The following is a 143516-nucleotide window of genomic DNA, read 5'->3' on the forward strand; positions in this document are numbered from 1 at the left end:
TGAAGTGGAGAATGAGAAGGCTTCTTTTGAGCAGTGTACTTCTGTTCAAAGAGTGTCACAGATCAGGAGTCCCAAGGCAGATCTGTCCTTCAGAAAGACCCACCCTTGTGAAATATGTGTCCAGATATTGAGAGAATTTTTGTACTTGAATAAATATCAAGGAACACATTCAAAGCAGAAATTACATAGGTGTGAGACATGTGGGAAACAATTGTATGTAAGCATAAACCTTCATCAGCATCAGAGGCAGTGCATCGGGGAGAAACCCTTCAGAAGAGAGGTGGACAGAGCCTCATTTGTGAAGAACTGCAAGTACCATGTGTCAAGGAAGCCATTAGTCTTCAGGGTGGTTGGGAAGGACTTCTTGGCCTGTTCTCAGTTTCTCCAGCAATGGGCTACTCACACCTGGGAGAGGTCAAACAGCAGAGCCGAGTGTGGGATGGCCTTTCAGAGGGGAAAAACTTATCATAACTGGGAAGAATGCACAAAAGCTTTCAGTCCCAAACACACACTTGTTCAGCACCAGAGACTCCTCACTAGAGAAAGATGTTTTATGTGTAATCAGTGTGAGAGAAGCTGTAACGTCAGTCAGCATCAGAAAGTTTACAATGGAGAAAGAACTTTTGAACCTGGGGAACATGGGATATTATTTAACAGAAAGTCCAACCTCATTGAACACCAGAGAAGTAACACTAGAGATAGGCCTTATGAATGTACAGAATATGGGAAATCATTTACTAAGTGCTCCAACCTCATTGAACACCAGAGAAATAACACTAGAGATAGGCCTTATGAATGTACAGAATGTGGGAAATCATTTACTCAGTGCTCCAACCTCTTTACACACAAGAGAGTTCACATGAAACAAAAGCCATATGAATGTGATGAATATGCAAAATCGTTTAGCCAAAGCTCTACCCTCCTTCAACATCGGAGAATTCACCCTAGGGAAAGGCCTTATGAGTGCAATGAATGTGGTAGAACTTTTACACAAAACTCTGTGCTCCTTCAGCATCAGAGACTTCACACTGGATCAAGGCCTTATGAATGCACTGAATGTGGAAAATCCTTTGCTGTAAACTCCAGACTCATTAAACATAGGAGAGTTCATACTGGAGAAAGGCCTTATAAATGCAGTGAATGTGGAAAAACATTTTGCCAAAGCTCTTCATTCCTCCGACATCAGAGAGTTCACACTGGAGAAAGGCTTTATAAGTGTGGGGAGTGTGGAAAATCATTTAGGCAAAAGTCCAACCTTATTCAACATTGGACAGTCCATACTAGAGAAAGACCTTATAAGTGTGGGAAATATGGGAAATTACTTAGCAAAAAGTCCCATCTCATTGAACACCAGAGAGTTCACACTGGTGAAAGGCCATATGAGTGTGGGGAATGTAGGAAATTCTTTAGCAAGAAATCCTACCTCATTATATATCAGAGAGTTCACACCAGGGAAAGGCCATATAAATGCAACGAATGTGGGAAATCATTTAGCCAAAACTCTACACTCCTTCAACATCAGAGAATTCACACTGGTTCAAGGCCTTATGAGTGCACTGAATGTGGAAAATCCTTTGCTGATAATTCAGCCTTCATTAAACACAGGAGAATTCACACTGGAGAAAGGCCTTATGAGTGCAGTGAGTGTGGGAAAGCATTTGCCCAAAGTTCTTCAGTCCTTCGACATCAGAGAGTTCACTGGAGAAAACTCATAAAAGTAAAGAAAATTTGGGAAGTTGGTTAGCCCAAGCTCTGTTTTTCAACATCAGAGAACTCACACTGGATCAAAGCCATATAAGTGCTGTGAATGTGGGAAATCCTTTGCTAAAAACTCCAGGTTCATTAAACACAGGAGTGTCCGCACTGCAGAAAGTCTGTATGTTGTAGGAAATGTTGGAAATCCTTTACCTAAAACTACAGTCTCATAAAACACCATAATGTTCACATTGGTTAATGGGCTTATGGATGTGATAACTGTGGGAAACCTTTAGCCAAACTGTAGCCTCATTTCACACTGGAGAGTTCACAGGCTTCAGTCTTATTTCATTGGATACCACAAAGTTCACTTCAGAAAAAGAGTAGTTGTGCAGGGATGGATTGTTCAGTATAACACTGGGGAGATCCCTTATGAGGGTGCTATCTGCCAATATACCCAATAAACCACTTAAATTCCAGGTTTATGGGAGCTTCAGTGCATTTCTTAACCTGCCCAGGGCCCTTACCAGGTTTACATCATTGCCAGTTCCATAGCAAAAGCCATTTCACCACTACTATGTGGGCAGGTGCTCATGATGTGCATCATTGAACCACCCCACCGAGTCCAGGGAAGGAAACCTTGATGTTGTCCTGTTTGTGGGAGTCTTTATAATCCTGAGCACTCATTCCTTTCTAATTTGTTTGATGGGTTACCTCACTGATCTGACCAATTTTTGGCCTAGAGGACTCTGCTGGTGACTTGCAACCGGGACTACTTTTTTCAGGAATGTTGTTGGTCTCACGTGACTGCTGTGATGGGATTTTCCTGTGCTTCATGTCTCCAGTCCAAGAATAGCCTTCTTCCCATTGTACTGGTTGGTGTGAAAATGGAGGCCTTACTGTTTAAGCTCCTTTAATCTTGGGATTCTGTACACTGTGGTGATTTGAAAACAACTGAGTTGTGACAACAGGGCTGAAGAGCTTTCTTGTGGGATCTCAAATTCTGTGCGCCTCAGAGGGAACAATATGATGTAAAGTATACTTCTCTCTAGTTTTGTCCTAGTTGGCATTGCTGCCCAAGGCCTCCAAGAAAAGACTGCAGGGATGTAATCCTTATCTGTAACCTGGATGCGTTGGTATTTTTTTGGTTCAGAGGTCAGTCTGTAGAGGGGCTGTTGTGATAACCTTTGGTGCTTCCTAAAGCAAGAAGAAATTGTCTTGTTCCCAGGGAGTATTGCATTGTGTCCAGGTGGTAAGGGAAATCTGTTTCCCAGGTCTTGCATTGGAGCCATGTACCCTCATGTCCAGAATTCCAAATAGTGGCAGCATAGGTTATATGATTTATGGGCAGGGAAATCATTTGTTACAGGAACACTGGTTTTGTAGGGAGGGGAAGAGACTGCCACAAGATTGTTGGAATGTGTCTGTTTTGAGCGGACCTCCACAATGTTCCAGTCCCTATAGCTATGAAGGATGAGCAGGTGCAGAAATTCTCATGGCCTCCAGAACTGTGTATTTTGTGTAGGGAAGCTGTTGCGAGAGGAAAAATTTATAAATGTTCTGTGGATTCCTGTAGCATGTGTGCGTGTTCACCTCAAATCTCTTGCTGTGTAGGAAAATGAGGATGGTGAAGATGAGTTGTGCCCTTTGTAACCCAGCCTTCATTCCCATTGAATTTGGTGGAAATTGCCTTGTTGCTTCTGATATTTGCCACCACCAAGGCAAGGTATCCCTCCCAGACATGAGGAAAGAGTTGTGGAATCAGTAGAGGTTTGCCAAACTAATTTTCCAGAATTGTAGGAAATCTAGCTTTCTGTTTTGAATCATATTTTCAGAGCTTTAGTAAGGTATAAGTGACATACAACAAACTGATTATATTTAAACTTAACATTTTGACAAGTTTTGACATTCATGTAAATCCATAAAAGCACCACCACAATCATAATAATGAGCCTCTCCATCATCCTCTGTTTTACTTCATGCCCTTTAATAATGTCTCCTTCTGTACTATCTCTGCTCTCCAGGCAAACATTTGTTTACTTTCCATTATAATAGATTAGCTTCCATTTTAGAATTGTATATGATTCTACTCATAAAGTGTTTACACTTTTTTTCCTTTGAGTAGCCTCATGTGGCTTACTCATTTTGATAGTCATCAATGGTGCTTAAATGAGTAGTTTTTTTTTTTGTATTGCTTAGAAGTATGACAGTTTGTGGGTGTACCACTATTTGTTTATTCTTTTGTCTTTTTATGCATATTTGAGTTCTTTCCAGTTTCTGATTGTTGCAAATAAACCTGCTAAGATATTTGAATCTAGTTCTTCACATACATGTTTCATTTATCTTGTGTTAATTTGGCGGTGGGGGGTGGGGTGGAGGTGGAGGCGGGTGCAATGCCTGAGTTACAGGGTAAGTGGATAGCTAACTTTTTAAGAAATTGCAAATTGTGATCTTTTGTATTCCTGCTAGCAGTGTATGAGACATACAGTTTTTCCATATCCTTGCCAGTAGTGGGTATGGTTAGCCATTGAAAATGTTAACCTTTTTTTTTTTTTTTTTTACATCTTTATTGGAGTATAATTGCTTTACAATGATATGTTCGTTTCAGCTTCACAACAAAATGAATCAGTTATATATATACATATGTTCCCATATCTCTTCCCGCTTGCGTCTCCCTCCCTCCCACCCTCCCTATCCCACCCCTCCAGGCGGTCACAAAGCACCGAGCTGATCTCCCTGTGCTATGCGGCTGCTTCCCACTAGCTATCTACCTTACGTTTGGTAGTGTATATATGTCCATGCCTCTCTCTCGCTTTGTCACTGTTTACCCTTCCCCCTCCCCATAGCCTCAAGTCCATTCTCTAGTAAGTCTGTGTCTTTATTCCTGTTTCATCACTAGGTTTTTCATGACATTTTTTTTCTTAAATTCCATATATATGTGTTAGCATACGGTATTTGTCTCTCTCTTTCTGACTTACTTCACTCTGTATGACAGACTCTAGGTCTATCCACCTCATTACAAATAGCTCAATTTCGTTTCTTTTTATGGCTGAGTAATATTCCATTGTATATATGTGCCACATCTTCTTTATCCATTCATCCGATGATGGACACTTAGGTTGTTTCCATCTCTGGGCTATTGTAAATAGAGCTGCAATGAACATTTTGGTACATGACTCTTTTAGAATTATGGTTTTCTCAGGGTATATGCCCAGTAGTGGGATTGCTGGGTCATATGGTAGTTCTATTTGTAGTTTTTAAAGAAGCTCCATACTATTCTCCACAGTGGCTGTATCAATTTACATTCCCACCAACAGTGTAAGAGGGTTCCCTTTTCTCCACACCCTCTCCAGCATTTATTGTTTCTAGATTTTTTGATGATGGTCATTCTGACTGGTGTGAGATGATATCTCATTGTAGTTTTGATTTGCATTTCTCTAATGATTAGTGATGTTGAGCATTCTTTCATGTGTTTGTTGGTACGCTGTATATCTTCTTTGGAGAAATGTCTATTTAGGTCTTCTGCCCATTTTTGGATTGGGTTGTTTGTTTTTTTGTTATTAAGCTGCATGAGCTGCTTATAAATTTTGGAGATTAATCCTTTGTCAGTTGCTTCATTTGCAAATATTTTCTCCCATTCTGAGGGTTGTCTTTTGGTCTTCTTTATGGTTTCCTTTGCTGCGCAAAAGCTTTTAAGTTTCATTAGGTCCCATTTGTTTACTTTTGTTTTTATTTCCATTTCTCTAGCAGGTGGGTCAAAAAGGACCTTGCTGTGATTTATGTCATAGAGTGTCCTGCCTATATTTTCCTCTAAGAGTTTGATAGTTTCTGGCCTTACATTTAGGTCTTTAATCCATTTTGAGCTTATTTTTGTGTATGGTGTTAGGGAGTGATCTAATCTCATACTTTTACATGTAGCTGTCCTGTTTTCCCAGCACCACTTATTGAAGAGGCTGTCCTTTCTCCACTGTACATTCCTGCCTCCTTTGTCAAAGATAAGGTGACCATATGTGCCTGGGTTTATCTCTGGGCTTTCTATCCTGTTCCATTGATCTATATTTCTGTTTTTGTGCCAGTACCATACTGTCTTGATTACTGTAGCTTTGTAGTATAGTCTGAAGTCAGGAAGCCTGATTCCTCCAGCTCCGTTTTTCATTCTCAAGATTGCTTTGGCTATTCGGGGTCTTTTGTGTTTCCATACAAATTGTGAAATTTTTTGTTCTAGTTCTCTGAAAAATGCCAGTGGTAGTTTGATAGGGATTGCATTGAATCTGTAGATTGCTTTGGGTAGTAGAGTCATTTTCACAATATTGATTCTTCCAATCCAAGAACATGGTATATCTCTCCATCTATTTGTATCATCTTTAATTTCTTTCATCAGTCTCTTATAATTTTCTGCATACAGGTCTTTTGTCTCCTTAGGTAGGTTTATTCCTAGATATTTTATTCTTTTTGTTGCAATGGTAAATGGGAGTGTTTTCTTGATTTCACTTTCAGATTTTTCATCCTTAGTGTATACGAATGCCAGAGATTTCTGTGCATTAATTTTGTATCCTGCTACTTTACCAAATTCATTGATTAGCTCTAGTAGTTTTCTGGTAGCATCTTTAGGATTCTCTATGTATAGTATCATGTCATCTGCAAAGAGTGATAGCTTTACTTCTTCTTTTCCGATTTGGATTCCTTTTATTTCCTTTTCTTCTCTGATTGCTGTGGCTAAAACTTCCAAAACTATGTTGAATAAGAGTGGTGAGAGTGGGCAACCTTGTCTTGTTCCTGATCTTAGTGGAAATGCTTTCAGTTTTTCACCATTGAGGACGATGTTGGCTGTGGGTTTGTCATATATGGCCTTTATTATGTTGAGGAAAGTTCCCTCTATGCCTACTTTCTGCAGGGTTTTTATCATAAATGGGTGTTGAATTTTGTCAAAAGATTTCTCTGCATATATTGAGATGATCATATGGTTTTTCTCCTTCAGTTTGTTAATATGGTGTATCATGTTGATTGATTTGCGTATATTGAAGAATCCTTGCATTCCTGGAATAAACCCCACTTGATCATGGTGTATGATCTGTTTAATGTGCTGTTGGATTCTGTTTGCTAGTATTTTGTTGAGGATTTTTGCATCTATGTTCATCAGTGATATTGGCCTGTAGTTTTCTTTCTTTGTGACATCCTTGTCTGGTTTTGGTATCAGGGTGATGGTGGCCTCGTAGAATGAGTTGGGGAGTGTTCCTCCCTCTGCTATATTTTGGAAGAGTTTGAGAAGGATAGGTGATAGCTCTTCGCTAAATGTTTGATAGAATTCACCTGTGAAGCCATCTGGTCCTGGGCTTTTGCTTGTTGGAAGATTTTTAATCACAGTTTCAATTTCAGTGCTTGTGATTGGTCTGTTCATATTTTCTATTTCTTCCTGATTCAGTCTTGGCAGGTTGTGCCTTTCTAAGAATTTGTCCATTTCTTCCATGTTGTCCATTTTATTGGCATAGAGTTGCTTGTAGTAATCTCTCATGATTTTTTGTATTTCTGCAGTGTCAGTTGTTACTTCTCCTTTTTCATTTCCAATTCTATTGATTTGAGTCTTCTCCCTTTTTTTTTTTGATGAGTCTGGCTAATGGTTTATCAATTTTGTTTATCCTTTCAAAGAACCAGCTTTTAGTTTTATTGATCTTTGCTATCATTTCCTTCATTTCTTTTTCATTTATTTCTGATCTGATTTTTATGATTTCTTTCCTTCTGCTAACTTTGGGGTTTTTTTGTTCTTCTTTCTCTAATTGCTTTAGGTGCAAGGTTAAGTTGTTTATTCGAGATGTTTCCTGTTTCTTAAGGTAGGATTGTATTGCTATAAACTTCCCTCTTAGAACTGCTTTTGCTGCATCCCATAGATTTTGAGTCATCGTGTCTCCATTGTCATTTGTTTCTAGGTATTTTTTGATTTCCTCTTTGATTTCTTCAGTGATCACTTCATTATTAAGTAGTGTATTGTTTAGCCTCCATGTGTTTGTATTTTTTACAGATCTTTTCCTGTAATTGATATCTAGTGTCATAGCATTGTTGTCGGAAAAGATACTTGATACAATTTCAATTTTCTTAAATTTATCAAGGCTTGATTTGTGACCCAAGATATGATCTATCCTGGAGAATGTTCCATGAGCACTTGAGAAAAATGTGTATTCTGTTGTTTTTGGATGGAATGTCCTATAAATATCAATTAAGTCCATCTCGTTTAATGTATCATTTAAAGCTTGTGTTTCCTTATTTATTTTCATTTTGGATGATCTGTCCATTGGTGAAAGTGGGGTGTTAAAGTCCCCTACTATGAATGTGTTACTGTCGATTTCCCCTTTTATGGCTGTCAGTATTTGCCTTATGTATTGAGGTGCTCCTATGTTGGGTGCATAAATATTTACAATTGTTATATCTTCTTCTTGGATCGATCCCTTGATCATTATGTAGTGTCCTTCTTTGTCTCTTCTAATAGTCTTTGTTTTAAAGTCTATTTTGTCTGATATGAGAATTGCTACTCCAGCTTTCTTTTGGTTTCCATTTGCATGAAATACCTTTTTCCATCCCCTTACTTTCAGTCTGTATGTGTCTCTAGGTCTGAAGTGGGTCTCTTGTAGACAGCAAATATATGCGTCTTGTTTTTGTATCCATTCAGCCAATCTGTGTCTTTTGGTGGGAGCATTTAGTCCATTTACATTTAAGGTAATTATCGATATGTGTGTTCCCATTACCATTTTCTTAATTGTTTTGGGTTTGTTATTGTAGGTCTTTTCCTTCTTTTGTGTTTCTTGCCTAGAGAAATTCCTTTAGCAGTTGTTGTAGAGCTGGTTTGGTGGTGCTGAACTCTCTCAGCTTTTGCTTGTCTGTAAAGGTTTTAATTTCTCCATCAAATCTGAATGAGATCCTTGCTGGGTAGAGTAATCTTGGTTGCAGGTTTTTCTCCTTCAACACTTTCAATATGTCCTGCCACTCCCTTCTGGCTTGCAGAGTTTCTGCTGAAAGATCAGCTGTTAACCTTATGGGGATTCCCTTGTGTGTTATTTGTTGTTTTTCCCTTGCTGCTTTTAATAAGTTTTCTTTGTATTTAATTTTTGACAGTTTGATTAATATGTGTCTTGGCGTATTTCTCCTTGGATTTATCCTGTATGGGACTCTCTGTGCTTCCTGGACTTGATTAGCTATTTCTTTTCCCATATTAGGGAAGTTTTCAACTATAATCTCTTCAAATATTTTCTCAGTCCCTTTCTTTTTCTCTTCTTCTTCTGGAACCCCTATAATTCGAATGTTGGTGCATTTAATGTTGTCCCAGAGGTCTCTGAGACTGTCCTCAGTTCTTTTCATTCTTTTTTCTTTATTCTGCTCTGCAGTAGTTATTTCCACTATTTTATCTTCCAGGTCACTTATCCGTTCTTCTGCCTCAGTTATTCTGCTATTGATCCCATCTAGAGTATTTTTCATTTCATTTATTGTGTTGTTCATCATTGTTTGTTTCATCTTTAGTTCTTCTAGGTCCTTGTTAACTGATTCTTGCATTTTGTCCATTCTATTTCCAAGATTTTGGATCATCTTTACTATCATTATTCTGAATTCTTTTTCAGGTAGACTGCCTATTTCCTCTTCATTTGTTAGGTCTGGTGGGTTTTTATCTTGCTCCTTCATCTGCTGTGTGTATTTCTGTCTTTTCATTTTGCTTATCTTACTGTGTTTGGGGTCTCCTTTTTGCAGGCTGAAGGTTCGTAGTTCCTGTTGTTTTTTGTGTCTGTCCCCAGTGGCTAAGGTTGGTTCAGTGGGTTGTGTAGGCTTCCTGGTGGAGGGTACTAGTGCCTGTGTTCTGGTGGATGAGGCTGGATCTTGTCTTTCTGGTGGGCGGGTCCACGTCTGGTGGTGTGTTTTGGGGTGTCTGTAGACTTATTATGATTTTGGGCAGCCTCTCTGCTAATGGGTGGGGTTGTGTTCCTGTCTTACTAGTTGTTTGGCATAGGATGTCCAGCACTGTAGCTTGCTGGTCGTTGAGTGAAGCTGGGTGTTGGTGTTGAGATGGAGATCTCTGGGAGATTTTCACCATTTGATATTACGTGAAGCTGGGAGGTCTCTTGTGGACCAGTGTCCTGAAGTTGGCTCTCCCACCTCAGAGGCACAGCACTAGCTCCTGGCTGCAGCACCAAGAGCCTTTCATCCACAGGGCTCCTTAATTTGGGATGATTCGTTGTCTATTCATGTATTCTACAGATGCAGGGTACATCAAGTTGATTGTGGAGCTTTAATCCGCTGCTTCTGAGGCTGCTGGGAGAGATTTCCCTTTCTCTTCTTTGTTCTCACAGCTCCCAGGGTCTCAGCTTTGGATTTGGCCCTGCCTGTGCGTGTAGGTCGCCGGAGGGCGTCTGTTCTTTGCTCAGACAGGACGGGGTTAAAGGAGCCGCTGATTCGGAGGCTCTGGCTCACTCAGGCCGGGGGTTAGGGAGGGTCACGGAGTGCGGGGCGGGCCTGCGGCGGCAGAGGCCGACATGACGTTGCTAGCCTGAGGCGCGCCGTGCATTCTCCCGGGGGAGTTGTCCCTGGATCTCGGGACCCTGGCAGTGGCGGGTTGCACAGGCTCCCCGGAAGGGGGTGTGGATAGTGACCTGTGTTCGCACACAGGCTTCTTGGTGGCGGCAGCAGCGGCCTTAGTGTCTCATGTTTGTCTCTGGGCTCCGCACTTTTAGCCGCGGCTCGCGCCCGTCTCTGGAGCTCTCTTAAGCAGCGTTCTTAATCCCCTCTCCTCGTGCACCAGGAAACAAAGAGGGAAGAAAAAGTCTCTTGCCTCTTCGGCAGGTCCAGCCTTTTCCCCGGACTCCCTCCCGGCTAGCCGCGGTGCAGTAACGCCCTGCAGGCTGTGTTCACGCCGCCAACCTCAGTCCTCTCCCGGCGCTCCGACATAAGCCGGAGCCTCAGCTCCCAGCCCCGCCCGGCGAGCAGACAAGCCTCTCGGCTGGTGAGTGCCGGTCGGCCCCGATCCTCTGCGCTGGAATCTCTCCGCTTTGCCCTCCGCACCCCTGTTGCTGTGCTCTCCTCCGCGGCTCCCAAGCTCCCCCATTCCGCCACCCGCAGTCTCCGCCCGCGAAGGGGCTTCCTAGTGTGTGGACACTTTTCCTCCTTCACAACTCCCTCCCGCTGGTGCAGGACCTGTCCCTTTCCTTTTGTCTCTGTTTATTTTTTTCTTTTGCCCTAACCAGGTACGTGGGGGGGTTCCTTGCCTTTGGGAGGTCTGAGGTCTTCTGCCAGCGTTCAGTAGGTGCTCCGTAGGAGTTGTTCCACGCGTAGATGTATTTCTGGTGTATCTGTGGGGAGGAAGGTGATCTCCGAGTCTTACTCTTCTGCCATCTTCCCGAAAGTGGGAAGCTGAAAATGTTAACCTTTTAAATAAGTCTGTAACTGTATCCCACTATGGTTTAGTTGCCTTTCCCTGATGTTGCATGATGTTGAGCATTTTTTCATTTGTTTACATGCATACCTCAGAAATATGATGAGTTGGGTTTTAGACCACTGCAATAAAGCCAGTATCACAATAAAGCAAGTCACATGAAGTTTTTGATTTTCTAGTGCATGTAAAAGTAATGTTTATGCTATACTGTAGTCTGTTAGGTGTACAATAGCATTATGTCTAAAAAAAAACATATCTTAATTTAAAAATACTTTATTGCTAAAAATGTCGACTATCATCTGAGCCTTTAGCTAGTTGTAAGGTTTTTGCAGTAGTAACATCAGAGATCACAGATCACCATAAGAAATATAATAATGATGATAATGTTTGCAGTATTGCAAGAATTACCAATATGTGACACAGACATGAAGCAAGCAAATGCTGTGGAAACATGGCACCAGTAGACTTGCTCAATATAGAGTTGCCAGAAACCTTCAATTAAAAACAAACAAACATCTGCAAAGTGCAGTAAAGCGGAGTGCAATAAAACAAAGTATACCTGTATTTGCCAGTTTTATGTTGTTTTTGGTAAAATATCTATGCATATCTATTGCTTGTTTTTTAAAACGAAATTTGGGAGAATTTCCTGGTGGTCCAGTGGTTAGGACTGCACTTTCACTGCTGAGGGCCCAGGTTAGGTCAGGGAACTAAGATCCCGCAATCTGCAGCCAAAAATAAATATATAAATAAAAAGAATTAAAAACAAAAAAAAGAATTTTGGCAGTTTCTCTCTCTCTCTCTCTCTCTCTCTCTCTTTCTCTCTCTCTCTTTTTTTAAGGAGACAGGCTTATTATTTTTTATTTTTTTATTTTTTTGTGGTACGCGGGCCTCTCACTGCTGTGGCCTCTCCCGTTGCGGAGCACAGGCTCTGGACGTGCAGGCTCAGCGGCCATGGCTCACGGACCCAGCCGCTCCGCGGCATGTGGGATCCTCCCAAACTGGGGCACGAACCCGTGTGCCCTACATCAGCAGGCGGACTCTCAACCACTGTGCCACCAGGGAAGCCCTTATTATTTATTTTTATTTTTTTCACCCAGTCTTAGTTGCAGCAGGTGAGCTTCTTAGTTGCAGCAGGTGGGCTCCTTTGTTGTGGCATGTGAACTCTTAGTTGCAGCATGCATGTGGGATCTAGTTCCCTGATCAGGTATTGAACCTGGGCTCCCCACATTGCGAGCACATAGTCTTATTTACTGAGACACCAGGGAAGTCCTAGCAGTTTCTCTTTTTTTCTAACAATTAAGAAGATAGTGAACAACAAAAACTTATGTTGGAACTTTATTCATTCTTCAGTAATGTGACTTCTTTGCTATAAAAATTATTGTTTTTGAATACGGGAGTATTTCATAAATATTTTGTGTACTGTACACAACATAGTGGCCACATACAGCATCTACTTTTTAAGTTTAATTGTTAACATTCTTTTTTTTTTTTTTTTTTTTTTGCGGTACGTGGGCCTCTCACTGCTATGGCCTCTCCCGTTGCGGAGCACAGGCTCCGGATGTACAGGCTCAGCGGCTATGGCTCACGGACCCAGCCGCTCTGCGGAATGTGGGATCTTCCCGGACCGGGGCACGAACTCGTGTCCCTGGCATCGGCAGGCGGACTCGCAACCACTGCACCACCAGGGAAGCCCTAATTGTTAACATTCTTGATCACTTCTTAGGTCTAGATATTCAGCGCTGTCAAGCCATGATTTGTAGATCTGAATAAATAGGCTTTGAGTGTTCTCATGTGGTTGGTCTTTATTTCCACAGGTCTTAGGACACATTCCACAAAATACGTGTAGTTAAAATTCTGTGTTATAAATTGATTTGAAATAGTTTTTGACTGTGATTATACAAGTATTTATTTCATACAGCATTTAGTTTGTTGTATTTCATTTTCTATTTTAGGTTATTGACATTTTAGCAACTAATGGATTCACTTAAGAAGATACCCTTGACTAACATCTTTCAAGGAGGCATTGTTATTCTAAATTGCATTTGGAAGCCTCATCACACCGTGTATAGAAAGTGGGCCATTTGTTAATCAGAATTTCCCCCCCTTCCCTCCCCTCTCCTCCTCTCCCCTCCTAGTATCACTTAGGGGGACTTGCTTCAGATAATTTATGAATAAGTTAAAACTTCCTCACTGGTCAATCTGCCTAAACCTTGCTCCTTTTCTTCTTATATCCCACCACCTTTCCTTTCTTTTCTTTTCCTCTTCAGTATTCTCCTAACCTGGCTCAAGTAGCTCAGTGTCCTTTTTTTTTTTTTTTTTTGCCAGGCAGCACCCTAACCAGGGATCAAACCCGAGCCCCCTGCAGTGGAAGTGCGGAGTCCTAACCACTGGACTGCCAAGGAATTCCTGCTCAATGTCCCTTGAATTTGTAATTTCCACATGGAGGAAGCCCTCCTACATGGACATTCAACTTTGTTGTGTTCTAATCTCTGGCATTGAAGACTTCCTAAATCCCAGGTTGGAAAAGAAAGTTTATTAGAACATTCATTTCTGGGTACACACAGTCCAGAGATCAGTCACTTCTTTTGACTGAGTTGAGAAAAACAGGAATATCGGTTGAAAAATCTCTTAGACGTTTCCCGAAAAGGATTTGAAGATTAATGAAACTTTATAGAGTTTAAGGATTAAAAACAATACAACCGAAAACAAAAGTTTTGAAAAAGACACTGGAAAATGTAAGAAATTATACTAACCTAGTAAAGGAAAGAAATATTAGACTTCTAATGATTTTGATGTAGTCAGCTCTTTACATTGCTAAACACAATCTTGCTCAAAGCTGTTTTCTCAAGGAAAAATTGAAAAAGTATAATTTTTAATAATGGCATTGACTTCTAGGTTACCAGGTAAGAAGAAACAGGAAACTCTCAGAGCTTTTGCATAATTTCAAGTGTCTTTAAACATTTGGTTTATGTATATAGATATTTATAAATTATATTTTTGGAAGTTTCTACAGTATCCTTACCAGGATGACTTTTTTTTTTTTTTTTTCTGTACGCGGGCCTCTCACTGTTGTGGCCTCTCCCATTGCGGAGCACAGGTTCCGGATGCGCAGGCTCAGCGGCCATGGCTCACGGGCCCAGCCGCTCCGCAGCATGTGGGATCTTCCCAGATCGGGGCACGAACCCGCATCCCCTGCATCGACAGGTGGACTCTCAACAACTGCGCCACCAGGGAAGCCCCAGGATGACTTTTTTTTTTAATGTACTACATTCATTTTGTACAATACAGTGGTTACAAGTAACCAGATCTATCTATACATACCAATATAGAGCCCCAAGATATATGTAATAAGTGAAAATACAGAATACAGACAGCTTGATATTTTGTATCAAGACCAGAAACACCAGAATAATACCATTGTTTAAAAACACCAGAACCCTAATGGGTTCCCATAAGGGAACCCATTTTTCCCTCATGACACTAGGTGGCCACGTGAAGGACGGATGGGTATATAGACTTGCGGTGCTGGCTGTCTCTGTAGAGAACAGGAGGGAACAGGACAGCGACAGCTGCTTAAAGGAACTTGGCTTACATCGCAATGTGTTATTTCTTTTTTTAAAAAAGGGGGGGAATATTACTTCTGGGTGGCAGGGATGTGGACGTTTATTATCTGTCCTTTTTGGTTACTTTCCAACTTTTCGTCTGCAGTGAACTTCCTCTGCGCTCAACCACATGCTCTGCTCCAGCACTGGCACGAACACTGGCAGCTCTGGACACACTAAGGACAGCATGATCCTGAACTTGAAATATGACTACACGTGATTTTAGCCTTAACTGACAGCCTCAGTCCTACCCTCTGTGAGCTGAGACTCACAGCATTCATCAACATGATAATTTAAAAGCAAACTGCATGGAAAACACGTTCTCCATTTACATGAGGGCCTCAGAGCGACCCATCTTTTGTACAGAATTAAGGTAACCAAACTCCCTTTTCTCCAGTGTCATCTGGTGGAAAAGAGAGGAAACCTCATCTGTACCTTCCACAAAAAAAACACGGTTCTTTTCAGTGAAACCCCTCTTTTATTCTGGGGCTACTGTGAAGCAACCGTTTACTTTCTTTAGTGCCATCTTCAAACTAAATTCCTCAGCCTACAGCTTAGATAAGAAAGATCTGCTCTTTCCTCTTCCTCCGCTCAGATTCCTTCTTTAAAAATTTTGTAATCAGATGATGCTTCTTCCTCACGAGACTATTCTGCAACCACAATCCATATTCATCTGCATCTCAAGCCCTCCAGAGTAAACAATTCCAACAGTTGATTTCTGTATTAAACATTTAGTGTCGTTTGCTTTTACATAAACTATGACGGCAAGCATTTCTCCTTTAAAGAACTTTTTGAATATAACATATTTTCACATAAATATGGAGTGGAAATTACAAATAGTTCCCTCTTCCAAGAACTGGATGAGACAGTAAAAAAGAAAACATACAGTATCTTACCAAGAGCCAATAAAATAGGCCAGATTTTTCAGACATTAAAGAAAAATACCAAAAAAACCAGGACATTAAAAAAGCAAAAAAAAAAATAGTAACAGGATTATTAATCCCCCAATTTGCAATACTGAGTTCCTTCATCCATTTACAATCAAGAGATGTCACTGAGCAGGGCAGTAAAATTACCCTGGAAAATTCCAACTGTACTCACAAAAAAGAAGTCAATTCTCAATGGTTTTCCATTAGTGTTTCATGTGGCTCTGATTCCATTCGAGCTTTATAACCTGCTATAATGGACAGCTTTTTAACTGTTTCCAAGTATGCATTAGCAGAGAGTGGAAATAAAGTCAAAGGCACTCCCTCAGAGGCTCACATTTGTTAGCATTCGATGCAGATTTAAATTTAGTGAATTTTGGTCACCCCGGTCAGGTGGCCCTGTAGGTTCACACACACACACTGGGTGGTTGGTTTCACTTCTCCTTTCTCAAAGTTTATGATAAAGACACTCATCCCTGAATTGGGGCTGACTGATGTGAGTTCGGACCTGCTCAGGGTCACCGGGAAGGAACACTTAAGGTCAGTCAGGAAATAATCCAACAGGCTTCTCAGGTAGGCGCCGTGACTCACAACTAAGACACTGGCCACTAGCCCTGGAGCGCTGCTGTCCAAATTAAACTTGGAGGCACAGTTTTTCCCTAAATGAAATATCTCTGCCAAAGAACTCTCCAAACAGTTGCTCGGGGCTTCTTGGGAAAACTGTTCATTCTGACCTGACCTGCTTCTTTCAGGATCAGCTGACAAAGAAATTCAAAGAAGTCTTTTCCACGCATTTTCACCTGGTCCAAGGTCTCTCCTCCGGGCGGTGTGAACACAGGGCACTCCTGCCCAGCTGCTTTGGCCATGGCCCTTAACTCACTCAGCGGCCAGCCTTCTGCAACCCCGTATTTACTTTCTCGAAGTCTTGAATCATACTTTACTGTCATATCTTTGCAAAATTAGCTCTTCTCCAAACTTCCGTGCACGGTCTGCTTTGTCCTCATGAGGTCACTGGAGAAAATGTGAGTAAACTTCACGTTATTAAGGAATATGCCAGCAGCAGCTGCTTGTTTAAATCCAGTTTCTGAAAGAGGCTCATCTATTCCTTGTCCTTGAATGATTTTCTCCTTGTTAAGTCTTGTTTCTCCATGCCGGACCACTGTCAGAGCAAAGCGCGTCATCCCGCCAGCGCCGGGACAGAGCGAAGCAAAGCCCGCGTGCGCCGCCCGAACGTCACCCGCACTCCGCACAAGCCACACGGCACTGCCCAGGATGACTTTTCGAACAAACAGTAATTTCATAATTTCAATTTTAAAACAGAACGTACATCTTCTACTACCATGGGGAAAAAAATTGTCACAGTATTGTAGTTTATAGAAGACTAAAATTTAATTTCTAAAGATTTGAAATTTACAAATATATTACATTGGGTTTATGGGTCAGCTAAGTTAATATCTCCACAAATAATTGTGTCTGCTCAGTTCAGCATCTTGACACAAAGTGTCCTTCATTCTCTCTCCACCCTCTACCTCAGTTTCCTGAATGCTCACACCCCTTCCCACTACTTGTCCTTCACATGTACTTTTCCCTGTCTTTGGTATATTCTTCTCAACGCTCTACAGTTAGTAAGTCACCAAATAATAAAAAAAAATATCTTCAGAGGATTTTCCCAGAGATTTTAGACTCGGTCAGGTGCACTGGGGTGGTGGTATGACATCAGGCAGGGCCTGACTTTTCCGTGTCTCCTTGTCCCGAGCCGTACGCGAGGGGAGCAAGGATAATGCTCATCCTCTGGAGCTGTTAAGACACGCAATGGGCCAGAGCGCATCAGATGTTTTGCACCCAGCTTGTGCTCACATGAATGGCATCTGCTGATGGTTTTGTTAGGCAGTTTTGGCGCGGACTCTTTACAAGGTATTAACTTTGGATGAGTACCTTCAATAACCCAGACCTCCAGTTTTCTCATCATTAAAAAAGAAAAACATGAATTTGACAATAGAGGACTGCTTACCCTGGAGAATGGTGAAGATTGAAAGAGCTAATGTTTAACATGCTTAATACTAGTGTCTTATGAGTCTGTCTCTTCTGTATAGAATTGATGGTTTTCATGCAGGGAGCACCAGAGAAGTGCTCACTTGTGCCCAGGAGGCCCTTGTTAGGTCTAGAAAAGATGAGAGTCCCAGAGAGCAATTCCCAGGATGCTTTTTCATTCTGGTTTGTCACACAGGTGGAGAGGAATCCTAGTTTCTCATTACTGCTTTTATGTCAGAGATCTGCCTTTTCAGGACATGGACCTTCTCAAAGAAGGAGCCTGGAAACAGGACCGTGTTGGCTGTTGGAAATTATCAAGTTGTTTCCCAGTTGAGCTAGTGTTTTCCAAATCTTCCTGAAACACTTTCTTAGTGGATTCAAGTGTCTGCCTTGCTTGTGACAGTTTCCACCTTACATTCCTTTAGGGTCTGAATCTGCAATTCCTTTCAGTATAGTAAAGTGTGGAGGTTACTGAAGGACTTCAAAGTATTGTTCTCTCTCAATGCTCTTCTTTCTATTACAGATTTTAAAAGTTTCTTAGTTTTCGACTAGGAGCCTCTGTATAGCTTTGAGCTCCCCTCCGCAAAAAAAACACAAAAAACCCAAACCCTAAATTATTTCTTATGCCAGCCTAGGAAACAAGAGTCTGCTTCAAGAGGCAAAGAGCTTATTTGAGATCAAAGAATTGCAGTTTGGGGCACACAGGTTTAGGTAGAAACCCAATTATTGTCTCAATTACAGGAGACGGGTTTTTATGGCAAAAAGAGGAAGATGAGGTAAGTTGTGCAAGATGTAATTGAGGGACTTCCCTGGTGGTCCAATGATTAAGACTCTGCGCTCCCAATGCAGGGGCATGGGTTTGATCCCTGGTCAGGGAACTAGATCCGGCATGCTGCAACTAAAAAAGAAAAGAAAGAGCCTGTATGCGGCAAAGAAGATCCCGCGTGCCATAGCTAAGACCTGGCGCAACCAAATATGTTTATTTATTTTATATTTATTTATTTATTTAAAAAATAGATGAGGTAATTGATTGGATGATGTGTTCATTGGTAAACAGATGAGCTAAAGCTAGGTTTGTACTTCATTGATTATTCAGGTGAAGTGTTGACCTGAAACGAATAGGCTGCCAGATATTTCTCCAGCAAAGATGGGTTTATTTGGGATCAGCTGAGAATTGCAGAGAATCTGCAACCATCGTGAGCCACTTGAAAGCCTCTACCCAGCTAGGGAAGGAGAATGATTTTGCAGTAAAGAAAAGGAAGTTGGGAGGGCTGTAGTAAACAGAGTCTGAGGCTTTTCATTGGCTGAGTCCTTGACAAGAAAGAAGAGCAGTCTTTCTTCTTCCTCTAGGGTTCTGCTATCAGTGCAGGTCATGAGAGCTCCCCCTTCTCGTCTCCCAACTCTATTTAATTGAAGTTTCTGTTTTTATTTTATTTTTTAAAATTTTGGCTGGGTTGGGTCTTCGTTGCTGCGTGCAGGCTTTCTCTAGTTGTGGCGAGCGGGGGCTACTCTTCGTTGCGGTGCGTGGGTTTCGCATTGCGGTGGCTTCTCTTGTTGCGGAGCACAGGCTCTAGGCTCAAGAGCTTCAGTAGTTGCAGCACGTGGGCTCAGTAGTTGTGGCTCTTGGGCTTTAGAGCACAGGCTCAGTAGTTGTGGCGCACGGGCTTAGTTTCTCCGCGGCATGTGGGATCTTCCCGAACCAGGGCTCGAACCCGTGTCCCCTGTATTGGCAGGTGGATTCTTAAGCACTGTGCCACCAGGGAAGTCCAAATATTCTGTTTATTAATTTTTCACATTCTCCTCCTTTCCTCCCCACCCCCGTTGCTGCGCCAGGAGGGTTGTGGGATCCTAGTTCCCAGACCAGAGACCGAACCGGGCCCTTGGGTGTGAAAGAGCCGAGTCCTAACCACTGGACTGCCAGGAAATTCCCACCTCCCATGTTGATCAGGATCTTCCTCTGAATGCATCACTGATCATGAGTCAGGTTTTCTAGTTTCAGTGGCTTTTTGTTCCTCTATGTCAGGAAAGACATTTCCTGGGTGCAGTGTCTCAAGTCCGAGGAAAAGTGCACAGATTAGAAACCTATTAAGGTCACATTCAAGTCTTAGGCACTTTTTATCTGAAGTCCATGTTATCAAGATCATAAACATTGGAGATCTTATGAAGCATTATCCTACCACCAAAGGGTTGGTGGCAAACTTCTAACAGGCCTGGTCCAGATATCTTGGGAAAGCTGTGTCATCAGATGTCCTCTGCTTCAATTCTGGGAAATCTTTCCTCTCAGGTCACCAATGATGTGCAGACCCAGTCAGGGTTCAGCACTTTCTTTAGGTGTCATATGAATCCAAGAGTCTGTTCCTTGTAGTTTGGTGACACAAGGGCTGGGTAGCAGTACTTGATAGGGGCCTTCCCAGCCAGGTTGAAGAGCGTTCTTCTGGAGGTGTCTTTTCCAATAGATGAAATTTCCAGGTTGCAAAATGTGATGCTTAAGATATTTGTCTCCTGAGGGCACACTGTGAAAAGATTGCTCGACCAAAACATGGTTATTTTTAATAGAAGCAATCAGGCCTTTGCTAAATTGGAGTATCTCTTATCAGTTGTGGGTCAAAAGAAGCAGGAGCCAAGTGAATTGTGCATCCTGTGACTATCTCAGAGGGTGAGAGTTTACGAGTCCCAAAGTGGGGGATCTGAGATTTAGAAGGACCAATGGCAATGCTTTTGGCCACGATGTTTGCAGGCCTCTACAAATCTTGCCAACTAAGTTTTAATAAAGTTGTTAGAACATTTGACTAAATCAGAGGATTGAGAGCAGTAAGCACAGTGAAATTATTGTAAAACTGACCAAACAGCACAGACATGTTGAAACACCTGACCAGTAAAATTGTTCCTCGATCACTATGAAGTTCGAGAGGAGTTCCCCAGGTAGGGATAATCTTTTCCAAAAAGACATTAGCCACAGAAGAGGCAGTAGCCTGTCTGCAAGGGAAGGATTCAATCCAGTGTAAAAACATACAGATCATAACTAAAACATACTAGTATCTGTTAGTTGGAGGAAGTTGTATGAAATCGTTTTTTTTTTTTCCCCCAGTTGACAGTGTGAAGGAGTTGTTACATTTTGTGGATCAGCATCATCAGCTTCCTGAGGAACCTTTGCTAAAATGGATTATGAGAGTAAATAATTTGGGGGCTATGTGTTTGGTTTCAAGTGCTGCAGAGTGGAAGAGCGTGTTTGGGTTACAGCAGGACTCACAGGTCACTATGAAATAATCACAGATGTCTATATGTGATCCAGACACACAGGAGGTTGTTGCTGAGGGAACAGCCAGCTTGGTGGAAGGATAGAAGCCACTGTAAAGTCTGTTTAGCCTGAGAAGGGGGAAGGTCCATCTCCCCCAGTGTATGCCAGGTGGAGCATCCCAGGCGAAGCAGATGATATGCTTTGTATGCAAGCAGTGTGGGACTGGCTTTATGATGATGGGGATACTCACCGGCTGAATATGTCCATTACCCAGGTCGTGGTAAATGCCGTAGTTCAAGGAGCTCCTTTCGCATGGGCACCCCGTATGACCTTGTTGCGAAAACCGAAAACAGTTCAGGGAAACCTTATGGAAATGATTGCTGTCTCAGTTTCCCTTCGTGGGTATTACAAATGCTGATAAAAACATTATACTAGGGCTTCCCTGGTGGAGCAGTGGTTGAGAGTCCGCCTGCCGATTCAGGGGACACGGGTTCGTGCCCCAGTCCGGGAGGATCCCACATGCTGCGGAGCGGCTGGGCCCGTGAGCCATGGCCGCTTAGCCTGCGCGTCCGGAGCCTGTGCTCCGCAACGGGAGAGGCCACAACAGTGAGAGACCCGCGTACAGCAAACAAACAAACAAAAAATACATTATATTAATTAATAAGAGATTGAGAAAAGTCCCTTGACTCTCCCCTAGGACTCTCTCCAGTCTCTTATTAATTAACAATGTTTTTTATCAGCATCAAGGGACTCTTGCCAAGAAGGTGAAAAATTTTTTAAAGTTTTTAAGAAATGAGGTGAATAAAGGAAATACTAATATGAGTGAAACAAAGAGGAAATGTAAAGGAACGAGTAATATGACTTGTCCTAGTAGTTTGGAAATCTTTAAATAGAATTTACTTTTTTTTTTTAATGAATTATTTATTTATTTTGGTCTGTGTTGGGTCTTCATTTCTGTGCAAGGCCTTTCTCTAGTTGTGGCAAGCGGGGGTCACTCTTCATCACGGTGCGCGGGCCTCTCACAATCGCGGCCTCTCGTTGCGGCACACAGGCTCCAGACGCGCAGACTCAGTAGTTGTGGCTCACGGACCTAGTTGCTCCGCGGCATGTGGGATCTTTCCAGACCAGGGCTCGAACCCGTGTCCGCTGCATTAGCAGGCAGATTCTCAACCACTGCGCCACCAGGGAAGCCCTGTTTGGAAATCTTTAGTTGCTATTAAGAAATGGGATGAATCTAGGGAATTCCCTGGCGGTCCAGTGGTTAGGACTCCGTGCTCTCACTGCCAAGGTCCCAGGTTCAAACACTGGTCAGGGAACTAAGATCCCACAAGCCAAGCGGCGCGGCCAAAAAGAAATGGGTTGAATCTAGCAGATATTGATGGGGTTGAGACAAAAGTTTTAATCCAGCACTACCAAATATTGAGTGGGCCAAATGGACCCCCTTCTGGGACTCAACATTAAATGGCCCCAAACAAGTCTGCTCTATTTACCCCAGTTTGGAGACATTAAAAAAAACCTGAAAGCCAAGATTACTATGAGTACCCTGACCATCAGTCACTTGGGGCAGTGGTTAGGCAGATTATTCAAGGTAAAAGTCAGGGTCCCTTGGCTTCACCCTTTACTGTGGACCCGAAGCCTTTTGCATAAGAGTGAGTAAAATGGTCAGAGTGGAAAAGATGAAACAGTAGGGAAGGGGGTAGGGCACAATTTTAAACGAATAACATAACCATTGAGAATATGATAAAAACTTGTTAGAACCGACTAGGTCCAAGATGGTGGAAGACTCCACTTCCAGTAGACCTTGAACCTCATTATACACTCGTTGTAATACATTGCCATGTTAAATGACATACCCACAGGCACCGGGACCGTTCTGAGGCTGACCGTAAAAGTCCAAAAGGTGGGTGGTGGCCCAATTCCTGGGAATCCTCCCCTTCCTCAAAATAGTTCAAATAATCCTCCCACTCATTAGCCTATGAAATTACCAAGCCCATGAAAATTAACCACCCCGTATTTTGGGGCCACTCTCAAGACTTTTGAGACGGACCATATTCTGTCTATGGAATATGTATCTCTCTAAATAAATCCGCTTCTTACATATCACTTCGTCTCTCACTAAATTCTTTATGCGATGAGACATAAAGAACCTGAGCTTCATTAAGTCCTGAAACAAAGTGTGCGATTTCAATTAAAAGACAGTGGGTTCGGGCTTCTCTCGTGACGCAGTGGTTGAGAGTCTGCCTGCAGATGCAGGGGACACGGGTTTGTGCCCCGGTCCGGGAAGATCCGACATGCTGCGGAGCAGCTGGGCCCATGAGCCTTGGCCGCTGAGCCTGTGCATCCGGAGCCTGTGCTCCGCAACGGGAGAGGCCACAGCAGTGAGAGGCCCGCGTACCGGAAAAAAAAAAAAAAAGACAGTGGGTTCAAGTCCCATCTGGGTTGTGCAGTTTCAAAGAGAAGTTTCTAGGATATAAAGTTTTGTCAACTTTACCTCAGTGTTTAATGGAAATGGATATTATGTCTGGCTGGGAAATACTTCCCTTACCTAGAATTGTAAAAACAAAATCTGGATGAAGTCCTCATAGAGACTACGGTTTGTGAAAGGAAAATCAAAACGGAGTTTCTGTTGCTAAGAGACCTCTCTAAAATGGAGCCAGGAGGCCATTAAGGACTTATGACTTATGCATGTCTCAGCCTGGATGGAATCTGACCTTTTGATCACTCATTGCCCTAATGAAGGCATCCAGAATATTTGCCAGAAACTCGAGTTACTTATCGGACCCTTACCCCAAAACAACTCATGATTCTTGCAGGACAGGTATCTCCTGACTCGGGTCAGAGTCCGACACAATTCTCACCAGGCAACTTTTAACAATCTCATGGCTTTTTGTCTTTATAAGCCCCTGACTCCTTCTATTCCCTACTCTTTTTCTCTTGTTGCTGAATGCAAGTTCCTGTACCCAACGCACAGTGAGGCCAAGCAAACCAAAACATTGGAGTTTGGAGCAGAGAAAGGTTTATTGCAGGGCCAAGCAAAGAGAATGGGTGGCTTGAGCTCAAAAACCCCCAAATCCCTGATGTTTTTGGAGGAGAAGTTTTTTCTTTTAAACTTTTTATTTTATATTGGAGTATAGCCGATTAACAATGTTGTGATAAATTCAGGTGCACAGCAAAGGGACTGAGCCATGCATATACACGCATCCATTCTCCCCCCAAATCCCCTCCCATGCAGCCTGCCACATAACATTGAGCAGAATTCCCTGTGCTATACAGTAGGTCCTTGTTGGTTATCCACTTTAAATATAGCAGTGTGTACATGTCTATCCCAAACTCCCGGGGGAGAAGTTTTTATAGGCAAAATTGGGGGTGAGAGCTGCAGGGTGTGTGACTTTCTTCTGACTGGTTGGTAGTGAGGTAACAGGGTGGGAATCTCTGCTCAACCTGAAGTTGCCATCTTCCACCTGGGTGAGGGCCTTAGTTGCTGCGGAAGAACTCAAAGATACTGAGTTCTGCAGCATTATGCAGGATTATGTATATCCCTTGAGCAGCAACCAGGATCTTGCTGCATTGCCGCACTCTTGTTTCTTGACTGCTCTTCCTTTGTTTCTGCATCCCCTCACTTCCATGATTAGCAACTGTTTGAATCTGTTCTTTGGAACTCAGGGAATGTCTAGGAGGCTGAAGGAAGCCTATCTCCTACAAATAAGAAACAGGGGGCACAATGGGTCCTGCTTGGGTTCAGTACCTTGCCCTATGCATTTCTTCCATTTGGCTGTTCATTGATATCCTTTATCCTATCCTTCAGTAAAGTGGTAAACATAAGTAATGTTTCCCTGTGTTCTGTGAGCCGCTCTAGCAAATAATTTGATCCAAATGGGAGGAGGTCATGGGAACCTCCAATTTGTAGCCAAGTTGGAGAGAAGTTGTGGGTAACTTGGGGACCTACTACTTGAGATTGGAATCTGAAGTGAGCTGCAGTCTCTGGACTGATGTGGTCATAGACTTCTTTCATAAAGAATGTCAAAGGCCAGATTCTGCTCACAGAGATTTATACATGGATGTGACTTGCAGTAATATGAGAACCTGTTGTTTCTAATTTTCTGCCACTCTGAATTGCCAGGGAACCTCCTAGGTAAATGCCCGAATTTCTGGTCCATGTTCCCAAGGAAACAGGCAGTTCCACTTTGCTATTTCTGAAGCTTATCTTCCCATTTCAACAATATCTTTCAATTTTCCCTCTAATCCTTCTTGTGATGGCCTCTCCTCCCAGAGGACTATAGCTTTTTCATAGCAGTAATGCAGATGTGACCATCTTACTGGAAGAAGGGAAAGAGGCTTAGATGCTGGTAGAAAAACCTGTCAAAAGGTATGTTTCTGGGTAAGTTGTGGTGAATTAGCCCAAGTAAGTCTTTGCAGAAAAGATCCTTGTAGGAAGCATGAAGACGTTTTAGGATATTGTAGGGATACACTATTCTAGGATCCCAGATGAAAAGGAAGTTGAGGGATCTTCAGCATAGGCTCCAAAAGGACCATTCCTCTATCTCCATTTATTATCTGTCTATATCTGTTATGGTGTCACCAGAAGGGGGACCCCTTTCAGGGTCTGAGAGTGCAGTCTTGTCTAACACCCAGAAATGAATTGTCCGAGGAGACACACGTACTGACAAAGCAAAAGACTTTATTGGGGAGGGGCGCCCGGGAGGAGAGCAGCAGGGTAAGGGATCCCAGGAGAACCGCTCTGCCATGTGGCTCCCAGTCTCAGGTTTTATGGTGATGGGGTTAGCTTTCCAGATTGTCTGTGGCCAGTCATCTTGCTCGTGCCCATATTTGGTCTGGCTCAGGGTCCTTCCTGGTGGGACGTGCATCTCTCAGCCAAGATGGATTCCTGCGTGAGGATTTCTGTGAAATTGGCAGGACATATGGACTGGCATCTCCTCCCTCCTTTAGGCCCCTTCTGAATTCTTCTGTTTAGTTTTTTTTTTTAACATCTTTATTGGAGTATAATTGCTTTACAATGGTGTGTTAGTTTCTGCTGTATAACAAAGTGAATCAGCTATAGTATACGTATATCCCCATATCTCCTCCCTCTTGCATCTCCCTCCCACCCACCCTATCCCACCCCTCTAGGTGGTCAAAGGTTAGTTTTACAAGACATATTCTGGGCTGGTCTCTCCTCTCTCTCCCTCTTTCTTTTTTTTTTTTTTTTTTAAGATCTCATGGATCTTACTTCCCCACCCGAGCCCCCTGCATTGGAAGTGCAGAGTCTCAACCACTGGACCGTCAGGGAAGTCCCCTCTTCCCTCCTTCTGACCTCTCCTGAATTCTCCTGATTTTTGGCAGCAGCACCATGTTCCTTATCAGGACCTCCTGCCCTGAGACAACTCCTGCAAGTAGTTATTATCTATCATGCCTGGCCAAGGCAGGCAGTTTCGGTCAACAGTTCCCTAGCAATGGCATCTTCTCTAAGGTGGAGGTGTTTACCATCATAACAATGTACATAGGTACTTTATTTATTTATTTATTTTGGCGGTATGTGGGCCTCTCTCTGTTGTGGCCTCTCCCGTTGCGGAGCACAGGCTCCGGACGCACAGGCTCAGCGGCCATGGCTCACGGGCCCAGCCGCTCCGCGGCATGTGGGATCTTCCCGGACCGGTGCACGAACCCGTGTCCCCTGTATCGGCAGGCGGACTCTCAACCACTGAGCCACCAGGGAAGTCCTATTTTATTTATTTTTTGTGTGGGATCTTTAGTTGAGGCATGCGGAATTTTTAGTTGTGGCATGTGGGATCTAGTTCCCTGACCAAGGATCGAATCTGCGCCCCCTGCATTGGAAGTGCAGAGTCTTAACCACTGAAACCACCAGGGAAGTCCCTTATGGGTATAATTAACTAGGAAGTGTGACTTTTCAAGTGAGTCTGCAAATAAATTTGAGTTATTAATATTCATTATGACTATCATTGTTACATAACAAATATTAATAAGTAACTTTTGTTGAGCCACACACTGTGACCAAGGTCTTATGTGGATCATTTCCTGCGTTATCTGCTTACACGGCATAGAATCTATTACGGCTGTCATTTTTCAAGAGTATGCGGAGTGCAGCCAACTGCATGTATGTTCACCAGACTCATCTGGTCTTCTCTTGGGCACACAGCTCAACCTCATTTTCCTGCCCATGCACACAGGGGTGGCCAAAAAGACTAGTTCTTGTCAACAGAATGTGATTGGAAGTCAGGTATGTGATAGTGGGTGTGACTTCTCCCTTTCCTCTTGTTTCCTCTTGGTCAGCTGGATGGTGCCAGGAAAGCCTTAAAGCCACATGTTTACTATAGAAGGCATCTTGGTCCCTGAATCACTGTGTGGTGCTGAGTTCACTGCCTATACATAGGAACATATCTATAAATGAGAAAAACTCATCCTGTGCTAAGCCAAGATGAGTCTTGTACATCTGTGAAATCAGCTATATTGAACCTAGGCTAACTTTTATCTTGAGGTACGAAGACATTATACAACTCTTCCAGGGTCCAGAGCTGGTGGGGACAAACCCATATGATAAGTTTCAGCAGTTGGAAAGCAGAGCTGACTCTTACCTGATGCAAACTTTCCTTCCGCAGTAGTGGCAAAGAGTGGGTGGGGGCAGAAGGATAAATGGACTACAGGCCTCAGGGCTCCATATCCTCCTGGGTCCCTAGGGAGGTTACAACAAATTTCCACTGACTGGTAGATGCAGTGGGCCCATCACAGTCTACAGGCTGCAGTGCCTTCCACCTACTTGGCTCTAGTGTGCCCACACTGAGTGGGTACGTATAGGTTAATAGACTAACAAGGCACAATAATTGGCTAAATATATATTTTGTTTCCAGATTGCAATAAATCCTCCCTAAATAACGAATACTACAACAAGAAAATTCAGCACTAACATATTTATAATTTTATTTATTTATTTTAAAATATTTATTTGGCTGTGCCCGTTCTTAGTTGCTGCACATGGGATCTTTGTTGTGTTATGCTGACTCTTAGTTGCGTCATGCTGACTCTTAGTTGCGGCATGCGAACATTTAGTTGCAGCATGCATGTGGGATCTATTTCCCTGACCAGAGATGGATCCCGGGCCCCCTGCATTGGGAGCGCAAAGTTAACCACTGGACCACCAGGGAAGTCCCTATAATTTTAAATATTATGGTTTTATGTGCTAAATTTATTGGATTTATGAAAGAACCCTTACATTTTAAAAACACATTCTGTAGAGTTTATACATTAAAATACAAGCTTTCTAGGATTACAGGTGAAATAATATACTAAGGTGCATGGGGTAGATGAAACAAGACCAACCATGAAATGATAAATAACGATGGAATACGGCAAAACACTGCAGCCATTGTCCCATGCCAAAATAGCATTTGTTTTGTTTTTCTCTTTTTGAGACTGACGTCAGATTCAGAAAGGAATTGAATACATGTAAGGATATGGAGTAAGATATATTAAGTAGATGAAAGTGTTGCTCAACGAAGTGGACACAGCATTTAACTGTACAGGCAGGAGACATGTTCTCTGTGGGAATCACCGTCAAAGACCCGTCTTTGTACTCCTTCCTCAAGGTGGCGTAACATCCTTCTATCTTTCTTATCGCTACACTTTCTGGGGTGTTTATTTTGTCTTTACCAAACATACTCAGACGGAGAGTACACTATTGTTCATTAGCTTCAGTTTCCATTGGCTCCATTATTTGTCTAAATGACTCTGCAATAGTATGTACATTTGGATTAATGGATTTGAGAGCATCTCGAAAGATACTCTTCGACTCTGGGAACACGCTGAGCTTCACAGAGCCTGAAATAACGTCTCCAAACACTTGGGTGATCAGCTACAGATAGTATTCCTCAAACATCTGAGTGCACTCTCTTTAAGAAGAGGCAATGCCCGTCCTCCGTCTCTGGACTTTGGTTGGTTTTCCTAGCGGTAAGTCCTCGCGGTGTAGATTTGGCTTTTCTCCAAGATGTCAGAGTTGTAACATTCTGGACCTACGCTTGTGGATCTGTGGGAAATGCATTACCCAGACGGATGTGCGATGGGTGGCTGCGAAGATGAGCCAATTAAGGCAAGAGAAGCCGGGTTTTCCTGGGACGCATTAGCGTCAGGGCGGGACTTCCGGCCGCCTCGTTGTGGACGTCATTTTGAATGTGCTTGAGCGTTTTCACAATTCGAAAGCTTCGGTTACCGGTGCTGGGAAGAGGTGACGAGACTGAGAAGGTACCTGCTGCACAGAGGCGGGTCTGAGGCTCGGCGACGCCACCTGGGGGCCCTGAACCAGGCCCGGGAGAGTGACCGCCGTGCCAGCGTCTCGTTTCCTCTCCCGCAGCTCCGGCCCCGCTCCGCCCACAGAGTCCGATGGCGGCAGTAGCGCCGAGGGACCCGCGTCAGGTAAACACTCGTCCTCCGGCCACTCACCGCCCTCACCCCACCAGACACTAAAGCCCCCAGTGTGGGGCCCCTGTTCACGTGCCTGCAGCCCAGGCCCCGGTGTCCAGGACGGTGAGGCGGCCGTGGGTGGGGCCTTGTTTCTTCTGACAGTGTGCTGGCGCGTGGCAGAGGGTCACAGGCGGAGGGACCGGGACCGTCACGAGCAGAGGTTTGGAGGTCTGACTGACCAGGGACTGAGGCAATTCTCGATTGTTTCTGCTAGGAACAAGATGCTGCTGCCCAGAGTTAAGCTTGCAGCGTTGCTGCATGAAAAGCTGGCCGTTTATGAGACTTCCCTGGCCGTCCAGTGGTTACGACAACGTGCTCTCACTGCTAAGGGCGGGTTTCAATCCCCGGTCGGGGAACTAAGATCCCACAAGCCGCATGGTGTGGCAAAAAAAAAAAAAAAAGTTGGCCGTTTATTACACAGGTGATATAGGGTTGACTCGCAGGTGGGAAGCGATCTCACCCAGACCAAAATAGGCTTCCTCTGGCTGCAAAGAATAGAACAAATCAGGGGGGTAAGGGAGGAGACAGGAAGCACAGACGGATTAATATCAATAGCCTAGGTGAGTGCTGATGGACCACAGTGACTGTCTTGGATATGCGAGAAGTGGTTGAATTCTGGATCAATTTTTTGAGAAGGGTCAAACCAAATTGTGGGTGTTGCTGGTGCCAAGAGAAAGGAAGTAGTGAGGGATGACCCTAGGGGTGTTGGTCCTAGTAGACGAAAGGATGGAAGGCCCATCAACTGGATGGGGACGTTAGCAGCAGGTTAATTATTCTTGGGAATGTTATAAGTTTGTTTTGGCGCTGTTAAGAGTCTGAGATGTTTCAGAGAAGAGTGAGTGTAGGCAACAAGTGGGCAGCTGGACAGGCAGGTCTGGAAAACTGGGGAAGGTGTTCAGGAATGGAAACTTTAGAAAGTGATGGCCATTGTGTGGACTAGGGTGGAGCTGTGGATCACATTTAGGAGGGGAGTACAGGTTATAGGGGCCATGGTATTAGTAGGTCAGAAAGATTGGTGTGTGCTGAGGAGTGGTTCTCTGGCTCAGGGCCTGATTGGGTTGCTGGGCATTGCAAACCCAAGTGAGGTAGAGAAGTGGCAGTGGGAACGGTATGGGAGAGAGTTTGATCTGGCGGGAGGCCGAGGCTTCCATGGGATGAGTGGACAAGTGACGGTTGAGGAGACTTAGGAGTAATTGAGACAAGAAGGCAGTGAGACTGGGTCTGTTGCTTATTTGGTATTACTACTATGTGGCTTCTCCAGAATTTTGTGGTGAGCTTTGACGGGGTGTGGGACGTTTGAGGCTTGCTAGTGGATATGGTCTGCGGCAAATGTCGTCATTTGTGGGTCACTGTGCCTGGCAGGGAGGCTTTTAGGACTGATTTTTTTTTTTTTTTACAGAGGTTGAGTGGAGAGAGAGAGGAGTGTTGTGGCTGCTGAAAGGACAGAACTGGCAGTAAGAAAGTTGAAGAGAGTTGAGGGAATATGAAATTCACATGTGGCTCTGGGTGGCTAATACTGAAGCAAAGATTAGAGGCAGTTGGGGAGATCTTCTAAGCAGCATTTGTGACTTACTCTGGAGTTGGATCCATCAGAGGACTGGGGTTGTACCAAATCCTGTCTGAATTTCTTAAGCCCCCTCTGGATGCCAAGCGCCAAATGTGTGGGTATGTTCAGGGAGAATTCTATGGTGTGGTGCAGGGATGTGGCAGTGCTGTGGAAGCGCAACTCTAGGGTCTGAAATTGTGAGAGAAATATCATCTACAGAATGATGTGCACATGGAAAGGAAGTGTGAGCTGATGGCCCCCAGGCCCTGGTTTTGAGGATTTACAGGTAAAGCATAAGCTTACATTTGGCTGTGTCTCAATTCCCACAATTTGAGAGATTCCAGGGGAATTCCTTGGCTGGAGGGAAGGGATATTACCGGCCAAGCCCAGAGCTTAGATGGCATCTGGGTGCACCCTCACTGCCAGTTACTGCTGAGGGCTGAACACAGTGATAAAACGGGATGATGAAGAGAGAGCAGGCATCAGTGACACCAGGGCCTGGTATCTCCTCTGAGGTGGGGAGCTCCAGTGGAGGATGGGAATGGCATAGGTGTGTGGGGAGATGTGTTGTGATTTCTCAGAGAATGTGCAAGGTTTCATCTGTCCCCTTTGTGACAGGTTGGTGTGACCTTTGAAGACATTGCCGTGTACTTCTCCTGGGAGGAATGGAGACTCCTTGATGAGGCTCAGATACGCCTGTACCTTGATGTGATGCTGGAGAACTACGCACTTATATCCTCAGTGGGTAAGACCCTCCCCCTCCCCAGTGACATGGGCTAGGGTCTGTATTCTGCCTCACCGCCCCCAGAAAGTGCTCTGTGCTGCATGTGGTGTAGGCACTGCTTGCTTCCCCATTGTTCTGGGTAGTTGTGGTCGTTAAGGCTGGGGTGTTTGCACTACCGTCTTTTCTCCCCTACAGCCCTAATTCCTGCTGTACCAAACCCTCATAGGGAAGGATTTGAGGTCAGTAGTCTTGCAGTAAGGCTTGCAGTAAGTCTTGCAGTAAGTCTTGCAGTAAGGCTTGCTTGCCCTTTCACTGGATGGGTCAGTGTGTCCAGGTCCATGCAGTTTCTGTGGCCACTCCTGTATCTGATAATTTCTTGTGCCTGCCTGTTTATGGAATTGCAGCCATTGTCATGGTGACTACGTACATGGACTACTATTGAACTCTATCCTATATAGTTCTTTTTGTGATGTTTAGACTTCTTCTATCCATTTCATCCTGCCCCAACTTTATCGAGATATAATTGACAAAATTTCTGTATTTAATATATATAATGTGATGATTTGATATACATATATATTATGAAATAATTACCATTGTGAAGTTAATTAACACACCTATCACCTGACATAATTACTTTTCTATGTGTGCGTGTGTGAGAACACCTAGGATCTACTCTTTTAGCAGATTTCAAGTGTACAATACAGTGTTAATAAATAACTATAGTGGACTTCCCTGGTGGCACAGTGGTTAAGAATCTGCCTGACAATGCAGGGGACCTGAGTTCAAGCCCTGGTCCAGGAAGATCCCATATGTCGTGGAGAACTAAGCCTGTGTGCCACAACTACTGAGCCTGTGCTCTAGAGCCCACAAGCCATAATTACTGAGTCCACATGCTGCAACTACTGAAGCCCATTCTCCACAACAAGAGAAGCCACTGCAATGAGAAGCCCGTGCACTGCGATGAAGAGTAACCCCTGCTCCCTGTAACTAAATCCCACACACAGCAAGAAGACCCAATGCAGCCAAAAAAAAAAATTAATTAATTAAGAAAAAATTATAAATAAATAAATAACTATAGTCACTATGCTATACATTCGATCCTTAGAACTTACTCATAACTGAAAGTGTTTTTGACCAACATCTCCCCATTTCTTTAACCCTCAATATCTGGCATTCTGCTTTATGTTTCTCTAAGTTTTACTTTTTTTAAGACTCTCTATATAAGTAATATACAGTATTTGTCTTTCTCTCTGTGGCTTATTTCACTTAGCATAATGTTCTCTAGGTTCATCCTTGTTGCAAGTTGCAGTTTTTCCTTTTTCATGGCTAAGTATTTCTGCACACATATGCATGGGAAAGTTGGTGCGTGTGTCTATGTGTATATCATATTTTCTGTATCATTTCATCCCCTGATGAACACCTTATAGTGTTTCCATATCTTGACTCTTCTGAATAATGCTGCAATATTATATATGTATATGTATATGTATGTATATATATATATGTACGTGCATGTATTTCATGGAGATACTGGTTTTGTTCCTGTTGGCCATCTGTATGTCTTTTGGAAAGATGTCTATTCAGCTCCTCTGCCCATTTTTTAATTGGGTTGTTTTGGTTTTGTTATTGTTGAGTTGTGTGAATTCTTTATATATTTTGGATAGTAACCCGTTATTACATATATCACTTGCAGATACCTTCTCCCATTAAATAAGGTGTCTTTTTTTTGGGCAGGGAGTGGGGGGGTGGTTTGCTGCATGGCACGCAGGATCTTAGTTCCCCAACCAAGGATCGAACCCATGCCCCTTGCAGTGGAAAGGCAGTCTTAACCACTGGACTGCCAGGGAAGTCCCAGGATGTCTTTTCATTTTATTGATGGTTTCCTTTGCTGTGCAGAAGCTTTTTGGTTTGATGTAATCCCATTTGTTGATTTTTTCCTTTGTTTCCTTTCCCTGAAGAGACATATCTAGAAAGTTATTGATTAGTAAGACCGATGTCAAAGAGTGTGCTGCCTGTGTTTTCTTCTGGGAGTTTTATGGTTTCAGATATTACATTCAAGTCTTTAATTCTTTTTGAGTTGACTTTTGTGTATGCTGTGAGATAGAGGTCTAGTTTAATTTCTTTGCATGTGACTGTCCAGTTTTCCCAACACCATTTATTGAAGACCTTTCTCCATTGTATGGTTTTTGCTCCTTTATCAATCTTAATTGTCCACATATCTGTGGGTTTATTTTTGGGTTCCCAATTCTGTTTCTTTTGATCTATATATATGTTTTTCTGACAATACCATGCTGTTTTGATTACTATGGCTTTGTAATATAGTTTGAAATCAGGGGTTGTGATACCTATAGCTTTGTTTATGTTGTTTGGGGGGTTTTTTGTTTGTTTTTTAGTGTTTGTTTATTTCTCTGGGCCATGTAGTGTGTCTTGTTGGATCTTGGTTCCTGGACCAGGGATTGAACCCGGGCCACTGCAGTGAAAATGCTAAGTCCTAACCACTGGATTGCCAGGGAATTCCCCTAGCTTTTTTTTGTTGTTGTTGTTGTTGTTGTTTTGTGGTACGTGGGTCTCTCACTGTTGTGGCCTCTCCTGTTGCAGAGCACAGGCTCCAGACGCACAGGCTCAATGGCCATGGCTCACGGGCCCAGCTGCTCTGCGGCATGTGGGATCTTCCTGGACCGCGGCATGAATCTGTGTCCCCTGCATCGGCAGGTGGACTCTCAACCACTGCGCCACCAGGGAAGCCCTGTTTTTGTTTTTTTTTAAATCTCAGGTTGCTTTGGCTATTTGTGATCTTTTGTGGTTTTATATAAATTGTAGAATTTTTTGTTTTATTTCTGTGAAAAATGTCATTGGGGTTTCAATAGGGATTGCATTCAATCTGAGATTTCTTTAGGTAATATGGACATTTTATTTTATTTATTTTTATAAATTTATTTTTTATGGGATTTCAATAGGGATTGCATTCAATCTGTAAATTGCTTTAGGTAATATGGACATTTTATTTTATTTAGTGTTTTTTTTTTAATTTTTTTTTCATTTTCACTGTGTTGGGTCTTCACTGCTCACAGCCTTTCTATAGTTGCGGCAATCGGAGGCTACTCTTCATTTCAGTATGTGGGCTTCTCATTGCAGTGGCTTCTCTTGCTGCAGAGCACAGGCTCTAGGTGTGTGGGCTTCAGTAGTTGTGGCATGTGGGCTCAGTAGTTGTGGCTCACAGGCTCTAGAGCACAGGCTCAGTAGTTGTGGTTCACGGGCTTAGTTGCTCCACGGCATGTGGGATCTTCCCGGACCAGGGATCGAACCTCTGTTCCCTGCAGTGGCAGGCGGATTCTCAACCACTGCACCACCAGGGAAGCCCCTATTTAGTTTTTATAAATTTATTTTTTATTTATTATTATTATGATTATTTTGGCTGCGTTGGGTCTTCTTGCTGCACGCAGGCTTTCTCTACTTGCGGCGATTGGGGCTACTCTTCATTGCTGTGCATGGGCTTCTTATTGTGGTGGCTTCTCTTGTTACGGAGCACAGGCTCTAGGTGTGTGGACTTCAGTAGTTGTGGCATGCGGGCTCAGTAGTTGTGGCTCATGAGCTCTAGAGCACAGGCTCAGTAGTTGTGGCACACTGGCTTAGTTGCTCCGTGGCAAGTGGGATCTTCCTGGACCAGGGCTCAAACCCATGTCCCCTGCATTGGCAGGCGGAGTCTTAACCACTGTGCCACCAGGGAAGTCCCAATATGGACTTTTTTTTTTAAGGGTAGATTTATTTATTTATTTAGGCTGCGCCAGGTCTTAGTTTTGGCATGCGGACTCTTAGTTGTGGCATGCATGTGGGATCTAGTTCCCCGACCAGGGATTGAACCCAGGCCCACTGCATTGGGAGCTCAGAGTCTTACCCACTGGACCCCCAGGGAAGTCCCTAATATGGACCTTTTAACAATGTTAATTCATCCAATCAATGAGCGTTAAATGTCTTTCCATTTGTTTGAAAAGATTTCTTTTACAATCTTTCAATAATGTCTTATAGTTTTCATTGTACAGGTCTTTATCCATAGTTAAGTTTATACCTATGTATTTTATTCTTTTTGTTGCCATTTAAGTGAGATTGTTTTCTTAATTCCTTTTTTTTGCTAGCTCATTGCTCGAGTTTAGACATTCAACTGAGTTTTGTGTGTTGATTTTGTACTCTGCAACTTTATTTGTTGATTATTTCTAATAGTTTTTTGGTAGAGTCTTTAAAGTTTTCTATGTGTAAAATTATGTTATCTGCAAATAGTGAAAATTTTACGTATTCCTTTCCACTTTAGATGCCTTTTGTTTTTCTTGCCTTACTGCTCTGGCTAGGACTTCCAATACTATGTTGAAGAAGAGTGGAGATAGTGGACATCCTTTTTTTGTTCCTGATTTTAGAGGGATAGCTTTTGACTTTTCACCATTGAGTTTGATGTCAGCTGAGGGGTTTTTCATATATGGCCTTTATTATGTTGAGGTATGTTCCTTCTTTATGCAATTCTTTCAGAGTTTTTAATCATAAATGGGTGATGAATCTTGCCAGATACATTTTCTGTATCTATTGAGATGAGAATATGGTTTTAATCCTTCATTTTGTTAATGTGATGTATCACATTGATTGATTTGTAGATGTCGAACCATCCTTGCATCCCTGGAATAATCATGTTGTACAATCCTTTTAATGTTGTATTTAGTTTGCTAATACTTTGTTCAGTATTTTTGCATCTGTGTTCATCAGAGATGTCCTATAATTTTCTTTTTTTGTGTTGTCTTTTTCTGTTTTTGGTATCAGGTGATGTTAGCCTAGTAAAATGAGTTAGGAAGCATTCCTTTTTCTTCAGTATTTTGGAAGAGTTTGAAAAGGATAGGTATTTAATCTTCTTTGAGTGTTTGGTAGACGTCAACTGTGAAGCCAAGATTTTTATTTTTCTATAAATGCCTACATTAGCTATTTATTTATCTAAATTTCCCTTTTTGAACTGCTTTTGCTGTGTCCCATAAGTTTTGGTACTTTGTGTTTCTGTTTTCATTTGTCTTAAGGTGTTCTTTGGTTTCTTCTGAGACCTATTGTTTTTTCATGATTGTGTGTTTAATTTACACATATTTGTGAATTTCCCCACTTTCCTCGTGTTACTGATTTCTTGTTTCATACCATTGTCGTCAGCAAAGATACGTTGTATTATTTCAATCTCCTTAAATTTGTTAGATCTGGTTTTATAACCTATAACATATGATTGCTCTAGGGAATGTTCTTTTGTTGTTGTTTGTTTGGGTTATTTTTATTTTTTAGGGAGTGTTCTGTGTGCACTTGAGAATGTGTATTCTGCTGCATTTGGATGATATGTTTTGTATATGTCCATTTGATCTAAAGTATAGTTCCAGTCCAAAGTTTTCTTTTTTTTCTTGTTGAATTTCTGTCTGGATGATCTACCTGTTGTTGAAAGGAGAATATGGAAGTCCCTTATTGTGTTCCTGTCTATTTTTGCCTTCAGATTGGTTAATATTTGATTCATATATTTTTGTGCTCCAATGTTAGTTGCATATACACTTACCATTGTTATAGTCTCTTGATGAATTAACTCCTTTATCATTATATCATGAACCTCTTTGTCTGTTGTGGCAGATTTTCACTTAATGTTCATTTTGTCTGACATAAGTATAGCTACTCTCGCTGGCTTTTGGTTTTCCATTTGCATGAAATGTCTTTATGTTGCCTTCACTTTCAGCCTATGTGTGTCCTTAATGCTGAAGTGAGTCTCTTTGGCAATGTATGATTGAGTCTTGTTCTTTTATCAATTTGGCTGCTGGGGTATTTTTGTTTTATTTTTTGTTTTTGGCCATGCCACATGGCATGTGGAATCTTAGTTCCCCTACCAGGGATCAAACACACGCCCCTTGCAGTGGAAGCATGGAGTCTTAACCACTGGACTGCTAGGGAAGTCCTTGCTGCTGTTTTCTTTTTATTTTTAAATTTATTTATTTATTTATTTATTATTTATGGCTGCATTGGGTCTTCATTGCTGCGCATGGGCTTTCTCTAGTTGTGGCGAGTGGGTGCTAGACTTCATGCGGTGCACGGGCTTCTCATTGCGGTGGCTTCTCTTATTGCAGAGCATGGGTTCAAGGTGCATGGGCTTCAGTAGTTGCAGCATGTGGGCTCAGTAGTTGTGGCATGCGGGCTCAGTAGTTGTGGCACATGGGCTCAGTGGTTGTGGCTCATGGGCTCTAGAGCACGGCCTCATTAGTTGTGGTACATGGGCTTAGTTGCTCTGCGGCAAGTGCGATCTTCCTGGACCAGGGCTTGAACCCATGTCCCCTGCGTTGGCAGGCGGATTCTTAACCACTGTACCACCAGGGAAGTCCCCTTGCTGCTGTTTTTGAATTGTAGAATTTTGTAAGGACTTACTGTTGCCATCTTTTTAATTGTTTTCTGGCTGTTTTGTAGTTGAGACAGATGCACATCTGTGATGAGCTTGACCCTTCCCTATAGTCGACATGCACTTGACCAGCATCTCTTTCTGTTCAGGTTGCTGCTGTGGAGCAGAGGATGCAGAGGCACCTTTTGAACAGATCGCTTCTCTAGGAATGTCACAGGCTAGGACTCCCAAGGCAGCTTTGTGTTCCCAGAAGACGCACCCCTGTGAGATGTGTGGTCCAGTCTTGAGAAATGTTTTCCACTTGGCTGAGGATCAGGAAACACAACACAGCCAGAAACTGTTGAGGTGTGGGGCATGCGTGAAACTATTTTATTTTAGTGCAAACTTTAAACAGCACCAAAGGCAGCACATGGGAGAGAAAACTCTCAGAAGCAGTGTGGATGAGGCCTTGTTTGTGAAGAGCTGCAGGTTCCATGTGTCACAGAAGCCATTTACCTGTAGGGAGTTTGAAAAGGACTTCCTGACTATTGTGGGACATCTGCAGCAACAGGCCTCTTGTACTGTCGAGAAGCCAAACACAATCACCCAGTGCGAGTCAACTTCACAAGGCAGGAGAGGTCATCACACCTGGGGAGAATGCAAGAAAGCCCTCAGCCTCAAACACACACTTGGTCAGGACCAGTGGGTCCACACTGGAAGACCTTGTTTTGTGTGCAGTGAGTGTGGGAAAACATTCAGGTACAAATCCTCATTTGTTGTACACCAGAGAGTCCACGCTGGAGAAAGGCTTCATGTGTGTGGTGAATTTGGAAAATCCTTTAGGCAGAGCTCAACCGTCAGTCAACATCAAAGCATTCATTCTGCGGCAAGGCAGTACAAGTGCAGCAAATGTGGGAAATCCTTACCCTACAAATCTATCCTCATTTCTCCCCACACATGGCACAATGGAGAAAACAGTTACGTGTGCAGTGAATGTTCAAAATCTTTTACCTCTAGCTCAGCCCTCACTTATCATCAGAGATCTCACACAGGAGAAAGGCCTTATGAGTGTAGTGACTGTGGGAAATCTTTTATCTCTAGGCCTGCCCTCAGATACCATCAGAGATCTCACACAGGAGAAAGGCCTTATGAGTGCAGTGAATGTGGGAAGTCTTTTACCACTAGCTCTAACCTTCATTATCATCAAAGAGTTCACACTGGAGAAAGGCCTTATGAGTGCAGTGAATGTGGGAAATCTTTTAACAATAGGTGGGTTCTCATTCAACACCAGAGAGTTCACACAGGAGAAAGGCCTTATGAATGTAGTGAGTGTGGGAAGTTGTTTAAATATGGATCCCAATTGAATCAACACCAGAAAGCTCACACTGGTGAAAAGCCTTTTAAGTGCACTGAATGTGGGAAATCTTTTAACAATAGGTGGACACTCATTCAACACTGGAGAGTTCACACAGGAGAAAGGCCTTTTGAGTGCAGTGAATGTGGGAAATCCTTTAATCGGAGAAATAACCTCATTTTACACCAGAGAATTCATACAGGAGAAAGGCCTTATGTGTGCAATGAATGTGGGAAATCTTTTACCTTCAGCTCCAGCCTTCGTTACCATCAGAGAGCTCACACTGGAGAAAGACCTTATGAGTGCAGTGAATGTGGGAAATCTTTTATCTCTAGGTCTGACCTCCATTATCATCAGAGAGTTCATTCTGGAGAAAGACCTTATGAGTGTAGCGAATGTGGGAAATCCTTTATCCAAAGAAATAACCTCATAATACACCAGAGAATTCACACAGGAGAAAGGCCTTATGAGTGCAGTGAATGTGGTAAATCTTTTACCTGTAGTTCCACTCTCCATTATCATCAGAGGGTTCACACTGGAGAAAGGCCTTATGTGTGCAGTGCATGTGGGAAGTCTTTTATTACCACTTCCAAACTGCGTTGTCATCAGAGAGGTCACAGTGGAGAAAGGCCTTAAGAGTGCAGTGAATGTGGGAAACCTTTTACAGTATGTCTTATACGAACTAACAAGTTCTGTTCCACAAGTGAGTTTGTAAGTCCAATTTGTTCTTAAGTTCAACAGAGTTAGCCTAGGTACCCAACTAACACAATGGGCTATATAGTACTGTACTGTAATAGGTTTATAATACTTTTCGCACAAATAGTACATAAAAAACAAACAAAAAATAAAACGTTTTTAATCATACTTTACAGTACCCTGAAAAGTACAATAGTACCAGCTCCATCACCATTGCTTTTTTTTTTTAAATCAAAAAAAAGGAAACAATTCAGTTTAAAGAAAGAAACCCAGAAATTGTCTGAAAAAAGAGTGGGGCAAATGAACTCCTGAAAAAGTTCTGCATCTTGGTGATCACATTTATTGGAAGGGTTGGAGAAAATTAAACTGCCATTTAGCCTAAGAATTTGTGAGTTATCTGAAAATCAACTTATTTCAAGAGTGGAAGAATTCTTGTTTTTTTCTTAAATCAAACTGTATGCCAGTTTCTCTTTTGAATATCTTCTACATTTAAAGAGGCAATTATACAAAATCTCATTTTCCACACAGGATAAATTCTTTGTTTCAGCTAACTCTCAATGGCGGGGCAACTAGGACAACACCATCTCCCCGGAAAAAGAGCATTGGAATATTCCATTTTGTTGATTTATATATTTCTTCATATGTTTGTTCATCAATTTCTATAGTTGTCACAGTTTCTTCCACATCTCCCAATATCATATTTTAATGTAACCTCCCTCGAAGCTCTGTGTTGTTTCTCATTTTCACTCATCCAGGCTGAGCCTGATGAGATCCAGGAGCTCTTCTACAGTGTTCGTAGTTTGTTACTGGTCCACATCGTCCAAAATCTTTCACATCACCTCTGCTTTTATGCTTGTTTCTGGACATCCTGGACTTGAAATAAAGATACTGTACTAGTCTATACAGTACTGTTCAGTAAGTACGCAAAAGCACAAGCACTTGTAGAGGATACACACATGTTAAAATGTACACCAGACACATGAACTAACTCATGTGATTGGACATGAGAACGCATGTTCGCATTTTGAAAGCTCACTACTTGAAGGTTCGTATGTAGGGGACTTACTGTATAGGAAAATGTAACCTCTTTCAATACCAGAGAGTTCACACTGCACAATGGCATAGATGGGCAGGATATGTGCAGTTTCAGTGGTCAGTATAAGGGCAGTGGAGGAAACTATCTGAGGAGCCATCTCTCTGAATTGACTCTCATACATCTGAGCATGCACAGTGGGGAGAATCCCCGGTTATGTGGGAAGGCCATTTTATCTCTACCGGCCAGCAGGCCTACAAAGTGTGCATCAGTCACCAACCCAGTTTGCTCAGGGAAGCTGACTCTGTCCCCCACTGTGTTAGCCAAGTTAGGAGTCACCTGAGCCCTAGGGGATATTTCCCTCCTCTTTGATTACCTTAGGCATGGACCTGACCCAATGTTGTTCCATAGAACATCATTTGAGTTTTCTGGCAGCATTCAAACAAAGACTACAATTTTCAGGGACATGTTGGTGTCACGTGATACTTGTGATGTGTCTTTCCAGCTTGCAAGTCACACACTCTAGAACTCTTGGCCACATATTGCCTTGACTTGAATAATAACTAAGGCCTTTAAGTCCTCATTAATTTGGGGAGTTCTATTCTGGTGTAGGGTAGTTTATAAACTAGTACAAATTTGTGCTCTACAGGCATGAATGGGAGAAGAAGTTTTTATGGGTCTCATGCTGTGCCTGAGGAGGGACAGCAAGATGGCAGAAAACAACTTGACAATTTTTACCAAATTTGCATTGCTGCATAGAGCCTCCTAGGAAAGACTGCTGGGCTTTCTCTTCCTCATTTGAGGCCTGTATCCTATGTTTTTTATGAGTCTTGGATGACTCTAAGGAGGGGGACATGTGAGAATCTTAACAGTGTTTCTGAGAGCCACATGATTTTTTTCTCTTACTCAAGGTAGATATCACAGAGTATCCCAGCACTGTTGAGGGGATATTTTCCCCAGGTCTACAAAGATCCACATTCCCTGATGGCCACAAGTCACTGGGCTAGTCTCACTTGTTATAAGACTGTTGGTTCCAAGGGAAACCGTAATAGGTACGGAAACTCTACTTTAGTAGGTAGTGGAGGAGTCTGCAGCCAGCTAAATGAAATGTTCCTCTTCTAAAAGTGTAGCCAGAAATGTTTCTGTGACCAGAGGATCTGTGTGTACACAAATCTTGGGACCTCTAGGCATGCTTATCTTGTGTAGCTGAGGACATTGTCAGAAATTAATCAGGTTTTGTGGATTGCTGTAGCCTCTCGGTGATGTTCGCCTCAAGGCCCTTACTGTGCAGGGAAGAAAAAACAGAAAAGGGGATTCATATTCTGAGGATGTGGCTCTCTTGACTGATGCAGCACTCCTCTTGACTTGGGTGGAGACGTTCATTGCTCCCTATATTTGCTGCTACTGAGACAAGACTGGCCTTCCAGAGGGCATGAGGAGAGAGATGCTGGAGTCAATACAGCATTGCCCAACCTATTTCCCATAAAGAGTGGGACATAGATAGTTTTCTTCTTTTTTAGCTTGAGCTAATTTTTAAAGCTTTATAAAGATATAATTTACATGTACTCAACAGCTTATATTTAAAGTGTACAGTTTGATAGGTTTTGACATAGGTATGAACCTCTGAAAACATCATCCTATTCCCGATAATGACCATATCTGTCATTTACTTCATGTCTTTTTATAATCTCTTCTTACCTCCTTTCCAGCTTCTCCAGGTAACCATTGGTTTACTTTCCCTTACAATAGATAACCTTTGCATCTTCTTGTATTTATATGCTTGGAAAAATAAGCTGTTTATTTTTTTCTGATTTCCTTCATGCTTTGTAATTACTTTCAGATATGGGTAGCTCATCTCTCTCTTTTTTTTCCTGAGTAATATTCTTATCCTTGGATATACCACTGTTGATTTACTTATCCATCTATTTGTGGGTGTTTAGGTTATTTCTAGGTTGTGACTATTGGAAATAAACCTGTTACAAACATTTGTGTCAGTTTATATGGATGTGTGTCTCTTTGATCTTGTGTCAGTAACTTAAAGTGGAGTGTCTGAGTCACAGGGTAGATCTAAAGTGACTGTACTTTTTTTGCATATTAACCAGCAGTATGTTAGAGAGTTCCATTTCTTTCACATCCCTGCCAGTGCTTGGTATGGTTAATTTTTATGCCAGCCCTTTTCATAAGTGTATAGTGTTATCTCAGTGTGGTTTTAATTTCAGTTTTCTAATGATTCATGATTTTGAGCATTTTGCAGGTCTTTGCCACCTCTATGTATGTATGTGTATATATATATTAACAAATGTATATGTATATACATATATTTGTGTGTGTGTGTGTGTGTGTGTGTGCTGTTTCAGTTCTTGTTATTTGCTTTTTTTAAAAAAATATGCATTATGGCTGTTTCCCTTTTCATTTACAAATAAGACATCAAAACAACAAAGACATATGTGGAATTTTACTCATTCTTAAATGAAGTGAGTAACATTTGCCATACAGAATAATTGTTTTTAATACAGGTAGGATATACCTGTATTAAGGTAGGATTTTTCCTCAAATTTTCTGTGTTGTGCAAAATATCATGACCACAAATCCCACACATATTTAAGATCAGTATGTATTATTAACATAATCTCCATCACTTAAGTCGAGGCATTCAGTAATACATTAAATGTAGTCCTGCTTTGTAGTATTTCCCAATTTCTGAAGTGTAAATTCTCCCACCACTCATTTGGAATGTGATCAGAGAAGGAACTGAAAAATTCTACTCAAGGTCCCCCAGGTTTTTTGATGGAAAACTAAACTTAGCATGTGCAGGAGGAGACTTTACAAGGCCAGGCAGACAATAGCTGCGGGGGCTGTGGGCTGGCTGGAGGCTCAGACGCCTCAGAGACATAATTCTGACTGGCCAGGGGGGAGGTATGTCCCTGAACACCCTGGGGTGTCAGTGGAAACCCTAGTTGGCCTCACCTTGTTAGTGACAAGGTATCAGAGCAGTCAAACTATCCTGAGTTTCCTCCTCTGACCCCACCGGTTATCTTGCAAGAGATTCTCACCCTCTGAACTCTCCAAAGTTCTTTTCATCTCTACCTTTCTGTAATTGTTGACTGTTTATTTCCAACTGTGTTTACCTTCTATGGGTCTCACCACATACTTGGATACTATTTCAGACACCTGCACCCCAGGACCACATTCTAGATGCAGGGCCACTGCCTACCTTCACGGTTTAGGCAGTACTGGGGCTGGGAGTGTGCAGGGCAGGGGTCTAGGGCACGCTTTCTCTGCTCTACACCTTAAGAAGGACCTGGTTACATCTTTTCCTCCAAGATGCACATGTATCAAGTCAGCGGGGACACCTGTGATCTGAGGTTGCATCTCTAAAGAGCGGGAGGAGGAGTACAGGTGTGGTGGTGATGGAGGACCACAGCAGGGAGAGCCATACCCACAATGCTGGGTGGGAAGGCTGGGACAGTGCAGGGACCAAAGGAGACATCTAATATTTGTCTGCCCCATGTGGAGACTCAGGAAGGACCCACTGGGCTTAATCCCTGCTTCTCCCTCTAGAAGCTAATCGCCTAAGGCAGTGTCCTGCCCAGAGTTCTGGTAGATCTGCCCCTGGAGTCCCCTGAGGGATGCAGCAGAGTTCATGGAGATCCACAGGCTCCCCACCCTGCCCAGGAGCACCCCAGCGTCCACCGCTCATGCATCTGGTAGGGACACTTAGCCGTCCATGTCCACAGCTTGGGCACACCTTGGTGACAGCATGCAAAAGTTGGGATTCTGACTCTGAGGTGGAAAAGCAGGACTCAGTCTTTGAGTCAAAAATCTCATATTTGGGGACTTCCCTGATGGTGTGGTGGTTAAGAATCCACCTGCCAATGCAGGGGACATGGGTTTGAGCCCTAGTCCGGGAAGATACCACAGCCGTGGAGCAATTAAGTCCGTTGAGAAACTAAGCTCTACTGAGCCTGCGCTCTAGAGCCTGCAAGCCACAACTACTGAGCCTGCATGCCACAACTACTGAAGCCTGCACGCCTAGAGCCCATACTCCACGAGAAGCCACCGCAATGAGAAGCCCGTGCACCACAACGAAGAGTAGCCCCTGCTCGCTGCAATTAGAGAAAGCCCGTATGCAGCAAAGAAGACTCAACGCAGCCGTAAATAAATAAATTTATTTAAAAATCTCATATTTGGTCTCTGGAGCCAACTAGGGACTCACACTCACACTTGATTGGATTATCCAAGATATATTGTTAGGGTAGAAATTAATGTCAGACAAGGAACCACAGAACCAGGAAGTTCAGAGAACACTAAGGAGGATAAATGCTAAAATTCTACTTGTGATATCATTTTCAAATTATAGAAAATCAAAGAAGTCAGGGCAGGGGGACGAGGGAGATCCCTTACCTATAGCAGAACAAAGATAAGAATTAAATTCATCTTCTTAGAAACTGTGCAGGCAAAAAGAGATTTAAGTGAAATAATTGAAGTATTGAAAAAGAAAAAAACCATCAACCTAGAGTTTTGTTCCTGGCAAAATTATCCTTTGATAGTGCAGGGTAAACAAAGCCTTTCTCAAATAAACAAAAATAGGGAATTTGTTGCCATTAAATCTGCAACATTAGTCCATTCTTGTTGTTATAATGAAATACCACAAACTGGGTAATTTATTTAAAAAATAAATAAACATTTATTTCTCACACTTTTGGAGGCTTGGGAAGTCCAAGATCAAGGTGACAGCATGGACGATTCTGTGGTGAGGTCCTGCTTCCTGGTTCATAGCTGACACCTCCTTGCTGTGTGCTCACATGGTAGCAGGAGCTAGGGATCTCTCTGTAGCCTCTTTTATAAAGGCACCATTCATGAGGATTCCACCTCCAGGAATTATTCCTGGTCCAGTAAGATCCCACATGCTGTGGAGCAACTAAGCCCGTGCACAGCAACGAAGACCCAACGCAGCCAAAAATAAATAAATAAGAATTTTAAAAAAGAAATAACAAATATGGTAAATATTAATCCAACTGCATCAATAATCACTTTGATGGGAATGGTCTAAATGCACTAATTAAAAGATTTTCAGGGTGGATTAAGAAGCAAGACCAGGGCTTCCCTGGTGGCACAGTGGTTGAGAGTCCGCCTGCGGATGCAAGGGACACGGGTTCATGCCCCGGTCCGGGAAGATCCCACATGCTGCGAAGCGGCTGGGCCCGTGAGCCATGGCCGCTGAGCCTGCGCGTCCGGAGCCTGTGCTCCGCAACGGGAGAGGCCATGGCAGTGAGACGCCTGTGACCGGCAAAAAAAAAAAAAAAAAAGCAAGACCAAACTATATGTTGTCTACAGAAACTATGTAATAATACATCTGTACTGTTTTCAGGTTCTACATTTGTGGTAATTTGTTTCAGGGGCAGTAAGAAATGAATACAGGGATAGGCATGTGAAGAAATGAAATAACTGAGAAAGTCAAAGTTAGAGCAAATTGGGGAGTGCTCACTTTGTGAAGGTTGTGTGTGTGTGAGGTGGTGGCATCAGTGTGGTTAAACTAAACTGTTTTATCTGTTGTGGCTTCATTGTTTAACAGTATTCATTAGCTATCATTGGGCAAAGGTATAATTTTATATTGGGGGAAAATGTTATTTGGTGATCCATTTAGCTAATTGGAAAATATTCAAGTCTTTGTGGTTTACTGAAACACACCCTTGACCTGATTATAAAGATTCTGTAAATGGAGGCATGGGAAGGACACAGCCTCAATACAGCTTATTGCATGAACTTATTCCCAATAAATATTTACAGTGTATGAAATTGTATAAATATGAAGTCATATTCCAAGAATAATATGAGAGTTGGGAGTTAAATAAGCTTTTACATCTCATCATTTTGGTATGCAAATGACTATAAGGTTGTACATTCTCAAGGAGTGGAAATCAATCTGAGGGTTTATGGAGATAAAATATAAAGCAGCTGCATAAAATGTCTGACTCTGTCAGGTAAACTAAAAGATCAAATTGAGTGGTTGTCAGAGCTGGGGAGGGTAGTGGAATGTGACTACCCTCAGAATATCCGTCTTCTTTCTTCCCAGTCATGGTTCTGTACGGACTGTTTTGCTCATAGCCAATCATAATACAACTAAATGCACACACACACTTCCAATGGTTAGCTTCAGGCTACATGCATTTGAATGACAAGTATATAATATATCCAGCTATGCACTGAATCATTTTATGTCTGAATGACTCTATAGTAAAATGGCCATTTAGAACAGTAGATCTGAGAGCATCTCAAATGATTTTTTTTTTCCACGTTGCGCGCCTTGCGGAATCTTAATATCCCGATCAGGGATCAAACCAGCGTCTCCTGCAGTGTTGGCGCTGAGTCCTAACCACTGGAGCACCAGGGAATTCCCTTAAATGATATTTTAATCCTTTGGCAGGTGAGATTCACGAAGTCTAAAATTATTTCTTTTTGCTGCAGTTAACGAGCAAAGCCCTGCCTTTCTTGAGGCCGGATGACCCCCTCACAGCATCCTTCCTGGATCCGCGTGTGACAGGTTCTGGTTGGTCAGGAATGAGAATACCCTTCGCTGCGGCCTCTAGGGCTCTAGGAACTATATTACCCAGAAGAAATTGCAGCAGGTTGAGCCAGTGATAGTTCAGGATAATGGCATTTCCGGGAAAATTCCTCGGCTCTGGGCGGGACTTCCGGCCTCGTCCTAGCGACGGTCATTTTAATTGTCCGGGTCTGTTTTGGCTCTGGGGCGCTGGGTCGGGACCAGGGTAACGAGGTGAGAAAACGTGACAGGAGGCGCTGTCCCCGCGGCACAGAGGCGGGTCTGAAGTTCGGGGACGCCGCCCGGGGTGCCCCGCGCAGGCCCAGGAGAGGGTCCGAAGTGCCCGCGTCCCGCCTGTCCCCGCCCCGCTGCCTCCACAGAGTCCGATGGCGGCGCCGGCGTTGAGGGACCCGCCTCAGGTAAACGCTCGTCCTCTGGGTCCTCACCGCCCTCACGCCATCAGACACTAAAGCCCCGAGTGCGGGGCGCCTTGCTCACGTGCCTGCAGGCAGGCCGCGGTGTCTAGGACGGTAAGGCGGTCGTCGTTGGGACTCTGTTTCCGACAGTGTGATGCCGCGTGGGAGAGCGTGCCAGGCGGAGGGAACGTCAGGTGCAAAGTCTTGGAGGTCGGACTGAGGCGGGAGGATTCGGGAAACCTAGGATGAGCCTTCCGCTTGCAGGGAACAGAGGGTGTGGTAGAGTGACGTCTGGTTCGGCAGAGAGGTTGTTCCTTTTTCTGAGGGACCTGGAGGCCACGGAGGGTAGTGGATAGAAGAGAGACATATTATGTGTTACGGTTTTAAAAGTTATCACGGACTTTCCTGGTGATCCAGTGGTTAAGACTGTGCACTTCCAATGCAGGGGCGTTGGTGTGATTCCTGGTCGGGGCACGAAGATCCCACATGCTGTGGGGCAAGGCCAAAACAAAAAAAGTAGGAACAGACTGGAATGTGGTTGATGAAGACGTTGAGGCAAAGAGAAGTAGAGCCTTTGTCCAAAGTCAGAGATCTGGTAAGAGTCAGCTCTAAGATTGAAACACAGACGTTAGTAAGTTAACCCCAGGTCCAGGTTCCAGGGCCAGGTGTGGATACAGGGGAGTCCTGCTCACATGGAGCCCAGCCATGGTTGCTTTCCTCTTCCCACAGGTTCCGAAGGTTGAAAAAGCACTTAGGGGGAGGGTGGGAGGGAGACACAAGAGGGAGGAGATACGGAGATATATGTATATGTATAGGTGATTGACTTTGTTATAAATCAGAAACTAACACCATTGTAAAGCAATTATACTCCAATAAAGATTTTTTTTAAAAAGCACTTAGGGATCCTACACAAGGCAGGAGAGGGTGTCCCAGTCCCTCACTGGTATTGACACCATCTGTAGGTTATCTGGGTATTTTGTCTTGAGACTCTTCCCTAGATACAGTCTCAGCTCTTGGATAGGGGGGCCCTGAGGATATCCCCAAGCCCTGGGTCCTGAGTGCAGGACAAGGATAACATACAGGAGTTCCCATTCCTGACAACCAGTATAAAGTTGTATGGAAGGTTTTCCCAGGAATAGATACCAGCATGTGCAAGTACTTGGAGGTGTGACTGAGCTGGAAACAGGGTACAGCAGGTCTTCATTCTTTTAGTTAAGAACAAAGAGCAAGGGCTTCCCTGGTGGCTCAGTGGTTAAGGATCCGCCTGCCAGTGCAGGGGACTTGGGTTCGAGCCCTGGTCTGGGAAGATCCCACATGCCCAACTAAGCCCATGTGACAAAACTACTGAGCCTGCACTCTACAGCCTGCGTGCCACAACTACTGAAGCCTGCGCGCCTAGAGCCCGTTCTCTGCAACAAGGGAAGCCACTGCAATGAGAAGCCCAGGCACCACAACGGAGAGTAGTCCCCACTCGCTGCAACAAGAGAAAGCCCAAGCCCAGCAACAAAGACCCAATGCAGCCAAAAATAAATAAATTTATTTTTTAAAAAAAGAACAAAGAGTAGAGGATCAATAATCAGGCCTGTGATCTGGCTAAGAGCTTCAACATCATTTATGGAGGTAATGAGAGGTTTGGATAAGAGGAAGTAAGTGGTATTAACCAGGTTTTAATAGGCTGCATCTGACTGGAGAGAAAAGACTGTGGAGTTAAGGAGGGCGTCAGGGAGCCCAGGAAGAGCCCAGGTCTGTAATCCAGACCAGTGGTGAAGCCCCAGAGTTTTGGCCATGAAGGTGGGAGACAAGTTTGGATTCTAGATACATTCATTCATTCATTCATTCATTCATTTATTTTTGGCTGTGTTGGGTCTTCATTGTTGCACGCGGGCTTTCTCTAGTTGTGGCAAGCAGGGGCTACTCTTCTTTGAGGTGCACTCTCATTGTGGTGGCTTCTCTTGTTGCAGAGAACGGGCTCTAGGGGCTTGGGCTTCGGTAGTTGCAGAATGCGAGCTCAGTAGTTGTGGTGCACGGGCTCAATTTACGTGGCTTGCGGGCTTTAGAGTGCAGATTCAGTATTTGTGGCATATGGGCCTAGTTGCTCTTCCCGGACCTGGGTTCAAATCCATGTCCCCTGTATTGGCAGGCGGATTCTTAACCACTGTGCCACCAGGGAAGCCCCTCTAGGTACATTTTTAAAGAAGAGCCAAGTAGATTTTTAGATGTTGTTAGGTAAGTTAGAGGTTAGAAATGACTCCAAGATTTTTAGTCCTAGCAGCTGAAGGGATGGATCCTTCATCAAATCGGATATGGCAGTTGTCAGTAGGTTTATGTTTCTTGGGAAAATCAGAAGTTTTGTTTTGGTCCTGATAGGGGTCTGAGATGTTTCAGAGAACAGTGAGTGGAGGCATCAAATGGGCAGCTGGACGCACATTTCTGAAATTTGGGGAGGGGATCAGGATGGAGATTTCCAAAAGTGGTAGCTATTGTAAGGACCAGAGTGAAGCTGTGGATGACATTTCGAAAGTGGAATGCAGGTTAGAGTGGTAATGCTATCAGTGGGTCAGAAGGACTAGGGTGCATGCCGAGGAGTGGTTCTCTTGCTTAGCACCTTGTTGAGGTTCCTGAGTATAACAAACACAGGTGAGAGACAGAATGGCTCTGGATGGTCTGGGAGAGAAGATGATCTGGCAGGTGGCCAAGGCTTCCATGGGATGAATGGTTGCAAAATACATGGTTTGGGATGCAGAGAAATAATTGAGACAATTTGACAGTGAGGCCAGGGCTCCTGCTAATTCACTACTGTCCAGATTCTCCAGAATCGTGTAGTGAGCCTTGTTGGGGTCTAGAGTGTTTTAGTCTTGCTGGTGGATAAGATTCAGGGTAAACGGGGTCATTTGTGAAAGTCGTTATGCCTGGCAGGGAGATTGTAAGGGCTGGCTTGTGAGGAAGTTTGAGTAGAGAGAGGAGGGTTGTGACTTGTTGAGGGGACAGGCAATCAGACAGTGCATCACAGAAGTAGAAGAATGTCATGGGTGTCTGTAATTCACATGTGGTTCTGAGTGGCTAATATTGAAGCAAGGATCAGAAGCAGGTGGAGAGCCCTTCAAAGCACCATGAGGGGCTTTCCCTGGTATTGGGATTCATCAGAGGTCTGGGATTGAATAGTTTTTGAGTGTCAAGCGGTCTCTGGAAGAAAACTATGGGCCAGGTATATGGTTAAGTCCAGGGAGATACCTGTATTGTAGAGCAGGAAGGTAAGCAGAACTGTGGGAGTGTAAACCTGGAGAATGATGATGTTAGAGAGTGAGAGTCTACAGAATAATATGCACATACACAGGTAATGTGAGCTTATGGCCCTACAGCCCTGGTATTGGGGACTTAATGGTGAAGCATGAGCCCAGGTTTGACCGTGTCTTGTACGTACAGTCTGGGAGACCTCAGGGGTATTGATTGGCAGGAGGGATGGAGCTCTGCTCGCCAGGCCCAGAGCTTATGTGGAAACTATATGTCCCCCTGTCTGTTAATGCTGAGGACTGAACAGTGATTAATGGGACCTGAGGAGAGAGTGAGCGGAGTGGCACCGGGTCCTGGTATCTCCTCTGTGGTGGGGAGCTTGGGAAGAGGATGATAGTAGGGTAGATGTGTGTGGTGATGGACTGTTGGTTCTCAGAGTGTTCATTCTTTCATCTGTCCCCATGTTGACAGGACAGTATGACCTTTGAGGACATTGCCCTGTACCTCTCGTGGGAGGAATGGAGGCTCCTTGATGAGGTTCAGGGCATTTGTACAACGATGTGATGCTGGAAAACTTTGCACTCATATCCTCACTGGGTAAGACTCTCACAGCCTTCCCAGTGACCTGGAGTGAGCTCTGTATTCTGGCTCAACCCCTTTTCTGCGGGGGTGCTCTGTCCTTGTGACACATGGACATCAGGCACTGCTTGTTTCCCCAGCTTTCTGGGTAGTTGCTGTGGTAGGTATGCCTGGGTTGTTCACACTCCATTCTTCTCTCCCCTGCAACCCCAATATTTGCTGTACCGGATCCTCACAGGGAAGAATTTGAGGTCTGTAGTCCTGCAGTGTGTTTAATGATCTGTACCATCTTGTAACTGAAGGTTTGTGCTTTTCAAGCAACAACTTTCCATGTCTCCCATCCCACAGCCCCTGGCCTTCTACTCTCTGTTTCTATGAGTTGAATGTTTTTTGTTTGTTTTAAACTCTACATATAAGTGATATCATACATTATTTGGCGTAGTATCCATCTGGTTCATCCATGTTGTCCCACATGGCAGGACTTCCTTTGTTTTTAAGGCTAAATAATATTCAAGGCGTGCATGTGTATGTGTGAGTATATCACACCTTATCCATTCCTACGTGGATGGACACTTAGGTTGTTTCCATGTCTTGTGTATTATTCATAATGTTGCTGCAAACATGAGAGTGCAGGTTATATTTTCCCCATTGGATTTCATTTCTTTTGGCTATATTCCAAGCAGTGGGATTGCTGGATTGTATGATAGTTCTGTTTTGAATTTTTGAGGAACTTCCATACTGTTTATTCATAACACCTCTACCAGATTATCTTGCCAACAAGTGTACAAGGGTTCTCTTATTTCTGTACCTTTACCAACATTTGTCTTCTTGATGATAATCATCCTAACAGTTATGTAGTAATATCTCATTGTGGTTTGGATTTACATTTCTGTGATGACTAGTGATGAAGAACAATTTTTCTTACACTTGTTAGCCATTTGTATATCATCTTTGGAATAACGTCTAATCAGATCCTCTGCCCATATTTTAATCAGATTATTCTTTTTCTATGAGTATGCTATGTGTTTAAAATATCATCCCTGGGGTCTTCCCTGGTGGCACAGTGGTTAAGAATCTGCCTGCCAATGCAAGGGACACGGGTTTGATCCCTGATCCGGGAAGATCCCACGTGCCACGAAGCAACTAAGCCCGTGCCCCACAACTACTGAGCCTGCACTCTAGAACCCACAAGCCACAACTACTGAGCCCACATGCCACAAGTACTGAATCCCACGTGCCTAGAGCCCGTGATTTGCAACAAGAGAAGCCATGACAATGAGAAGCCCCATGCACTGCAACTAGAGAAAGCCCACACACAGCAACAAAGACCCAACACAGCCCAAAAAATAAATACATTAAAAAAAAAAAAAAGATTGCTTTGGCTCTTTGAGGTCATTTGTGGCTCCATATGAACTTTAGGATTCATTCTCTATTTCTGTGAAAAATCTCATTGTAATTTTGATAAGAATTGCATTGAATCCGTATATTGCATTTGGTGGTGTGGACATTGTAACATTATTAATTCTTCCAATACAAGGATGTGGGATATCTTTTCATTTATTTGTGTCTGTTTTATCAGTGTCTTATAGTTTTCAGAGTCCAGAGCTTTTACTTCCTTGTTAAATTTATTCATATGTATTTTATTGTTTTTGATTTTGTAAATACGATTGATTTCTTAATTTATTATTCTGATATTTCATTGTTTACAAAAATGCAACTGATTTTTGTGTATTGATTTTGTATCCTGCAACTTTACTGAATTTGTTTAATAGTTGTAAGTTTTCGGGGGGAGTCTTTAGGATCCTCTACATATAAGATCATGCCTTCTGCAGTAGTTTTACTTTTTTTATGATTTTATTATTATTACTTTTTTCTCTTGACCAAGTGTTCTGGGTAGGCCTTCCAGAACAATATTGAATAGCAATGAGGACAGTGGGCATCTTTGTCTTGTTCCTGGTTTTAGAGGAAAAGCTTTTAGGTTTTAAATTCTGAGTATGATGTTAGCATGGGCTTATTGCTTATGGGTTTATCATATTGAATTATATTCCTTGTACACTTAATTTGTTTAGAATTTTTAATAGGAAAGTATGCTCAATTTTGTTAAGTGGTTTCTCTTCATTTATTGAGATGATCGTATGATTTTTATCCTTCATTCTCTTAATATGGTGTGTCATGTTTATTGATTTGCATATGAGGAACTATCCTTGTTTCCTGTGGATAAGCCACACTTGATGATAATGTAAGATTCTTGAATATGATGTTGAGTTTAGTTTGCTAGTTTTCTGTTGGGAATTTTTTCCTTCTATGTTCATCAAGGATGTTGGCCTGTAATTTTTTTTTTCTTATAGTTTCCATAACATGCTTTGGTATCAAGGTATATTTCTCGCCTTAGCCTGAGAAAATGAGTTTGGAAATGTTCTTTCAGCGTTTTGGAAGAGTTGAGGAAGGATTGACATTAATTCTTAAAATCACTGGAAGAAATCACCAGTGAATCTGTCTGGTCCTGTGCTTTTCTTTGTTGGGACAGTTTGTTATTATTAATTAATTAATTTTTAAAAATTGAAGTATAGTTTATTTACAGTATTCGTGTCAGAGTAAGACATAGTGATTCAGTATTTTTTTTTTTTTTTTTTTTTTTTTATTTTTTTAACATCTTTATTGGAGTATAATTGCTTTACAATGGTATGTTAGTTTCAGCTTCACAACAAAATGAATCAGTTATATATATACATATATTCCCATATCTCTTCCCGCTTGCGTCTCCCTCCCTCCCACCCTCCCTATCCCACCCCTCCAGGCGGTCACAAAGCACCGAGCTGATCTCCCTGTGCTATGCGGCTGCTTCCCACTAGCTATCTACCTTACGTTTGGTAGTGTATATATGTCCATGCCTCTTTATCGCTTTGTCACCGTTTACACTTCCCCCTCCCCATAGCCTCAAGTCCATTCTCTAGTAAGTCTGTGTCTTTATTCCTGTTTCACCCCTAGGTTTTTCATGACATTTTTTTTTTTTTAAATTCCATATATATGTGTTAGCATACGGTATTTGTCTCTCTCTTTCTGACTTACTTCACTCTGTATGACAGACTCTAGGTCTATCCACCTCATTACAAATAGCTCAATTTCGTCTCTTTTTATGGCTGAGTAATATTCCATTGTATATATGTGCCACATCTTCTTTATCCATTCATCCGATGATGGACACTTAGGTTGTTTCCATCTCTGGGCTATTGTAAATAGAGCTGCAATGAACATTTTGGTACATGACTCTTTTTGAATTATGGTTTTCTCAGAGTATATGCCCAGTAGTGGGATTGCTGGGTCATATGGTAGTTCTATTTGTAGCTTTTTAAGGAACCTCCATACTGTTCTCCACAGTGGCTGTATCAATTTACATTCCCACCAACAGTGTAAGAGGGTTCCCTTTTCTCCACACCCTCTCCAGCATTTATTGTTTCTAGATTTTTTGATGATGGCCATTCTGACTGGTGTGAGATGATATCTCATTGTAGTTTTGATTTGCATTTCTCTCATGATTAGTGATGTTGAGCATTCTTTCATGTGTTTGTTGGCACTCTGTATATCTTCTTTGGAGAAATGTCTATTTAGGTCTTCTGCCCATTTTTGGATTGGGTTGTTTGTTTTTTTGTTATTAAGCTGCATGAGCTGCTTATAAATTTTGGAGATCAATCCTTTGTCAGTTGCTTCATTTGCAAATATTTTCTCCCATTCTGAGGGTTGTCTTTTGGTATCTTGTCTTTCTGGTGGGCAGGTCCACGTCTGGTGGTGTGTTTTGGGGTGTCTGTAGACTTACTATGATTTTGGGCAGCCTCTCTGCTAATGGGCGGGGTTGTGTTCCTGTCTTGCTAGTTGTTTGGCATAGGATGTCCAGCACTGTAGCTTGCTGGTCGTTGAGTGAAGCTGGGTGCTGGCGTTGAGATGGAGATCTCTCGGAGATTTTTGTTTGATATTATGTGCAGCTGGGAGGCCTCTTGTGGACCAGTGTCCTGAAGTTGGCTCTCCCACCTCAGAGGCACAGCACTGAGTCCTGGCTGCAGCACCAAGAGCCTTTCATCCACAGGGCTCCTTAATTTGGGATGATTCGTTGTCTATTCAGGTATTCCACAGATGCAGGGTATATCAAGTTGATTGTGGAGCTTTAATCCGCTGCTTCTGAGGCTGCTGGGAGAGATTTCCCTTTCTCTTCTTTGTTCTGACAGTTCCCAGGGGCTCAGCTTTGGATTTGGCCCCGCCTGTGCGTGTAGGTCGCCGGAGGGCGTCTGTTATTTGCTCAGACAGGACGAGGTTAAAGGAGCCGCTGCTTCGGAGGCTCTGGCTCACCCAGGCCGGGGGGTAGGGAGGGTCACGGAGTGCGGGGCGGGCCTGCCGCGGCAGAGGCCGGCGTGATGCTGCAGCCTGAGGCGCGCCGTGCGCTCTCTCGGGGAGCCGTCCCTGGATCCCGGGACCCTGGCAGTGGCGGGCTGCACCGGCTCCCCGGAAGGGCGTGTGGCTAGTGACCTGTGTTCGCACACAGGCCTCCTGGCGGCGGCAGCAGCGGCCTTAGCGTCCCATGTCCGTCTCTGGGCTCCGCACTCTTAGCCGCGGCTCGCGCCCGTCCCTGGAGCTCTCTCAAGCAGCGTTCTTAATCCCCTCTCCTCGTGCACCAGGAAACAAAGAGGGACGTAAAAGTCTCTTGCCTCTTCGGCAGGTCCAGACCCCTCCCCGGACTCTCTCCCGGCCAGCCGCGGCGCACCAACGCCCTGCAGGCTGTGTTCACGCCGCCAACCTCAGTCCTCTCCCGGCGCTCCGACAAAAGCCGGAGCCTCAGCTCCCAGTCCCGGCCGCCCCGGCGGGCGAGCAGACAAGCCTCTCGGCTGGTGAGTGCCGGTCGGCCCGATCCTCTGCGCTGGAATCTGTCCGCTTTGCCCTCCGCACCCCTGTTGCTGTGCTCTCCTCCGCGGCTCCCAAGCTCCCCCACTCCGCCTCCCGAAGTCTCCACCCGCGAAGGGGCTTCCTAGTGTGTGGACACTTTTCCTCCTTCACAGCTCTCTCCCGCTGGTGCAGGACCCGTCCCTATCCTTTTGTCTCTGTTTAGTTTTTTTCTTTTGCCCTAACCAGGTACGTGGGGGGTTCCTTGCCTTTTGGGAGGTCTGAGGTCTTCTGCCAGCGTTCAGTAGGTGTTTTGTAGGAGTTGCTCCACGCGTAGATGTATTTCTGGTGTATCTGTGGAGAGGAAGGTGATCTCCGCGTCTTACTCTTCTGCCATCTTCCCGGAAGTTCTCAGTATTTTTATAAATTGGGGAATTCTATGATGGTCCAGTGGTTAGAACTCTGTGCTTCCCCTGCAGGGGAATGGGTTTGATCCCTGGTCTGCAAACTAAGATCACATGTGCTGTGCAGCACAACCAAAAAATTTTTTTTCATAAATTATACTCAATTTTAAGTTATTATAAAAAATTGGCTGTATTTCCCTGTGCTGTAAAATATATCCTTGTTGCTTAGCTTTTGGGGAGATTTTTAATTAATGATTCAGTTTCCTTAATTGTTACTGACCTACTCATATTTTTTCCTTCATGATTTAATGTTGGTAATTTGTTTCAAATAATTTATCCATTTCTTCTTGTTTATCCAGTTTGTTGGCATTTAATTGTTCATTGTTTATGATATTTGTGTATCTGTAGTATCAGTTGTACTAGCTGCTCCTTCATTTTTGATTTCATTTATTTGAATCTTCTCTTTTCTAATGTAGTGTAGCTAAAGTTTTGTCAATTTTGGTTCTTTTCAAAAACCAGTTCTTAGCTTTGTTGATGTTCCTATTCTTTTTAGTCTGTATTTTATTTCTTTCTGGTCTGATCTTTGTTATTTCCTTCCTTCTAGAATTGAGCTTAGTTGTTTTTTTCCTAGTTCCTTGTGGTGTAAAGTTAGGTTGTTTATTTGAGTCTTTTTCCTTAATGTAGGCATTTATTACTATCAGCTTTACTTTTAGAAATTCTTTTGCTACATCTCACGGCATGTTTTGATTCCATTTTACTTCATCTCAAGATAATTTTATTTTTCCTTCTGATTTTTTTTCTTGAACACATTTGTTGTTCAGGAATGTGTTATTTAATGTCCATATATTTTTGAACTTTCCAGTGTTCACAAATATATTATGTTATTGATTTTTAGTTTCCAACTCTTATGGCTGAATAAGAGTCTTGATATGATTTCAGTCTTCCTAAAGGTGTGAAGACTTGTTTTGTAACCTAACATATGATGTCTTTTAGAGAGTGTTCTGTGTCCACTTGAGAAGAATGTATTGTGCTGTAGTTGAATGGAATGTTCTGTGTATGTTAGGTTGAGGTGGTCTAAAGTTCCATTCAATATTTCGTCAATGTTTGAGCTAAAGTGTCATTAAATATTTCCTTATTGATTTTCTGTTTGGTTAATCTACCCATTCTCAAAAGATGGGTATTGGAGTCTGCTAACATTATTTCATTGTTGTCTTTTATATCTACCAGTTTCTTTTCTTTTTTTCTTAATACTTATTTATTTATTTACTTTTGGCTGTGCTGGGTCTTCGTTGCGGCACACAGGACCTTCGTTGTGGCACGTGGGATATTTTAGTTGCTGCATGTGGAATTCCTAGTTGCAGCATGTGGGCTCTTAGTTGAGGCGTGCATGCAGGATCTAGGTCCCCAACCAGGGGTGGAACCAAGGCCTCCTGCATTGGGAGTGTAGAGTCTTACCCAGTGGACCACCAGGGAATTGCACCTTCCAGTTTCTTAATATTTGCCTTACACTTTTAAGTGCTCTGCTGTTAGATTCATATTGTTTATGTTCTGTCCTCTTGATGAGTCAACACCTTTATCATTATTCAATGACTTTCTTTGTCTCTTGTGATAGGTTTTGAGTTAAAGTTTATTTTTCTGGCCTAAATGAAGGCTATTATAAGTATAAGCTACTGTTTTCTCGTTTCCATTTGTATTGAGTTTTTATTCAGTTCCTTCTCTTTCAGCCTATTTGTGTCCTTAAAGCTGAAGCAAGTCTCTTGAAGACTTTATCCTCAGCCACTGTGTGTCTTTTGAATGGAGAGAATTTTGTAAGGACTTTGTAATTGCCACATTGTTAATTTTTGTACAGCTGATTTGTAGTTCCTTTGTTCCTTTTTTTCTTTCTCACTTTCTTCCTTTGTGATTTGATGGTTTTCGGTAGTGGTATGCTTTGATTCCTTTCTTTTTATCTTTGTGTATCTACTGTAGGTTATTGCTTTGTGTTTACTGTCTGGTTTGCGTAAAATATAACAGTATTTTAAGCTGATAACAACTTAATGTCAGTTCTATACTAAAAGTTTCCTTTTAGAATCCTCCTACACTGTTGGTGGGAATGTAAGTTGGTATAGCCACTGTGGAAAATAGTATGGAAGTTCCTCAGAAAACTAAAACTAGAATTACCATTTGATCAAGCAATCCCACTCCTGGGCATATGTCCAGAAAAAATTATAATTCAAAAAGATACACACACCCAAATCTTCATAGCAGCACTATTCACAATAGCCAAGACATGGGAACAACCAAAATGTCCATCAACAGATGAATGGATAGAGAAGATGTGTGGTCCATATATAGAATGGAATACTACTCAGCCATAAAAAAGAATGAAATAGTGCCATTTGCAGCAACATGGATGCATCTAGAAATTATCATACTAAGTGAAATAAATCAGAAAGAGAAAGATAAATACCGTATGATATCACTTATATGTGGAATCTAGAATATGACACAGATGAGCCTATCTATGAAACAGCAACAGAATTACAGACATAGAGAAGAGACTAGTGGTTGCTAAGAGGGATGGTTTGGGGAAGGGATGGAGTGGGAGGTTAGTGGGTATAAGCTTTTATATATAGGATGGATAAAAAAGGTCTTATTGTATAGCACAGAGAATTATATTCAGTATCCTATGATAAAACAGAATGATAAAGAATATTTTTAAAAAAGAATGTATATATATGTATAACTGAATCACTTTTCTATACAACAGTAATTAACACAATGTTGTAAATCAACTATACTTCAATAAAGATAAAAAATAAAAGGGAAAAAAAGTCCCATTTTAGTATCTCACCCCTGTTGCATTTATATTTTTGATGTGACAGTTTATATGTTTTTATACTTGTAGTCATTAAAAGTAATTGTTGGCGTAGTAATTTTTAATACTTTTGTTTTTTATCCCTTATACTAGAATTAAGTGATTACCACACCACCATATTACAGTGTTAGCATATTCTGAATTTGAGTATATACTTAACCTTTACCACTGTGCTTCATATTTTCATATATTTTCCTGTTGCTAATTAGTGTCTTTTCCTTTCAGGTTGAAAAGCTCCATTTAGCATTTCTGGTAAGGCAGGTTGAATGGTGATGAACTCTCCCAGCTTTTGTTTATGTAGGAGAGTTTTTATCACTCCTTCATTTCTGAAGGACAACATTGCCAGATAAAGTATTCCTTAGTTGGCAGTTTTTTTCCTTCTGCATTTTGGATTTAATGTCCCACTCTCTCCTGGTCTGCATGGGTTCTGCTGAGAAATGTGCTTATAGCCTTACAGGGGTTCTCTTGTATGTGATAAGTTTCTTTTCTTTTGCTGCTTTCAAAATTCTTTGTCTTTGACTTTTCAGACTTTCATTTTACTGTCTCAGTGAAGATCTTGTTGGATTGAATCTGGATGGGGACCTATGTGCATCATGTACCTGCATATCCTCACCTCTCTCTCTTGATTTGGTTGATTGTTTCCACCATTTTTTATTTAAATCAGCTTTCTGCTCCTTTCTCCATTACTTCTCCTTCTGGCACTTCTACAATGTGAATATTATTTCCATTGATGGCATCCCATAATTTACATAGGCTTTCTTCAGTCTTTTATCCCTCTAGCTGGATGATTTGAAATCACCTGATTCAAGGTCATAGATTTTTCTCCTGCTTGATCAAGTTGGCTGGTCTCTGTTGTATTTTTCATTTCATTCATTGTGTTCTTCAGCTCCAAAATTTAATTCCTTTTTCTTTTTTTTCTTTTTTCTTTTTTTTTTTTTTGTATCTTGGAACTTCTTGTGTTTTTTTGTTTGTTTGTTTTGGCCACACCATATGGCATGTGGCATCTTAGTTCCTTGACCAGGGATGGAACCTGTGCCCCCTGCAGTGGGAGTGTGAAGCCCTAACCACTGGACTGCTAGGGAACTCCCATTCTTGGAACCTGTTGATTTGTTTGTGTATTTTTTTCCTACTTTGATTGAGTTACTGTTTGTGTTCTCCTGGAGCTGGCTGACCTTCCTTAAAACATTTATTTTGAAATCTTCATCCAGTTGTTTATAGATATGCATTTCTTTGGATTCACTTGCTGGAAACTTACACTCCTTTGGTGATGTCTTGTTTCCTTGATATTCCATGTTTCTTAGAGTCTTTTGTTCATGTTTATGCATTTGATGGATCAGTCACATCATCCGGATTTTCAGACTGGTTTTGGTAGGGAAAGACCTTAACTTGGGTTGGTTACAAGGTCACTGGCTAGGTGGGGTGTGGCAGTTTGGGCTGTCAGAAGGGACCAGCCATGTAATGGCTCTGCAGCTCTGTCAGCTCTAGGGACACCATAGATTGTAGGGATTCTCAATAGGCAAGGCTGCAAGGTGAACTCACAGGTACCTTGCCCTGGTGAACCTGGAGAGTGTGACATCAGTACTGTGTTCAGATCATACCAGGAATGTTTCTCATTTACCCAGTATTTTTTTGGTTGTAGCTCGCGACACAGCCCATGTCTACTTTCCCTTCTCCACTGTTAATCCTGTGCTGACTAGTCAGTTTTACTCCACTGTGATATCTACTCTGACTTCCAGCCCAGGGATAAGCCCCATGTCTCTGGACTTCAAATCTCAGCCATTTCTCTCATACCTCCTCCTCTCTTGCTCTGCAACTTAGGTCTGCATGTGCTATGAGGTGTCCACACATCCTTAAATTGGCCTTGAACAGAAGCTATTCTACTGCAGTTGGTTTCTTCTGGGTTTGGACATATGCTTTCTACACAGCGTCACATCACGAGCAGAATAGGTCCTGCAGGAATCCTCTGGCATATGAACAAGTTCTAGAATATGCCTACTTGGTGCTGTACACCTTGAACACTGTAGAGGTCACACTGCAGAGAAGTCTTATAGGAGAGAAGAATTTGCTCTAAAGGACTGCCTATATTCCTTGTGCTCATAAGGCCTTTTGCTTGTGTGAATTCTCTGATGTTCATGAAGGATGGAATTACAGGGAAAACATTTCCCACATTCACTGCACCCATAAGGCCTTTCTGCTGTGTGAACTCTCTGATGATTATTGATGTTGAAACCAGAGAAAAAAGACTTCCCACATTCACGGCGCTGATAAGGCCTAAGTCCAGTGTGAACTCTCTGATGTTCAGTAATCACAGGGCTCTTGGAAAAAGACTTCCCATACACACTACACTCATATGGCCTCAATCCTGTGTGAACTCTCTGATGATAAGAGAGGCCGGACCTAGATGGAAAAGATTTCCCACATTCACTGCACTCAGTATGAACTCCCTGATGATAACGAAGTTTCCTCCTACTGGTAAAAGATTTCCCACACTCTCTACACTTATAAGGCCTTTCTCCTGTGTGATCTCTCTAAAGATAATAGAGGCCAGGGTGAGAAGTATAAGATTTCCCACATTCACTGCATTCATAAGGCCTTTTTCCACTATGAACATTTCAGTGTTGAGTGAGGTAAGATTGATGACTAAAGGATTTCCAATGCTCACTGCACTCAGAAGGCCTTTCTCCTGTGTGAACTCTCCAGTGTACAATTAGGTAAAATTTTCATCTAAAAGATATCCCACATTGAGTACACTCATAACGCCTTTCTCCAGTGTGAAATGTCCGTTCTTGAACTATGATGGATCTACAGCTAGGAAACTGTGCACATTCACTGCACAGGTAATAATTTTCTCCAATGTGTCTTCTCCAGGGATAAATATGCACAAAGTTTTGGTTAAAGGATTTCCCACATTTGCTGCACTTGTACTGCCTTGTTTCAGTGTGAATTCTTCCATGCAGATTGAGGGTTGAGGTTCGCCTGAAAGATTTGCCAGACTCACCACACACGTGAAGCCTTTCTCCAGTATGCACTCTCTGGTGCACAACAAATGAGGATTTGTACCTGAATGTCTTCCCACATTCACTGCACACAGAACAGTGTCTTCCAGGGTGGACACCCTGGTCCTGAACAATTGCATGTTTCAGGCTGAAGGCTTTCTTGCATTCTCCCCAGCTGTAATGACTTCTCTGCTTTGTAAAGTTGCCTCACACTGGGCAATCATTTTTGGCTTCTCCCTGGTGTGAGTGGTCTGTTGCTGGAGATGTCCCAAGGTGGCCAGAAAGTCTTTCCCAACTTCCTCACAGGTAAAGGTCTTCCTTCACACATGGCATTTGCAGTTCTTCACAAACAAGGTCCTGACTGCAGCATTACTGAAGGATTTCTCTTCCATGTGCTGCTTCTGGTGTTTTTGGAGGTTTGCACTAAAACGAAATCGCTTCAAACATATTCTACACGGGAACACTTTCTGACTGTGTTGTGTTTCTTCATGCTCAGCCAAGTGAAAAATACTTCTCAAGACCAGACTACACGTCTCACTGGAGTGATTCTTCTGGGAAAACGAAGGTGCCTTAGGAGTCCTGGCCAGTGACATGCTTATAGAAATGCTTCGTTGAAAGGGTGCCTCTGCTCCACAGCAGCAACCTAAATGCAAATAAATGGTGGTAAAATGCATGCAAATAAACTTTATAAACTTTATGGAAAATTCCCCTCTGTCTCCAACCCCCACCCAGGTCTGTGGCTTGAATTTTGGAGGTCAGATCAGACCAAGTTATCACTACTCAAAGAAGGAGTGGGGCGAAATCGTTAAAAATCCTCACAGATCTGGAGCCAGTGGTGACTTTCAGGGAAACACTTATTCCTTAACACCATTATGCACCTTCATTATTCCTTCCCTCTAAGCTTGGCAATCTTTCATTCATTCTTTCTTTTATCAAATGAAATGTTTATTATTTCGAATGAGAGGTACCTTCTTTGCACTGATCCCAGTAATTTGCTGTAGACATAAAATTACTGATAAAGTGCATCCTGTTCCCCAGAACCAGTAAGAAAGAAGATGGAGGTGTTCAGTTCTATATTAATCACAGAAAGTTTACAGAGACTATTAAGAGTTCTCTGTAGTAACAGAACCGATGTATAGACAGGGAGAGAGAGAGACTTAATTTATTATTTATTTATCTATTTATCTTTTCTCAGGGATAACTGTGGTAAGAAAGAGACATTTTAAGGAAATGGCTCACAGAATTGTGGTGGATGGCAAGTCCAAAACCTGCAGGGAAGGCTGGCAGGCTGGAGACCCTGGGAATAGCAGATGTTGCAGTCTGAAGACAGCTTATATGCAGAGCTCCCTCTGTAAGTGTCTGTGTTCTAATCTCCTCCTATTATAGGGACACCAGTCATATTGGATTAAGGCCCACCCTAATGAACTCACAGTAACTGAATTACCTCTTTAAAGACCCTGTCTCCAAATACAGGCTTATTTGTAGGTCTTGAGGGTTAGGATTTAAACATATGAATTTGGTGGGGGGCATGGGAGGACACAACTCAGCCCATAATACTTCATACTCTGGCATAACTGAATTCACGTCCTTCTCACATAAAAAATACATTGACTGCAACCCACTTGCCTGCAAAGTCTTAACCCCTTGGATCAGGCATCACATGCCCATCATATCTTCAACAAATAATCATCCAGCCACAACCTTGATGTTCTCTCAGGAGCAGCCTTCCCCAGTTTTTAGAAGAGAGATAGGTTTAGAATTCCCCTAGTCTTCAAGTTCCTGGTCCTTTTTGCTTAACAATTCCTGCTTCAGTTTCTCTCTCTCCTCTTGCATTTACTGTGAACAGCAAGGAGAAACCAGGCCATGCCTTCAAGAGCTCGCTTAAAAATCTCATGTCAGTATCCAGGTTCATCACTAACAGGTTCTACTTTCCACAAAACATGAAAATGCAGTTTGGCCAAGTTCTTTGTCACTATAACAATGATTGCCTTTCTTCCCATTTCAAATAACATGTTCCCACATTTCCGTTTCAGGCCTCATCAAAAGCAGCTTTAATATTTATATTTCTACCACTCTTTTGTTTATGATGATGTATGTATATCTGTAAGATGATAGGAACTTTTTCTACAGCTCTCCTTTTTTTCTCTCTGAGCCCTCTTCAGAATCACCTTTAACTTTCATGTTTCAATCAGCAGTCTCTTCAGGGCAGTCTAGGCCTTTTCTAACTTGTTCTTCAAAACTCCTTTAGCTCCGCTCATTACCCAGTTCTAAAGTCACTTGAATACGTGTAGGTATTTGTCATAGTAGCACCTCTCTTCCTGGTTCCTAAGTCTGGACTACTCGGTGTTCTTCAGAGAAACAGAATCAGTAGGGTGTGTGTGTGTGTGTGTGTGTGTGTGTGTGTGTGTGTGTGTGTACACAGTGTGGAGGCACAATTCCTTCTATCCTTGTGTGTACCCTTATCATCTTACAATATATTGTATATTTTATTTATTATTCTGTCTGATGTATATCTTTTTTGTTGCTAGTATTGGCTTAATAGAGGCAGGTCCTTTACCAGATATTTTTCTTTCTGATACCTCTTATAGACACGAATAATGTTTGACACACATCAGATGCTTAACACATGCCTATTGAAGCAGTGAATAAAAGTATACCCATTTTGTTCATGTTCCTTTTTAAGATTCTGTAAGTTCTTCCTACTTCTCTCTTTTCTTCTTCTTCCAGGCTGCAGTAGTGCTCAGAAGTCAGAAATGAAAAATAATAATATTTTCTAGGTAAAACACTTGGGTTGGTGAGAAACACAGCCCATGAAGCCCATCCTTTGTCTTAGCTGTTTTCTGTCACTTTTTAGACTGTGTCTTGCCTATCAATTTTACCTGATCTTTTCCAGCCATTTCAGATATGTTATGGCCTGGGTTCCTGGCTTCTTCCCTTCCTCAATAAATTACTTAATCACTGCTAATAGTTCTCAATAATTTGATCATTTTAAAATGTTTCTCTAAGATCATCTCAAGTCCCCATGCTCACACTGCCACTGCATTTATGTGTGAAATAAAAATTCCTTCCCAGCAAGTACATGACCTGATATTGTCCCAGACTTTTATCTACTGGGTAAAATGACCCCTGTGTACATGTGCAAAGATAGGAATTTGGAAAATTTTGGCTTACAGTGGTATTTATGCCATGACATTGAATGAGATCACTAATGTGTGCAGATTGTGAGGAGAGATGACTATTGATTAAACTCTCAGGAATTCCATTACTAAGTGGATGAGAGAAAATGAAGAATCTGCAAATTTAAGTTAAAAATGCAAAAATTATCAATGGTGTCTAAAGCTACTGAGAGGATGTTTAACCAAAATCTTACCTATCACTGTTATGTTTAGGAGTTTGCTCATGACATTGGTTTTATGAGGATAAACCTGCACGTAGAATGAGTGAAGAATTACCTAAGAGTTGAGATAATAGAATAAGAGAGGGAAAATGCTCTAAAAAAGTGGAGTTGTAGGGACTTCCCTAGTGGTGCAGTGGTTTAGAATCCGCCTGCCAATGCAGGGAACACGGGTTCAATCCCTGGTCCAGGAAGATCCCAGGTGCTGCGGAGTAAGTAATCCCATGTGCCACAAATACTGAGCCTGTAATCTAGACCTTGCGAGCCACAACTACTGAGCCCACACGCTGCAACTACTGAAGGCCGCACACTCTAGGGCCCACGTGCCAAAACTACTGAACCTGCCTGCCTAGAGCCCACGCTCCAAAACAAGAGAAACCACAGCAATGAGAAGCCGGTGCACCGCAATGAAGAGCAGACCCCACTCGCCACAAGTAGAGAGAAAGCCTGTGTGCAGCAACGAAGACCTAACGCAGCCAAAAAATAAATTTAAAAAAAACAGTGGAGTTGCAAAGGGTGTAAGAAATGGTAGAATCAGAAAATGTACTGGATGAAAGAGTGACGTGTAATTGTTTCAAGGTGTCCAATATTTATCAAGTTATTTTTAAGAGATTCAAAGAGACTGAAGCGCATTGATGGGCTTATCTTACAAGAGATTTGATAAAACAGCTTGTCTTGGCCAAGAGCTTCTCCTTAGGGTGTCTCCGTAAAGGGTCTTTGAAGACAGTGGCAGTTTTGGAAGGAAATATTTTCTAGATGATATTGGATATAAACTTGTCCTTTGTCTTCACAGAGTGGGCAGGAGGAGTTGTCTTAGCCATTAAGCTTTGCTCCAGTATTTCAAGGTGGGTGGAATTCAGAGTGACATCCCCCAAGTGCATTGGATTCTGCTCTTTCCTCTGCTGGATACTGTAGCACCTGATAAATACCTTTAGTTGCTGTGAGTAAACTGGACCAAGAAAGAGGAAAAACAACTACAGAAATAATTCATAGATACTGTTTTTCAGTCATTTCAGAAAGGTGTATTGCCTCACTACATGCATTCATGTTGTTCTTCATTGACCTGATGTGTTACGGGCTCCTGGTCTACCAGTGGCTCCATGGGTCTTTTCCCACACAGACACAAGCAGAGAATCCAATGCGTTCACAGCAGCAGCCCCTCCCCTAGACTTTCCCATGAGACCAAAGCACCATTCTTATCGTGCTGAGGAAAAAACTGCGTTCACCATTCTCATTCTGGTGAATATGTTGTCTGCTTTTACCCTCTCTTTTTATTTTATCTTTTTGGATAACTCCGATTATGAACCCACATCATGGTCTAATGAACGCCTCTGCAAAGGTATTTTCAGGTTTCCCGACATTCATCCCTTAGTGCTTTTTGGCAGTGACACTCAGCTCTCTCAGTTTAGCTTTCCTGTTGGGCAAGGAAAACAAATATTCTGAGTGTAGCTCCTGGGCTATAAGTTCTCTCTAGAATACCCCGCCATGTATTTAATCAACTTTATATATTTGTAGGCTCATGTTTTATGTCATTTCATCTTCCAGAAGATTTTGACTCAAAATTGATAACAGTGATAATAGCTCTGCTTTGTATTACATGTAGAGTATAAAAACACGAAAGCTACTCATAGTTATTCAAAAATAATTTTCTAAAAGTATATAATGTTATTCACTACAGGTTCAGGGAATTTTATGATAATATAGAGAATGTTCAAGATTTAGGAGTGTAGGTTATAACAGCACTTTAATTTAAACGTTAAACTTTATGTTGACACTTAAAAGATTTATTTGAATTTACAAAGCATAGTGGGGAAAATAGATGTTTCATTTGGAGAGCAAAAGACCTGGGAATACTCTTGAGCTGTAAAGTCACATATGGAATTCAAAGACTGAAGGAAGATCGATGTGTTTGTGGTATAGTGTGCGATGGGAAGAGTGATGAGAAAACAAGCAGAGGAAGCAGGTGAAGGCTTTTTTTGCCAGGTATCAGAGGATATCTCAGTGATGAGAATGATCCGAAGTTTTTGTAGGGAAGATGATGAGTTTGTGGGGGATTAGTCAGGTGGGATAATAATCAGTGTTGTATATGATAACAAGTGTAAGTATTTGATTCAAATAAATTTACTTTATTAAACTCTACATTTTAGCATCATTTAATATTTGTTTTAATTGAAAACTTTGTGTTTGTTTGAAGTAGTTCTTAGCAGTGATGCATTTACAGTATTTAATAGGAATATTTTGGAAATTACGTTTTTATGAAAGTGAATTTTAGAAATTGTGATCTATTGGCAATTGGAGGATACTTTTAAAAGTTGAATGCTCTTTTCCTCTTTATTACCCAACTGTAGTAAGTTATTTGCCTTTTATTACCACTAACATTTATTAACATAATACCTGTCAAATGTTGAAGCACTAACTCACAAAGGGCCTGTATTTGGACATAGGGCATTTATAGAGGTAAATAAGGATAAGTGAGATTATAAGAGTGTGGCTGTATTCCATTAAGACTTGTTTCCTTCCATTGACAAAAACTCAATTAACAATCAAGAAGAAAAAAGTTAACTTTATTCAATTAAACAGGTTTGTAACCCGGGAGACAGAGTCTCAGAATGTCTGAGATCTGTTCGGCCTGTTAGAAGTTGAAGGCACAACGATATACATTTATGAGACAGGATCATACAACAAAATGACATGCTGACATTTTACACAAAGTTCATAGGCCAAGTAAGCATGTACAAAGCAGTCAGTGAGTCACCATAACCCCCAATAGAGTTGGGAAACAATGCTAATCTTTTAAGAAGTTACATTGCTAGCATCAGAAGAAAGGGGAAAAAAATTGATCTTTGCAGTCAAGAAAGCATTCCCATCTTTGAGGAAGACTAGTTAGTGTGTAATGCAGAAGCACACTGCACATTAAGGAGGTAGAGGGGCCAAAGCAGAAAATTTTATGTTTAAATTTTCTTGTCCTGCCTTGAAATATAAATATCATTGCACCACTCATAAGATGAGGGATAGACACCAGGAGTATGCACACGGGGAGAAAAGGCTATGTGAGGACAGAGCAAGAAGTTGGCTACCCAAAAGCCAAAACAGAGGCCTCAGGAAAAACTATACCTTTTGACACCTTCCTGTTAGACTTTCAGCATCCAGAACTGCAAGAAAATTAATTTCTGTTATTTAAGCCACCCAGTCTATACTCTTACTAAACCAGTTTCATTTGCCCGATGCACAGCAAGCCAAACGTTGAGACGCTGAGGTTTGCAGCAGAGAAACTGTTTATTCATAAGGCAGCCAAGCGAGCAGAAGCAAAGACAAATCTCAGATTCACCTCCCCAAAGGGGAGAGGCTAGGAATGTTTATGGGATAAAGCTGGGTGGGGGGTGGGGGTAGGGGGATGGGAATTGAAGATAAGAAAAGGTGATTGTTGTTCTGCACAGGTAAAAGTAAGCTACAGATTTTTTCATGAGACACCTGTTCAGAAAACGGCAGTGTTAGCATGTTCTGAGGGTGGGCTGTTGGCCCTCTGACATCAAAAGGTCACTGAGCCGACATTTGCACATGCCCAGATGGAGGGTCAGTGGTCTTAACCAGTTTTAACCAGCTCGAGCTCAAACTGGACACAGCTGACTCCCAATTTCCTAAAACACAACTTGGGCAAAGATCTTAGTGTTTAGGCTATTTGCCGCTTGGGAGTACCCGCAAGTTTTTGTAAAAGCAAAGTGAGTTTGATCAGTGAAGGCAGGTTACAGTTTATAACTTATGACTACCCAAGGTTTCAATAGTATTAAAATGTTATGGCAGCCCTAGCAGACAAACACAATTCTCATTTAATGTTTTCTCATCACCAAATAAATGAGCTCAACACCCAAGAAATATAGTTAGGTCTACAACACCACTTCTGCTGTCACAGTAAATTCTGCCATCAGACAACTGAAGGAATTGAAGGACCATAGAAGCACCACCATTTGAAACCTTGCTAGCCTTTAATAAATGGGTTGATTTGTGTAACAAAAACAAAAACAAACAAACAAACAATATATATATATAGAGAGAGAGAGAGAGAGAGGATTACACAATTGTAACAATTCTAAAAAGGCCACAAAATAAAAATTAGCTTTTATACAATTTAGGGCGTTTAGTTTGGCAGTTCCTATTTTTCTTCCACTTTTGATGATCCTGTTCATTTTTGCTTCTACTCCTCAAAATGACTGATAACATAGGCAGGGGAACCGTTTTCTGGGGGAACCAGAGGCAGAGCTCCTGCTTGTCCATCCGCTTCAGGGCAGCCTAACATCACACTACTTGCTTTTCTGTCATGGACCTCAATGGACTCTTTTTTCTTCTTCCTGACCAAACAAACTGAAACTTAAAAAACTGAGTAACACTTCAGACCACATGCATTTGAAGATCAATAAACAATGTTTCTAGCTATGTGTGGATTCATTTTATATACGAATGACTGGAATGATACGGCCATTTAGATGAGTAGATTTGCGAGCATCGCAAATAATAGTTTTATCCTCTAGGAGCTGCCTGGGCTTAATGGAGTCTGAAATAATGTCTCTTCGCGGCCTTTAACAACGACCAAAGCCCCTCCCTCCTTTGAGGTAGGAACACCACCAGCAGCGTTCCTCAAGGGGCTGCAAATCCAATGCTCCTGTTGAACATTATGAACTAGATTCGCCGCGGCCTCTGGAGCGCTGGGAACTACATTACCCTGAAGGCACGGGCCGAGAGGCAGCAACGGCCAATCAGGATGAGGGGTTCCCGCGCGTGCGCGTCTGGGCGGGACTTCCGGCGACCCCGTTGTGGCGGTCATTTATGCTCCCCTCCAGTTTGTTCGCGCTCCGGAGCGTTGTGTCAGGATCGAAGTGACAGGACCGAGAAGATCCGAGAGGAGGGCCTGTCCCCGCAACACAGAGGCAGGTCTGAGGCTAGGCGACGCCGCCCGGGGTATCGCGCGCCAAGCCCGGGAGAGTGACCGCCGTGCCCGCGTCTCGCCTCATCTCCCGCAGCTCCCGGGCCCGCTCTGTCCACCGAGTCCGATGGCGACGGCGGCGCTGAGGGACCCGCCTGAGGTAAACGCTCGTCCTCCGGCCCCTCACCGCCCACAAGGCACCAGACACTATAGCCCCGAGTGCGGGGCGCCTGTTTACGTGCCCGCAGCCCAGGCCGCGGTGTCCAGGACGGTGACGTGGCCGTGGGCGGCGCGTGGGCGAGGGTGACAGGCGAAGGAACCGACAGGTGCAAAGGCTTGGAGGTCGGACTGAGCCAGGAGGATTCGGGAAACCTGGGGTGCATCTTATGACTGCAGTAAAGAGAGTGTGAGGTGGAATCACGCCTGGACCGGCAGAGAGAGAGGTTGTTGCTTTATTCTGAGGGACCTGCGAGCCACGGAGGGCTGTGAACGGACGAAGAGCAGTGTATTTGAGGGCTTTAAAAGTTTTCAAAAAGCTGCTCAGAGAACGAACAGATAGGATTGGAATGGGGATGACAAAGAGAGGCACAGGGAGTTGAGTCCTCGTCCAATGTCACAGGATCTGATGAGAGACAGCAGAGGTTAGTCAGTCAGCCTGAGGTCACTAGGTTCCAGGGTACAAGGGAGTCCTGCACACATGGAGCCCAGCCATGGTTGCCTTCCTTTTTCGCCCAGGTTCTGAAGGTTGAAGAGACACTTATGGAACCTATGTAAGGCAGGAGAGGGTGTCCCAGTCCCTCACTGGTTCTGGGTGGCTAATACTGAAACAGAGATCAGAAGCAAGGCAGGCAGGGCTTTCCCTGGCTATGGGCTCCCTCAGAGAACTGGGATTGTACCAGATCATGTTTGATTTTGTTAAGCACTCTGTGGATGCCACGTTCCAAGTACCTGGGTGAGTCCAGAGAGGTGCCTGTGATGTGGGGCAGGGAGGTGGTAGAGCTGTGGGAGTGCAACTGTGAGGTCTGAAGATGTGAAAGAGGTTTGGTCAACTGAATGACGTGCACATCAAGGGGAAGTGTGAGCTGAGGGCCCACAGGACCTGGTGTTGGGGATTAAGGGTAAAGATGAGCCCATGTTTTGCTGTGTATTGGAGGCACAATGTGGGAGAACTCAGGGGAATTACTTCGGGGGAGGGATGGGGCCCTGTAGGCCAGGCCCAGCGTTTAGATGGCGTTTATCCCCCCGGCCACCGCCTTTTGTGGCTGAGGGCTGAACGCAGTGAGGAGAGATCAGGCATCATTGGCACGAGGCCTGACGTGGGGAACTCTGATGGAGGATGACCATGGAATACATGTGTGAGGAGATGAATTGTGGGTCCTCAGAGAGAGAATGTTTATGTTTCATCTATCTCATTCATGACAGGTTGGTGTGACCTTTGAGGACATTGCCCTGTACTTCTCCTGGGAGGAATGGAAGCTCCTTGATGAGGCTCAGAGACACCTGTACCATGATGTGATGCTGGAGAACTTTGCACTTATATCTTCACTGGGTAAGAGACTGACCATCCCCAGTGACCTGGGCTAGGCTCTGTATCCTGCCTCACCCTCTTTTCTCCAAGGTGTGCTCTGTCCTTCTCACATATGGACCTTGGGCACTGCTTGTTTCCCCAGCTTTCTGGGTAGTTGCTGTGATAGGTAGGGCTGGGTTGTTGGCACTGCCCCCTTCTCTCCCCGTAGCCCCAATACAGTCTGTACTGAATGCTCGTAGGGGTGGATTTGAGGTCAGCATTCTTGCAGTGAGGCTTATGGATTGCATCTTACTTGCCCTTTCCCTGGTCAGGTGGTGAGTCCAGGTCCATGGTACTTCTGTGTCCCAGGTTTTGTTCCTTCTTATTATCTGACATTTCCTTCTGCCTCCATATGCCAGGAATTGAAGGTATTGTCATGACCATTACTTACCTGGACCATGGGCTGTTTTCTAAGGCTGTCCTTAATGGTTCTACTTGTGGTGTTTAGATCTCTTTTCTTTTCTCCAGCTTATTGAGGTATAATTGACAAATAATACTGTATGTATTTAAAGTGTACAGGGAGTTCCCTGGTGGTCTAGTGGTTAGGATTCAGCACTTCCACTGCCATGGCCCGGGTTCAATCCGTGGTCAGAGAACTGAGATCCCACAAGCCACGCAGTGTGGCCAAAAAATGAAAAAAAAAAATAAAAAGTACAAGGAAGTGTACAATGTCATGATTTTATATACACACATACAGTATGAAATGATTACTACAGTCAAGTTGATTAACACATCCATTACCTCACATAATTGTATTTACATTTTTTTTGTGTGTGAAAACACTTAAGATCTACTCTGTTAGCCCATTTGAAGTATACAATACAGCATTATTAAGTATAGGCTCCATGCTGTATTAGTTCTTCAGAGCTTATTCATCTTATAAAACTGACCAACATCTTCCCATTTCCTCTAGACCTGAGCACCCTGCATCTACTCTTTGTTTCTATGGGTTCAACTGTTTTTTATCCCACGATTCCATATATAAGGGATCGCATACAGTATTTATCTTTCTTTGGCTTATTTCACTTTGCATTATGCCCTCCATGTTCATCATTGTTGTCACAAATGCATGAGTTCCTTTTTTAATGGCTGAATATTACTCCATTGCATATAAATACCAGACTTTATTAATCCATTCATTCGTAGACAGATACAGGCATATTGCAGGTTAGGTTCCAGACCACCGCAATAAGGTGAGTAACACAATAAAGCAAGTCACCAAAAGTTTTGTTTTCTAGTGCCTATAAATGTTATGTTTACACTGTATAGTAGCCAGTAAGTGTGCAATAGCATTATGTCTTAAAAAGCAACATATATACCTTAGTTAAAAAATACTTTATTGCTAAAAAAATTTTAATCATCATTTGAGTTGTATCTTTTTGCTGCTGGAGCAATTTATTTAAAAAAATTTTTAATAAATAAATTTATTTATTTATGGCTGTGTTGGGTCTTTGTTGCTGTGCGCAGGCTTTCTCTAGTTACAGCGAGTGTGGCTACTCTTCATTGTGGTACAGGGGCTTCTCATTGCAGTGGCTTCTTTTGTTGTGGAGCACGGGCTCTAGGTGCATGGGCTTCAGTAGTTGTGGCACGCGAGGTCTAGAGTGCTGGCTCAGTAGTTGTGGCACAAGGGCTTAGTTGCTCCGCGGCACGTGGGATCTTCCCGGACCAGAGCCTGAACCCATGTCCCCTGCTTTCGCAGGTGGATTCTATTTTTTGTTTGTTTGTTAATTTTATTTATTTATTTTGGGCTGCATTGAGTTTTCATTGCTGCACGTGAGCTTTCTCTTGTTGCAGCAAGTGGGGGCTACTCTTTCATTGCAGTGCACAGGCTTCTGTTTGGGGTGGCTTCTCTTGTGGAAAACAGGCTCTAGGCACACGGGCTTCAGTAGTTGTGACATGCGGGCTTAGTAGCTGTGGCTCGCTGGCTCTAGCGCGCAGGCTCAGTAGTTGTGGCGCACGGGCTTAGTTGCTCCGCACCATATGGGATCTTCCCAGACCAGGGCTCGAACCCGTGTCCCCTGCATTGGCAGGAAGAGTCTTAACCACTGCATCACCAGGGAGTCCTGGCAGGCGGATTCTTAACCAACTGTGCCACCAGGGAAGTCCCTTGCCTTAATTTTGACTGATCAAGGTGCTGACTGATCAGGTTGATGAAGGTTTTGGTGGCTTTGGCAATTTCTTCAAATAAGACAAGAATGATGGTTGCCACATCAATGGACTCTTCCTTTCAGGAATGATTTCTCTGTAGCACGTGATGCTGTTTGATAGCATTTAACACACAGTAGAACTTCTTTCAAAATTGTAGTCAATCTTCTCAAACCCTACTGCTGCTTTATGAACTAAGTTTATGTAATATTCTAAAGCCTTTGTCATCATTTCAACAATCTGCACAGCATCTTCACCAGGAGTACATTCCATCTCAAGAAACCATTTTCTTTTCTCATCCATAAGAAACAACTCCTCATCTGTTAAAGTTTTCTCTTGAGATTGCAGCAATCCAGTCATCTTCCAGCTGCACTTCTAATTCTAGTTCTCTTGGTTTTTCCACTACATCTGCAGTTACTTCCTCCACTGAAATCCTGAACCCCTTAAAGTCATCTAGAGAGTTGGAATCAGCTTTTTCTCAACTCCTGTTAATGTTGATAGTTTTACCTCTTCCCATGATTCATAAATGTTCTTAATGGCATCTAGAATGGTGAGTCCTTTCCAAAAGGTTTTCAATTTACTTTGCCCTGATCCATCAGAGGATTGCTATCCATGGCAGCTATAGCCTTATGAAATGTATTTCTTAAGACTTGACAGTGTAAACTACTTGATCCATGGGCTACAGAATAGATGTTGTAGTAGTAGGCATGAAAAGAACATTAATCTTGTACATCTCCACCAGAGCTCTTGGCTGACCAGCTGCATTGTCAGTGAGTAGTAATATTTTGAGAACATTTTTTTTTTCAGAGCAGTAGGTCTCGACAGTAGTCTTAAAATATTCAGTAAATCATGTTATAAGGAGACATGCTGTCATCCAGGCTTTGTTGTTCCATTTATAGAATATATGCAGAGTAGATTTAGCAGAATTGTTAAGGGCCTAAGATTTTCAGAATGATAAATGAGCATTGGCTTCAACTTTCAGTCACCAGCTGCATTACCCTTAACAAGAGAGTCAGCCTGTCCTTTGAAGCTTTGAAGCCAGGCATTGACTTCTCCTCTCTAACTGTGAAAGTCCTAGATGCCATCTTCTTCCAACATAAGACTGTTTCATCTACATTAAAAATGTGTTGTTTAGTGTAGCCATGTCCATTAATTATCTTAACTAGATCATGTGGATAACTTTGGTACAGCTTCTACATCAGCACTTGCTGCTTCACTGTGTACTTTTTTTTTTCACCTTGTACTTTTATGTTATCGAGACAGCTTCTTTCCTTAAATCTCATGAACCCACCTATGCTAGCTTCATATTTTTTTTCCCCCAGCTTCTCACCTCTCTCAGCCATCACAGAATTGGAGAGAGTTGGGGCCTGACTCTGGATCAGGCTTTGGCTTAAGGTAATGTTGTGGCTGGCTTGATCTTGGATACAGATCACTAAAATTTTCTCCATATCAGCAATAAGACTATTTTGCTTTCTTATTCTTTGTGTGTTCACTAGAGTAGCGCTTTTAATTTACTTGAAGAACTTTTCCTTTGCATTTATTGATACAACTTGGTTAATACTGTTTGGTCCAAGGACCTGGCTTTCAGCCTCTCTTGGCTTTTAACTTGCCTTCCTCACTAAGCTTTATCATTTCTAGCTTTTGATTTAAAGTGAAAGACATGTGATCCTTCCTTTTACTTGAGCTCTTAGAGGCCATTGTAGGGTTATTAATTCGCCTAATTTCAGTATTGTTGCATCTCAAGAAATATGGAGGCGTGAGGAGAGGGAGAGAGACAGATTCGCCAGTCCGTAGAGCAGGCAGAACACATACAGTGTTTATCGATTAAGTCTGCTGTCTTATGGGTCCAGTTTGTGGCACCCCAAAACAAAGATCACTGATCACAGATCACCATAACAAGTATAACAATAATGAGAAAGTTGGAAATATCGCAAAAATTACCAAAACGTGACTCACAGACACAACGTGAGCAAATGCTGTTAGAAAAATGGCGCCAGTAGACTTGCTTGACACAGGGTTACTGCATACCTTCAATTTGTAAGAAAATGAGTTATCTGTGAAGCACAGTAAAACAAGGTATGCCTGTACTTAGGTTGTTTTTATACCTGGGCTATTGTGGATCATGCTGCAGTGAACATGGGGGTGCAAACACCTGTTTGAGATACAGATTTTATTTCCTCTGAAAATAGACACAGAATTGGGATTATTGGACCATGCAGAGTTCTATTTTTTTTTTTTTTTTTTTTTTTTTTTTTTTTTTTTTTTTGCTGTACACGGGCCTCTCACTGCTGTGGCCTCTCTTGTTGTGGAGCACAGGCTCCCGATGCGCAGGCTCAGCGGCCATAGATCACGGGCCCAGCCGCCCCGCGGCATGTGCGATCTTCCCAGACCAGGGCACGAACCCGTGCCCCCTGCATCGGCAGGCGGACTCTCAACCACTGCGCCACCAGGGAAGCCCCAGAGTTCTATTTTTAATTTTTAGGAAATTCCATACAGTTTTCCCTAATGGCTGTACCGATTTACATTCCTACCAACAATGTAGAAGGTTTTCCTTTTCTTCACATCCTCACGAACATGTATCTGTTGTCTTTTTGATAGTAGTGTTCCAGACAGGTGTGAGGTATCTCATTGTGGTTTGGATTTGCATTTCCCCGATGTTAGTGATTTTGAGCACCTTTTCACATACCTGTTGATCATTTGTATGTTTTGGATAAATATCTGTTAAGGTCCTTTTGCCCATTTTTAATTGGATTCTTTAGTTTTTTATTGTTGAATTGTATGAGTTCTGATATTTTCTGGATATTAACCCCTTATCAGATAAATCCTTTGCAAGTATTTTCTCCTTTTCCTTAGGTTGTGTTTTCATTTTGTTTCCCTTGCTATAAAGAAGCTTTTCCATTTGATATAGTCCCACTTGTTTATTTTTGCTTTCATTGCTTGTGCTATGGGTGTTATCTAAAAAACATCGTTGCCAACACCAATGTCAAGGAGCTTTTTCTCTGTATTTTCTTCTAAAAGTTTTACAATTTCAGGGTTTATGTTTCAAAATTTTAATCCGATTCAAGTTAATTTTTGTGAGTGGTGTGAGATAAGGCCATAGTTTCATTGTTTTTGCTTGTGGATAACCAGTGTTTCCATCACAATTTTTGGAAGAAGCTATCCTTTCTCCATTGTGTGTTCTTGTTGTGCCTATCAAAGATCAGTTGACCACATATGCATGAGTTTATTTCTGGGCTCTGTATTCTGTTCAGTTGGTCTATGTGTCTATTTTTATGCCAGTACCATAATGTATTAATTACCATAGAATTGTAATAGTTTGAAATCAGAAAGTGTGATGCCTCTAGATTTGTCCTTTTTCAAGATTGTTTTGGCTATTTGGAATTTTTCATCATTCCATACAAATTTTAGGATTGTTTATTCTATTTCTGTGGAAAATGTCATTTGAATTTTGAAATGGATTGTTTTCAATCTGTAAATTGCTCTTTGTAAAATTAACAATATTAATTTTTCCAATCCAAGAATACTGGATATCTTTCCATTTATTTATGTCTTCTTTAGTTTCTTTCATCGTTGTCTTATGATTTTCAGAATGTAAATCTTTCATCCCCTAGATTAAATTTGTTCCTGAGTATCTTATTCTTTTGATGCTATTTAAAATAAGATTGCTTTCTTAATTTTCTATTCAGACAGTTTGTAATTAGTGTATATAAATGCAACTGAAATTTGTATATTGGTTCTTTTTATCCTGAAACTTTACTGAATTCATTTGTTAGGGTGGAATTTTGGGGGTTTCTACATATAAGAGTGCGTTACCTGCAAACAAACACTTTTCCTTCTTCCAGTCCAATTTGACTGCCTTTTCTTTCTTTTTCTTCTCTACTTACTCTGGGTGGGGCTTCCTGTACTATGTTGAATAAAAACGGATAGGGTAGGCATCCTTGTCTTGTTCCTGATGTTAGAGGAAAACCTTTTAGCTTTTGAATGTTCAATATGATGTTAGGTATGGGCTTGTCAGACATGTTGAAGTACATTCCTTCTATACCTAGCTTTTTTTAAAAAAAAAACAATTAATTTGGCTGTGTCTGGTGTCAGTTGTGGTGTACAGGATCTTTTTGTTGTGTACAGGCTTCTCTCTAGTTGTGGTGTGCGGGCTCAGTAGCTGTGACCTGCAGGCCCTCTAGTTAGAGCGCATGGGCTCACTGGTTGCAGCGCACAGGCTCTCTAGTTATGGCATGTGGGCTCCAGAGCACGTGGGCTCAGTAGTTGTGGTGCATGGGCTCTCTAGTTGTGGCAGGCGGGCTGCAGAGTGTGTGGGCTCAGTAGTTGCAGTGCATGGGCTGAGTAGTTGCAGTGCATGGGCTTAGTTCCCCAACCCAGGACTGAACTCGTGTCTCCTGCGTTTGAAGATGGATTCTTAACCACTGGACTACCAGGGAAGTCCCCCTTCTATACCTAACTTGTTGAGAGTTTTTATCATGAATGGATATTGAATTTTAAAATGGCTTTTCAGCATCTATTCATATGATTATGATTTTTATCCTTCGTTCTGATAATGTGGTGTATCACATTTATTGATTTGCACATGATTTTGAACCATCTTTGCACCCCAAGGATAAATGCTACTTGATTGTGATGTATGATCCTATAAATGTGCTGTTGGATTTGGTTTGCAAGTATTTGGTTGAGGATTTTTGCCTCTCTATTCATCAGGGATTTTCTTTTTATTTACTTATTTTATTTATTTATTTTTGGCTTTGTTGGATCTTAGTTGCTGTGTGTGGGCTTTCTCTAGTTGCAGCGAGTGGGGGCTCCTCTTTGTTGTGGTGCACGTGCTTCTTATTGTGGTGGCTTCCCTTGTTGCAGAGCACGGGCTCTAGGCATGCAGGCCTCAGTAGTTACAGCACACGTGTTCAGTAGTTGTGGCTCGCAGGCTCTAGAGCACATGGGCTTAGTTGCTCCGCAGCATGTAGGATCTACCTGGACCAGGGCTCGAACCTGTGTCCTGTGCATTGGCAGGTGGATTCTTTATCACTGTGCCACCAGGGACACCCTCATCAGGGATATTGACCTGTAATTTTCTTCTGTTGTATTCTTCTTAAATGGCTTTGATATCAGAGTAATGCTGGTCTCATAAAATGAACTTGGAAGTGTTCCTGCTTCAATTTTTTGGAAGACTTTGAGAAGGATTGATATTAATGTTTTAAATATTTAGTAGATGGCTTCCCTGGTGGCACGGTGGTTGAGAGTCCGCCTGCTGATGCAGGGGATGCAGGTTCGTGCCCTGGTCCGGGAGGATCCCACTGCCATTGAGCAGCTGGACCCATGAGCCATGGCTGCTGAGCCTGCACGTCCGGAGCCTGTGCTCCACAACGGGAGAGGCCACAACAGTGAGAGGCCCTCATACCGCAAAAAATAAATAAATAAATAAATATTTAGTAGAATTCCCAGTGATTTTGCCTAGTCCTGGGCTTTTCTTTGTTGGGAGATTGTTTTTATTAGTGATTCAATCTGCTTACCAGTTATAGGTTAATTCACATTTCCTATTTCTTCATGATTTTATTTTGGTAGGTTTTATGTTTATAGGAGTTTTATTCATTTCTTCTGAGTTATCCAATTTGTTGGCAAATAATTGTTCATTCTAGTTTCTTCTGATTGATTGTATTCCTGCAGTATCAGTTGTTATGTCTCCTCTTTCATTTCTGATTTTGAGTCGTCTCTCTTTTTTTCATAATCTAGCTAAAGGCTTGTCAATTTATCTTTTCAAAAAAACCAACTGTTGAGATTTCCCTGGTGATCAGTGGTTAGGACTCTGCACTTCCACTGTAGGGGGTCCAGGTTCAATGCCTGGTCAGGGAACTAAGATCCCAAAAGCCATACAGAGTGGCCAAAAAACAAAGTAAAAAGTTTTTTAAAAAAAATTTAAAAACCTCTTACTTTTATTGGTGTTTTCTGTCATTTTTCTAGTTTCTATTTCATTTATTTCTGCTCTGATCTTTATTATTTATTTCTGCTAACTTTAACCTTAGTCTGTTCTTTTTCTCATACCTTGAGATATAGAGTTAGATTGTTTATTAGAGATCATTCTTTTTTCTTAATGTAGTCATTTATTGCTATAAACTATCCTCTTACAATTGCTTTTACTGCAGCCCATAAGTTTTCGTGTGTTATGTTTCCATTTACATTTGTTTGAATATGTTTTTTTTAATCATTTCTTGTTTAACCCATAGGTCATTCAGGAGTGTGTCATTTAAATTCTACGTATTTGTGAATTTCCCAGCTTTCCTCCTGTTAATGATTTCTAGTTTTGTACCATTGTGGTTGGAAAAGATATTTAATATGTTTTCCATCTTTTTAAATTTGTTAATACTTGTTTTGTGACCTAACATGTGATCTATCCTAGAGAGTGTTCTCTGTGTACTTGAGAAGAATGTGTATTCTGCTATAGTTGGATGGCATCTTTTGTACATGTCTGTCAGGTCCCTTTGATCTTAGGTGCAGTTCAAGACCAACGTTTTCTTATTCAGAGTGGGGCATTGAACCCCTAATATTACTTCACTGTTGTCTTTTTCTGCCTTCAGATTTGTTTGTATTTGCTTAATATATTCGGGTGTTCCAATATTGGATGCAAATATACTTGTAATTGTTATATCCTCTTGATGAATTGACTGCTTTATCATATAATGACCTCCTTTGTCTATTTACTTAAAGTCTGTCTTTTCTGACATAGTATAATTTCCCCTATTCTTTTTTTGTTTCATTTGCACGTTTGTGGTTCGGTTGCCCCTTCCAATAAAGTGAATGTGTACCTCATCGGTGTTTCTTTGCATTCAGGTGTCTGGAGTGGAGAAGAGAATGTTGAGGCATCCTTTGAACAGAATGTTTCTGTGGTAATGTCACAGGTCAGGACTTCCAAGGAACCTTCATCTTCCCAGAAGACTCACCCCTGTGAGATGTGTGGTCCAGTCTTGAGAGACATTTTCCATTTGACTGAGCAGCAGGGAACACAACACAGCCAGAAACTGTTCAAGCGTAGGGCATGTGCAAAAGGATTTTATTTCAGTGCAGACACTCAGCAGCACCAGGAGCAACACATGCAAGAAAAACCGTTCATAATCGGTGTGGACAGGGCCTCATTTGTGAAGAGCAGCAATTTCCATGTGTCAGGGGAGGCTTTTACCTGCAAGAAAGTTGCAGAGGACTTCCTAGCCACCTCAGGACATCTGAATCAACAGGCCATTCACACTGGGGAAAAGCCAAACACAGTCACCCACTGCATGGAAACTTTACAAAGCAGAAAAAGTCATTGCACCAGGGGAGAATGCAAGAAAGCCTTCAGCCCCAAACACACACTTGTTCAGGCCCAGAGTGTCTACACTGAAAGACAGTGTTTTATGTGCAGTGAATGTGGGAAAACATTCAAGTATAAATCCTCATTTGTTGTGCACCAGAGAATTCACACTGGTGACAGGCTTTATGACTGTGGCGACTGTGGAAAATCTTTTAGGGGAAGCTCAGCCCTCATTCAACATCGAAGAATTCATACTGGGGCAAGGCAGTACAAGTGCAGCAAATGTGGGAAATCCTTTAGCCAAGAATTTGTCTTCATTTATCCTCAGAGGAGTCACACTGGAGAAGATTGCCACATTTGCCATCAGTGTGCACAATCTTTTAGCCATAGCTCCATCTTTTTTCAACAACAGACAGTTCACACTGGAGAAATGAGTTATGAGTGCATTGAATGTAGGAAGCCCTTTAGACGAAAATCTGACCTCATTGAACACTGGAGGGTTCACACAGGAGAAAGGCCTTATGAGTGCAGTGAATGTGGGAAATCCTTTACTTCTAGCTCCGCCCTTCGTTATCATCAGAGAGTTCACACTGGAGAAAAGCCTTATAAATGTGGGGAATGTGGGAAGTCTTTTACCTCTAGCTCTGGCCTACGTTATCATCAGAGAATTCACACAGGAGAAAGGCCATATGAGTGTACTGATTGTGGAAAGTCTTTTACCCAAATAAATCACCTCATTATACACCGAAGAGTTCACACAGGAGAAAGGCCTTATGAGTGTAGTGAATGTGGGAAATCCTTTAGCCACAAATCTTACCTGTCTCAACACCAGAGAGTTCACACTGGAGAAAGGCCTTATGAATGTAGTGAATGTGGGAAATCTTTTACCTCTGGTTCCGCCCTCTGTTATCATCAGAGAGTTCACACAGGAGAAAAACCTTATGAGTGCAGTGAATGTGGGAAATCCTTTACCAATGGACCGATACTCATTCGACACCGTAGAGTTCACACAGGAGAAAGGCCTTATGAGTGCAGTGAATGTGGGAAATCCTTTACCCAAAGAAATCATCTCAACATACACCAGAGAGTTCACACAGGAGAAAGACCTTATGAGTGCATTGAATGTGGGAAATCTTTTACCTCTGGTTCTGCCCTTCGTTATCATCAGAAAATTCACATTGGAGAAAGGCCTTATGAGTGCAGTGAATGTGAGAAATCTTTTACCTCTAGCTCTGCCCTCCGTTGTCATCAGAGAGTTCACACAGGAGAAAGGCCTTTTGACTGCAGTGAGTGTGGTAAATCTTTTAGGGACAGTTCCCAATTGAATCAACACCAGAGAGTTCACACTGGAGAAAAGCCTTATGAATGTAGTGATTGTGGGAGATCCTTTAGCCAGAATTCATACCTCTCTAAACACCGGAGAGTTCACACTGGAGAAAGGCCTTATGAGTGCAGTGAATGTGAGAAATCTTTTACTTCTGTCTCTGCCCTTGGTTATCATCAGAGAGTTCACACTGGAGAAAGGCCTTATAAGTGCAGTGACTGTGGGAAATCTTTTACCAATAGCTCAATACTGATTCGCCATCGGAGAGTTCACACAGGAGAAAGGCCTCATACATGTAGTGACTGTGGAAAGTCCTTTACCCAAAGAATTCACCTCATAATTCACCGGAGAGTTCACACAGGAGAAAGGCCTTATGAGTGTAGTGAATGTGGGAAATCTTTTACCTCTCGTTCCACCCTTCATTATCATCAGAGAGTTCACACAGGAGAAAAGCCTTATGACTGCAGCGAATGTGGGAAGTCTTTTAGCCGAAAATCTAACCTCTCTCAGCACCAGCGAGTTCACACTGGAGAAAGGCCTTAAATGTGTAAGAAATGTATAATTTCCTTGTTCAGTGTAGTGACATTGGATGAAACTGAGGCACTAGTTGTCCCATGCATCCAAACATCAGGAGTAGAGAGATTCCTCATAATTTTCAGTTTTGTGGGAAGCATGTGTGACTGTGTTACACTCTCTAACCTACCCAGGGCTCTTGATAGATTTATGTCACTGCCACTTTTTGTAGCCAGATCCATTTCACCTCTATAAGCTGGCATGTCCCCACAGTGTGCATCAGTCACTACTGCAGTGTGCTCAGGGAAGCCAACTCTGTTCTCTCATTTCTGGGAGGAAATTAGGAATAACCTGAACCTTTAGGATTCCCTTTCTGACCAGCTTGGGCATGGGCCTGACCTACTATTGGCCCAGAGAACATCATATGAGTTCATCTGGCAGCTTCCAGAGAGGGATTACCATTTTCAGGGACATGTTGGTCTCAAGATACTTGTGATGAAGTTTTATACCTTCTGAGTCACCAGCTAAAGAACTGCCAGCCATTGCTGGCAGATCTGCCAGAACATTGCCAGAACAGTAACAAAGACCTTACTGTTTAAGTCCTCTTTAATCTTGGATATTCTATTTACCAAATAGGGTAGGTTATAAACAGATTTGGGCATGAAGGGGCGAGCAACTTTTATGGGGGTATCAAACTTTCTGTGCCTCAGAGGAGACATTACAAAGGCAGAAATTAACTTACTAGTTTTTGTCAAATTTGCATTTCTGCCCATGGCCTCCTAGGAAAGACTGCAGGACTTTCTTGTCTTCATTTGAGGCCTGGATGCTATGAGTTTTAGGAGACTCAGAGGGCACCCTGAGGAGGGGTCCAGTGTGAAAACCTCAACTGCTTCTGGGAGCAGCATGAATTTTTTCCCTTGTTCACAGGGCATGTCAGCAATGCTGAGGGAACTCTCTTCCCCAGGTCTTACAAAGAGCCAGGCAGATTTTTTAAAAAAAGAGAGAAAAGGAGAATCTGTAGTCCACAGATGTGTCTCTTGTGACCCAGGCCTCATTCCTGTTGACTCTGGTGGAAAGTCATTGCTCACTCTATTTGCTGTCTTTGAGGTAAGACTGACCGCCAGAGGGCATGCCAAAGTGGAATGAATGTAGGATTGCCAAACCTATTTTCCCAAAACAGTTGGACATAGTTTTTTTTTTTTTTATCTTGAAGCATTTCAAAAGCTATTTGTTATCAGATAGCTCTGACATATGTATGGAACTGAAACCATCATTGTAGTCATGGTAATGACTGTATGTGTTACTGTATATTTATCTCATGACATTTTATAATCTCTCTCTTCTTGCCCCTCACACACCTTCAAGTAACCATTGATTTACTTTCCTTTATAATATGTAACTTTCCACTTTCTAGAATTCATGTGATGGGAATCAAAGTATTTACTCTTTTTCCTGCTTTTATTTATGTTGCATAAATACTTGGAGAGTCATCAATGATATATAAGCAGCTCATTTTTTTTTTTCTAAGAAACATTCTTATATTGGAATATACCACTATTTATCCATTCACTTGCTTATGGACATTTGGGGTTTTTCTAATTTTTGACTATTGGAAAAAAAAGCTGGTACAAACATTTGTGTATAAGTTTTTATGTGGATGTATGTTTATCTTCAGTAACTCAGAGTGCAAAGTTTGAGTCATAGGGTAGGTGAATGCTTAACTTAAACAGACTAGCAAATTGTGATCTGAACTAATTATACCTTTTTCTTTTCTTTTTTTTTCTGACCGTGCTGCACAGCTTGTGGGATCTTAGTTTCCCAACCAGGCCTCATCAGTGAAAGTGCAGAGTCCTAACTACTGGACTGCCAGGGAATTCCCATTTTTTTCATTCTTACCAGCAGTGTATGAGAGCTCCATTTCTTCCACATCCTGGTGAATATTTCATTTGTTCATTCTTTTTTTTTTTTTAACAAAAGTTGTCACTTTATTATATTGTACATATGTGTTTTTCTACATAAATGGGATAAAAGATAACATTCCAGAATATTAGTGTTTTTATTGGGAATGTGTATTTCTTTTTTTTTATTATTTGTATTTTTTATAGCCAATCATTCTTAATTTTAACCCTTTTTGTAAGTTTGTCCAGCTATCTAACTGTTGTTTTATTTACATTTCCCTAAAGATTCATGATGAGCATTTCTTCAGATGCATATTTGCTACCTCTGTATCTTTAGTGAAATGTTCATATCTTCTGCCTATTCTGTGAATTTTGGCTATTTTCTTCCTTTCACAAAAGAACAGTAAAACAGCCAAGTTGTATTGGAATTTCACTCATTTTGTGACTTTTTAATTTATGGAATAATTGTTTTTAATACTGGAATAATATGTTCTAATTTTTTCAATTTTTTATGCTATGTGCAGTGTAATGGAAACATATACCATATACTTTTAATTTTAATCTGTGTTAATAATGTACTCTCCATCACTTTCTAAAGTTCAGACATTTAATAATACCACAAACCCTTGCTTAGTAGTGTTTGCCCCTTTGCCTGGTCTATCATCATGGGAGTTGGTGGGTTGGAGCAGAACTCTTGGTGAGGGAGATGAGATGGCATCAGGATGAACAGGGTGTTTTTTGAGTCCCAAAGCCTAGCAGGACAGGAAATAAGGCAGTAATCAGACTCCCCAAGCCCTGGGTCAGGCAGCCTGGGTTTGAATCCTGATCCCAAAATATTGTGACTCACAGGCAAATGACCAACCACTCTGGGCCTCAGTTTCCCCCTTTGTAAAATAGGTATAAGTTGTGGCTCTACCAGTGAGCTGTGGGAGGTGAAGAGCTGAAACGTGGCTATACCCGCAACCTCATTGGACCTAGGCAGCACTAGCCTCTGCCTTCCGTGACATTCCCTGGCCAGGCACCCTTCATTTTCCCCAAAGTCCCTGGGTACATTTGGGAAAGAAATGGGGCTTCTCAGAAGCCACTGACCCACCCACCCCACCCACCCACCAGGAGGCAGAGGCTGTACTGACATCTCAGTGTGGGTTCCCCACCTGGGAATCTCTGGACAACTTGCTAGAGCTCCCTGAGCCTCAGTTTGCTGACTGACATGGAGGTGATGAGGCGCTTACCTTGGTTCCTGTGAGGATTAATAAAAGTAACAAAATACTGAGTACCTAACAGTGCCAGGATTCCAGGGTTTCTTTATGAACATATTCTCTTTAATTCTCACGACCCAAGATAGTGGGAACTATTATTGTACTGCTGGGGAAATCCAGGGTCAGAATGATGTTGTGGGTTCCCCAAGGTCACACAATGGCCAAGTGTCTGGTTGAAGATGCTGGATTCATACCCCTAAGTCTAGCTCCAGAGCTGGGGATGTTTAATCCCTTTACCTCAGCACGTGAAGCACTCACCCCTGGGCAGGCATGCACAGAGTTCCAAGGAGTTTCAGCTGCTGTTACCTTTGTTGGAATTATCAACATGACCATTTCCCCACTTACCTCCTGCCCTCACAGTTCTCACAGGAACACCCTTGTCTGTCATTACTAGTGGCTTCCCCAATGGGAGGTTTTTCTCTCAGCTGCAATTGCATTATGTCCAAAGGCCGCACCTTCCTCTCCTTTGAGCACAGCACAGAGCTTAACCCTCAAGAATCAGTGATTCAGGGCTGGGTCTCTCCACCTTCATCAGCGACTTGAGTGACAGCTTCTGATGCCATCTAACATCCCAATATGAGGTTTGACTTTTTCAGGTATTTGTAACCTTCATCCTGGAGGACTAGAGACAGCCCAGCCCAGAAGACCTGGTTCCAGGAGGTGATAATGGAGACCTATGTGCTCCTGGTCTCACTGGGTAACAGCTCACCTCTGCTCCATTCATGGACCTGCTGCCTGTTTGGTTCTGTCCCCTCTGTCCAGAACTGGCTGGTTGAGAAGACCACTGGCACACACTGTCCTTCTTCCCTGCACTCCTCACCATGTTCTGGACCGACATCCTCTATTCTAACCTTTCTGTCTGCACCAAGGGTCTTTTGGTAAAAAACACAAGTCCTCACCTGAGTGCCCATCACACTCTAACCACATCTGAGGTCCCCACTCCAGATTACACAGAAGGGGAACTGACTAGCCTAGCCTGGTTGGGTCATGTGTCCCCTCGGTCCAGTTAGCAAGGTCATGGGTGATAGGCTGCTTCAGAGAAGAGGGTGAGTCAGGCAGTACTTCTTGAGAATCATTTAGCATCAGTTCATCCAGGGTATCTTCTTAAACCATACAATCCCAGTTAAAACAGGCTCCTGGTGACTTCCCTTGTGGTCCAGTAGTTGAGACTAAACATTTCCAATGAACGGGGTACCGGTTCGATCCCTGGTCGGCGAAGTAAGATCCCACATGCTGCGCAGCATGGCCAAAACAAAAAAAGGTGAGGGTAACTCCTGAATGCTACACCATTGTCCCTTGTTTCTTAAGGCCTAGACCATGCTCCTGTGCTGCTTCAGGAGATGATTTTAGAGGGTGCACAGATCTGACGTAAAGTGGAATGCTTGGACAGCCTGAGAAAGCAATTCTTTTCCCCTGCTCTTTCCCTTGCTGCTGTCAGGAGAAAGTCTTCTTGGTATAGTGCTAGATCTCTATTGCCCACTGTTACTAATATCCCCCTCCCCATTTTTTGTGCCCGAACAGGGACATGAAACTAATATCCCTTTTTAATAGAGGGGGCACCCGTGAGCATACCTCATGGGGTCCCTGGGACTTCAGAGCATTATTTTGATTTCATTGTATTTTCATGGTAAACTTCCACTTGTCCCAAGTCAAACTGGTTTTCCCAATTAGCAGAGAGATACAAATATTCTTTTTAAGATGCAATCTATATAAGAAAAATAAAATATAGGTCATTTAAAAGAGAATTGTAACACTGGCCACAGCCAAGTTCCTGTAAACACAGACCAGGTGTCAGGTTTGTTGCAGGCACTGTTCAGACTCCATTCCTTGAATTCCAACATCCTGTTCTCAGCAAAGTAAGGAAAATACAGCCACTGAGTGAGTCCCTCAGAAACCTCAAGTTATTCAACATAGAAGATGTGCCTTCTTTATGAGGTGCCAACCTGTGCTTTCTTTGCTGCTAAAAGTCCTTTTTGTGACCACGCTGCACGGCATGCAAGATCTTAGTTTCCAGACCAGACCAGGGATCGAACCCCTGCCCCCTGCGGTGGAAGCACAGAGGCCTAACCACTGGATTGCTAGGGAATTCCCTAAAAGTTCTTTTTAAAAATGAAATGTAAGTGAGTGTAGATGATAGTTAATGTCCTTTCTGCACCAAATCACCATGTAGATTTCCTGATTTTTAAAAAAATTTTACAGGTCCATGAAATATCAAAATCTGGGAATGACCAAGTCATCCCCTCACAGAGATATCCCTTTCTCAAGGATTAAATACTCCAGATCACCTCCCCCTCACATGGCTACCTTTTCCAAGAATGCTGGCCCTACACAGGGCTGTGCACTGTTTCCTCCTCAGTGTAGCACTCAGGAGGCCGAGTCCTGGAGCCATAGCTCCTGGTGAGAATCCCAACTCTGCTTCTCACAGGCTGTATGGCCCCAGGCAAGTTTCTGAACCTCTCCCTGGCTTAGAGTCCTTGACAGAATGGGGTAATATGGTATTTATGTCACAGTACTATTGTTTGTCTAAATGGGTTCATGTATGAAAACTGACCAGTCTGTTACTTCCTGACTGTGCAGGTCTGAGGTATGATCTCTGTTGCCATCACTGCTCCTGTTGATACCACCATCATCATCATCATTATCCTCATTATCAACATGCCTGAACTTGGCACCTTCTAGAGCAGTGTTGTGAAGCGTTGTAGTTCAATAGTACAGATGCCAGAGACAGCCAACCTGGGTCCCCAACTGGATCAGCTGAATATCAGTTACATGCCATTCACCTGTCTCAATTCACTTGTTATTGATAGTTGAGTTGTTTCCAGCTTGGGGATGTTAAAGATAAAGCTGCTGCAGACATTTATAGCTAGTCTTCATGTGGAAATGTGTTTCATTTATTTTGAACTAAGATTTGTGAGTATAATTCCTGAGTCAGATGGTAGGTGAATTTTTTGTTGTTAAGAAACTGACAAAATTTCAGTTTCATTGACCTTTTCAATTTTTTTTTAGTCTCTATTTCTGCCCTGATCTTTATTATTTCTTTCTTCTACTAAATTTGGGTTTTGTTTGTTCTTTTAATAGTTCCTTTAGGTGTAAGTTTAGGTTGTTTGAGATTTTTTTTGTTTTCCTGAGGTAGGCTTGTATCACTATAAACTTCCCACTTTGGACTGCTTTAGCTATATCCCATAGATTTTGGATTGTTTTGTTTTTGTTTTCGTTTGCCTAGAGATTTTTTTTTTTTTTTTTTGCCACACTGGGCAGCTTGAGGGATCTCAGTTTCCCGACAAGTGATTGAACCCAGGCCACAGCAGTGAAAGCCTGGAATCCTATCCACTAGGTCACTAGAGAACTCCTGATATTTTTTTTTATTTCTTTGATTTCTTCAGTGATCCATTGGTTGTTAGCATATTATTTAGTCTCCATGTGTTTGTGTTTTTTGCAGTTTTTTTTTTCTTTTTCTTGTAGTTGATTTCTAGTCTCATAGCATTGTGGTCAAAAAAGATACTTGACAAGTAGGAAAAGTTATGGTCAGAGAAGGTTCTTTGAAAAGAAAAATAAAATTGATAAATCTTTAGCCACACTCATCAAGGAAAAAAGAAGTCCAAAATCCATAAAATCAGAAATGAAGAAGAAGTTTCAACTGACACAACAGAAATACAAAGGATCATGAGATTAATATCAACAACTATATGCCAATAAAATGGACAACCTAGAAGAAATGGATTAATTCCTAGAATGTACACTCAAGACTGAACAAGGAAAAAATAGAAAATATGAATGGACCAATTAACCAGTAATGAAATTGAATCAGCAATTTTAAAAAACTACCAACAAACAGAAGTTCAGGACCAAATGGCTTCACAGGTGAATTCTACCAGAAGTTCAGAGAAGAGTTAACACCTATGCTTCTCAAACTATTCCCCAAAACTTACAGCAGGAACACTTTTGAACTCATTCTACAAGGCCAACCTCACTATAATACCAAAACAAGACAAAGATATCACAAAAAGAGAAAATTACAGGCCAATATCACTGATGAATATATATGCAAAAATCCTTAACAAAATATTAGCAAACCAAATCCAACAATACATTAAAAGGATCATACACCATGATCAAGTGGGATTTATTCCAGGGAAGAAAGGATGGTTGGATATCCACAAATCAATCAATGTGATATACCACATTAACACTTTGAAGAATAAAAATCATATGATCATCTCAATAGAATGCAGAAAAAGCTTTTGACAAAATTCAACACCCATTACGATAAAAACTCTCTAGAAAATAGGCATAGAGGGTACATACCTCAACATAATAAAGGTCATATAAGCCCACAACTGGTATCATACTCAACAGTGAAAAGCTGAAAGCATTTAATCAAAGACAAGGATGCCCACTCTTGCCACTTTTATTCAACATAGTTTTGGAAGTCCTAGCCACAGCAATCAGAGAAGAAAAAGAAAATGAAATTCCAAGGGATTTCAGAGCTTGGTGGCAGGAACTAGTGGTAGAGACCAACATATTTTTACTGTATTTTACAGTATATTAAAACACACCACGTCAGCCATAAAAAGGAATTAAATTGGGTCATTTTTGGAGACAAGGATGGACCTAGAGAGTGTCATACAGAGTGAAGTAAGTCAGAAAAGCAAATATCATATAATAACGTATATATGTGGAATCTAGAAAGATGGTATAGATTTTATTTGCAAAGCAGAAATGGAGACATAGACATAGAGAACAAATGTATGGATACCAAGGGGAAAAGGGGTGGGGAGGGAGGAATTGGGAGACTGGGATTGACACATATACAATTATTGTTACTATGTATAAAATAGACAACTGATGGGAACATACTGTATAGCACAGGAAACTCTATCTAATGCACTGTGGTAACCTAAATGGGAGGGACGTCCAAAAGGGAGGGGATATCTGTGTATGGATGAGTCATTTTGTTGTCAGTGGAGGCTAACACAACATTGTAAAGCATACTCCAATAAAAATTAAACAAAACAAAAACACACACATACCAGAAAATATCTCTAGCACCCTGGAACTGGCACAATGGTCATATGAGTGGTCTGGCACTCCAGGCAAACAACTACCTTTGGGAAAGCGTACTGGCTATTTCTTCTCCATGGAACATCTTTCTGATGTATCCTTGTCACTCTCTCCTCTCCATTAAATATTTGCTCGAATATTATCTGCAGTATGAGAACATCTCTGACACCTCTATTTCCTACTGAAATCCTCAGACTCCACATGCCTGCATTCCTCATTGCTGCTCTTTTATATTTCCACACCACCTGTCACCTTATAATTACTATAATATAATTACTATAATATAGAATATTTTCTTTGTGATTTTGTATCTCTTTGTCATAATTACTATAATATAGAATTACTATACTTATAATTACTATAATATAGAATAATTACTATAATTAGTAATTACTATAATATAGATTACTATATTAATTATAATTACTATAATATAGAATATTTTCTTTGTGATTTATTGACTATTCCTTCAATAAAGAGTTGGATTGAAGGCTGCATGAGAACACATTTCTTTGGTTGCTGATGTATAACTCTTATCTAGGTGAGCCTCTGAGCCAGATGAGATGTTTAGTAAATGATTATTGATGGAATAAAACATGATGCCATAGCTTTCCTTCCATTCTTCTACCTCTTTCTGCTCTCACCTTACTATTTCTTTTTCTCAAGTTTGTTTTCCCAGGATTGTCATGAATGGAAAGGATTCACACTTTGTGGAAACAAGAATTTCATGGTAGCCAAGTCTCCAGCATAACCATGGACTCAATTCTCTCACATTTTAGGACTCAGTGTCCTTCATTTATCACCCATTGAGATTTACCTCTTCTCAGGTTTCACAAGTCCTTTTCTCTTCTAGTGATTTCCACAGTGCTTAATGGATGACTCCATTAATCAACATTAATAACTTTCTGTAATTTGCTCACTCTACAAATATTTTTCAGAGATATTCTTGAGTCCCCTTGCAGACACTGCCACTGCATTTACAGGTGAAATAATAATCACTGCCCAGCAAGGAGATGAGATCGTGGAATTAAAAACCTTTATCTCTTGTTTGGATGCCCACTTTTTACCCCATACACAGATGCCGATATTTTGGCCATCCTGGCAACAAATGTAAATTTGGTAAGTAAGCACTATTCCCAGATACATGTCATATTCTTAGAAGAAATAGACCATATCTCAGAAAATTCAATAAGAAACGTTATATGGGGGGAAAAATCTGCTTTCTGGGATTGAAACACAAATACTGACAAAGAGATACAAAAGGGATGCATTCTGAGGGACCAAGAGGCATGGTGCCACCTCATCTACTTGCTTTAAGGCTGCCTAGTATCCATATTTCCTCTACAACCTGTCTGGATTATACTTGCTCTTATTGCTGACCAAACACATTGAGCCTCACAATGTCCATTCTAAGAGCTTTGCTCCCCACGAAGAGTAAGAAGACTGTGTTTTATTCAGTTTTTGAGTGGACATTTATGTCAATTGTTGGATATGCATTTTTTATCTTTTGGGAGCATGATTTGCAAATGAAATCTGTAGGAGTGTTTTACTAAGATGTCTTTGATGAGTGCAAGTGTTAAAACTTCCTTTCAGATTTCGTGAAAGCAAGGCACACTTAAGAAACATGTGAATAAAAGATTGTAAGATACAAAGAGCAAGATAATCAGGGATGTAAAGAATCTCAAAGCTAAAGGTTATCTTGTATGACGGCATGTTTTATATATAAATAATATCTTCATTATTATTAATATTTTGCCTCCTCTCTCTGGAAAGATCTCTGATGATTCAGTGGTGAATCTGTAGGTATCTAGTTCATTATCTCGAAGTCATGAGACGGTTTGTTCCAACAAATCATATCCTGATCACACACACTGACAGATATCTTTCAATCATTTTGTGGAGAGTGAAGTTTTCTTGATTACACCTTATTTGTGCTCACATAGAACCTCTCTAATCAGGGGAAATTTAAGAGGCTTTGTTATCTAAAAAAACCTGCAGTTTGTAAAGGGCAATGTGTACAATAATGAGAGCAAGTTTAGAATTTGCAGGCCCTTGTCTCTTTAAATAAAACAAGTTTTGTTATGCTTTATACAAAACAAATAATGCTGCTTGTATATGACTTAAATTCATTTCAAAGGTTTTATATAAACTATTTCCATTGTTTTCCTTTTTATAATTCTCTTACTCTAGTATTTTTATTGTACTACCAATTTGCTAGTTTTGTTCAATTTTATAGAATGCTATATAAATTAAAATACTGAGAAAAAAATTTTAATTTAATTAATTTATTTATGGCTGCATTGGGTCTTTGTTGCTATGCATGGGATTCTCTAGTTGCGGCGAGTGGAGGCTACTCTTCATCGTGGTGTGCAGGCTTCTTATTGTGGCGGCTTCTCTTGTTGTGGAGCACAGGCTCTAGGTGTGCAGGCTCAGTAGTTGTGGCTCGCAAGCTCTAGAGTGCAGGCTCAGTAGTTGTGGTGCACGGGCTTAGTTGCTCTGCAGCATGTGGGATCTTCGCGGATCAGGGCTCGAACCTGTGTCCCCTGCATTGGCAGGAGGATTCTTAACCACTGCGCCACCAGGGAAGTCCCATCACTGAGAAAATTTTTACCCAATCCATACAGATATGATTTTTCATGTGTAGGTTTGATTAAATTATTTCCAATTTGAAAATATTTTTTCCATCTCAAGTTTTAATCTATTTTAATATTTCATTACATTATATATTTTCTGTCCAAATTGATAATCAAGTTTAATATATATATGCCCCCTTAAATTATTCAATATGTACATATCAGTAAGGTGTGTTTCCAGGCTCACTACTATGTACTGTTAACCCCACTACGATTTTCTCTGCCAGAATAAGCTGTTGGATATATTTATAATTTCTTCTAATAAATACTTTTGTCATCCCTTTAAGTAAGCTTTAACTAATAAGCTCTGAAACACTAGCATTTTGTTTGAAATACATAAAGTAAATTACCTCTTTTAGTATTTTTATTCATAATAGCCTTTATAGAAACTTGCTTTATATCTATTTTTATTTAGAGGTTGTTTTTATAATTTCTGGTTTAATTTCTATGGTTTTTAATTTTCTTCAGTTCTTTCACATTTCTTTGTTTTAATGTTTTTCAAATTTTTGTATTTCAGTAACATTTGCTTTAAATTTTTAATTAGGAGAAATCTTCTTACAAGATTAATATTGATTTTTAATTTTTATTGCATATATGCATACCCATAATCTCTTGTTAATTATAATATTTCAAATGATTTTAAAAGAATTCTTAGCTATATATAGGTCAAATTTCAGTATAAATATGTACTTTTTCATTTTCTCTATATATAATTCATAAATATGTTCCTAAACTAACAGCATTGAAAATGCCAGACACATCACCTCACTTATAAATCTTTCCAGTATGTCTATAAAGTACACATTCTCTTTCATTGTGACAATTACATCATTTTCATACTAACAGAAATACCAATAACTGAAATTGAATTTTCCTACTTTTTCTAAAATTATATTTTCATAATCATTATGTTTAAATCACAAACAATATACTCCCATTTTATGTTTAATTATACATCTTAGTTCTCTTTTATTTCAAAGATTTGTCTTACATTCTTCTGTTATATTTGTCGTATATATGGTGGCATAACTAGGTCATTTGGCATAATTTCCCACATTTTCTAATTGCATTTCTCTGATGGCCTAACATGTTCTGCATTGCTTCTAATAAATGTATAACTAGAGCCAGAGGCATTGATCAAATTCACTCTGGTCACTGTACTCCACAGGCAGGGCTGAGACTTATGACTGCATCACCAACAGATGCTCTGAAGTCTGAGTGTCTCTGCTTTTCAAAGTTAACGATTGATGCAAGAAAAATTTGTATTCTGAGGCAAGTCAAGGATAATTTAAACATAAAAAATTTTCTGTGCCCTTTGTCCTCCTCTTTCCCCTCTACTGTGCATTGTATATCTGCATTATGCATCCACCAAACCTCCCCATTGGCAGAAATACCTGCTCAACCATAAAGAGCAACATTCTCCTAGCACCAACAAGAAAATTCCTTAAAAGCTAACATGCCATCAAAAAATCTAGAAACAATAAATGCTGGAGAGGGTGTGGAGAAAAGGGAACCCTCTTGCACTGCTGGTGGGAATGTGAATTGGTTCAGCCACTATGGAGAACAGTATGGAGGTTCCTTAAAAAAACTACAAATAGAACTACCATATGACCCAGCAATCCCACTACTGGGCATATACCCTGAGAAAACCGAAATTCAAAAAGAGTCATGTACCAAAATGTTCATTGCAGCTCTATTTACAATAGCCCGGAGATGGAAACAACCTAAGTGCCCATCATCGGATGAATGGATAAAGAAGATGTGGCACATATATACAATGGAATATTACTCAGCCATAAAAAGAAACGAAATTGAGCTATTTGTAATGAGGTGGATAGACCTAGAGTCTGTCATACACAGTGAAGTAAGTCAGAAAGAAAAAGACAAATACCGTATGCTAACACATATATATGGAATTTAAGAAAAAAAAATGTCATGAAGAACCTAGGGGTAAGGCAGGAATAAAGATGCAGACCTCCTAGAGAACGGACTTGAGGTTATGGGGAGGGGGAAGGGTGAGCTGTGACGGGGCGAGAGAGAGTCATGGACATATACACACTAACAAACGTAGTAAGGTAGATAGCTAGTGGGAAGCAGCCGCATGGCACAGGGATATTGGCTCGGTGCTTTGTGACAGCCTGGAGGGGTGGGATAGGGAGGGTGGGAGGGAGGGAGACGCAAGAGGGAAGAGATATGGGAACATATGTATATGTATAACTGATTCACTTTGTTATAAAGCAGAAACTAACACACCATTGAAAAAAAAAAAAAGCTAACATGCCTTCTTGATCTTGTGTGGTGTCACGATGACCCACCACGTTGTACTTACAGATCTGGATTGTGCAAACTGTCTACGGCATTTAAAGTACAGCCCTCTGTCTATATAATTATAAACCTATATAACTGCTTTGACCTTTAACGACCAGAACAGTTCTTGGAGCTTTCTGAGAGGGTGTTCCCGGATTATAATCCTACTTGGCTTGAATAAAATTTTCCATTTCTTTCTTAGGTAGACTGATTAAATTTTCTTGGACACTTCACACAGTGGGTCCAAATGTTATTAGGGTTTTTTCATCCAATGTCATTTTTCCCCCACTGGACTTTTATCTGTTGTGTTAGCTGTCCCTTGCAGTTATTTGGCTGAAGTAATTGGTTGGTGATCATTGATTAAATTCATTACTTTATGCGCTGTAGACCAGTCCCTATTCTACCTAATTCTTATCAGGAATTCTGCATATATAAAGAAGAAACTCCTAATTTTCTATTTGTTTACCCTAAAATGCAGTCTGTACAGCAAAGTAAGGAAAATGCTTGATGCCTTCGCTTTCATTAGCCATTTTCAAAGTGTCCCTTAGACGTTTCGCACGCAATTTCCCAGCGCATCCTCGCGGTGGATCTTGGCCTTTCTCCTGGAAATGGGAACTACATGACCCAGAATGCCTTGCGTCGAAGGCAGAGTCCCTGAGCCAATAAAGGCTCAGGAAAAAGGAGTTTCTGTTTGGGCACAAAGCGTCGGGCGGGACTTCCTGTCTCCTCCTCCAGGTGGCCATTTTAATTGGCCTTGGTCTGTTTCAGCTCCGCAACGCTGGGTAGGGACGGAGGTGACGGGAAAGAAGAGGTGCGAGAGGAGGGGCTGACCCTGTGGCACAGAGGCGGGCCTGAGGTTCGGCGATGTCTCTCGGGGTGCCCAGCGCCAGGCCCGGGAGAGGGACCGCAGTGTCCGCGTCCTGCCTCCTCTCCCGCCGCTACCGGCCCCGCCCCGCCCACAGAGTCCGATGGCTGCGGCGGCGCTGAGGGACCCGCCTGAGGTAAACGCTCGTCCTCCGACCCCTCACCGTCCTCACCCCACCAGACACTAAGCGGGGCGCCTGCTCACGTGCCCGCAGCCCAGGCCGCGGTGTCCTGGACGGTGAGGTGGTCGTGGGTGGGGCCCTGTTTCAGACAGACAGTGTGATGGCTCGTGGGAGAGGTTTCAGGTGGAGGGACCGCAGGTGCAAAGGCTTGGAGGTCGGATTGAGGCGGAAGGATTCGGGAAACCTGTGACCCATGTTCTGTCCGCAGGGAACAAACAACGTGAAGCAAAGCCTGGAATAGCAGGATGAGGGTTCTTAATGTTAGAACTCTAGAAGCCATGGGGAGTTTTAAGAAAAGAAATACAGGATCTACGTCAGAGTTTAAAAATTTCCCAAAAGCTGTTCAAAGGAAAAACGAAAGAGGCGATGACGACATTTAGGTACTGGGAGGTTGAGTATTTGTTCAGGTTCTCACGCAGCTGGTAAGGACACTGATCATTGAGATTAGACCATCAGCCTGAGGTCACCTGGCTCCAGGGTCAGGGAAGGGTACAGGGAGGAGATCAGCACATGGAACCTCACCATGGATCCCTTCCTCCGAGCCCTGCCTCTTTGCACAGGTTCCCATGGCTGCAGAAGTGCTTGTGGAATTCACACAGGAAGGTGGAGCGTGTCCCAGTCCCTCAGGGCCACAAACCCCACTCCTGTGTTCTCTGAATTGTGGTTTCCTGGGACTCTTAATCCTATCCCTCCAATTCTTGAGTCTGGGAACGCTGAAGAAACTCCAAACCCATAGCCGTGAATCCATGTGAGCCTTTATATAGAGGTATTCTCATGATTGGCAATCAGTGTAAACAGGCGTGGAGGGTTCTTCCAGGAACTTGTTCCAAGATTTCCAGATGTTTAGAGGTAAAACTGATCAGGGATTGTTCAGGAAACCACAGGTCTCCTTTCTTTTAGGTGAGAACAAAGAGCAGGGACAGGAGTCAGTATAGAAATGGTTCCCTGAAAAGATGTATGTCTATTCTAGAGGCGAAGGGAGATTTGGATCAGAGGAGAGAGATGTTCTTACCAGTGTCTATAAACAGGCTCCATTTGGCTGTAAAGTGGAGAAGAGACTGAAGCTGAGAGAGGAGGGGAAAATCAGGGTAGAGGCTCCTATCATAATCCAGGTGAGGGTTAATGGACCATAATGGTGGCTTAGGAAATGTGGTTGTATTCTGGATGCGTGTTTTAAAAAGGGACAACTAGATTTTTTTCTAATGTGAACAGTGAGGGAGTAAAACAGGAGTCAGAGATTACCCCAGGGTTTCCAGCCTTAGCAACTGTAGGGATGAAAACTCCATCATATGGGATGAGAAAGACTATAGTAAGTGATAGTCACTGGGGGTAACAAGAGCTTTGTTTTAGCCATGTTTAAAGTCTGAGGTGTATCAGAGATCACTGAGTGGAGGCGTGAAAGGAGCAGCTGAACACATAGGTGTGGAAATGTGCGGAGGGGTTTAAGATGGAGACATCCAAAATGTGGTCGGTACTCTGTAGACCATGATGAGTAAGCTGTGGTGACATTAAGGAGGGGCAGTCTTCAGGTTACGGTGTAAAGCTATTAGGTGCCCAGGAAAGGGAGGGTGGGGCTGTGGACTCGATATCTGGCTTCAGTACTTGGGTCATGGTATTGGGCTTCACAAACAAAAGTGAGGAAGGTAAGTGGCCATAAAGGGAGGTTGTGTTGGGGACGACATAGTGTGGCAGATGAGTAGACATTCTAAGTGGCCAATGGAAATGAGAGGGATACAGAGGCCTAGAAGTAATTGAGGCAAGATGACAGTCAGGCTGGAGCTGGTGCTTACTTCCCTATGGATGCTCCAGGATTTTTTGATGACTTTGGTATGCTCTGACATGTTTCATTCAGCCTGGAGGATAAGAACAGGGGAAAATGTCATCATATGTGAGCATCAGTAGGCCTGGGGTGAGCCACCAATGGGCTAGGCTTTGAATGAGGGTTAAGTGGATGGAGGAAAGTTGTGCTTGTTAAGGGAACAACAAGTATAGCATAGAAGTGGAATAGGGCCATGGGTGTCTGAAATGAACAGTCGATTCTGTGTGGCTAAGTCAGAGGTAAGGAATGGAGCCTGTCAGGGCGGCCATTATAGAAGATTTTGTCACTGCCACTGCTAGTGGGAGCCATGGAAGTCTAGAGGATTACTGGATCCTTTATGAATTTGCCAGGCATATTCTGGATGCTGTCAGCTAAGTTGTGGCGTAAGGCCTAAAATTAACTCCCAGTATTATATGCTTCCTTGACATGTGTTGAAACTGGCAGGACCTCAAATGGCCTGAGCAGCAGGTCCCCACTTTGCTCTGCTCCAGTGGATAAGGTCTCCTAACCAAACAACGCTTTTTATAAAGGGGACTAGGTATAATTCCTGCTTATCCCTTTGTAGTGAGTTTCAGTTCCCTGTCAGCCCTTTGGAATTATTCAGAAAAGGAAATTGCATCCTCCCATGGAACCAGGGGCACCTTACCCTCTTGATACTACAAAGCTTATGTCTCACAGTTCTTGGTTGTTCACTGTTTTCCAGAGTGTAACTCCATGTAGCCCTGTATGGAATGTGGTGTCTTCCTATTCCAGGCTGTGGATATATATGATTAATAAGATGCTGCTGATAACATCTTTCCAGTGTCAGGTGCCCTAACCCTAGGCAGAAATCCCACCCTCACCAGTGGAGTGAAAAGGAGGTGATCAGGGCTTCCTTGGTTGTGCAGTAGTTAAGAATCGACCTGTCAATGCAGGGGACATGGGTTCGAGCCCTGGTCTGGGAAGATCCCACATGCCACGGAGCAACTAAGCCCACGAGCCACAACCACTGAGCCCTTGTGCCACAACTAGTGAAGCCCGTGTGCCTAGAGCCCTTGCTCAATAAGAGAAGCCACTGCAATGAGAAGCCTGTGCAGCACAACAAAGAGTAGCCCCCGCTCGCCTCAACCAGAGAAAAGCCTGCGCGCAGCAACAAAGATCCAACACAGTCAAAAATAAAAAAATAAATAAAAATTTAAGAAAAACTTTATTTTAAAAAAGGAGGTGATAAAAATATTTCAACGTGTGGGGAGGCCAGGGAGATGCTTGTAGAGTGGGATGGTGAGGTGGTGGTGGCCATGGGCATGTCTAAATATGAGGGATGTGCAGTCTCGAGAGTGATGTGTACATGGAGAGGGAGTATGTTTCATGGTCCCAGGTCCCTGGTATTGGGACTTACATGACCTTGATCACACCAGGGTTATTGCCTGGTAGGAGTGTTGGATGCCTCTATGTCAGGCCCACAGTTTAAATATCTGTTTGTGCACCTGTCTCTTGTTGCTGACGGCTGGACCCAGTAGTCATTGGGCCCATAGGGAGACAGTAGCACCAATGGCGCCAGGGCCTAGTTTCTCCTCTGACTGGGGAGATTGGGAGGAGGATAGACATAGAATAGATAAATAGGGGAAATGATTGTAGGTCCTCTTGAGAGAGGATTGTTTGTGATTTCATCTGTCCCAATCACGACAGGGCAGTGTGACTTTTGAAGATGTGGCCGTAAACTTTTCCTTGGAGGAATGGGGTCTCCTTGACGAGGCTCAGAGATGCCTGTACCATGATGTGATGCTGGAGAACTTGGCACTTACAACCTCCCCGGGTAAGGCCCTCAAACCCACCCCTGTGCCCTGAACTAGTCTCTGCCCTTTCTTTTTATCCATTGGCAAGTCTCCCCTTCTCACATCAGTACCTGGGCACTGCTTTCTTCCCCAGTTCCCGGAGTAGGTGTTGTGGTTAGTAAGGCTGAGGTGTGAGCACTGCTGTCTCTTCTCTTTGACAGATCCAGCACCTGCTACCCCCTGCCTTGCAGGGATGGATCCAGAGTCAGGAGTCTTATAGGCATGAAGCCCACCTTGTTTACCCTCTCCATAGCCAGGTGAATTTTCCAGATCCAAGGCACCTGTGTACCCCAGGTCCTACTTCCTTCACCTAGCTAACATTTCCTCATTCTTGCTTGTGCCAGAAATTGCTGTTACTGACCCGGTCACTGTTATTATAAGGACAATGGGCTATTCTTACAAGATATTCCTCTGAAGTTCTTTTTGTAAGATTTAATTTTATTTCTTGTGCTCTATCTTTTTGGCCATTGCTGGCTGCTTATCTGTCCTGTCTTTACTTTAGTACTTGAATCATCCAGGTTCTGCGTAGCTGCTCATCAAGGGGGTGAAGTAGAGAGGTTCACAGAATAGAAAGGACTCCAACTACAGCAAGGACTCATACATAGTCTGGCCCTGATAAGTAGCACCTGGGGCAGGGCGTGATGTCAGGGCCGTATACAAATCATGCCAGAAAGCTATTCTCTGACTAGCCTTTTGGTGCCAATCACAGTGGCGGCCACACCTCATTTCTGCCTGTACTTCCCCATTCTTCAGTTAGCCACCTTCTCAACTCTACTACTTGTCACTTTTTATTTCCAACGTAGGGCTAATTCTCACCTCCCTGGACTCCATCTCTCAATGCTTTTTCACACTGGTCCGTCTGCAGTGCTGTCCAACATTGGCCTGTACCATTCATGTCATGAGGTGTGCACATTCTTAATCCTTGAACACCAGCTGCTCTGTTGCAGTTGGATTTTCCTGAGCCTGGATACAACCTACTACATAGTACTCATGTGTCACCACCAAACAAGATCCTGCTGAAAGTTGTTTGCAGAATGAGCTGTAGACCCTGCCTCTTCTCTTTGTGTCACTCCACATGGTTGTGTTCCTCACCTTGTGAGGCCTCCCCCATTCTGTAATCTTTAAAGGCCCAGTGCTGCTAAGCAGCCTCATCCTCAACTTGAACCCAACCACCTTGTCTTGCAAACAGTCCCATGGACTCATCCTTGGATTTGTGAGACACAGATCTGTATTGGGGATTTCTCCTTGCACAGAGTCAACGTGTACATCTCCAGCATTTCTCTGCTTTCAGGTTGTTGGCATGGAGAAGAGGATGAGGAGGCACTTTCTGAGCAGAGTATCTCTGATCAAGGAAGCTCACAGATCAGAATTGTTAAGGCAGGTCTGTCTCCCCAGAAGGCCAATCTCTATGAGATGTGTGGCCCGATCTTGAGTGACATTTTTCACTTGGCTGAGTACCAGGTAGCACGCTGTGGGCAGAAACTACACGTGTGGGACGTGTGAGAAACCATTCTATTTCAGAACAAACCTCCATCACCAAAAGCAGCACACTGGAGAGAAACAATTGAGAAGTGATGTGAGGAGAACATTGTTTGTGAACAGCTGAAAATTCTATGTATCAAGGAAGCCCTTTACCTTTGGGGATGTTGGGAAGGACTTCCTGGGCAACTCAGGATTTCTTCACCAACAGGCCACATGCACCTGGGAGAAGTCAAATAGTGGAACTGAGCGTGCGACTCCCTTTCCAAGGGGAAAAAATCATTATAAATGGGGATACTGCCCAGAAACTTTCAGTGGCAAACACACTTGTTCAGCACCAGAGAGTCCTCACTAGAGGAAGATGTTACACATGCAGCTAATGTGGGAAATCATTTAGCAAAAGCTCCCATCTCATTAGACATGAGAGAGTTCACACTGGAGAAAGGCCTTATGAGTGCAGTGAATGTGGGAAATCCTTTAGCCAAAGCTCTAACCTCATCACACATCAGAGAGTTCACAGTGAGAAAAGGCCTTACAATTTGGGGAATATGCTGAATTCTTTACCTACAGCTCCAGTCTCTTAAAACACTAGACTGTTTACACTGGATCAAGGCCTTGTTAATGCAATGAATACGATAAGGCCATTAGCCCAAGGTTTTGACTCTGGAACCACAGATTTCAGAAGGGAAAAAACATCTTACATGTGCAGGGATGTACAGTTTCCTTTTTCAGTATGTCAACACTTGAGATCCCTCATCGTGGTACCATCTGAATTGAACCTCATACATCCAAACATCTGCAAACATCCCAGGTATGTGGGAGCTGCACTGTACTTTTTAACCTGCCCAGGTCCCTTGCCAGATTTCTGTCATTGACAGTTTCTGTGGCCAAAGCCATTTCACCTCTCCCACCTGGCAGGTACTCACAGTGTACAGCATTCACCCACCCCAGGGTGTTCAGGGAAAGAAACATTGGTCTTTACCATTCACAGGAGGGATTGTGAGAAGCCTGAGCACTCACTCCTTTCTCATTTCTTTGATGAGTTAAGTCACTGACCTGACCCATTTTTGGCCCAAAGGACTCTGCTTGTGACTTGTAAAAATGGACGACCTTATTCAGGGATATTGTTGGCCTCACATAACTCCTATGATGGGATTTTCTAGCCCACATAACTCCTATGATAGGATTTTCTAGCCATCAAGTCACCAATCCAGGAGTAGCTTCCCTCCCATTGCTCTGGTTTGTGCAATTATAAAGGTCTCACTGTTTAAGCCACATTTAATCTTGAGGTTCCATTCACTGTAGGGGATGATTTGAAAACACGGGTTCTGCTAACATAAAGGACTGATCAGCTTTTGTTGGGAATCCCACGCTTTGTGTGCCTTAAGGGCACAATATGATAGCAGTTATACCTCTCTCCATTTTGGCCTTGTTTGCATTATTGCCCAAGGCTTCCAAGGAAAGACTACAGAGCTTTCTGGTTCTAATTTGTGGCCTGAGTGCCATATTTTCTTGGTTCAGAGGTCAGCCTGGGGAAGGAGCAATTGTGACAATCTTCCTTGTTTCTGAGAGTAACATGAAATTGTTGCCTTGTTCACAGGGGATATTGCCTTGAGCTCAGCATTAGTGAGGAAAATATTCTCCCAGGCCCTGCAGTAGAGCCATGTGCCCTTATGTGCAGAATTCTGCAGTGTAGCATCACTGGTTGTAAGATTATAGGGGGAATGATAATTGTTACAGAAAACATTGGATTAATAGTGGGAGGAGGACACTATTACAAGCTGGTTGGAATGTGCCTCATTTAAAGGGGCATCCACAATGACAGTGTTCCAGTCACTGTGGCTGTGAAGGATGAGCATGTACAGAAATTCTCAGATCTCCTGAATTGAGAAGGGCATTACAAGAGAACATAAACTGAAGGTTTTGTGGATTTCTGTAGCCTCTGTGGGCTATCCTCCTCAAGGCCATTTCTGTGCCAGACAGAAAAATGAGAATAGAGAGAAGGGATATCTTTTCATCAAGTAATGGACTTTGTGACCCAGACAGTATTCCTGTTGAATCAGGTGGGAACAGTCTTCATTGCTTCCTTATATTTTTGACCACTGAGGCAAGGTGACCCTCCCAGGGTGTGAGGCAGAAAGTGGTGAAGTCAATAGAGGGGATTTTACAAAAAGAGTAAGAAATCCAGATTTTTATTTTGGATAATATTTTTAAGCTTTAATAAGATATGAATACATACAATAAAATGCACATGGTTAAAATATACAATTTGATAAGTTTTGACATTTATATAAATCCATGGAACCACCATCACATCCATAATAAACCTATCTACCTTCATATTTACCTTGTTTCTTTTATTGATGTTACTCTGACCTCTAGTCAATCATTGATTTATTTTTCTTTACAATAGATAAGTTTGCATTGTCTAGAATTTTATATGATTAAAGTCATAAAGTGTTTATTCTTTTCCCGTCAGGTACCCTCATGTGACATGTTTATTTTGAGAGTCATCAGTGAGTAGTTCATTCTTTTTATATTGACGAGAAGTATGATGTTCTGAGGATATACTACTATTTGTTTATTCATCTGTTTATCCGTATTTGAGTTGTTTCCAGTTTTTGACTGTTGGAAGTAAAATTGCTGCAGACTTTTGAATATAATTCTATACATGGTTATGTTTCACTTTTCCTCTATTAATACTTTAGGGTGCAGTGCCTGAGTTTCAGTCTTAGTGAATGGATGACTTTTTAAAGAACTCTACAGTGTGATCTGAAATGGTTGTTTCCTTTTGCATTCCTACCAGAAGAGTTTGGGACTTCCATTTATTCCATATCATTGCCAATATGTTTAGTCTTTTTAAACTTTTTTTTTTCTTTTTAATTTGGCTGCATCAGGTCTTAGTTTGTGGCACATGGGATCTTCATTAAGGCATGCGGGATCTTTTTTTGCGGTGTGTGGGCTCTTCGTTGCAGCATACGGGCTTCTCTCTAGTTGTGGTGCACAGGCTCCAGAGAGCATGGGCTCAGCAGTGGTGGCGCACTGGCGCTCTAGTTGTGTCATGTGGGCACTCTAGTTGTGGCATGTGGGCTTAGTTGCCCCACAGCACATGGGACCTTAATTCCCTAACCAGGGGTCGAACCCGTGTCCCCTGCATTGGAAGGCAGATTGTTAACCACCGGACCGCCAGGTTAGTCCCAAGTCTTTTAATAAGACTTTTTGACCCTTTTAATAAGTGTATAGCAGTATCTCACTGTGGTTTTAGTTGCATTTCTCAGATGTTTTATGACGTGGAGCATTTTTTTCATTTTTTAAGTCCTCTTTTGGTAAAATGTCTTTTCATAGCTTTTGTCCATTTAAAAATAATTAATTTTGACTATTTCTCTCTTCATTACTAAATAAGATAATGAAACAATGAAGACTTGAAACTTCATTCTTTAGTGATGTGACTCCTAGCCATAAGAAATAATTATTTTTGAATTCTGAAATACTATTTCCTAACTTTTTTTCTGCTGTACACAGTGCAGTGGCCACATACAGCATATGCTTTTTAAAGTTTAATCAGCATTACTAACATATTCTCCATAATCAAGCCAAGATTTGTATTGTTTGCAGTTTCCCCAGTGTGAATATTCCCACTTTCGTCGATTTAAAACTTCCAATGTGATATCACTGAACATGGAGTTTGAAAGTTGACAGTAGCACACCAATATATTCTATTTCCACTGTAGTGATACAGTAGCCACAAGCTTCAAGAACATAGAAGAAAAATGTAGTGAAATGACTAAGAAGTTAGAAGGTTTTGTTTGTTTGTTTGTTTGCAGTACGCAGGCCTCTCACCGCTGTGGCCTCTCCCGTTGCGGAGCACAGGCTCCGAACGCGCAGGCTCAGCGGCCATGGCTCACGGGCCCAGCCGCTCCGCAGCATGCGGGATCTTCCCGGACCGGGGCATGAACCCGTGTCCCCTGCATCGGCAGGCGGGCTCTCAACCACTGCGCCACCAGGGAAGCCCTAGAAGTTTTTATATATTTTTAAACAATTCAATTGCGGTAAAATTACATAAAGTAAACTGCACATATTTTAAATGTACATTTTAATGGTTTGACACGTGCTTACAACTGAAACCAAAATTTTCCTTCTACCTATTTTAACTTAGTTTAAAGTTAAACTTCTCCACATATAAAATTACTGATACAATGACATATCATTTGTTATTTCTAATATACATAAAAATGGAAAAGATTGTATTAGGAAACTGGATGAACCCCTTTCCAATCTGCCACCATTATTTATCATTTCTTGGCCATTGTTTCATTTATCTTCATATATGCTAGAGGATTATTCTACTTTTAATCCCAGACATAACATATAATGCATAACCTCTTCAGGATGCATTTTTAGAAATTGAGTGCTCCTTCATAACTCTAATAACTATCACATAAAATGAAAACACTTAAGAATTTGGAAGTATGCTCAGTTTTCTCAACTGTCTCAAAAATGTATTTAAGGCAGATTAATTACGGTCAGGATCCAAAATGTATTCTTAGGGTTTTTGGTAACTGTGTCGCACTAAGTCTCTTAACCTTTAAGTCTCACTTGCCATTTTTATTCTTATTTGTTGATCAGAATTAGGCAGATTATAGATGTGGTTTATTGAATCTCTGATACTGTTTAACTGATCACCCTTTCCCCATAATCCTGTGCAGTAGATATTAATGAGGTAGGTGATTGAAGTTTGGTCCCAGCAAAGTGTGTGATGGTGACTATTGGGTAAATAAAAATAAACTCTCTGGACTCAGAAATCTTCTCCTCAAAGGTGGTAGTGACAGAAAACACTTTTATTATCGAGTAAGCATTAAACCAGAGTTTGATATGTATCACAGGTCATATGCTAAGAAATTGCAAAGGCTGAAAAAAAAACTCCACCTTATGTAGCTAAGCAGGTACAACTCATTACATACATATTTTGATGATAATAACTAGTCACCTAGCTCTAGTACCCGTGCCATGCTCAGTCACTGGCTGAGAATAGCTTGCTGAGAATGACCTTTGGAATGCTGTGGTGGCTTCCAAGGCAGCACAGCTGGGGGTTGTTGGCCAGCTGCACTCCTCAGAGAAGGATACATCGTAAAGGAAAAACTGAGCAGCCTACTTTCATGGCTGCCCAGAACTGAAACTATATGTATAATATTAGATTAATTTTAAATATGGTTTCGTCAGAGCAAAGAGGCAACAGAATAATCCTTTGGCAGGTCTCTCGCAGATTCTTAAACTTCCATCTGATTCCTTATCTTAAAACCATCAAAGTAGGTCTACTCTAAAAGTAAGAAATAGGCCCAGAAAACAAACAAAAAAATAGCCAAGAGAATTTGACTGTACCACTTGTCACACATGGTTCTTCTTCTAAATTTATCTGGCAATTGGGGTGACTATTGTGAAAGGAAAATAAAAATGGAGCCGATATTGCTCAGGGCTGTCTAAAATGGAGCCGGGAATCTATTAAGGAAGTGTGACTTATGCACCTCTCAGCCTGGATGGAATCTGATCTTTTGACTTCTTATTGTCCTAATGAGGCCATCCAGAACATCTGCCAGAAAGTCAAGATTCTTATCAAACCCTCATCGTAAAATAACTCATGACAGCCTGTCTACTTATCAGACCAAAACCCTAAAATAACTCCTGATTTCTTAAGGACAAATAGTTCCTAAATTGCATCAGACTCAATCACAATTCTCAAGAGGCAGCTTTAACAAACTCAGAGCTTTTTGTCTTTGTAAGCCCCTTACTCTCTTCTCCTGGAACATCTTTTGGGGTTACCTGAATCTGTGTCTCCTGAATTGTAGACTCCAAATAAACTTTTCCTTTTTTATAACGTTTTTGTTTGGTTTGGGTTTTTTTGGCTATGTTGGGTTTTCGTTGTTGCGCGCGGGCTTTCTCTGGTTGTGGTGAGTGGGGGCTATTCTTCACTGTGGTGCATGGGCTTCTCGTAGTAGCTTGTCTTGTTGCAGAGCATGGGCTGTAGGCACGCGGACTTCAGTAGCTGTGGGTTGCAGGCTCAGTAGTTGTGGCACATGGATTTAGTTGCTCCGCGGCATGTGGGATCTTCCCAGACCAGGACTTGAAACCATGTCCCCTGCATTGGCAGGTGGATTCCTAACCACTGTGCCACCAGGGAAGTCCCTAAACTCTTCTTATTTGCAGCCTCCTATATTGTGTTTTGGTTGGCATTACATGGTGTCAGAAGAGCTTGGATTCAGTTAAGGTGCCTGCAAGAGCCTGTTATGCTTTATCAATCATCTCCTTGGTGATCCCAAATCGTGGTGGTGAGTCCTCCTGTACCTAAGCCACCCATGTTGGTAGAAGTTCTAGTTTATTTGGGTGTCCTCTATTGCCGGCTTCTGTCCTCTAGGATTTTGTTTCCTGTTTTGAGCGGCCTCCAGCATTTTGCTTCCTGTTTGTTTTTTGGGTTTTTTTATTTTATTGAAATATAGTTGATTTACACTGTGTTAATTTCTTCTGTGCAGCAAAGTGACTCAGTTATATATATGTGTGTAATCTTATTCATATTCCTTTCTATTGTGGTTTGTCACAGGATATTGAGTATAGTTCCCTGTGCTATATAATAGGACCTTGTTGTTTATCCATCCTTTATATAATAGTTTGCCTCTGCTAATCCCATACCCCCAATCCTTCCCTCTACTACCCGCCCTCCGCCTTGGCAACCACATGTGTATTCTCTATGTCTGTGAGTCTGTTTTTCTTTTGTAGCATTACCCATTCCACAGGCAGGGAAACTGAGTGTCCAGAACCAGGGGACAGTCCTGTGGCTGGGAAGAGGCAGAGCAGAGACCTGAACCCCTGTGGCAGAAGTATCTCAGGGTGCCTCCTATGTATACAGGTGCCCTGGGCAGTTCCCTGCTGGCTAAAGACACAGGTGTAGCTGCCAGGTAGGACCCCAAGTAGGGATCAGAGCTGCTATGGGAAGAGCCCCCTGATGGGCTGGGGCCCCTCAGCCCCTGGAACTCTCTCCTGTTGTTGCAGCCTCCCCAAGGGCACTGCCACCACTCTCCAGGGTATCAGGACTCCCAACAGCTACCTCCTTGGGGGCCTTACTATGGGCCCGGCCCTATGCATCTTCCCAGAGCCCCTGAGGCAGCTCCATCATTAGCCCCATTTTGCACTGGGGGAAACTGACAATGTGTGGGACTGGAGGGGGTATCTCTTACTGTGACCCCGGCAGAGGTGGGGATGCAAAAATCAATCGCAGGCTCACCCACTGTGTTCCCCTTTCCCTCTGGCCTGTTTCCACCCAAAAAAACCTCTCCTTATTCCCTCGGGCTCCTCTTAGAAGCCTTCTCAACCTCTTCCCTGTTGCCCTGCAGATCCTCTCCCAAATGCTGATGGTCCCTGTGTTAATTTGCTAAGGTTGACAAAACATGGCACCATAGCCTGGGTGCTTTAAACAACAGAAAATTATTTCCTCACAATTCCAGAGGGTAGAAGTCTGCGATCAAGAGGTTAACAGTGGTTTCTTTGGAGGCTTGTAAATAGCTGTCCTCTTCCTCTGTCTTTACATGGTCTTCCCTCTGACATGGCTCCCCACCCCCACAGGCATGCAGCACCTTCCCCAGGTGTCACCCCAAACACATGACTGGCCCTTGCTGCCACATGTGAGTCATCCCAAGGCTGTTGGTCTTCCTACTAACATCACCTCAGGGCGTCTTCTCCAATCAGTGTCCCATTACTCAGCTGTCACTGTTGTGGACATTGGAAGAGATGCTAAGGACTAAGAATGTCTACTGTAACACTCCCCTGTCCCTGTCCCCATGGTTCTTCTTCTCACTCCCTCCAGCTGGTGAATTTGGTCCTCCCCAACACTAGGTAAAAAGCAAACCAATGACTGCTAATCCCTAAGAATATTCCTGCTCTCTCTTGGGGAACTAAACTTGACCACCATTCCCTGAATGGGCTAGATGAAGTCTGGCCTGTCTTGTAAATCCTGCATCATTCACATATCACAGGATGACAGTGTCCCACACTTGTTACACTGTGTCCCCAGATATATATAGGCAGGTCATATCCAATACCTGAAACGTTTGTTTCCAGGCTGTGTTATGGTGTGGTAGCAAAACACAGTCACAATATTTGTGTTTCTAGGTGTGTCACATACAAATTATTTTATTTGACAAATACACACGTAAAAAACAAGAGATTTACTTCTCCCTGTTGAAAATGGGGAATGAGATTTCGTTCCTCTCCCTTAGACGATTTACCTTAGAAAACTTGCAGGAACTGTCTCATCTCTTTTAAAATGCATGTCTTTGAAGACTAGAGAGGCCTTTTTTCAGCTGGTCTTTTTTTTTCTTCCAGTTTTAGGATTCAGAAATGTCTTTCTCAAGAACCTGCTTTCTCCTCAAACTGCAGACATCAGGGAGTTAGCTCATTTATCAGTTCTTGTACGAGGATAGGAGTCTCATCTTAGTGGATGCTGTGCTCCAACTTAAAAAACTACCTCCTATTACAAAGATGAGAAGTTTGTGTTTCCTGTGGCTAAAACCGATAAGCAAACACAGATAGTCACCCCAATTACCAGGTAAAATTAGGACTCTGTATGACAAATGGCACTGTCAACTCCTCTTACTTGAGGACTAGATATTGTTTATCTTGAATATACATATGCAGTGGGTTGTATCTGTTTGGATAAATAGGGGATTTAGGTTTTTTCTGTCTTTGCAGTTTCCTGGTGGATTGCCTGTGATGCACGAGTACTTTGCTTTAATGTTTATTCAATAATAAAAGTGGTTTTCTGTCTCTACTACCATTGTGGAAAGGATTACCAGGTTGGGAGAGATTTTTGTTTTTACTTCCCTAACAGTCATCATCAGGCACCTGTCTGCAGGGATCAAACTTCATCACCCATCTCGTCAACATCTAGTATACAGGATATATGGGGGGAGGGTGAACAGTTAAACAATATTAGAGACTCATTAAGACCCATCTTGCATGTGCCAAATTCTGATGAACCAATGACAGCAAATTATGAGAAACAAATAAGAATTTTAAAAGATAAGTGGACCCCACATGTTAAGAGATCTGTGAGACAGAGCTACTGAACCCTGTAAGGATATATTTTGGATTCTGATTGCAACTAATTTGACTTAAGAAACAAACACATTTTTGAGACAATTCAGCATTGATACAACGTTTATATTTTTCTGATAACTATTGTGTTATGAAAAATCCATTCTGAAGAGATTATGCATTAAGTGATACCATGTCTGGAATTAGTACAGTAGTTCCCCCTTATCTGCAGCAGATGCGTTCCAAGACCTCCAAGTAGATGCCTGAAACTACAGATAGTACCAAACCCTATATGTACTATGTTTTTTCCTATACATGCATACCTATGATAAAAATTATAACAATAGCTGTAATAAAAGTTAAGTGAATGTGGTGTCTCTCTCAAAATAGCTTATTGTACTGTAGTCGCCCTTTTTGTGATGATGTGAGATGATACGATGCCTATGTGGATTCACTGGACAATGGGATGATTCATGCTGTGGGTGGGACGAAGAGGGCGGTGAGAGATTGCAGCATATAGAAAGGCACGCAATTTAAAACTCATGACTTATTTCTGGAGTTCTCCATTTAATATTTTCAGACCTTAGTTGACCTTGGGTCACTGAAACCCCAAAAAGCAAATCTGTGAATAAGGGAGAGACTGTGGTAAACTAAGGCACTGGTGTAAATGGGGAAAGATGAAATAAGAATGGCCATGAAATGATGGAAGATGGGGATGGATTCATCTGGTTTCATTACAGTCTCTTTCTTTTTTTCATAAGTCTTTTTTTATAACAAAAATATATATGTCCTTGTATCAGTAATTTTATATGCTGAGAAGGATAAATTTTAAAAGGCAGCAGGAAACTTGGTTTCAGGGTTGTAAGCATGCATCAGTAGATCAAAAGGTAGATTTTAAGTATGTGTGGTTTAAACTGTTTTCAATATATAGTACATCATCTGCAAACACTGACAGTTTTACTTCTTCCTTTCCATTTGGATTCCTTTTATTTCGTTTTCTTCTGATTTCTGTGGCAAGAACTTCCAATACAATGTTAAACAAAAGTGACAAGAGTGGGCATCCTTGTCTTGTTCCTCATATTAGAGGAAATGCTTTTAGCTTTTCACCATTGAGTATGATGTTATCTGTGGGCTTATATATGGCCTTTATTATGATGAGTTATGTTCACTTTATGCCCACTTTCTGGAGAGTTTTTATCATAAATGGATGTCAAATTTTGTCAAAAGCTTTCTCTGCGTCTATTAAAATGAAATGTTTTTATTCTTTAATTGTCAATGTGGTATATCACATTGATTTGTGGATATTGAAAAATCCTTCCATCCCTGGGATAAATTCCATTTGATCATGGTGTATGATCCTTTTGATGTATTGTTGGATTCAATTTGCTGATATTTTGTTGAGGATATTTGCATCTATGTTCATCAGTGATATTGACCTGTAATTTTCCTTTTTTGTGATACCTTTGGTTTTGCTAGCAGGGTGATGCTTGCCTGGTAGAATGAGTTTGGAAGCATTCTTTCCTCTGCAATTTTTTGGGAATAGTTTGAGAAGGATAGGTGTTAACTCTTCTCTAAATTTTTGGTAGAATTCACCTGTGAAGCCATCTGGTCTTGGACTTTGGTTTTCTGGTAGTTTTAAAACTAGTGATTGGGGCTTCCCTGGTGGTGCAGTGGTTGGGAGTCCGCCTGCCGATGCAGGGGGCATGGGTTCGTGCCCTGATCTGGGAAGATCCCACATGCCATGGAGCGGCTGGGCCCGTGAGCCATGGCCGCTGAGACTGCGCGTCTGGAACCTGTGCTCCGCAACGGGAGAGGCCACAACAGTGAGAGGCCCGCGTACCACCAAAAAAAAAAAAAAAAAAAAAAAAAACCCACTAGTGATTGAATTTCCTTACTGGTAACTGCTCTGTTCACATTTTCTATTTCTTCCTGGTTCTTGGGAGATTGTAACCTTCTAAGAATTTGTCCATTTCTTCTATGTTGTCCATTTTATTGGCATATAGTTGTTTGTAGTAGCCTCTTATGATCCTTTGTATTTTCATGGTTTCAGTTTAACTTCTTTTTCATTTCTGATTTTATTGATTTGGACCCTCTCCCCTTCTTTCTTTTTTTTTTTTTCTTTTTTTTTTTAAAGATGTTGGGGGTAGGAGTTTATTAATTAATTAATTTTATTTTTGCTGTGTTGGGTCTTCATCTCTGTGCGAGGGCTTTCTCTAGTTGTGGCAAGCGGGGGCCACTCTTCATCGCGGTGCACAGGCCTCTCACTATGGCGGCCTCTCCCGCTGCAGAGCACAGGCTCCAGATGTGCAGGCTCAGCAGTTGTGGCTCACGGGCCCAGTTGCTCCACGGCATGCGGGATCCTCCCAGACCAGGGCTCGAACCCGTGTCCCCTGCATTAGCAGGCAGACTCAACCACTGCACCACCAGGGAAGCCCTCCCTTTTTTTCTTGATGAGTCTGGCTAGAGGTTTATACATTTCGTTTATCATTTCAAAGAACCAGCTTTTGTTTTCTTTGATCTTTTCAATTTTTTTTGTCTCTAATTCATGTCTTTCTGCTCTGATCTTTATGATTTCTTTTCCTTCTACTAACTTTTCATTTTGTTCTTTCTCTAGTTCCATTAGGTATAAGGTTAGATTGAGATTTTTCTTGTTTCCAGAGGTAAGATTGTATTGCTATAAACTTCCCTCTTAGAATTGCTTTTGCTGCATCCCATAGGTTTTGGATCTTCGTGCTTTCGTTCTTTCTTTTTCATTTCTGCCTAGTTGTTTTCTTTGTTTCTTTCTTTGCTGCACTGTGCAGCTTGTGCCATCTTAGTTCGCTGACCAGGGATTGAACCCAGGCCCTTGACAGTGAAAGCATGGAGTCCTAACCACTGGACCACCAGAGAATTCTCTGTCTCTAGGTATTTTTTGATTTCCTTTTTGATTTCTTCAGTGATCCATTGGTTGTTTAGTAGCATATTGTTTAGCTTCCACGTGTTTGTGGTTTTTACAGTTTTTTTCTTGTAGTGGATTTCTGATCTCATAATGTTGTGATTGGAAAAGATGCTTGATACGATTTCAATTTTCTTAAGTTTACCAAGGCTTGCTTTGTGGCCCGCCATATTATTAATCCTGGAGAACGTTCCATGTGCATTTGAAAAGAATGTGTATTCTGCTGCTTGTGGTTGAAATGCTTTATAAATATCAATTAAGCCCATCTGGTCTAATGTGTCATTTAAGGCCTGTGTTTCCTTACTGAATTACTGTATGGGTGATCTGTCCATTGATGAAATTGGGCTGTTAAACTCCCCCACTATTGTGTTACTGTTGATTTCTCCTTTTATGGCTGTTAGTATTTTCCTTATATATTGAGGTGCTCCTATGTTGAGTGCATATATATTTACAGTTGTTATATCTTCTTCTTGATTGATCCCTTGATCATTATGTGGTGTCCTTCTTTTGACTCTTGTAACAGTCTTTATTTTAACATCTGTTTTGTCTGATATGAGTATTGTTATTCCAGCTTTCTTTTGATTTCCATTTGCATGGAATACCTTTTTCAATCTCCTCACTTTCAGTCTGTAGGTGTCCCTAGATTTGAAGTGGCTCTCTTATAGACAGCATATATACTGGTTTTGTTTTTATATCCATTCAGCCAATCTATATCTTTTGGTTGGAGCATTTAATCCATTTACATTTAAGGTAATTATCAATATGTATGTTCTTATTGCTGTTTTGTTAATTGTTTTTGATTTATTTTTGTAGGTCTTTTTTCTCCCTTTCCTCTTCTGTTCTCTTCTCTTCTGATTTACTGAGACATCTTTTCTTTTTTTGGCAGTCCTGTGTGGCTTGCAGGATCTTAGTTCACTGACCAGAGATTGAACCTGGGCCCACAGGAGTGAAAGCGCTGAGTCCTAACCACTGGATAGCCAGGGAACTCCTTCTTCTCTTGTGATTTGATGACTAACTTTAATGTTGTGTTTGGATTCCTTTTTTTTTTTTTTTGGTGTGTGTATCTATTGTAGATTTTTGGTTTGTGATTACCATGAGATTTGATATAGCAGTCTATATAAACAAGATTATTTTAACTTGCTGCTCTTTTAATTTCAAATGCATGTCCAGTATCCTGCGTTTGTTCTCTCCTCATGATTGCTGGGGGTTTTGTTTTGTTTTGTTTTGTTTTTTATAAATTTATTTATTTTTATTTTTGGTTGTGTTGGGTCTTCATTGTTGCACGGAGGCTTTCTTTAGTTGCAGTGAGCAGGGACTACTCTTCGTTGCGGTGTGCGGGCTCCTCATTGCAGTGGCCTCCCTTGTTGCAGAGCACGGGCTCTAGGTGTGTGGGCTTCAGTAGTTGCAGCACGCGGGCTCAGTAGTTGTGGCTCACGGGCTCTAGAGCACAGGCTCAGTAGTCGTGGCACATGGGCCCAGCTGCTCTGCAGCATGTGGGATCCTCCCGGACCAGGGCCTGAACCCATGTCCCCTGCATTGGCAGGTGGACTCCCAACCACTGCGCCACCAGGGAAGCTCTGATTGCTGGTTTTGATATCATATTTGTGTTTGGTTGCTTTCCTACTTTGTCTGTATGTTTGCTTTTACCCGTGAGTTTTTCCATTTGTAATTTTCTTGTTCCTAGTTGTGGCCTTTTTCTTTTCTTTTCTTTTCTTTTTTTTTTTTTTTTGTGGTACGCGGGCCTCTCACTGTTGTGGCCTCTCCTGTTGCGGAGCACAGGCTCCAGACACACGGGCTCAGTGGCCATGGCTCACAGGCCCAGCCGCTCCACTGCATGTGGGATCCTCCCAGACAGGAGCATGAACCCGCGTCCCCTGCATCGGCAGGCGGGCTCTCAACCACTGTGCCACCAGGGAAGCCCTCTTTTTTTTTCTTTTTTTCTCCACCTAGAGAAGTTCCTTTAGCATTTGTTGCAAAACTGGTCTGGTGCTGCTGAATTCTCTTATCTTTTGCTTGTCTGTAAAGCTTTTGATTTCTCCTTCAAATCTGAATGAGATTGCTGGGTATTCTTGGTTGTAGGTTCTTCCCTTTCATCACTTTCAGTATATGGTTCCACTGCCTTCTGGCCTGCAGAGTTTCCATTGAAAAATTAGCTGATACCTTATAGGAATCCCATTGTATGTTATTTGTTGCTTTTCCCTGTTGCTTTTAATTTTTTATCTTTTTCTTTAATTTTTGTCAGTTTGACTACTATGTGTCTCAGCGTGTTCCTCCTTCGGTTTATCTTGACTGGGGCTCTCTGCGCTTCCTGGAGTTGGGTGACTGCTTCCTTTCCCATGTTAGGGAAGTTTTCAGCTATTATCTTTTTTTTTTTTTTTTTTTTTGTTTTTTTTGTTTTTTTTTTTTTTTTGGTGGTACACGGGCCTCTCACTGTTGTGGCCTCTCCCGCCGCGGAGCACAGGCCCCGGACGCGCAGGCTCAGCCGCTCCGTGGCACGTGGGATCCTCCCAGACCAGGGCGTGAACCCGTGTCCCCTGCATCGGCAGGCGGACTCTCAACCACTGCGCCACCAGGGAAGCCCCTTCAGCTATTATCTTTTCAAATGTTTTCTCAGGTCCTTTCTCTCTTCTCCTTCTGGGAACCCTACAATGTGAATGTTGGTGTGTTTAATGTTGTCCCAGAGGTCTTTTATACTGTCCTCATTTCTTTTCATTTCTTTTTCTTTATTCTGTTCCATGGCAGGGATTTCCACCATTCTGTCTTCCAGCTCACATAGCCTTTCTTCTGACTCATTTATTCTGCTGTCGATTTTGTCTAGTGTATTTTTAATTTTAGTTATCTTATTGTTCATCTCTGTTTGTTTAGATCTTCTAGCTCTTTGTTAATCATTTCTTTTGTCTTCTCAGTCTGTGCCTCCATTCTTTTTGTAAGATCTTGGATCATCTTTACTGTCTTTACTCTGAATACTTTTTTGGGTAGATTGACTATCTCCACTTCACTTGTTCTTCTGGGGCTTTATCTTGTTCCTTCGTTTGGGATATATTCCTCTGCCATCTCATTTTGTCTAACTTTCTGTGATTGCAGTTTACGTCCTGCAGGCTGCATGGTTGTAGTTCTTCTTGCTTCTTGTGTCTACCCCTTAGAGGATGAGGCTGGTCTAAGAAGCTTGTGCAGGCTTTCTGGTGGGTGGAACTGCTTCATGCCCACTGGTGGTTGGATCTGGGTCTTGTCCCTCTGGTGGCCAGGGCTGTGTCAAGGGGTGTCTTTAGTGGGAAGCAGTGAGCTCAGGAAGACTTTAGGCAGCCTATCTGCTGATTGGTGTGGATGTGTTCCTGCCCTGTTGGTTTGGTCTGAGGAGTCCCAGCACTGGAGCCTGTAGGTTGGGTAGGGCCAGGTCTTGGTGAGAAAACAGTAGCCTCCAGGAGGGCTCACGTCAATGAGAATTCCCCAGAACTACCACCACCAGTGTCTTTGTCCCTGCATTGAGCCATAGTCACCTCCCACCTCTGTAGGGGACTCTCCAATACCACCAGGTAGGTCTGGCCTAGGCTCCTATGAGGTCACTGCTTTTTCCCCCGGGTCCTGATGCACACAAGACCTTGTATGCTCTCTCCAAGAGTGGAGTTTCTGTTTCCCAAAGTCCTGTGGAGTTCCTGCGATCAAGCCCCACTGGTCTTTAAAGCCAGATACTCTGGGGGCTCCTCCTCCAGATGCCACACCTCCAGGCTGGGGAGCCTGATGTGGAGCTCAGAACTTTCACTGCTGTGGGGGAACCTCTGTGATATTATTATTTTCCAGTTTGTGCTTTGCCCACCTGGTGGGTATGGGATTGGATTTTTATCACAATTGAGCCCCTCCTACCATCTCATTGTGGTTTCTTCTGTGTCTTTGGATGTAGCATAATTTTTTTGGTAGGTTCCATTGTTTTTTTGTTGTGATTTGCTGTGTGGTGATCATAGCAGTTAGTTGTGATTTTGGTGTTTTTGTGAGAGGAGGTGAGCTGACGTCCTTCTCTGGAACCATTATTTTTAATAAGAGTTTGTGCCTAACAATTTAAAGACCTCTGGCCACATGGATTTGTAAAACAAGAGTTTCCTGAATCTGGTCCTTTTGCTTATTATTTCTCTGTTTCTCCCTCAGGTGTAGCCTTTAAGTAGTCAAAATAAACCAGGTGAAGGCATCTCTGGGTGTGGGGGTACAAGAGGCCAGCAGCACCTCTTCCTGCTATTCTCTTGATGTTTGTAGTGGTGGTGTTTTTAGGCTGAGTGGTAAATTTCAGGCTCATTTTTCTATTAATGAAAAGAAATTGGCTGTGGAAGCATAGACGTATAAGGAATAACATAACAAATACTAATATACCACCTCCCCCCCTTCTGACTTAAAGAAGATATTTTTCTTTAAACGGATACATAGGAACCATATTTTTCTGCCTTCACTGTCCTTCACAGGATTTCATTAAGAAAATGGGATTCATGCTCCCAAGGAATATTTGTGAGAATTAAATGAGAGCATATAAACAAAGCATGGCACATGGCAGGTTCTCAAAAATTGTAGCTGTAAGTATGAACACTTCCATACTTATTGTTATTCTTGTTTTATTTATTTATATTTATTTTTGGCTGTTTGGTGTTTGTTGCTGCACACAGGCTTTCTCTAGTTGCAGCGAGCGGGGGCTACTCTTTGTTGCGGTGTGTGGGCTTCTCATTGTGGTGGCTTCTCTTGTGGAGCACAGGCTCTAGGCACGCAGGCTTCAGTAGTTGTAGCTTGCAGGCTCAGTAGTTGTGGCTCATGGACTCTAGAGTGCAGGCTCAGTAGTTGTGGCACATGGGCTTAGTTGCTCCGCGGCGTTTGGGATCTTCTTGGACCAGGGCTTGAACCCATGTCCCCTGAATTGGCGGGTGGATTCTTAACCACTGTACCACCAGGGAAGTCCTATTGCTATTCTTATTAGACCCAGGTAGAGCCTGGTTACAGAAGCTGGAAAAGGTCAGAGCTGTGGAAAGGAAAGGGGTGACTTGGCATTCAGTCATGGGTGGGGAGATGCAAAGTTTCAGAAGAGAGTTGAAGTAAGGCCCTTGGGGTTTCAGATGCTGATGTCTTGGAGCCCTTGTTTTGCTACTGTGTGGAGGAGGCAGGCAGCCACATGGTCTGCATTGTGAACCCCAATGTGGAAGGACTCACTACTTTCAGTGAGTCAGAGGCTCTGCTTCCTGCATGTGGCAGGAGCCTGGCTTCTCCCAAAATGAGTGTGGACCCAGCTGTGTGCTGTGTCACAGAACAGTCTAGAAAGCACACAGGCTGTTCTTTCAGAATGTTTTATTTGTCCCAGGAGATGTTTTTTCAGTTCTTCAGTGAAGCTGTATGAAGCCCTTGAACAGTATCGCTAAGATATTAATGGGCCTTGTCTTTCGTCATATTCTTTTTGGGAAGAGCAGCAATGAAGCCCTTAAGTCCCCACCAAATCCACTCTTTTTAAAAGATGCCATTCCTGAGATCTCCAGGCCACACCCATCTCTGTGCTGTCTGAAAGTCAATTTATTCCTGTTATTTTTTTTTCTAGATTATTCTGTCTCCTGGTTTGGGTTTTAGTTCTTAGGATTGGGAGTTTCTGGAAGCTTGTTTGTCCTTCTGTGTTTTTTGTTTTTATTTTGGCTGTGCCAAAAGCCTTCTGGGATCTTAGTTCCCCAACCACGGATTGAAGCCGGGCCACAGCAGTGAAAGTGTGAAAAGACCAACTCTTAACCACTGGACCATCAGGGAATTCCCATTCTGTTGTTTTTTTTTTTTTTTTTTTTTGCGGTACGTGGGCCTCTCACAGTTGTGGCCTCTCCCGTTGCGGAGCACAGGCTCCGGACGCGCAAGCTCAGCGGCTATGGCTCACGGGCCTAGCCACTCCGAGGCATGTGGGATCTTCCCGGCCCGGGGCACGAACACACGTCCCCTGCATCGGCAGGCGGACTCTCAACCACTGCGCCACCAGGGAAGCCCCATTCTGTTGTTTTTATTTGAGCTGTAAACACAGTCTCCCGAGAGAAGAGAGAGAAGAGCCTTCTGAGGATTCCTTCCAATATTCGATCCCAGGTAGGGATTTTGTCTTTCTACAGAAATTGTCCTGTCCTACGAGCTTTACTTTGAAAGGGTACTTCAGATCATTTTGGAACACGGTAAAATTCAGGACATAAGGAGAGACATTCATGTATTATTTTCTTCTGAGTTTGATAGACATTATTGTATTTCACCAAAGCCAAGATTTCATCCATTATAAGAAGAATCACTATTTTATGTACCTCTAAAAAAGTACACTGCCCACTAAACCATGTCACACAGTCATTTAAAAAAATCCTGATTTCAGGGCTTCCCTGGTGGCGCAGTGGTTGAGAGTCCACCTGCCAATGCAGGGGACGCGGGTTCGTGCCTCGGTCCGGGAAGATCCCACATGCCGCGGAGCGGCTGCGCCTGTGAGCCATGACCGCTGAGCCTGCGCGTCCGGAGCCTGTGCTCCGCGACTGGAGAGGCCACAGCGGTGAGAGGCCCGCGTACCGCAAAAAAAAAAAAAAAAAAAAAAAAAAAAAAAATCCTGATTTCAGAGAAGTGATAAAGGATGTGTGTTTTAAAACTGACAAGGTGTGATGTACAAAACTGGGCAGGCAGAATGAACCAGGAGTCAGAGTTCAGACGAGCACACTTTTATTCCACCGGGGCTTTCACAACGTGTCTGACACCCATCACTGAACTGCTCATTGTCTGTGTGCACCTGCTTCGTGACCCATCTACTTACAGTGTGCCAGCTGGTGTAGTGTTAAGTCCAGTTGTCTGAGCCAGAAATCTGAGTATAGACGGGACTCCTTCCTTGCCGTCCCTCCTACAACTAACTCCCGGTACTTGATTCTGCCACTAGAATATCTGTACTGCCTCTCCCCAATGACCCAGCCTCACAACAATTGCCCTGGCGCAGGACTCAACTTTTTCTTACAGGAATATCCCAGGAGTTTCCCAACAGGACCCTCTACATCCAGGCTCACTACCTCCAATTGAATCACTGCATGGCCGACCACTGAAACGTATCCCTGCCTAGTGAGTGCCCATCTGTGCTCTTAACTGTCCTGGAAAGATGTTCATGAAATTGGGGAGTCCACTGAATCCATGGCATCAATGCCCCAGACTCTTTCGCACATTCTGGCCCTCTCTGGCAGCTTTGTCACTATCTTCCGCACAGGAGCACACAGTCAAAAAGCAGACACTCTTTGGCCCTTTCCCCAGATCTGTAGGTGTTGCCCATCCTGTCTATTCAGATGTTTATGTACTTTGAGTGTAGTTGATGCTTTTCTAGTTCTATATCTTATGTGAGTAAATATTCTTTATCCCATGTGTATTCAGCAAATATTTTTCTCTGCCAGTTTCAAGGTTTTCTTTTTTTTTTTTTTTTGTATTCATTACCTCCATTTTTTTGTAGCTGCACTTTTGGCTTTCAGATTAAGGTATGTCAGAGAGGAGAAATGTTCATTTAATAAAGTATGTGCTGTTGCTTTTTGTTTCCTCTTGTGTGAGGGCTCTTCAGGGTGTGTGTTGAAAATTACAGCTCGTGACTGACGTGACCAGACACATGGCCGTGTCGAATTTCTTTGGGAAAATGTGGAGCTGCATCCACATGGAGGGTAGCTAAGTTTTCTCTGGACCTGCTGGGAGGTGCTGGCCTGGTAGGGAAAGATGAGGAAATGAGGGGAAGATGTTTCCTGATGGGGGCTTCTGGTTGGGGATACCAGGGGCAGGGAAGTCCATCTCAGAGGTCCCAGCAGAGGAATAAATGGGGGAGGAAAATTGTGAATTTTAGTCAGTCTTGTGTGGGGTGGGAAAGGAGTCTGGTGTCCTCTCTTAGGGTCATGATGTTCCATATTCTAGCACACCAGGGACGTGTGTGTTCTTCCTGGGGTCTCTCGACTCTTCCCCACAGAGCAATGGATTTATTTCTGGGATCACCTTTCAATTCCATTCATCTCAGTATATATCCTCATGCCAGTTTCACCGTGTTTCATTTCCCAGGGGCTGTGTTCAGAACATTTGAAAGTCGTAGGTCTGAGCCTTCTATCTTGAGGCATTTTTTTTTTAATAACTCTGGTAGAGCTGTGGGGTCTGTTGGCATTCCATATTTCAGGGTGTTCTTTTCTGCTCCCCTATGCTGATATGTACACCCCCCTCCCCTTTGCAGAGGCACACATGTATTGAAGACCTCTTGATTCCTTTAAGGTTTAGACAGCATGAGTGAAATTTCTGAGCAAAACATCGTTTTTATTTTTGTTTGTATACAGGTTTTCAAAGCAACTGCATGAAAGCTTGGAGGCCTACCAGGTGCTCTGCAGGTGTTAGCCTATTTTGGCTTTGGCCCATGGTGCCCAGTGGTGTCTCCAGGGGCCATTAACTGCATTTCATCAGCAAGGAGAGTTGCTGTTGTTCCTCATCTTTCAGTGATGGGTATCGTCATTTCGGGAGGTTAGGAGGACTCAGAGGTGTGTAGTGCTATCTTGTGGTTGTAATATTGCATTCCTCACAAATCCAATCTGGATCATATTTCTGTCCACTTATGTATTATCTGTATATCTTCATTGGCCCAGTGTCTCTTCAGATCTTGACTTACCTTGAATGGAGCTTTTCTTTTCAAGTTCTTTGTCAACTCTGAGGAAAAATTCTTTATCTTTGATCAGTGTTTGGCAAATATGATTTTTCTTCCAGTTTGTGACTTGTTTTCTGGCTTTCGGCATAAGGTATTTCAGCATGGAGAAATTTTCATTTAATAAAGTAGTTGTTAAATTTTGGTTCCTCTTGTGTGAGGACTCTTCATGATGTGTGTCGAAAATCACAGCTCAAGATGGACATGACGAGACCCATTGCCATGTTGATATTCTCCTCTGTGATCCTCTGTAATTTTTTATGGTTTCGTATGTGTTCAATTTGCCTGCAGACAATTTGGAGTGACTTTCAGTGCGAGTCATAAAGTCTGTGCCTACATTCGTTTCACGGCACGTGGTTCCTAACTGTGCTATGATTAGGGTTCCAGAAGTCCCGGGATATTGGCCTCCGTCCCTTGGAACCTGGAGAGTGTGGTGCATTGAGCGGGACGGCCTGCAAAAAAATACAGCCTCCACTGTAGTGGGAGTGGGTGCCCCCTGCATTTTCCCAGTTGGCCAGCAGAGGGTGACAAACCAGCCTCTCTCACCAGTGCGGGATCTTCCTCCTCTGCCCACAGGCTTGGCCTTGTGCACAGCTCACAGGCGTTAGGTCTCTCCAGGGCAGGCCAGGGCTTTGGCTTTGGCTTCGGGAAAATGCAGAGCTGCATCCACATGGAGGTTAGCTAGGTTTCCTCTAGACCTGCTGGGACGTCTGGCCTGCTAGGGAAAGGTGAGGAAATGGCGGGGCGGGGGGATGTTTCCTGACAGGCTGCTGGTTGGGGTTACCGGGGGCAGGGAGGTCTGTCTCAGAGGCCCCAGCAGAGCAAAAAAGGGGAGGAATATTGTGACTTTTAGTCTTGTGTGGGGTGGGGAAGGAGTCCAGTGTCCTCTTTTAGGGCCATGATGTTCCATAGTCTAGGTCTTTTCTTTGTTGTTAGGGTGGCTGTCCTTTCACTGCTCTAGGTCCCCAGCAGCTTTTGTCTTCAGCTAACACACCAGAGATGTGCGTGTTCTTGCTGGGGTCTCTCGACTATTCCTTACAGACCGATGGGTTTATTTCTGGGAGATCCTTTGAATTCCATTCATCTCGATATACCTCCTTATGCCAGTTTCACTGTGTTTCATTTCTTGGGGTTCTGTTCAGAACATTTCAAAGTGGGAGGTCTGAGCCTTCCATCTTGAGGTTTTTATTTTTTAAATAATTATGTTAAGCTGTGGGGTCCATTGACGTTCCATATTTTGGGGTGTCCTGTTCTGCTCCCCTTTGCTGAGGCACACATGTATTGAGGACCTCTTGAATCCTTTAAGGTGTAGACAGTATGAGTGGAGCTTCTGTGCAAAACATTGTTTTTCTTTTGGTTTGGCTACAGGTTTTCAAATCAATAGTGTGAATGCTGGGAGACCTGCCTGGTGGTGTGCAGGTGTTAGACTATTTTGGCTTTGGCAAATGGTACCCAGTGGTGTCTCTACGGACTGTTATATGGGTTTCATCAGCAAGAAAGAGTTGCTGTTGTCCCCCATCCTCCAGTGATGGGTATCATCATTTTGGGAGGAGGTTAGCAGGACTCAGAGGTGCGTAGTGCTGTCTTGTGGTTGTAATTTTGCATTCCTCATAAGGCCCGATCTGGATCATATTTCTGTCCACTTATGTATTATCTGTATATCTTCATTGGCCCGGTGTCTCTTCAGATCTTGACTTACCCTGAATGGAGCTGTTCGTTTTCTAGTTCTTTGTCTACTCTGAGGAAAAATTCTTTATCCGATCTGTGTTTGGCAAATACGTTTTTTTCTTCCAGTTTGTGGCTTGTTTTCTGGCTTTTGGCATAAGGTATTTCAGCATGGAGAAATTTTCATTTAATAAAGTAGTTGTTAAATTTTGGTTCCTCTTGTCTGAGGGCTCTTCATGATGTGTGTCGAAAATCACAGCTCAAGATGGACATGACGAGACCCATTGCCGTGTTGATATTCTCCTCTGTGATCCTCTGTAATTTTTTATGGTTTCGTATATGTTCAATTTGCCTGCAGACAATTTGGAGTGACTTTCAGTGCGAGTCATAAAGTCTGTGCCTACATTCGTTTCACGGCACGTGGTTCCTAACTGTGCTATGATTAGGGTTCCAGAAGTCCTGGGATATTGGCCTCCGTCCCTTGGAACCTGGAGAGTGTGGTGCATTGAGCGGGACGGCCTGCAAAAAAATCCAGCCTCCACTGTAGTGGGAGTGGGTGCCCCCTGCATTTTCCCAGTTGGCCAGCAGAGGGTGACAAACCAGCCTCTCTCACCAGTGCGGGATCTTCCTCCTCTGCCCACAGGCTTGGCCTTGTGCACAGCTCACAGGCGTTAGGTCTCTCCAGGGCAGGCCAGGGCTTTGGCTTTGGCTTCGGGAAAATGCAGAGCTGCATCCACATGGAGGTTAGCTAGGTTTCCTCTAGACCTGCTGGGACGTCTGGCCTGCTAGGGAAAGGTGAGGAAATGGCGGGGCGGGGGGATGTTTCCTGACAGGCTGCTGGTTGGGGTTACCGGGGGCAGGGAGGTCTGTCTCAGAGGCCCCAGCAGAGCAAAAAAGGGGAGGAATATTGTGACTTTTAGTCTTGTGTGGGGTGGGGAAGGAGTCCAGTGTCCTCTTTTAGGGCCATGATGTTCCATAGTCTAGGTCTTTTCTTTGTTGTTAGGGTGGCTGTCCTTTCACTGCTCTAGGTCCCTAGCAGCTTTTGTCTTCAGCTAACACACCAGAGATGTGCGTGTTCTTGCTGGGGTCTCTCGACTATTCCTTACAGACCGATGGGTTTATTTCTGGGAGATCCTTTGAATTCCATTCATCTCGATATACCTCCTTATGCCAGTTTCACTGTGTTTCATTTCTTGGGGTTCTGTTCAGAACATTTCAAAGTGGGAGGTCTGAGCCTTCCATCTTGAGGTTTTTATTTTTTAAATAATTATGTTAAGCTGCGGGGTCCATTGACGTTCCATATTTTGGGGTGTCCTGTTCTGCTCCCCTTTGCTGAGGCACACATGTATTGAGGACCTCTTGAATCCTTTAAGGTGTAGACAGTATGAGTGGAGCTTCTGTGCAAAACATTGTTTTTCTTTTGGTTTGGCTACAGGTTTTCAAATCAATAGTGTGAATGCTGGGAGACCTGCCTGGTGGTGTGCAGGTGTTAGACTATTTTGGCTTTGGCAAATGGTACCCAGTGGTGTCTCTACGGACTGTTATATGGGTTTCATCAGCAAGAAAGAGTTGCTGTTGTCCCCCATCCTCCAGTGATGGGTATCATCATTTTGGGAGGAGGTTAGCAGGACTCAGAGGTGCGTAGTGCTGTCTTGTGGTTGTAATTTTGCATTCCTCATAAGGCCCGATCTGGATCATATTTCTGTCCACTTATGTATTATCTGTATATCTTCATTGGCCCGGTGTCTCTTCAGATCTTGACTTACCCTGAATGGAGCTGTTTGTTTTCTAGTTCTTTGTCTACTCTGAGGAAAAATTCTTTATCCGATCTGTGTTTGGCAAATACGTTTTTTTCTTCCAGTTTGTGGCTTGTTTTCTGGCTTTTGGCATAAGGTATTTCAGCATGGAGAAATTTTCATTTAATAAAGTAGTTGTTAAATTTTGGTTCCTCTTGTGTGAGGGCTCTTCATGATGTGTGTCGAAAATCACAGCTCAAGATGGACATGACGAGACCCATTGCCGTGTTGATATTCTCCTCTGTGATCCTCTGTAATTTTTTATGGTTTCGTATATGTTCAATTTGCCTGCAGACAATTTGGAGTGACTTTCAGTGCGAGTCATAAAGTCTGTGCCTACATTCGTTTCACGGCACGTGGTTCCTAACTGTGCTATGATTAGGGTTCCAGAAGTCCCGGGATATTGGCCTCCGTCCCTTGGAACCTGGAGAGTGTGGTGCATTGAGCGGGACGGCCTGCAAAAAAATCCAGCCTCCACTGTAGTGGGAGTGGGTGCCCCCTGCATTTTCCCAGTTGGCCAGCAGAGGGTGACAAACCAGCCTCTCTCACCAGTGCGGGATCTTCCTCCTCTGCCCACAGGCTTGGCCTTGTGCACAGCTCACAGGCGTTAGGTCTCTCCAGGGCAGGCCAGGGCTTTGGCTTTGGCTTCGGGAAAATGCAGAGCTGCATCCACATGGAGGTTAGCTAGGTTTCCTCTAGACCTGCTGGGACGTCTGGCCTGCTAGGGAAAGGTGAGGAAATGGCGGGGCGGGGGGATGTTTCCTGACAGGCTGCTGGTTGGGGTTACCGGGGGCAGGGAGGTCTGTCTCAGAGGCCCCAGCAGAGCAAAAAAGGGGAGGAATATTGTGACTTTTAGTCTTGTGTGGGGTGGGGAAGGAGTCCAGTGTCCTCTTTTAGGGTCATGATGTTCCATAGTCTAGGTCTTTTCTTTGTTGTTAGGGTGGCTGTCCTTTCACTGCTCTAGGTCCCTAGCAGCTTTTGTCTTCAGCTAACACACCAGAGATGTGCGTGTTCTTGCTGGGGTCTCTCGACTATTCCTTACAGACCGATGGGTTTATTTCTGGGAGATCCTTTGAATTCCATTCATCTCGATATACCTCCTTATGCCAGTTTCACTGTGTTTCATTTCTTGGGGTTCTGTTCAGAACATTTCAAAGTGGGAGGTCTGAGCCTTCCATCTTGAGGTTTTTATTTTTTAAATAATTATGTTAAGCTGTGGGGTCCATTGACGTTCCATATTTTGGGGTGTCCTGTTCTGCTCCCCTTTGCTGAGGCACACATGTATTGAGGACCTCTTGAATCCTTTAAGGTGTAGACAGTATGAGTGGAGCTTCTGTGCAAAACATTGTTTTTCTTTTGGTTTGGCTACAGGTTTTCAAATCAATAGTGTGAATGCTGGGAGACCTGCCTGGTGGTGTGCAGGTGTTAGACTATTTTGGCTTTGGCAAATGGTACCCAGTGGTGTCTCTACGGACTGTTATATGGGTTTCATCAGCAAGAAAGAGTTGCTGTTGTCCCCCATCCTCCAGTGATGGGTATCATCATTTTGGGAGGAGGTTAGCAGGACTCAGAGGTGTGTAGTGCTGTCTTGTGGTTGTAATTTTGCATTCCTCATAAGGCCCGATCTGGATCATATTTCTGTCCACTTATGTATTATCTGTATATCTTCATTGGCCCGGTGTCTCTTCAGATCTTGACTTACCCTGAATGGAGCTGTTTGTTTTCTAGTTCTTTGTCTACTCTGAGGAAAAATTCTTTATCCGATCTGTGTTTGGCAAATACGTTTTTTTCTTCCAGTTTGTGGCTTGTTTTCTGGCTTTTGGCATAAGGTATTTCAGCATGGAGAAATTTTCATTTAATAAAGTAGTTGTTAAATTTTGGTTCCTCTTGTGTGAGGGCTCTTCATGATGTGTGTCGAAAATCGCAGCTCAAGATGGACATGACGAGACCCATTGCCGTGTTGATATTCTCCTCTGTGATCCTCTGTAATTTTTTATGGTTTCGTATATGTTCAATTTGCCTGCAGACAATTTGGAGTGACTTTCAGTGCGAGTCATAAAGTCTGTGCCTACATTCGTTTCACGGCACGTGGTTCCTAACTGTGCTATGATTAGGGTTCCAGAAGTCCCGGGATATTGGCCTCCGTCCCTTGGAACCTGGAGAGTGTGGTGCATTGAGCGGGACGGCCTGCAAAAAAATCCAGCCTCCACTGTAGTGGGAGTGGGTGCCCCCTGCATTTTCCCAGTTGGCCAGCAGAGGGTGACAAACCAGCCTCTCTCACCAGTGCGGGATCTTCCTCCTCTGCCCACAGGCTTGGCCTTGTGCACAGCTCACAGGCGTTAGGTCTCTCCAGGGCAGGCCAGGGCTTTGGCTTTGGCTTCGGGAAAATGCAGAGCTGCATCCACATGGAGGTTAGCTAGGTTTCCTCTAGACCTGCTGGGACGTCTGGCCTGCTAGGGAAAGGTGAGGAAATGGCGGGGCGGGGGGATGTTTCCTGACAGGCTGCTGGTTGGGGTTACCGGGGGCAGGGAGGTCTGTCTCAGAGGCCTCAGCAGAGCAAAAAAGGGGAGGAATATTGTGACTTTTAGTCTTGTGTGGGGTGGGGAAGGAGTCCAGTGTCCTCTTTTAGGGTCATGATGTTCCATAGTCTAGGTCTTTTCTTTGTTGTTAGGGTGGCTGTCCTTTCACTGCTCTAGGTCCCTAGCAGCTTTTGTCTTCAGCTAACACACCAGAGATGTGCGTGTTCTTGCTGGGGTCTCTCGACTATTCCTTACAGACCGATGGGTTTATTTCTGGGAGATCCTTTGAATTCCATTCATCTCGATATACCTCCTTATGCCAGTTTCACTGTGTTTCATTTCTTGGGGTTCTGTTCAGAACATTTCAAAGTGGGAGGTCTGAGCCTTCCATCTTGAGGTTTTTATTTTTTAAATAATTATGTTAAGCTGTGGGGTCCATTGACGTTCCATATTTTGGGGTGTCCTGTTCTGCTCCCCTTTGCTGAGGCACACATGTATTGAGGACCTCTTGAATCCTTTAAGGTGTAGACAGTATGAGTGGAGCTTCTGTGCAAAACATTGTTTTTCTTTTGGTTTGGCTACAGGTTTTCAAATCAATAGTGTGAATGCTGGGAGACCTGCCTGGTGGTGTGCAGGTGTTAGACTATTTTGGCTTTGGCAAATGGTACCCAGTGGTGTCTCTACGGACTGTTATATGGGTTTCATCAGCAAGAAAGAGTTGCTGTTGTCCCCCATCCTCCAGTGATGGGTATCATCATTTTGGGAGGAGGTTAGCAGGACTCAGAGGTGCGTAGTGCTGTCTTGTGGTTGTAATTTTGCATTCCTCATAAGGCCCGATCTGGATCATATTTCTGTCCACTTATGTATTATCTGTATATCTTCATTGGCCCGGTGTCTCTTCAGATCTTGACTTACCCTGAATGGAGCTGTTTGTTTTCTAGTTCTTTGTCTACTCTGAGGAAAAATTCTTTATCCGATCTGTGTTTGGCAAATACGTTTTTTTCTTCCAGTTTGTGGCTTGTTTTCTGGCTTTTGGCATAAGGTATTTCAGCATGGAGAAATTTTCATTTAATAAAGTAGTTGTTAAATTTTGGTTCCTCTTGTGTGAGGGCTCTTCATGATGTGTGTCGAAAATCACAGCTCAAGATGGACATGACGAGACCCATTGCCGTGTTGATATTCTCCTCTGTGATCCTCTGTAATTTTTTATGGTTTCGTATATGTTCAATTTGCCTGCAGACAATTTGGAGTGACTTTCAGTGCGAGTCATAAAGTCTGTGCCTACATTCGTTTCACGGCACGTGGTTCCTAACTGTGCTATGATTAGGGTTCCAGAAGTCCCGGGATATTGGCCTCCGTCCCTTGGAACCTGGAGAGTGTGGTGCATTGAGCGGGACGGCCTGCAAAAAAAATCCAGCCTCCACTGTAGTGGGAGTGGGTGCCCCCTGCATTTTCCCAGTTGGCCAGCAGAGGGTGACAAACCAGCCTCTCTCACCAGTGTGGGATCTTCCTCCTCTGCCCACAGGCTTGGCCTTGTGCACAGCTCACAGGCGTTAGGTCTCTCCAGGGCAGGCCAGGGCTTTGGCTTTGGCTTCGGGAAAATGCAGAGCTGCATCCACATGGAGGTTAGCTAGGTTTCCTCTAGACCTGCTGGGACGTCTGGCCTGCTAGGGAAAGGTGAGGAAATGGCGGGGCGGGGGGATGTTTCCTGACAGGCTGCTGGTTGGGGTTACCGGGGGCAGGGAGGTCTGTCTCAGAGGCCCCAGCAGAGCAAAAAAGGGGAGGAATATTGTGACTTTTAGTCTTGTGTGGGGTGGGGAAGGAGTCCAGTGTCCTCTTTTAGGGTCATGATGTTCCATAGTCTAGGTCTTTTCTTTGTTGTTAGGGTGGCTGTCCTTTCACTGCTCTAGGTCCCTAGCAGCTTTTGTCTTCAGCTAACACACCAGAGATGTGCGTGTTCTTGCTGGGGTCTCTCGACTATTCCTTACAGACCGATGGGTTTATTTCTGGGAGATCCTTTCAATTCCATTCATCTCGATATACCTCCTTATGCCAGTTTCACTGTGTTTCATTTCTTGGGGTTCTGTTCAGAACATTTCAAAGTGGGAGGTCTGAGCCTTCCATCTTGAGGTTTTTATTTTTTAAATAATTATGTTAAGCTGTGGGGTCCATTGACGTTCCATATTTTGGGGTGTCCTGTTCTGCTCCCCTTTGCTGAGGCACACATGTATTGAGGACCTCTTGAATCCTTTAAGGTGTAGACAGTATGAGTGGAGCTTCTGTGCAAAACATTGTTTTTCTTTTGGTTTGGCTACAGGTTTTCAAATCAATAGTGTGAATGCTGGGAGACCTGCCTGGTGGTGTGCAGGTGTTAGACTATTTTGGCTTTGGCAAATGGTACTCAGTGGTGTCTCTACGGACTGTTATATGGGTTTCATCAGCAAGAAAGAGTTGCCGTTGTCCCCCATCCTCCAGTGATGGGTATCATCATTTTGGGAGGAGGTTAGCAGGACTCAGAGGTGCGTAGTGCTGTCTTGTGGTTGTAATTTTGCATTCCTCATAAGGCCCGATCTGGATCATATTTCTGTCCACTTATGTATTATCTGTATATCTTCATTGGCCCGGTGTCTCTTCAGATCTTGACTTACCCTGAATGGAGCTGTTTGTTTTCTAGTTCTTTGTCTACTCTGAGGAAAAATTCTTTATCCGATCTGTGTTTGGCAAATACGTTTTTTTCTTCCAGTTTGTGGCTTGTTTTCTGGCTTTTGGCATAAGGTATTTCAGCATGGAGAAATTTTCATTTAATAAAGTAGTTGTTAAATTTTGGTTCCTCTTGTGTGAGGGCTCTTCATGATGTGTGTCGAAAATCGCAGCTCAAGATGGACATGACGAGACCCATTGCCGTGTTGATATTCTCCTCTGTGATCCTCTGTAATTTTTTATGGTTTCGTATATGTTCAATTTGCCTGCAGACAATTTGGAGTGACTTTCAGTGCGAGTCATAAAGTCTGTGCCTACATTCGTTTCACGGCACGTGGTTCCTAACTGTGCTATGATTAGGGTTCCAGAAGTCCCGGGATATTGGCCTCCGTCCCTTGGAACCTGGAGAGTGTGGTGCATTGAGCGGGACGGCCTGCAAAAAAAATCCAGCCTCCACTGTAGTGGGAGTGGGTGCCCCCTGCATTTTCCCAGTTGGCCAGCAGAGGGTGACAAACCAGCCTCTCTCACCAGTGCGGGATCTTCCTCCTCTGCCCACAGGCTTGGCCTTGTGCACAGCTCACAGGCGTTAGGTCTCTCCAGGGCAGGCCAGGGCTTTGGCTTTGGCTTCGGGAAAATGCAGAGCTGCATCCACATGGAGGTTAGCTAGGTTTCCTCTAGACCTGCTGGGACGTCTGGCCTGCTAGGGAAAGGTGAGGAAATGGCGGGGCGGGGGGGATGTTTCCTGACAGGCTGCTGGTTGGGGTTACCGGGGGCAGGGAGGTCTGTCTCAGAGGCCCCAGCAGAGCAAAAAAGGGGAGGAATATTGTGACTTTTAGTCTTGTGTGGGGTGGGGAAGGAGTCCAGTGTCCTCTTTTAGGGTCATGATGTTCCATAGTCTAGGTCTTTTCTTTGTTGTTAGGGTGGCTGTCCTTTCACTGCTCTAGGTCCCTAGCAGCTTTTGTCTTCAGCTAACACACCAGAGATGTGCGTGTTCTTGCTGGGGTCTCTCGACTATTCCTTACAGACCGATGGGTTTATTTCTGGGAGATCCTTTCAATTCCATTCATCTCGATATACCTCCTTATGCCAGTTTCACTGTGTTTCATTTCTTGGGGTTCTGTTCAGAACATTTCAAAGTGGGAGGTCTGAGCCTTCCATCTTGAGGTTTTTATTTTTTAAATAATTATGTTAAGCTGTGGGGTCCATTGACGTTCCATATTTTGGGGTGTCCTGTTCTGCTCCCCTTTGCTGAGGCACACATGTATTGAGGACCTCTTGAATCCTTTAAGGTGTAGACAGTATGAGTGGAGCTTCTGTGCAAAACATTGTTTTTCTTTTGGTTTGGCTACAGGTTTTCAAATCAATAGTGTGAATGCTGGGAGACCTGCCTGGTGGTGTGCAGGTGTTAGACTATTTTGGCTTTGGCAAATGGTACCCAGTGGTGTCTCTACGGACTGTTATATGGGTTTCATCAGCAAGAAAGAGTTGCTGTTGTCCCCCATCCTCCAGTGATGGGTATCATCATTTTGGGAGGAGGTTAGCAGGACTCAGAGGTGCGTAGTGCTGTCTTGTGGTTGTAATTTTGCATTCCTCATAAGGCCCGATCTGGATCATATTTCTGTCCACTTATGTATTATCTGTATATCTTCATTGGCCCGGTGTCTCTTCAGATCTTGACTTACCCTGAATGGAGCTGTTTGTTTTCTAGTTCTTTGTCTACTCTGAGGAAAAATTCTTTATCCGATCTGTGTTTGGCAAATACGTTTTTTTCTTCCAGTTTGTGGCTTGTTTTCTGGCTTTTGGCATAAGGTATTTCAGCATGGAGAAATTTTCATTTAATAAAGTAGTTGTTAAATTTTGGTTCCTCTTGTGTGAGGGCTCTTCATGATGTGTGTCGAAAATCGCAGCTCAAGATGGACATGACGAGACCCATTGCCGTGTTGATATTCTCCTCTGTGATCCTCTGTAATTTTTTATGGTTTCGTATATGTTCAATTTGCCTGCAGACAATTTGGAGTGACTTTCAGTGCGAGTCATAAAGTCTGTGCCTACATTCGTTTCACGGCACGTGGTTCCTAACTGTGCTATGATTAGGGTTCCAGAAGTCCCGGGATATTGGCCTCCGTCCCTTGGAACCTGGAGAGTGTGGTGCATTGAGCGGGACGGCCTGCAAAAAAATCCAGCCTCCACTGTAGTGGGAGTGGGTGCCCCCTGCATTTTCCCAGTTGGCCAGCAGAGGGTGACAAACCAGCCTCTCTCACCAGTGCGGGATCTTCCTCCTCTGCCCACAGGCTTGGCCTTGTGCACAGCTCACAGGCGTTAGGTCTCTCCAGGGCAGGCCAGGGCTTTGGCTTTGGCTTCGGGAAAATGCAGAGCTGCATCCACATGGAGGTTAGCTAGGTTTCCTCTAGACCTGCTGGGACGTCTGGCCTGCTAGGGAAAGGTGAGGAAATGGCGGGGCGGGGGGATGTTTCCTGACAGGCTGCTGGTTGGGGTTACCGGGGGCAGGGAGGTCTGTCTCAGAGGCCCCAGCAGAGCAAAAAAGGGGAGGAATATTGTGACTTTTAGTCTTGTGTGGGGTGGGGAAGGAGTCCAGTGTCCTCTTTTAGGGTCATGATGTTCCATAGTCTAGGTCTTTTCTTTGTTGTTAGGGTGGCTGTCCTTTCACTGCTCTAGGTCCCTAGCAGCTTTTGTCTTCAGCTAACACACCAGAGATGTGCGTGTTCTTGCTGGGGTCTCTCGACTATTCCTTACAGACCGATGGGTTTATTTCTGGGAGATCCTTTGAATTCCATTCATCTCGATATACCTCCTTATGCCAGTTTCACTGTGTTTCATTTCTTGGGGTTCTGTTCAGAACATTTCAAAGTGGGAGGTCTGAGCCTTCCATCTTGAGGTTTTTATTTTTTAAATAATTATGTTAAGCTGTGGGGTCCATTGACGTTCCATATTTTGGGGTGTCCTGTTCTGCTCCCCTTTGCTGAGGCACACATGTATTGAGGACCTCTTGAATCCTTTAAGGTGTAGACAGTATGAGTGGAGCTTCTGTGCAAAACATTGTTTTTCTTTTGGTTTGGCTACAGGTTTTCAAATCAATAGTGTGAATGCTGGGAGACCTGCCTGGTGGTGTGCAGGTGTTAGACTATTTTGGCTTTGGCAAATGGTACCCAGTGGTGTCTCTACGGACTGTTATATGGGTTTCATCAGCAAGAAAGAGTTGCTGTTGTCCCCCATCCTCCAGTGATGGGTATCATCATTTTGGGAGGAGGTTAGCAGGACTCAGAGGTGCGTAGTGCTGTCTTGTGGTTGTAATTTTGCATTCCTCATAAGGCCCGATCTGGATCATATTTCTGTCCACTTATGTATTATCTGTATATCTTCATTGGCCCGGTGTCTCTTCAGATCTTGACTTACCCTGAATGGAGCTGTTTGTTTTCTAGTTCTTTGTCTACTCTGAGGAAAAATTCTTTATCCGATCTGTGTTTGGCAAATACGTTTTTTTCTTCCAGTTTGTGGCTTGTTTTCTGGTTTTTGGCATAAGGTATTTCAGCATGGAGAAATTTTCATTTAATAAAGTAGTTGTTAAATTTTGGTTCCTCTTGTGTGAGGGCTCTTCATGATGTGTGTCGAAAATCGCAGCTCAAGATGGACATGACGAGACCCATTGCCGTGTTGATATTCTCCTCTGTGATCCTCTGTAATTTTTTATGGTTTCGTATATGTTCAATTTGCCTGCAGACAATTTGGAGTGACTTTCAGTGCGAGTCATAAAGTCTGTGCCTACATTCGTTTCACGGCACGTGGTTCCTAACTGTGCTATGATTAGGGTTCCAGAAGTCCCGGGATATTGGCCTCCGTCCCTTGGAACCTGGAGAGTGTGGTGCATTGAGCGGGACGGCCTGCAAAAAAATCCAGCCTCCACTGTAGTGGGAGTGGGTGCCCCCTGCATTTTCCCAGTTGGCCAGCAGAGGGTGACAAACCAGCCTCTCTCACCAGTGCGGGATCTTCCTCCTCTGCCCACAGGCTTGGCCTTGTGCACAGCTCACAGGCGTTAGGTCTCTCCAGGGCAGGCCAGGGCTTTGGCTTTGGCTTCGGGAAAATGCAGAGCTGCATCCACATGGAGGTTAGCTAGGTTTCCTCTAGACCTGCTGGGACGTCTGGCCTGCTAGGGAAAGGTGAGGAAATGGCGGGGCGGGGGGATGTTTCCTGACAGGCTGCTGGTTGGGGTTACCGGGGGCAGGGAGGTCTGTCTCAGAGGCCCCAGCAGAGCAAAAAAGGGGAGGAATATTGTGACTTTTAGTCTTGTGTGGGGTGGGGAAGGAGTCCAGTGTCCTCTTTTAGGGTCATGATGTTCCATAGTCTAGGTCTTTTCTTTGTTGTTAGGGTGGCTGTCCTTTCACTGCTCTAGGTCCCTAGCAGCTTTTGTCTTCAGCTAACACACCAGAGATGTGCGTGTTCTTGCTGGGGTCTCTCGACTATTCCTTACAGACCGATGGGTTTATTTCTGGGAGATCCTTTGAATTCCATTCATCTCGATATACCTCCTTATGCCAGTTTCACTGTGTTTCATTTCTTGGGGTTCTGTTCAGAACATTTCAAAGTGGGAGGTCTGAGCCTTCCATCTTGAGGTTTTTATTTTTTAAATAATTATGTTAAGCTGTGGGGTCCATTGACGTTCCATATTTTGGGGTGTCCTGTTCTGCTCCCCTTTGCTGAGGCACACATGTATTGAGGACCTCTTGAATCCTTTAAGGTGTAGACAGTATGAGTGGAGCTTCTGTGCAAAACATTGTTTTTCTTTTGGTTTGGCTACAGGTTTTCAAATCAATAGTGTGAATGCTGGGAGACCTGCCTGGTGGTGTGCAGGTGTTAGACTATTTTGGCTTTGGCAAATGGTACCCAGTGGTGTCTCTACGGACTGTTATATGGGTTTCATCAGCAAGAAAGAGTTGCTGTTGTCCCCCATCCTCCAGTGATGGGTATCATCATTTTGGGAGGAGGTTAGCAGGACTCAGAGGTGCGTAGTGCTGTCTTGTGGTTGTAATTTTGCATTCCTCATAAGGCCCGATCTGGATCATATTTCTGTCCACTTATGTATTATCTGTATATCTTCATTGGCCCGGTGTCTCTTCAGATCTTGACTTACCCTGAATGGAGCTGTTTGTTTTCTAGTTCTTTGTCTACTCTGAGGAAAAATTCTTTATCCGATCTGTGTTTGGCAAATACGTTTTTTTCTTCCAGTTTGTGGCTTGTTTTCTGGCTTTTGGCATAAGGTATTTCAGCATGGAGAAATTTTCATTTAATAAAGTAGTTGTTAAATTTTGGTTCCTCTTGTGTGAGGGCTCTTCATGATGTGTGTCGAAAATCACAGCTCAAGATGGACATGACGAGACCCATTGCCGTGTTGATATTCTCCTCTGTGATCCTCTGTAATTTTTTATGGTTTCGTATATGTTCAATTTGCCTGCAGACAATTTGGAGTGACTTTCAGTGCGAGTCATAAAGTCTGTGCCTACATTCGTTTCACGGCACGTGGTTCCTAACTGTGCTATGATTAGGGTTCCAGAAGTCCCGGGATATTGGCCTCCGTCCCTTGGAACCTGGAGAGTGTGGTGCATTGAGCGGGACGGCCTGCAAAAAAATCCAGCCTCCACTGTAGTGGGAGTGGGTGCCCCCTGCATTTTCCCAGTTGGCCAGCAGAGGGTGACAAACCAGCCTCTCTCACCAGTGCGGGATCTTCCTCCTCTGCCCACAGGCTTGGCCTTGTGCACAGCTCACAGGCGTTAGGTCTCTCCAGGGCAGGCCAGGGCTTTGGCTTTGGCTTCGGGAAAATGCAGAGCTGCATCCACATGGAGGTTAGCTAGGTTTCCTCTAGACCTGCTGGGACGTCTGGCCTGCTAGGGAAAGGTGAGGAAATGGCGGGGCGGGGGGATGTTTCCTGACAGGCTGCTGGTTGGGGTTACCGGGGGCAGGGAGGTCTGTCTCAGAGGCCCCAGCAGAGCAAAAAAGGGGAGGAATATTGTGACTTTTAGTCTTGTGTGGGGTGGGGAAGGAGTCCAGTGTCCTCTTTTAGGGTCATGATGTTCCATAGTCTAGGTCTTTTCTTTGTTGTTAGGGTGGCTGTCCTTTCACTGCTCTAGGTCCCTAGCAGCTTTTGTCTTCAGCTAACACACCAGAGATGTGCGTGTTCTTGCTGGGGTCTCTCGACTATTCCTTACAGACCGATGGGTTTATTTCTGGGAGATCCTTTGAATTCCATTCATCTCGATATACCTCCTTATGCCAGTTTCACTGTGTTTCATTTCTTGGGGTTCTGTTCAGAACATTTCAAAGTGGGAGGTCTGAGCCTTCCATCTTGAGGTTTTTATTTTTTAAATAATTATGTTAAGCTGTGGGGTCCATTGACGTTCCATATTTTGGGGTGTCCTGTTCTGCTCCCCTTTGCTGAGGCACACATGTATTGAGGACCTCTTGAATCCTTTAAGGTGTAGACAGTATGAGTGGAGCTTCTGTGCAAAACATTGTTTTTCTTTTGGTTTGGCTACAGGTTTTCAAATCAATAGTGTGAATGCTGGGAGACCTGCCTGGTGGTGTGCAGGTGTTAGACTATTTTGGCTTTGGCAAATGGTACCCAGTGGTGTCTCTACGGACTGTTATATGGGTTTCATCAGCAAGAAAGAGTTGCTGTTGTCCCCCATCCTCCAGTGATGGGTATCATCATTTTGGGAGGAGGTTAGCAGGACTCAGAGGTGCGTAGTGCTGTCTTGTGGTTGTAATTTTGCATTCCTCATAAGGCCCGATCTGGATCATATTTCTGTCCACTTATGTATTATCTGTATATCTTCATTGGCCCGGTGTCTCTTCAGATCTTGACTTACCCTGAATGGAGCTGTTTGTTTTCTAGTTCTTTGTCTACTCTGAGGAAAAATTCTTTATCCGATCTGTGTTTGGCAAATACGTTTTTTTCTTCCAGTTTGTGGCTTGTTTTCTGGCTTTTGGCATAAGGTATTTCAGCATGGAGAAATTTTCATTTAATAAAGTAGTTGTTAAATTTTGGTTCCTCTTGTCTGAGGGCTCTTCATGATGTGTGTCGAAAATCACAGCTCAAGATGGACATGACGAGACCCATTGCCGTGTTGATATTCTCCTCTGTGATCCTCTGTAATTTTTTATGGTTTCGTATATGTTCAATTTGCCTGCAGACAATTTGGAGTGACTTTCAGTGCGGGTCATAAAGTCTGTGCCTACATTCGTTTCACGGCACGTGGTTCCTAACTGTGCTATGATTAGGGTTCCAGAAGTCCCGGGATATTGGCCTCCGTCCCTTGGAACCTGGAGAGTGTGGTGCATTGAGCGGGACGGCCTGCAAAAAAATCCAGCCTCCACTGTAGTGGGAGTGGGTGCCCCCTGCATTTTCCCAGTTGGCCAGCAGAGGGTGACAAACCAGCCTCTCTCACCAGTGCGGGATCTTCCTCCTCTGCCCACAGGCTTGGCCTTGTGCACAGCTCACAGGCGTTAGGTCTCTCCAGGGCAGGCCAGGGCTTTGGCTTTGGCTTTGGCTTCGGGAAAATGCAGAGCTGCATCCACATGGAGGTTAGCTAGGTTTCCTCTAGACCTGCTGGGACGTCTGGCCTGCTAGGGAAAGGTGAGGAAATGGCGGGGCGGGGGGATGTTTCCTGACAGGCTGCTGGTTGGGGTTACCGGGGGCAGGGAGGTCTGTCTCAGAGGCCCCAGCAGAGCAAAAATGGGGAGGAATATTGTGACTTTTAGTCTTGTGTGGGGTGGGGAAGGAGTCCAGTGTCCTCTTTTAGGGTCATGATGTTCCATAGTCTAGGTCTTTTCTTTGTTGTTAGGGTGGCTGTCCTTTCACTGCTCTAGGTCCCCTAGCAGCTTTTGTCTTCAGCTAACACACCAGAGATGTGCGTGTTCTTGCTGGGGTCTCTCGACTATTCCTTACAGACCGATGGGTTTATTTCTGGGAGATCCTTTGAATTCCATTCATCTCGATATACCTCCTTATGCCAGTTTCACTGTGTTTCATTTCTTGGGGTTCTGTTCAGAACATTTCAAAGTGGGAGGTCTGAGCCTTCCATCTTGAGGTTTTTATTTTTTAAATAATTATGTTAAGCTGTGGGGTCCATTGACGTTCCATATTTTGGGGTGTCCTGTTCTGCTCCCCTTTGCTGAGGCACACATGTATTGAGGACCTCTTGAATCCTTTAAGGTGTAGACAGTATGAGTGGAGCTTCTGTGCAAAACATTGTTTTTCTTTTGGTTTGGCTACAGGTTTTCAAATCAATAGTGTGAATGCTGGGAGACCTGCCTGGTGGTGTGCAGGTGTTAGACTATTTTGGCTTTGGCAAATGGTACCCAGTGGTGTCTCTACGGACTGTTATATGGGTTTCATCAGCAAGAAAGAGTTGCTGTTGTCCCCCATCCTCCAGTGATGGGTATCATCATTTTGGGAGGAGGTTAGCAGGACTCAGAGGTGCGTAGTGCTGTCTTGTGGTTGTAATTTTGCATTCCTCATAAGGCCCGATCTGGATCATATTTCTGTCCACTTATGTATTATCTGTATATCTTCATTGGCCCGGTGTCTCTTCAGATCTTGACTTACCCTGAATGGAGCTGTTTGTTTTCTAGTTCTTTGTCTACTCTGAGGAAAAATTCTTTATCCGATCTGTGTTTGGCAAATACGTTTTTTTCTTCCAGTTTGTGGCTTGTTTTCTGGCTTTTGGCATAAGGTATTTCAGCATGGAGAAATTTTCATTTAATAAAGTAGTTGTTAAATTTTGGTTCCTCTTGTCTGAGGGCTCTTCATGATGTGTGTCGAAAATCACAGCTCAAGATGGACATGACGAGAACCATTGCCGTGTTGATATTCTCCTCTGTGATCCTCTGTAATTTTTTATGGTTTCGTATATGTTCAATTTGCCTGCAGACAATTTGGAGTGACTTTCAGTGCGGGTCATAAAGTCTGTGCCTACATTCGTTTCACGGCACGTGGTTCCTAACTGTGCTATGATTAGGGTTCCAGAAGTCCCGGGATATTGGCCTCCGTCCCTTGGAACCTGGAGAGTGTGGTGCATTGAGCGGGACGGCCTGCAAAAAAAATCCAGCCTCCACTGTAGTGGGAGTGGGTGCCCCCTGCATTTTCCCAGTTGGCCAGCAGAGGGTGACAAACCAGCCTCTCTCACCAGTGCGGGATCTTCCTCCTCTGCCCACAGGCTTGGCCTTGTGCACAGCTCACAGGCGTTAGGTCTCTCCAGGGCAGGCCAGGGCTTTGGCTTTGGCTTTGGCTTCGGGAAAATGCAGAGCTGCATCCACATGGAGGTTAGCTAGGTTTCCTCTAGACCTGCTGGGACGTCTGGCCTGCTAGGGAAAGGTGAGGAAATGGCGGGGCGGGGGGATGTTTCCTGACAGGCTGCTGGTTGGGGTTACCGGGGGCAGGGAGGTCTGTCTCAGAGGCCCCAGCAGAGCAAAAATGGGGAGGAATATTGTGACTTTTAGTCTTGTGTGGGGTGGGGAAGGAGTCCAGTGTCCTCTTTTAGGGTCATGATGTTCCATAGTCTAGGTCTTTTCTTTGTTGTTAGGGTGGCTGTCCTTTCACTGCTCTAGGTCCCCTAAGCAGCTTTTGTCTTCAGCTAACACACCAGAGATGTGCGTGTTCTTGCTGGGGTCTCTCGACTATTCCTTACAGACCGATGGGTTTATTTCTGGGAGATCCTTTGAATTCCATTCATCTCGATATACCTCCTTATGCCAGTTTCACTGTGTTTCATTTCTTGGGGTTCTGTTCAGAACATTTCAAAGTGGGAGGTCTGAGCCTTCCATCTTGAGGTTTTTATTTTTTAAATAATTATGTTAAGCTGTGGGGTCCATTGACGTTCCATATTTTGGGGTGTCCTGTTCTGCTCCCCTTTGCTGAGGCACACATGTATTGAGGACCTCTTGAATCCTTTAAGGTGTAGACAGTATGAGTGGAGCTTCTGTGCAAAACATTGTTTTTCTTTTGGTTTGGCTACAGGTTTTCAAATCAATAGTGTGAATGCTGGGAGACCTGCCTGGTGGTGTGCAGGTGTTAGACTATTTTGGCTTTGGCAAATGGTACCCAGTGGTGTCTCTACGGACTGTTATATGGGTTTCATCAGCAAGAAAGAGTTGCTGTTGTCCCCCATCCTCCAGTGATGGGTATCATCATTTTGGGAGGAGGTTAGCAGGACTCAGAGGTGCGTAGTGCTGTCTTGTGGTTGTAATTTTGCATTCCTCATAAGGCCCGATCTGGATCATATTTCTGTCCACTTATGTATTATCTGTATATCTTCATTGGCCCGGTGTCTCTTCAGATCTTGACTTACCCTGAATGGAGCTGTTTGTTTTCTAGTTCTTTGTCTACTCTGAGGAAAAATTCTTTATCCGATCTGTGTTTGGCAAATACGTTTTTTTCTTCCAGTTTGTGGCTTGTTTTCTGGCTTTTGGCATAAGGTATTTCAGCATGGAGAAATTTTCATTTAATAAAGTAGTTGTTAAATTTTGGTTCCTCTTGTCTGAGGGCTCTTCATGATGTGTGTCGAAAATCACAGCTCAAGATGGACATGACGAGACCCATTGCCGTGTTGATATTCTCCTCTGTGATCCTCTGTAATTTTTTATGGTTTCGTATATGTTCAATTTGCCTGCAGACAATTTGGAGTGACTTTCAGT

At 43.0% G+C, this 143516-nt stretch overlaps 3 protein-coding genes, 1 long non-coding RNA gene and 2 pseudogenes across 6 annotated transcripts; 4 read left to right on the plus strand and 2 right to left on the minus strand.

The window, feature by feature from the left end:
- Positions 1–439: 439 nt before the first annotated feature.
- On the plus strand, positions 440–1928 carry LOC141277129 (uncharacterized). Its single transcript, XM_073795676.1, has 2 exons — positions 440–1685; positions 1765–1928. The coding sequence occupies exons 1-2, from the start codon at positions 440–442 to the stop codon at positions 1926–1928; spliced, it is 1410 nt and encodes a 469-aa protein (XP_073651777.1).
- Positions 1929–15995: 14067 nt separating this feature from the next.
- On the minus strand, positions 15996–16841 carry LOC101323958 (fructose-2,6-bisphosphatase TIGAR pseudogene; annotated as a pseudogene).
- A 10999-nt stretch (positions 16842–27840) lies between these two features.
- LOC101324260 (uncharacterized) lies at positions 27841–43087 on the plus strand. The gene is made up of 3 exons (XM_019928908.3): positions 27841–29319; positions 31532–31658; positions 38178–43087. Exons 1-3 carry the CDS (start codon positions 29287–29289, stop codon positions 39995–39997), a joined length of 1980 nt encoding a protein of 659 aa, XP_019784467.1. The 5' UTR covers positions 27841–29286; the 3' UTR covers positions 39998–43087.
- On the minus strand, positions 40601–41475 carry LOC117308950 (U6 snRNA-associated Sm-like protein LSm3 pseudogene; annotated as a pseudogene).
- A 4676-nt stretch (positions 43088–47763) lies between the features above and the next one.
- LOC101323668 (uncharacterized) lies at positions 47764–94885 on the plus strand. 3 transcript variants are annotated; one of them, XM_073796740.1, is made up of 4 exons: positions 70911–71458; positions 72721–72847; positions 81842–84169; positions 85935–94885. In XM_073796740.1, exons 1-3 carry the CDS (start codon positions 71426–71428, stop codon positions 84163–84165), a joined length of 2484 nt encoding a protein of 827 aa, XP_073652841.1. In that variant the 5' UTR covers positions 70911–71425; the 3' UTR covers positions 84166–84169; positions 85935–94885. The 3 variants fall into 3 exon arrangements, with proteins under 3 accessions (XP_073652840.1, XP_073652841.1, XP_019784468.3); XM_073796739.1 differs by lacking the exon at positions 70911–71458 and adding an exon at positions 47764–48053 and having other exon boundaries at positions 81842–94880; XM_019928909.3 differs by having other exon boundaries at positions 70912–71458; positions 81842–94879.
- A 3148-nt stretch (positions 94886–98033) lies between these two features.
- Positions 98034–105791, plus strand: LOC101325149 (uncharacterized). Its single transcript, XR_012328256.1, has 3 exons — positions 98034–98294; positions 101827–101953; positions 103264–105791. It is a non-coding gene; the product is annotated as an uncharacterized lncRNA (long non-coding RNA).
- The last annotated feature ends 37725 nt before the right edge of the window (positions 105792–143516 follow it).

The sequence above is a fragment of the Tursiops truncatus genome, chromosome 19 (genome assembly GCF_011762595.2).
Source record: "Tursiops truncatus isolate mTurTru1 chromosome 19, mTurTru1.mat.Y, whole genome shotgun sequence".
NCBI lineage: Eukaryota > Metazoa > Chordata > Mammalia > Artiodactyla > Delphinidae > Tursiops > Tursiops truncatus.

Coding starts and splice junctions, on each gene's coding strand:
- LOC101324260 (XM_019928908.3), top strand. CDS start 29,287: ATGGCGGCAGTAGCGCCGAGGGACCCGCGTCAG. Junction 29,320..31,531: donor CGCCGAGGGACCCGCGTCAG/GTAAACACTCGT, acceptor CCTTTGTGACAG/GTTGGTGTGACCTTTGAAGA. Junction 31,659..38,177: donor CGCACTTATATCCTCAGTGG/GTAAGACCCTCC, acceptor CTTTCTGTTCAG/GTTGCTGCTGTGGAGCAGAG.
- LOC101323668 (XM_073796739.1), top strand. CDS start 48,021: ATGGCGGCGCCGGCGTTGAGGGACCCGCCTCAG. Junction 48,054..72,720: donor CGTTGAGGGACCCGCCTCAG/GTAAACGCTCGT, acceptor CATTCATGACAG/GTTGGTGTGACCTTTGAGGA. Junction 72,848..81,841: donor TGCACTTATATCTTCACTGG/GTAAGAGACTGA, acceptor CTTTGCATTCAG/GTGTCTGGAGTGGAGAAGAG.
- LOC141277129 (XM_073795676.1), top strand. CDS start 440: ATGGCCTTTCAGAGGGGAAAAACTTATCATAACTGGGAAGAATGCACA. Junction 1,686..1,764: donor AAGTTCTTCAGTCCTTCGAC/ATCAGAGAGTTC, acceptor CTGTTTTTCAAC/ATCAGAGAACTCACACTGGA.